General features: G+C 46.0%; 5 protein-coding genes across 9 annotated transcripts in view; 2 read left to right on the top strand and 3 right to left on the bottom strand.

Moving 5' to 3' along the window:
* The window catches only part of ripk1l (receptor (TNFRSF)-interacting serine-threonine kinase 1, like), a 63,199-nt gene extending 43,620 nt beyond the window's left edge, over positions 1 to 19,579 (top strand). For all 3 annotated transcript variants that reach the window (XM_041184159.1, XM_041184157.1, XM_041184158.1), the window contains exons 9-12: positions 3,413 to 4,012; positions 6,182 to 6,280; positions 9,478 to 9,633; positions 14,652 to 19,579. In XM_041184159.1, coding sequence (XP_041040093.1) covers positions 3,413 to 4,012; positions 6,182 to 6,280; positions 9,478 to 9,633; positions 14,652 to 14,929 — 1,133 coding nt within the window. In that variant the 3' untranslated portion in view covers positions 14,930 to 19,579. The remainder of the gene's footprint in view (positions 1 to 3,412; positions 4,013 to 6,181; positions 6,281 to 9,477; positions 9,634 to 14,651) is intronic.
* A 1,874-nt stretch (positions 19,580 to 21,453) lies between these two features.
* On the bottom strand, positions 21,454 to 47,108 carry LOC121276349 (serpin B6-like). Of its 2 annotated transcripts, none has more exons than XM_041184654.1 (7): positions 46,584 to 47,108; positions 31,499 to 31,668; positions 29,222 to 29,359; positions 26,232 to 26,349; positions 23,881 to 24,023; positions 23,633 to 23,788; positions 21,454 to 22,085 (listed from the first exon to the last, which is right to left on the bottom strand). In XM_041184654.1, the coding sequence occupies exons 1-7, from the start codon at positions 46,594 to 46,596 to the stop codon at positions 21,681 to 21,683; spliced, it is 1,143 nt and encodes a 380-aa protein (XP_041040588.1). In that variant the 5' UTR covers positions 46,597 to 47,108; the 3' UTR covers positions 21,454 to 21,680. The 2 variants fall into 2 exon arrangements, with proteins under 2 accessions (XP_041040588.1, XP_041040587.1); XM_041184653.1 differs by lacking the exon at positions 46,584 to 47,108 and adding an exon at positions 39,373 to 39,438.
* Positions 46,671 to 93,241, top strand: bphl (biphenyl hydrolase like). Its single transcript, XM_041184655.1, is given in 8 exon segments — positions 46,671 to 46,780; positions 65,968 to 66,068; positions 72,397 to 72,563; positions 73,894 to 73,987; positions 73,990 to 74,049; positions 85,006 to 85,137; positions 91,486 to 91,609; positions 93,075 to 93,241. Coding segments are annotated over 8 exon segments (885 nt in total). The 3' UTR covers positions 93,172 to 93,241.
* A 7,041-nt stretch (positions 93,242 to 100,282) lies between these two features.
* LOC121275962 (tubulin beta chain-like) lies at positions 100,283 to 112,545 on the bottom strand. 2 transcript variants are annotated; one of them, XM_041183884.1, is made up of 4 exons: positions 112,423 to 112,545; positions 111,608 to 111,716; positions 102,498 to 102,608; positions 100,283 to 101,594 (listed from the first exon to the last, which is right to left on the bottom strand). In XM_041183884.1, exons 1-4 carry the CDS (start codon positions 112,477 to 112,479, stop codon positions 100,525 to 100,527), a joined length of 1,347 nt encoding a protein of 448 aa, XP_041039818.1. In that variant the 5' UTR covers positions 112,480 to 112,545; the 3' UTR covers positions 100,283 to 100,524. The 2 variants fall into 2 exon arrangements, with proteins under 2 accessions (XP_041039818.1, XP_041039819.1); XM_041183885.1 differs by lacking the exon at positions 112,423 to 112,545 and adding an exon at positions 107,393 to 107,549.
* A 16,692-nt stretch (positions 112,546 to 129,237) lies between these two features.
* Positions 129,238 to 131,429, bottom strand: LOC121276298 (small nuclear ribonucleoprotein G-like). Its single transcript, XM_041184559.1, is given in 2 exon segments — positions 129,238 to 129,689; positions 129,692 to 131,429. Coding segments are annotated over 2 exon segments (228 nt in total). The 5' UTR covers positions 129,741 to 131,429; the 3' UTR covers positions 129,238 to 129,510.
* Positions 131,430 to 140,535: the final 9,106 nt, after the last annotated feature.

The raw sequence follows: 140,535 nt of genomic DNA, 5'->3' as shown, positions 1-140,535 counted from the left end.
GCTGGGTCAAATCCTGGAAATCCCTCCCTAACTGCACTGTGGGTGTACCTACACCACATGGTCGACAGTGTTTGATGAAAGCTCATCACCACCTTCACAAGGACAATTAGGGATGGACAGCAAATTGTCAGGGCTTACCAGTGACACTCGCATCCCATGAACAAATTTAAAAAAATGGCGAGTGACCTTGTCAGTTAGTCCCTCTCACAAGGCCACTCATTAAAACAAAAGCAATTCTTAATACAGGGGCTTCAATAATTGTGAGGACTAGATAGCATCCTCTGTAGTCACCATGAAGAGACCCGAAGGGTGCGTTCCTTCCTGGGGCCAGGGTAAGGGTATCTCAATGGGGCTGGAAGGGAATTTGGAAAGGAATAGGGGAAGACCCAGGTCTGTGGTGCATGTGGCGCTGAATGGGATCAGAAAGAAGAGGAAGGAGCTCCTTTTGATGGGAGCCGTGAGTTAAATTACAAAGCCCGGAGGATAACAGTAAATTGGCACAGGGACAAACTGATTAGGAATCACTGGGACACGGTGCTCCTGAGCTGGGCTGGTGGGAAGGTGCTAGCGAGAAAGGATAAACAGGGCTGGAGAAAAGGCTTCAAACCAATAAAATGGGGGTAGGAAGGTCTTGGGCGGAAACCAAAAATACTTAAAGATTTAAAAAAGGATGATTGTGAAGTCCAGGTCATCAATGGCATTAAAGGTAATATAATACTTCAGATTCAAAAATATCAAAAATAATATTGTGGTGGTCATAGCTTAGTTGGTAGCACTCTTGCCTGTGAGTTAGGAAGTTGTGGGTTCAAGTCCTTCCCTGGTGACTTGGAGTGCTAGCGAAGAGATTATCTGGCCATTATCACTTCGCAGTTTTGTGGGATCTTGCTCTGCACAAATTGGCTGCTGTGCTTCCAACATTACAACAGCGACTACAATTGAAAAGTACTCCATTGGCTGTAAATCACTGTGGGACATCCTAGGGTATTGAGAGGTGCAGTATATAAATGCCAATCTTTATTTCTGTCAAAATAAATGTTTGTCACTTCTGTTGTATTATTAGAACAAGGAGTGTGAGAAGTTAAAATGTGTGTCCAAAAGCTATAAAGACAGGATAAGGTATGTTGTCCAGTTAAAAGTCCTGTGCGTTAATGCAGCCAGGCTATGAAATAAAACAACTGAATTAGAAACAAATACAGCTGACATAGTGAGACCTGACTCTGGAAGTAAATATTCCGGGTTGTAAGATCTTTCAAAATGTAAATGGGCCCAGAAAGTTGTAATGAGATGTTGAGTAACTAAAGCCAGTGGGCAAAGCTGATAGATGGAGTTCACCATGGGAAAAGGGTGTTCATCCCACTTTGGACCACAGAAAGATAGAGGAGAGAACTTTCTAAACGTTGAGTAGCTGGGAACTGTGGAATACACTAAGTCCTCTCTTAACATCGACTCACTTAACATCGTTTCACTTTAAGGACATTAATTAAGTAGTATCGATAAAACCATTTAACATTGTCAGTTTAACCATTTAACACTGTCAGTTTCATTTTAATGTCATTTGCCATGGGCTTCCACTTCTGCAGCCTGCTTGCTCATGTGATTATTTTTCTGCAGTTCTTCCACCCTTTCCCTCAGCCTCTCTTCCTCCTGCTCCTGACCTTGCCGACTCCTGGCCTTGCCTCTCCCAGCCTTACCGACTCCCATCCTTGCCTCCCAGCCTCTGTTCTTACCTTAATCCTTGGGGTCTGTCCTTCAGCTGCTCCTGACTTTTGGCTCCCCTGCTGGCTTTGCTTCTGAACTTGCACTGAAGTCCTGGGCTCCATCTAGTGGCTGAAGTTGGTTAGTGCAGGTAGTTCTTGGACTTCAGCTGCTACCTGCACCTACCAACATCTGTCACTAGATGGAGCCTGGTCAGTCTAAAAGTACTGCCTGCTGAGATGAGCACTAATTTTTTTCAAAGAATTTAATTGAATTCTTGTATTTTTTTTTACGTTTAGTGATCTTTTTATTTAGCAAGTTATTTCAGCTAGAAATGCACAGTTCTATTGTGTGGTACTATATTTCAGCTTGTACTTTGGTTTTTCTGGGTGAGAAATGTCTGAAGGACATCACCAGCTTTAACATTGATTCCTGTGGGAATATATGATTCACTTAAAGTTGTTGCAACAACAAAGAAAAACATGATTTCCAGGAACGCAACCACAACTTTAAATGAGGACTTACTGTAGCTGAGAGATTTAGGGGCTTAAGTACAGAAATCACTAAAAGCTAGTGGACAAGTTAACAAAAACAAGATAAGGTTAATAGAATTGTACATCTGATTAGACTCCGTTTACAGTAACTGTGTACAGTTCTGGTTGCTGTACTTCAGGACAGAGATATTGATCTTGGGTGCCGTGTTGCTTTGCCAAAATGATACTGGACTAAGCTCTGAGGGCAGGCTGTGTGGACTAGGCTTGTGTTCCCTGGAACGTAGGTGTTTGACAGAAAGGAAGGAGTCCAGAAAGAGAGGGCATCATTTTAAAATTAAACTAGGCCATTCAGGGTTGATGTCCAGAGAGCACTCCTTCACACAAAAGGATAGTGCGAATCCAGAATTCTCTTTCCCTTCCCCCAAATAGCTGTCAGTCAAAAATGTAAAAACTGCAACGGATAGATTCCTGAGTTAACATTTTGAGTCCATATGACCCTTCAGAGAACTCTGAAGAAGTCAGATTGGACTCGAACGTTAACTCTGTCCATAGAAGCTGCCAGACCTGCTGAGGTTTTTTCCAGCATTTTCTGTTTTTATTTCAGATTTCCATCTTCCGCAGTATTTTGCTTTCATTAATAAGATTTTTTTTTGGGCAAGGGGAATTGGGGGTTAAGGGAGTCTTGTGGTGCAGTGGTAGTATCCCTACCTGTGGGCCAGAAGCTCCAGGTTCAAACCCCACTTCAGGACTTGATAGCCATGGAAGGTACATTCATAACCTGGCCAAACCGGTTGATCATCAACCTGTAATTTCTTCCAATACGCCTGGTAGCAGGCGGTAAGAGCGGTACAGTTTCCTACTCAGCTATACTGCAGGAGACAACAGCAGCCACTGCCGTACTTTGTCGAGCGTAATCATGGACCAAACCAGTGGAAGGCCATGGGTACCTCTTAGGGCCTGGTACCTGAAGGAGGAGGAATTGAGGGTTGTGGAGCCAAGGTGTGCAGATGCAGATGTAGTAATGATGTACGATGTAGTAATGATGTACGATGTAGTAATGATGTACGATGTAGTAACGATGTACGATGTAGTAACGATGTACGATGTAGTAACGATGTACGATGTAGTAACGATGTACGAAGAAGTAACGATGCAGATGTAGTAACGATATAAGATGTAGTAACGATGCAGATGTAGTAACAATGTACTTTTAAACTTTACAGATGATCCAAATTCCTTACATAGCTCACAAGGAATTCCTGCTAACAGCCACACTGTAGAGGCAGCATTCTCCTCTTGTAAGTTAAGTGAACCCGCCGAGTGTGAGCCTGACAGTGGTGTTTGGTACGATGACGATGACACACAGGTAAGAAGAAAACTCGATGAGGAAATGAATTACCACCTGACTGGTAGCCGCTTGGATGCTTCCATTTCGCAGAGTAAGATCGAGCAGATCCGGTTGGAAAGAAGCAAACGAGTTTCCAATGAACCGGTTTTCACCATCCAGCCCCGCTTTTCAGTGCCTTCTCACCATCTCGCAGCTGTGCCCAGTACCAGGTCGTCTGTGGACTTGTACGGCTCCCAAGATTCAAACTTTCATCAGGGGCAGCACAGATTGACAAACGCCTCTGTAAATTATATGGGCCGTTCAAAACCCGTCAAGGAAGAAACTGGTTGGCAAGGTGCAAGTAAAATAATCCCTACTGGAAACCCTGTTGGACAAGCAGGGCTTGTGTACAGAACTCCAGGCCTTATCCCTGTTACAGAGACTGGTAACCCACAAACTGGACAGCCCAGCAGCTGGACTCCATATCAGCAGACAGGTAATACGCTGCTCTGTTAAATTTCTGAGAGTTACCTTTCGAGGTCAGTTTATTCTATTTTTAACCCGCTATCCGGCCTGGTAAACATCTCCTCACTGGTCAGGACACTGTGTCAATCTGTTCTGAAGGCAGCATCCACGACAATGTGACTGACTGATTGCTCATATTTGCGGGTACAGTACAGAAACCTCCCACTGGTCCTGCTACACTTGCAGAAGTCTCTTCTTCACAGCTTTAAAGATGATACTGTAAACAACGGTACGACGCAATGGCATCTCTCCGATTAATTCCAAACCAAGTAGAAGGACGTGCACAGAAATTGTTGACGTTGACGTTTCGAAAAGAGTTGACATTTCGAGTCCTCATGACCCTTCGACAGAACTTGAGTTCTGTCGAAGGGTCATGAGGACTGGAAACGTCAACTCTTTTCTTCTCCGCCGATGCTGCCAGACCTGCTGAGTTTTTCCAGGTAATTCTGCTTTTGTTTTGGATTTCCAGCATCCGCAGTTTTTTTGTTTTTATCTGAAAGGGAATGGTGTTTCAAAAAGGAAGAAAGACTTGCGTTTATAGAGTGTCTTTCACAACCTCAAGGCGCACCAAAATGCTTCATAACCAGTGGAAATACTTTAGAAATGTGGTCACTCTTGTAAATTAAGAAAGGTGGCAGCCATTTTGTCCATCGCTAACTCTCACGCACTCAGCAATCTGATATAGACCAGATAATCTGTAGTGAGGTTTCAGCTCAGACCCTTCACCAGAACCCAACATGGCTTCAATTTTCCTCCTTGTATTAGGGTCCATTTCCTGTAGGGGATAGTTTGACTATTCAAATCCCATTTCAAGGACTTGTGCATTTGCTGTAAGCTGACCCACAAGGGTACTGGCCAGCAAATACTGCCTTCTCTGACCAATCGTCCTACGCACAAGACTTTAAACTCCAGAGGATATTAGAAATACCTTGAAGAATTTGAAGAAAATTAGTTATATTATCCTGGCCAATATTAATCCTGCAACCAATATCAGCAAAAACATTAACTGACCCTTTATATCATTTATGGGAAGTTGCTATGTACAAAGTAACTGTTCCATTTGCCTAGGTAATGCCAGTCACTGAAGTTCCAAAGTCAAAAACTGTTTTCAGGCATTCCTGAGGTACTTGTTATAAAAGGATTATATGAATACATGTTTTTAACACACATATAGAAGCTATAGTTGTACCTACAGTCTCTTTCTTCTCATGTAACTTTGTGACTATTTAACACCTGCCAAAGGTTTGCCCTGGAGAGCCTGTTTCTCTGGTTACTGCTCCTGAGAACTCTCATTCACACCTTTGTCAATCCAGGCTGAACTAATCCAACAGTGTCCCTGCTAGCTCCCTGTGTTGCAACACACATGTTATCCTGCACATCCCGTGCACTTGGGAATCTTGACACCTACAAAATAAACATCTACAAATAAACTTATATGTTGAGCAGAAGCCGGCTTTCTTGAGCTGAGGCTTGCTTTCCATGGCGTAGGTCCAAAACGTGTTGCTTTTTCAAACTAGGCTTACGTTAATTGCTTGATGCTGGTTGTGGATAGATGATTAATCATTGGCAGGATTTGGAGTTATCAACATTTAATACCTGCCCATGGGGCAAGCAGTCCCTGTTGATCCATGTTGTCTGTGGATCAGAACCTGGGTTTAGGCTCCGATGTAGAGATCAGCAGTCATGGTCTTATTGAGTGGTAGAGTAGGCTGAAAGAGCTGTGTGGTCTCCTCCTCGCCCTAGTTCCTTTGTAAGAGTTGGCATAGCTGTGTGGCTGGCTCCTTTCATGAAATGGAAGTTTGCTTGCTCAACGAAGCCCATTGTAGCATTGATTAATTCTGTCTGAACTGAGATTGGCCGCCTTCACACAAACTTGGTGTTAGTCAGTGATAGTCTTGGCCAGGAGGACTCAGTGCCTGGGAATGCCTGTATCAGGTGAACTCTCAAAAAAAAAGTCAGTTTAGACATTTGAGAACTATTAGTGTCAAAGGCTCGGTATCAAACTTTACCTTCCAATTATCAGTAATTAGCTTCCACTTTGGGGAGCATTGTTCCTCAGAATAGAAATAATACTTTTACAAACTGTCACTCTTCCAAATTATTCAGAATCTTCTTTTTCTCTATTTTGCTGCATGTTCAGGAAGTAAAAATGAATCTGGAAATTATATTGGGAATGTTCTTTGGAATCATCCAAGCCAGCTTGTGCCAACGGAAGACAACTTCAGCTATCTTGGCCAAGGTAAGGCTCTGTTTCAGCTGGTAGTCATTAACCATCCAGCTAGAGAGTTAAAGTCACATTGCACTCATTGGAGAAACTATTCTAGATAGGAACTGGACTTGACTGGCACGACAGAATCTGGAAAGTGTTTTGCAGTCTGTAAAATTTGATTCAGAGCAGAGTTTTCAGATGGTGCTTTCCTTGTATACTGATGTACAGAGTATTAAGAGAAGAATTATGTCTGGGATTGTCAAACATGTTCCTAGTCTTGGACTAGGAATTGGCAAACAATATCCCTTGGAGCTTAAGCCAAGAGGGAGTATGGAAAATCGGTCCCTGTTGTCTCTCTGAGCCTGATTGAAGAGAAGCATGTGACTGGGGTTATACTGGAATGCCAATGGATTTTTGTATCATTTTACCAAAATGTTTCCCAGTTAAACGATGCCTCAATTTAAAAATTCTCACCCTTGTTTCCAAATCTCTCGAAGGCCTTATGTCTCTGTCTCTCTTTACCCTTCTTCAGCCCTACAACACTGGGATAATATTTTTTTTCTTTATTCTTCCATGGGGTGTGGGTGTCGCTCCAAGGCCAACATTTGTCACCCATCCCTAACTGCCCTTGAAATGGGAGGCTCGCTTGGCCATCTCAAGAGGACAGTCAAGAGTCGACCACATTGCTGTGGGTCTAGAGTCACGTGTAGGCCTGACCAGGTGAGAGCAGCAGATTCCCTTCCCCAAGAGACATTAGTGAACCAGATGGGCTTTTATGACAATGATAATTTCATGGTCACAATTACTGACACCAGCTTTATATTCCCAGATGTATTAACTGAATTCAGATTCCACCAGCTGCTATGGTGGGATTTGAACCCATGTCTCCAGAGCATTAGCTTGAGTCTCTGGATTGCTAGTCCAACGACTTTACCACTACACCCCCACCTCCCCTAACTACCCCTAAATACCTGCTCCACCAATTCGGTCTCTTTAGTATGCCCAGTTTGAATTTCTCCACCATTGGTGGCTGTCTTTAGCAGCCTGGGCCGCAGGCTCTGAAATTTCCTCCATAAAACTTGCCTCCCTTGACCTCGTTTTCCTGGTTTAGGGCGCTGCTTCAAACCCATCTTTTTGACCAAGCTTTGGTCATCTGCCCTATTATTTCCTTAAGTGGCTTGGGGTCATATTTTGTTTAATGATGTCTCTGTGAAGTGCCTTAGGTGTTGTATTATGTTAAAGAGGCTATATAAATGCGAGTTATTGTTGTAATGATACCAGAGGCCCACGATGCGGTGCCACATTGTCTGGGAAGGTACTTCTTCTTGTGTCTGGCAAGTTCCAGATCTCAGCCTGAGGACTGAGGGGAAAATACTGAATCGGGTTTGGCCCACATTCCCGCAGGGAGGCAGCGATTTAGCAAGTTGACTGCCCAAAGCACCATATAGCTCAAGTCCTGGGAGTGAAGTAGTCAGCTCAAAGCACAAGTTAGTAAAGAAGGAAAAAAACTAGGATGTAAGCACTCAAAACGGGGGGTGATCCCTTTGTGTGGGAGTTCAGACTCTCTTACAAAATTTAACATACTGGGGGAGGAGGGTGGAAAAAAGATTCAGTTTGGTTTTGAGAAAAAAAAGGAACCAAAACTTGTCTTTACAATATTTCAGCAGAGAAGAGAAGAAAATAGGAAGCTGTGCAGTTTCTTTGCTCGTGTAAGCGTCAGCACTGCCTCATAATCCCAGGGTCACAGTTTCTTACCTCACACGGGGTTTAAGGTTCTGTGCTTGTTCACCGGGGAACCCGTTAAATAAATTATTTAAAGTAGCTGGTGAATTATGAGAGCGCACAAATACATTTTATGCAAAGTGTTATTCAGTGTATAAACAGAGAGAAGTGCACCCACTGCAGAAACTGAAGTGCTAGAAATCCAGCACTCAACTCGTGAAGAGAGTTTCATGTGCACATTGTTTTTAAAAGGCGTGCTAAATTTATATACTGCTAAATTTAGGATTTAAAAAGACAATATCTCCTCCTCGTACCATGTCCTATGAGACATTGGTGACCAATGACTACTGCTGCACCACAAGACCTCGCTTAAAAACACTTAACAGTTTAATTTCTTATTTTTTGTAAATGGCTATATTTCTAACCGTTATAGTGATTATTAAATTAAATTAATGGGTTTTCAGTTTTATGCTGCATCTTTCATCAGGGCTGAAGGATTACAATTTTGCATGTTGAACTTCTTTCATTTATCAGAAGTCTTGAGCACCAAGCCACTGGGTATAATTCTGGAAACTCTGCAGTCCTTTTTTTTGTGTTCAATACCTGGTTTCCAATATTCCTGTGTGTGTGTGTCTCTCTTTCTCTATCATCTCCTCCAGCCCTGCAGCCCACGTTCCTGCAATTCTAATCCCTTGTGCATCTCTGCTCCAGCGCTTGTGGCTGTGCCTTCAGCTGCCTAGACCCTAAGTCCTGGCATTCCCTCCTTAAACCTCTCCGCCTCTCGACCTCTCTCTCTCTCTCTCCTCCTTTGAAGACCCACCCTGTCACCTGAACTAATATCTCCCCCTGGCTCGGTTCAAGTTCCTATGAAGCATCTGGGAACATTTTACTATGGTGCAGGTGTGAGATCCATGAATGTTGCTGATGGTGTTTTCTGGAACTAAGTTCTTGATACAGAATTGTGGTTATTGGTAAATAGTTAAAAATTAAAATTCCTACCTGGCTTTCAGTTGCGTTATGCGTAGCTGCATCTGCTGCCGTGACGCTCACTCAAAGGGCAGGATGTTCTGATTGGGTCGGGTCCCCAACATCAGGGTCAAATGACGTTCGTAACCCTGCAGTGTGTGGGGAGCAGTCACCCGACAGTGATTTTCCCTGAATTGTGGCCAGAGGGCAGGGTCATTATGGAAGACAGGCTGGCTTTCGAAGCTGGAGGACCAGTAGGAGGCCCTCCAGCATTGAAGAAGCAACAGGCTGCTTTTTCAAGGGGCAGGTTTGGGGGGTGGGGGAGAGAGAAGAGAGAGAGAGACCCTCCATCTTGAGGTGACCTCTCACTTCTAAATAAAATATAGCCTGAGCAGCTGGGATATACCATTGTGGAAGAAGAACCGGATGGACAGGGTGGGAGGTCAGAATCTGCCTGGAGTGCTAGCCCACCCACCAGTCTGCTTCTGTGTTTATAAGAGGGGTTTTACGTTCTTATCCCTTAATGATTTTTCTTTTAGAGGTAACGTCAAGCATCTGTGTATCTAAGGCCAAAGGAGTTCAGATCGGCAACAATAACACTATGAATGTTGGAAAACAGGTTTTCAACACAGGAAAACACAAAAACTCCAAGGTTTCCAATCAGACGCTGAGTGCTCACCATTTGGCTATTTTTGGTAAGTCAGAATTTTAAGTGTGCACAGAAATCAATGAACTGCTTATAGGGGAAAATTAGCACAAGTGCCACAGCGATGGTCTAGATTTTACTGTATTAGTAGTTCATTCCCCAGTTGTTATGGAACTAATTAGACAGAAACTTTCGGAGTCCACAAGCCTGCATTTTGGGAAGTGCTATGGAGATGGCCCTGTTCCTCCAGAAGATTGGCCACACTGGCATTTCACAGCGAGGTTCAGCATTCACATAAATGGAGAGCGTGAACTTGCTTTACCTGCCCATTGGTGCCCATTAAACATGCCCAGAAAAAGTTAAGCTTTGTCCATTCAAATGTAAGTGAAATTTAAATGCCTTTAATAAGTCTTAGGTACTGCCAAACACCCACTAGGGCCCTGAAAGTTTCCTTTTACAAACTTGGAGAATTATCATTGGAGAATTTTTTTTGAATTAAAATGGAAAGTAAAACTTTTTTATTTCTTTCTGTCTATTTCATCTCTCTCTCTTAATCCCATCTTTCTTTTCCCTCTCTTTGTTTCACTTTCAATGATTTTATATTGAATTAAGTATTCTAACTTACACTCTCTGGTTTAGATTCTGTGGCCTTGAAATCGGCATTGCTGATGCCGGTGTTATAGAAGCCGTGAACTAACAAAATAGTCAGGCTGGGATGTTTCTGGCCACCTTCCGGTGGGGTTCAGGTGGCACTCTCTGACAGACAGGGCGCTAGGGCAGGTGTGCCCTACGTGCATGCAGATGGTGGCACCAAGCAGCCTCAAACACTGACTTGACACACAATCTGTCATTTGGGATGATGCAGGTCCAGTTCACACCCTCGCTCAAACACTCCCATCTGAACAGGGGACACCCCACCCCTCCCCCAACAAACCTTTTGGTTTTTTCAGGGAGTGGTTCGGGATCCTGATGAGGAAGGTGAGAGGAGTTGGCTTCAGCAATGGGGGCTTTAGTTGCTGAACCTCTTGGGTTGCTGCATCTTTTGAAAGGGGACCGTGAGCAAGCGGGGAAGCAGTGTTCAAAGGGAGGAGGAAGGAGGTACCTAGATCCCCTTCGCTCTGGATGAGCTATCATTGCGCAGATAATCAGACTCTGGTTCCTTGGAGATGACAGTCCCACATCACCATTGCTTCACAATTCCCCTCCTTTCAATCCATCTGTTAAATACCATCACAGCCCCTTGACTCAAATCTTGGAATAAAAGCCACCCACACAAGAAAACATCAATAACAACTTTATCCAACAACACTTTCGATAGTCCAAATAGTCCATGCGCAATTTAACTATACACCTTTGTACACTCCTTGTCTTAACGAGTGCCTTTTCCTGGCCTAGTGCTCCTGGGCAGCGCTGCCCCAGTGCAGCACGGCTGGTGGAAGGCTGCTGACTTTCACTGAGGAGAGACTGTGGATGGCCTTTAGGATGATCTCGAGCAACTCCGGGCCTGGCTTTGGGCTGCACCATCTCGGCATGAATGTCAGCAGTCTGGGTTGTCTGACTGAGAGGCATTGGCAATGGTGGAGCGGTAGCGGTGGAGCATGAGTAGTGTCATCCTGAGTTTGTGTCCCACAGAGACACAGACGCTCCCCTGAGGTGTGCCTAGTAATGGCTGGAGGTGAGATTGCTGGTCTGCATTGAGAACCCACATGATCCTTTCAGCACTAAAAGCCACAGCCATGAAGACAGCAACCTGAGCTGGCATGGCAACAAGCATGGATCGCGTGATCTCAGCCTGAGCTGCCACTGAGACAGTCGAGTGGTTTCTGGTGTGCTGCATCATCTGAGAGAGCTGCATCATGGCTGGTCCCAATTTGACAGAGTGGAGATGGAGAAGATAATTTCACCGTGGGGCAGAATAGTTGAGAAGATAATCACTAGTAAATTGAACAACTAGCTTCTCTACTCAGAATGAACTCACTAACACAAGGAGTCGTTGAGATGAATGGCATAGATGCATTTAAGGGTGAGCTAGATACATGATGGAGAATGGAATATTTTGATGGTGGTTTACAGTTCACTCAGGGAGTCTGAGTTGCTGTGGCAACATGCACTCTTACATGTATGATGTAGTTCGGAGCTATGGATGGTGATGGTAAAGGCTCCAATGTTCTTTCCATCACATGGCATGACCAGGAATCTCACCTGCTCTTACCGTCTGCCATTGGCGTGTGTTGGAAGGATTTACAGGTTGATATTCAACCTGTTTGACTGCATTATGAATGCACCTTCCTTGGCCATCAAGTCACAGAGTGGGACTCGAACCCAGAACCAGGGACACTACCCGCTGTGCCACAAGACCTCCAATATGCTGATAGAGTGAGATGAAGATGGGTGGGAGATAGCTCATGTGGAGCATAGACCAGGTGGGCTGAATGGCCTGCTTCTCTGCTGTACATCCTACGTAAAGTGTACAAATAGCTATCTATGCCATTGTCAAAATTGTACAGGAGGACTAATTACTGCCATACAATACTAAAACCATATCTATCCTTTAAGAAATGATGTCTGAATACATGCAGCATTTTTCTTAACATTCTGGAATACAAAACTTTCCCTTCCGAAATTTTCAAACATCCTCTGAGCTACCTTTTCTGAAATGTTCCGAACGGGCCCCTGAGAATTGTACCACTCAAATTTTTGAAAGAACTGTCAGTCAATTATAGATTGAGTTAATTACTGAGCTTCTAGCATTTGTAAATTGATGTTTCGGGATCCTGTAACCAGGTAGACCATGACAACGTTGTATTCGGATAGGCCATGTATTGCCTTTAGCTACTTGTTAAACTCTGTACAATAATGGGCAGTTATTGTAATAACATCAGGCGAATATAGAATGTTTGTCACAACTACTCTGGAATACTGCCTGCTGCATGTCCACCACTGAGGAACAAATTTGGCTCCAAACCCCTATCATATCAGAGCTAGCCTGACCCCAGAAAGACTCTCTAACTCCTTGTTCTCCCATCCCTCCCATTGAGAGTCATTAGTTGGTCAATAGACAAACTAATGTGCACTGTTTCAGCAGAAGCAAGTATCAAGGATTCTTACATGGTTCATGACATGGTGTGCAGTGGAACTCACCGTAAAAAGGGAGCGCGTTGCCACAATCATCCTGATCACTGTATTGCATAGACTGAAGAAACATTGATGCCACCATTTGGAAGGACAGAACTTCAGATCCACTTGCCCCTCAAGCAAGCTAGTCACCCAGACCCTGAATATGAGCACATGTTTACATTTATGGTAGCACAGGGGTTGTGAAACTGGACTAGTAACCCAGAGGCCTAGACTAAAGATCCTGAAACAAGACTTCAAATCCCACCAAGGCAGCTGAGAGTTTAAATTCAGTTCAATAAATAAATCTGGAATTAAAAAGCTGGTAGCAGTAATGGTGACTGTGCAACTACCAGATTGTTGTATTTTTAAAAAACCCATCTGGTTCACTAATACCCCTTAAGGGAAAGAAATCTCCCCTCCTTACCTAGTCTGGCCCAAATGTGACTCCAGACCCGCACCAATGTAGTTGACTCTTAACCACCCTCAAATGGCCTAGCAGTCTGCTCAGTTCTTCAAGAAGGTGGCTCACTGTCACCTTCTCAAGGCTGGGCAATAAATGCCAGCCTTGCCAGTGACGTCCACATCCCAGGAAAGAATAAAGAACACCTGGCCTCCAGGTAATACCTTCCAAACACTATCGTTCCTCATCAGCTGCATGTTGTTCATCAGCCTTCGGTATCGTAGAATCATTTGAGCTGGGCTCAACTCTGATGAAAAATCAGTGTATTAACCCCACTGTATCCCATGTGAAGGTGAATTAAACTGCTCTGAATAAAACGTGTATCAAAACAACCCAGTAATGCTCGTGCAATAATAATCAATAACATATGTACTTCCTGAGTAATATTTTATAGGTCAACTGCATTATTGGTTACAGAGTCATAACAGCACGGAAAAAGACCATCCAGCCCATTGCGTCCTTTCTGGCCCGCTGGGTAGAGCAACCCAGTCAGTCCCATCCCTCCTGCTCTATCCCCGCAGCTCTTTTAAGTTCATTTCCCTCAAGTGCCCATCTAACTTGCTTTTTGAAATCATTGATTGTCTCCACTTCCACCGGCCTCATAGGCAGCCAATTCCAGAGTTAGTTTATTTTCATCCTTTCAGATTTTTTTTGGCCTTTGTAAAAATGATTTCCAGGGATTCCAAAGCCAGCATTCATTGCTTATCCTTAGTTGATCTTGAGAAGGTGGTGGTGAATGACCACCTTGATCCGCAACATGTGGTGAAGATGGTTCCTCCAACGACCATGAAAGAACAGTGATGTGTGTGTGACTTGGAGGGGAACATGGAGGTGATTCCATGCACCTGGTGCACTTGTACTTCTAGGTCATGGTGGAGGTCAGGGGTTTGGGAGGTGCTGTTCCTGTAGTATGTAATATGCAGTTACAGCCACAGTGCACTGGTGATGTCAGGAGATATACCATACCACACTATACTCAGTCTCTGAGCTGCTGTCGTTAACAATAGTGTTTATGTGTCCAGTTAAGTTTTGGGGCCCCCGGGACTTGGATGCTGGGGGAGGTGGGTGTCCACTGATGGTAATGTCATTGACTGTCATACAGAGGTGTTCAGGTTCTCTCCTTGGAGAGTCTCGTTCCCTGCCACTTGTTTTATTGTATTCTTTCATGGGATGTGGTGGGCCAGCGTTTGTTGCCGGTCTCTAATTGCCCTTGAACAGAGTGCTTATATTAGTAAACCAGATGGGTTTTTATGGCAATCAGTGATGGTCACCATTACTGAGACTATCCTTATATTCCAGATTTATTGATTGCATTTTAATTCCACCAGCTGCCCGCATAGCATTAGTCTGGGCCTCTGGATTACTAGTAGACATTACCACTAAACTGTCTCCCTCATGTGGTGTGAATGCTATTTCCTACAATTTTGCTTCTCTTTTATTGATTGCCATTGAAGAATATGGTGCTGATTTAATTTTTACTCCCTCCTCAGATGATAACCCAGTTAAGGAAGCACACCTGGACCTCTTGCGAGGGGAGCTTGGGAAAGATTGGAAACACTGCGCTCGTAAGCTGGGCTTCAGAGAATCCGAGATTGATGAGATCGACCACGACTACGAGAGAGACGGACTGAAAGAAAAAGTTTACAAGATGCTGCACAAATGGCAAATGAAGGAAGGATCAAAAGGTGCCACTCTTAGGAAGCTTGCTCAAGCCCTTCATGGTTGTAACAGATCAGACATGGTTCTCAGTTTGCAGAGCTGCATCTGAGCTTATTTTGTTTCAAGATAAGGCAACCGTTGGAAGTTGAATCTGATTCTGTGGCTTCGGGGTGTCGTAAGATGAGCTTCTGACCACATGTCTCCAATACTATGACCGCGTATTTCCACCTCCGTCGCATTCCATGACTCTGCTCCTCCCTCGTCCACACCTTCGATACCGCCAGACTTGACTATTCCAACACACCTCTGGTCAGCCTTCCGCACTCTACCCTCTGTAAATTAGAAGTTGTCCAAAATTATGCTGTCTTAACTCAGACCAAATCCCGTCTCCCTATCCCCCACCCATTGTTCGCTGACCCACGTTGGTTTCTGGTTAAGCAACGCGTCGTTTTTGAAATTCACATCCCTCCATGACCTCAGAAATTAGTCTCTAAGTTCCTGCAGCTCCTCTTAAGATACCTGGCTGCACCAATTTTGCCCGCTTTGTGCATCCCTGATTTTAACTGCTCCGTCATTGATGGTCTCGACTTCAGCTGCCTGGCTCCCAAGCTCTGTAATTCCCTCCCTAAACCTTTCTGTCTATTCCTCCTTTAAGACTCAAATCCTCCTTTTTGACCCTCTGCCCTAATACTTCTCTGTGGTTTGGTGCCAAATTTCATTTGATAATGCTCCTGTGAAGTGCCATGGTGCATTTTACTACATTAAAGGCACTATATAAATGCATGCTGTTGTTGGAAGGCGGCTGGCAGAGTTCATGGACAAATGGTCGTACGTCGCTTCCAGGCTCAACGTTGCCTTGCTGTTCCAGAGTCTAACCTCCTTAAGGTTTGGAACAATTAATGCTTCTTTGGACAAAATGATGGTACTTTCACAGTGCTTGGATTTAAAATGAAGAAATGGTGAACAGTTTGATTTTTTTTTGCGTATTAGAGGCGGACACTTGAATTTATTTTTTTTGTAGTGGTCTGACCCCATGAAGTCAATGTGGGATGGTGGCACTCCAGCTTACATCAACAGAAAGGGCTCTCTGACGTCACTGCATAGCTGATTAATGATCAGGAAGAGCGATGTTCGATATTACTCGACCTGTTTTTGAGTCCAGGCTTGGCATCCCCTCAGTAACACAAGCCTAAACAGGTAGGCCAGAGGGTAGCTCAAATTTGGGCCTCATCTAAGCATCCTGGCCACCTTGACCTTCTCCAGGATTGAATCTTAGGTTTCCTGCTTCAATGGTAGTACTAGCCCTTGGGTAGAGGGCTCTCTGGAAGAGGGCAATTGCTAGAACTGTGGAGTCAGGAGTTAGCACTTCTGCTCCTCCCGATTCCAAAGAGAGGTCTATTTTTTAAAAATATTTTAAAATGAACTTATTGATAATCAGGGACTGCTGAATATTAGAACAAAAGAAATAGGTGCGAGGAGTAGGCCATACTCTAGCCTGCTCTGCCATTCATTAAGATCATGGACGAACCTCAACTTCAGTTCCACTTTCCTGTCCAGTCCTTTAGAATCTGAAGGAGAGTCATACGGGCTCAAAACGTTAACTCTGTTTCTCTCTCTCTACAGATGCTGCCAGATCTGCTGAGTTTTTCCAGCATTTTCTGTTTTTGTTCCTTTAGAATCCTGTCCTGTTCACCCCGAATGATATTGTAAAGCTGAAGTGGTAATGGTCCTTCAACAGGTATTAAGCCCCTAATGAATATTTCCACCCGGGACACTTGGCAAATAGTCACTGTGAATTTAGTATTGGGGCCAATACGACTTTCTCAGTAACTCACTAATGTTTTTATGACTACTTGTGTCCTTCCCTTTCACACCAGGTGCAATGCAGTCTCCTCATTGGTGTGGCTCCCATTGATGAAAGGAAAAGGGTCCATTAGCAGAGTACTGGTACTAATTGGATTGAAGGTTACCATGGGAAATGGGCAAAGCCAGCATTTGTTGCCCATCCCTAATTGCCATTGAAATGAGTGCTTTGCTCGGGCATTTCAGAGGGCAGTTAAGAGTCAGTCACATTTCTGTGGGTCTGGAGTCACACGTAGGCCAGGCCAGACCAGGTAAAGATGGCAGATTTCCTTCCCTAAGGGGACATGAGTTTTTAACTACAAATCAATGATGGTTTCATGGCACCATTACTGAGATTTTTATTAATTAATTGAATTTAAATTCCACCAGCTGTCATAGTGGGATTTGAGCCCATGTCCCATGGACCTTTAGATTACTAGGGCCAGTGACATTACCACCATTTCCTCTGATGGGGCAGCCAGGTGGCCTGATGTTAACTTGAAAGGTTACCCTTCAGTTTCTTTCTCCTCACCTTTCTGGTGATATGTGCCAGGCAGATCAAATCCATGAGGGAAATTTGATCACCTCACAACTGTTTTGCAATTTGTATTTTATTTTGAGCTGCTTGCCCTGAATTCAGAGGTAGTAAAGCTTACCACGACTTCAGAGGTTTTTAGAAAACTAAATTAAACATTTATTAGCTAAAGAAAAGAGTTTAAGCACGTACAAATTACTACTATAATAACTCCTAAAACCACTAATTAATCTAGCTCACAGTTACACCTCGGTTGAGGCAACAGTAGAAAACAAATAAACTTAAACAGACCCAGGCAAAGCAACACAATACCCTGGACAAGAATTCAAAGTGAATTTTCTCAGCTTTGGTTCCTTGATGCATAGAGACTGGAGACTTTTCACACTTGCATTAGATCTTAGAATGCCTTCTCTTCTCTGACACGTAGCCTCATCTCCTTTATACATGTTTCTCCCTTTTTAATGCAAATCCTATTGTTCTGATATGTCTTTGGACTTTACCTTTCTCATAATATAAATCTTTCATTGTGCTCAAATTTATCAGTAGCCTTTGGGGAAAAATAAACACACTGTTTGGCTTAGCTTCTTCTGGCTAGGTGTAACATCTTACCATCTCTTTGACATTCAAACTACTCTCCGTTTATCTAAAAATGCAAATTTTCCTTGCACCTCACATTCTAAAACTTCAGCCATGTTTACCTATTTAGCATTTCAAACCTAGCTGCTTGTTGCTGACTGAAAGCTTCTAGACCAGCTGTCTCCAGTTCAATTAAACCTCCCCCACACACACATACAAGACAGAGAAACTAGCCCAAACCTTACTATTAACTCACTTTTTTAACAATAAATCACAATAATATGAAAATTATTATATTTTCATAACACTTAAAAAGAAACAATTACTCTAAATGGGTCCACGCCTTTGCTACGATTCCAATGTACCTCTGGCCGGCCTCCCACATTCTACCCTTCGTATATTTGAGGTCATCCGAAGCTCTGCTGCCCTAACTTGTACCCTCCTGTTTACCCCTGTGCTCGCTGAGTTACATCGGCTCCTGTTAAGGAACGTCTTGTTTTCAAATTCTTCCATTACCTCACTCCTGCCTTTCCATTCCAGCACCACAACCCTCCTATCCGTAGTTCTCCAATCCTGGCCTCTTGAGCAACCCTGATTTTTATTCTTACCCAAGGCCCTAGGCTCTGGAATTCCCTCCTTGATCTCTTTCCTCCTTTAAGACACTCCTTGAAATCTACCTCTATGACCAAGTTTTTGGCCAACTGATCCAATATCTCCTTACCCGACTCAGTGACAAATATTGCTGTTTAAAGCTACAGTGAATCACCTGGAGTCTTGTACTCCAACACCCTTGCAACATGAGTTAAGGATGTCTTGCCATAATTATAAAGGGCTATGGTGAGACCAAGTGAGGGGACATGGATGGTAAATGAGATTTTTGACAGAATAAATTTTTCTCTTCGGGAACTGATCTCCCTGAGGCAGCACTTAGTCTCAGGCAGATTGGCACACACTTCCGCATTTGCCATCACCCCACCCACCAACACAGGGAGCGCATAGGATAGGTGCTGAGTGGTTGTCTCCCTTGAATGGACACAGTCTAGGCTAGGGGAAATAATTTCAGGATAAAGGAGTGGTCATTTCTGGGCGAAGATGAGAACTGAGGTGTGAATCTCGGAAAAAAACAGAAAATGCTGGGAAAATCTCAGCAGGTCTGGCAGCATCTGTGGAGAGAGAAACAGAGTTAACGTTTTGAATCCAATACGATTCTTCTTCTTAAAAGAATCTCTAGAGTTCTCTACCCCAGAGAGCTGTGGATGCTCATTCATTGAATATATTGAGGACTGAGATCAGTAGATTTTTGGACTCTAAGGGAATCGAGGGATTGGGTAGGAAAGTGGAATTGAGTTTGAAGATCAGCCTGTGACCCTAGTGCATGCTGGAGCAGGTTCATGGGGCTATATGGCTTACTCCAGCTCCTATTTCTTATGGCAACCACATGAACTTGTATTTTTACACATTGTATATACACCAATCTGGATTCATCGGTCTTTTTAACAATCATTGCATTCCAGAAATATTTTTTCAAAAAGCAATTGCTTGAAGTAATTTCAAGGCATTTTAATGAGATAAGGTATTTTATTACTGGGTTACATTAAACATTGTTACTAATTTACATAGTAGTAATGTATAATATAATTTGTATTTCTAACAATGTGAGGTGTAGGAAGATGGCAATTAAAGAGTGTCTCACTACTGTTGACATTTGTTTGTGTTAAAGCTCCACTCAGTTCTGTGGCGCTGACGATTTTATTGGTCACAATCACTATTGCTGCCCTGTCAAGATAATTAAACCCTTTTATCACAGCCGTTTGTTTTCAGGTTCAATTTAGCTTTTGGTCAAACAAGGGAGTTTACATCAGAGGAGGTGGCTATTCAGCCCCCAGTGGGTGCTTTTGTTTCAAGATCATAATCTCTTTCTCCACAAATTTTTCTCCTTGTTTATTTTGTCTGTTTTTCCTGTTTATATGAACAGATGAATTAGGATCGGGGGTGGGCCATCCAGCCCCTCAAGCCTACTCCACCATTCAATACGATTATGACTGATCTGATTGTGACCTCGACTCCACATTCCGCCTACCCCCACCCCCCCGATAACCTTTCACTCCTTTTTTAGTTCAAGAATCTAGATACCTCAGCCTTAAAAATATACATTGACCCTACCTCCTCCGCTCTTATGGGAAGAGAGTTCCGAAGATTCACAACCCTCAAGAGGAAAAAACGTCTTCTCGTCTCCGTCTTAAGTGGGAGACCCCTTACTTTTAAACTGTGACCCTAGTTCTAATCTCTCCCACATGAGGAAACATTATTCAGCATTGTTCCAATGAAGCCCAACACAAACTGGAGGAACAGCACCTCCTCTTCCGATTAGGTACTTTACAGCCTTCTGGATTTAAGTGAGTTCAACAACTTCAGCCTGGGAATTCTGCCCTTCGTTTTGATTTTTCCCCCACCCCTTCTCCCCTTCCCTTCCTCAAAGGCTAGTCAGTAACTTGTTCTCATGTTTTGCTTCAGAAAGTGCTGACCCTTGTTCTGTTAGTAACACATTCTGCTATCTGACCATTATCACTATTGACACCCACTTTAGTCTTTAACACCATCATTATCACCCCATGACATCTTTGTCATTCAATCTCTCCTAAACTCCAACCTATCCCTGACCTTCTATTTTGCTCCCCCTGCTCCAGCCCTCTCTTCAACAGCATAAAACCCATCACATTTCTACCTCTCCTCAGCTCTGAAGAAGCATTATATGGGACTTGAAACGTTAACTCTGTTCCTCTCTCCACAGATGCTGTCAGACCTGCTGAGCTTCTCCAGCTTTTCCTGTTTTTATTTCAGCATCCGCCTTGTCAAGTCCCCTCAGGATCTTATACGTTTCAATAAGATCACCTCTCATTCTTCTAAAAACTTTAATGGATACAGGCCCAGGCTGTCCAACCTCTCCTTGTAAGATAACCCCGCCCACCTCTTCCACAACCCCCCCACAACATGGATAGCAGATGTTAGTAAGGACTCTGCTTTTTCTATTTACATGTCCTTTAGACCCATAGTTTGTTTCTCTACTTGTGCCATTACCATCTCCTTTGCTTTGCACCCTCATCCTTTTTGACATTTAATCTCTTTTGCCTTCCACCCTATCACAGACTTTCCCTTTTGTTCTTTTTCTCCACGTCCCTTTCCTTGACTCTGTATTTGCTTAAAACCTGTCATGTTTCTCAGCATTCCCAGTTCTGACCGAAGGCTAGCGACCTGAAACATTAAGTGTTTCCCTCTCCTTGAATGCTGCCAGACCCAAGGATTTCCAGAATTTTCTACTTTCACTTCTGCCAGCCCTTTGTTATGGAGCTGGTGCAGACACGATGGGCTGAATGGCCTCCTCCTGTGCCGTTAAAATCCTGTGATTTGGATTCTCTCTGTAGCCTTAAATATGTCAGTTCTCAGCATAAGACAAACTCATATCAACACAGCAATGCTGTGTTTAATTTGCATTGCAATTAATAATCTATTTGACTATCTACACCAATCAATTAACTTGATCGATCAAAAATAAAAATGGAAAAAGGTTTGCGGGCAGGGCATGGAATCAGATCAAGCCCGATTAGTTCTGTCAGAAAGCCAATCATTAACCCTCTGTGCTGTAAAATTCAACAAGATTTGAATTATTAAGTGTGCTGAAATGTATGCTGACCTTCATTGCTGCCAAAAGAAAGTAATAGTTAAGATTATGTGGAATCCAACACTGAAATTAATTAATACTGGTGACTGCTGACACAATTCTAAATGAACTCACTATGAACTGCTTGGAAATGTTGATGACGCAAGATCCTATATTAATGCGGAGACTGGTACATGCATTACTAGACAGGTCGTGGGCGTTTATTGAGGGCACAAGTAAAAGTTCTTTCTAAGGTGAAGAGAAGCGTCCAAAGAATAAGATGCTTTGAGTTTTATTATGTCTGATGAAAAATAGGAAAGGATGATCAGCTATAAATTCTTCTGTGAAGTTGAAACATCGAAATGTCATTGTGGCCTCTGTGCTGGCTGCTGCCTCGCTTCCCTCTTCATGAACCTCCACAAAGGACTTGTGAACCACTTCGGACAAAGACAGGAGGCCTGTCCCAGTCATTCCGGAGAAATCGGCACTCTTCGTATCAAAAACCTCCGACATTCCCATCGCAGAAAGCGTGGGCCTCAGGTCATAGCTTTCTTCCAGCTTGAATTTAGGCAGGTAAACAAATATTTCAGAAGGATCCAGATTTTCCGTGCTGATCCATTTCAATAGCTTGACATACGTCAAGTTCTTCTGCAGCTAAAATGGAGAACAAATCAACAATGGATGCGAGAAATGGCTCTGGTCTTCTCCAGGAATGCCACAGTGGCCTTCCCCTACATTCAAAAACAAAGCTTGCTGTTGCTGATTAATCTTACCTCTCCAACTCTTTTCAGCTCTGAGACCATCGGCCAGAACGTGTCATGACCCTCCAGCTAAATTTTTCAACTTCTTTTTAAAAAGAAAACTCTGTTTCTATCACCATTACACAAGAAACCCTGACCACTAACGTATTAAAGATCACTATGTCCCTACAGAATCAGTCAGGTGACAAATGAATTTATTCCATCCCTTCCTTGTATTTTCAGTAATGATCTGTTATCACAATATCCTTAAAGACACAGAGGGAGATGAAGAAAAGGTTTTATTTTTAATTATGAAGTCCTTCCCCCCCCCACCCCCCCCCCCAATTTGATTAACACATGGGGGAGAATTTGCTCCCCATCAGGCGGGGGCAGGGCACAGCTGATTAACACCCGCGAGCGGCTAGGCGCTGCCAATTAAGGCCCCCCCAGTGTGACGTGCACCCAGAAGCACTCAGCGCTACCTGTGTGGGGGTGGGTTGGGGGGGTGGTGGTGGGGTGCTCGCCTGAGTCGGGGAGTGTGCTCTATAGCACATGCACACGGAAGAAATCTCCCTGAGGTAAAGAGCTGCTGCAGGGAGATTAGCTGAAGTTCTGAAAATTTTAATAAAAAAGAAATTAAGACATGTCCCAGCTCGTGTGATACTTTCATATGAGGGGACATGTCTAGGAATATAATTTAAAATTTTCATGAAACTCTAAATACCTTCATGAAATCCCATCCCTCCCGTGGATGAGGTTCCATGTGAAATGCAAAGGCCGCCTGGTCTCTTTGCCTGCCCACCCCCGCCGAGCTTAAGGTTGGACGGGCAGCTCCATTAAGCGTTTTAATTGATATTTAAATGGCCTCAATAGGCCTCTGACAGTTCGGCGGGCGCACAACTGACTCAGGTGCGCGCCTGCCAAACTGAAAATCTGAATGACGCGCAGTGACATCAGGATGTACGCCCGGCATCACCCTGTGTCATTTTACATGTCGGCAAGTGGGAGCGGGGCCCGTTCGTCAACCCGAAAATTCTGGCCATACGTCTTTTTTCTACAACTTCATGAAAAGCCAGAAGAACATAAGAATGTGTCAAGAAAGACGTTTGTCCTTGCTTTAGCCAGTTTAACTTTGGTGTCACAATTATTAAAGTTGGCAAGGCTCCTTCAACAGCACCTTCCCAAACCCGTGACCTCTACCACATAGAAGGACATGGGCAGTAGACACATGAGAGCACCACCACCTGCAAGTTCCCCTCCAAGACACACACCATCCTCACCGTTCCTTCACTGTCGTTGGGTTAAAAAATCCTGGAACTCCCTAATAGCACTCTGGGTGGACATACGCCACATATACTGCAGTGGTTCACCACCACCACCTTCTCAAGGGCAATCAGAATACACAATAAACATTAGTCCCACCAGCGACACACAACCCAAGAATGATGTTTTTAAAATTACCTTCTCCAATCCGCTGATTTCATCAGGTAACAAGATGAACATGCTCAGCTCACTCTGAACATAAGGGAGCTCCAGGATATTAGTTGCAACCTCCTCAATGTATGTTGTGTTAAATGTTCCTTTCTGACACATCATTTTCACTGGCTTAGATTCATCCTGGGAAAACAGTTTTTAAAGACTTCAATTAGTAATTGCCTATAATAAATTGAAAACTTTGCTTGAATATTTTTCTGTCAAACTAATAGGACCTTTGTGAACCTGAATGGCCTTTCCTCAGTATCATCTTCATCAAATGTTTTCTCCCAGTTCCCTTTGAAGTAGATGGCATTCACAAGAACAAGTTTTGACTCCTGATCAATTGTGCCTTGAGCTAACAAGTTCTGGATCTTACCTAAAATTAAATGGCACATAGAATTTATTATTTTATAAAGAACATTTACAGCATTTAAAAGTGTTTGCAGCACAGAAACAGGCCATTCAGCCAAGCAGGCCCACACTAGTGATTACGCTTTGCACGAGGCTCCTCTCTCCTTTCTTCATTGAACCTCACCTTTCTATTCCTTTTTCTCTCATGCACCTATCTAGTTTATACTATCTTTGCTATTTGCCTCAACTATTTTTTGTGGCAGCGAGTTCCAAGTTTGTCTCGAATTCCCTATTGGATTTATTAGTGACTGTCTTATACATAAGGCTCCCATCTCTGATTTCGTTCATAAGTGGGAACAACATCTCTATGTTTATCCTATGAAACCTTTGTAATCTGAAGACCCTCTATCAGGCCATCCCTTAGTCTTTCTCTTTTACTAGAGAAAACCTTGCCCAATCTTTCCTGACAGACACCACAAGCTCGCAGCTCTGCTATCATTCTCTTAAACCCTTTTGCACCTTTTCCATTGTCACTGGATCCTTTTCATAAGATGGAAACCAGAACTGTTCACAATATTCCACAAGTGTGGTCTAAACAAGTTTAACATAACTTTGCTGCTTTCTCATTCTATCCCTTTAGAAATGAGCCCGAATGCTTTGTTTTGTTTTTTTTTAAATGGCCTCATTAACCTGCATCGCCTACTTTAGTGATCTCTATGCCCTAATCTGTAAGATCCCACTATTCCCCTAGCTCATTTTGACACTTAGGGCAGAATCTCAACTGAACAGGTCTGCACACATCGGGGCAGGTGATGGGGGTGGGGGGGAGAGGAGGGTGGGCTGGTAGCGGGTCGATGGGGGGGAGGGGGAGTGTGGACCGGTAGCAGGTGGGCCAGTAGTGGCGGATGTGTGGGGGCAGGGGGGAGGGGGGGCGGAAGGTGGGCCGGTGGCGGGTGGATGGGGGGGTGGGGGGGTGGGGTGGTGCCGGTAGCGGGTTGGGAATCTGTTTGTAATTGATGCAAGCTTCCCTGTGGCTCTTCAACTCAGCAACAGAATGAACGTCCCACTTTTCCCCGGCTATTCAGAGATGGCGGGCAGGATGACACACTAAAACTGTCAAAATGGACAAGTTTCTAGTTAAAGGGACTCTGGCTGAGGTCAGGATAGCTGATCCCTGAGCTCTCAGCAGCCACAGGAACTGGAAGGAGACCGGGTCATGTTCCAGGAAGCTGAAGATGTCGGCAATGAGCTGCGGTAAAAGCTGGAGCCTCCTGGTGCTCACACATGGCAAGAGAGCTGGTCCTCCCTCTGTCTGTAGACCCCGTGTTGTTGGGGGGGGTCTGGAGAGGGGTCTCTCAGACTTCCAGCTGGATCTCCGAGTCCATCCCCTCTGCCCTGTGGTATCCTCTCTGGAATGGAGCTGAGAGGGCAGCTGGTGACACTGTTGTTTCTCGTCAGAGAAGCAAGTTGGAGCTGTATAAGCTGCACCCATACTGCTGTGAGGGCTGGTGGCAGGAAATACAGCTGAAGCTGAGTGAAGACCAAGACAAGTAACTGACTGTCAAGAAGTTGGAAATCGCCTGTCAAGCAGTAAGAGCATTCTCTCAGAAGGAGTGCTGTCAGCACCAGCCTCTCACCCGGCTCTTCTGCTTCACTGTTTGAAGGCTTCCCAGCATGTCAGTTTCACTGTGCTCTCACCTGGGTGAACTTTGCAAGTTGCAGACAGCTCCGGAAATAGAGGCACTGGCCGTTAAAGGCAGAACGCTGGGTTAAATTCAAAGTTAACCGTTGGCATATTTAAATGACAGCTGTACAAGGGGGTTTCCCAGTTGACTGCAAACCCACCTGGATCAAGCCTGGAAGTGGTGGGATGATGTCCTGATCTGAAGCCACTTTGGGGACTGTAACCCCGGCCCCATGCCCTTACCCCCACCACCGCACCCCGCCCCCCCCCCCCCCCCCCCCACCCCACCACCCCCCTCCCCCCCCCAACCCCCCCACCCCCTGCCCCACCATCTCAACCTGAACTGCCCTCCATTTCCAGTTAAAATTCTGCCTTGAGTTTCCAAAGAGTCCGTGGCTTCCTCATTCTTCCTAACAAAATGTATTTCCCTTTCCTTAAAAGGAATTGATTGATCCATAAATTAATTCAATGAGAAATTCACTTCCGGCCACTGACAGATTGACATGATCATCAGCTTTGACAATTTCATTTTATAAATCTGCATTTTACCCTCGGTCTGTCCCTCCACCCACGAGTTGATCTGGATTCTGGTCTCCTCTGATCCTGCTGCAAAATCAACACCGGTAACTTGAGCCCCGTAGAACTTCCATACGGATTCAAGGTATTCCTGTAAAACCAACATGCGAGGAATACATTGAAACATGGAACAAAAGCTGGTGGGAGAATGTTTCACAAAAAATCAGCAACCCAGAGATACAGACTCAGGAAAAGTAAAACATGAAATATTGCAATCTGGGAACTCAGCTAAATGGATAAGCTTCTTAATTACTCCACATTTTGGTGTTCCATGTGAACTATCAAATATACTTGCACTATATCTAAGTCAGATATGACTATATTTGAGACATAGCATTATTGACTTATTCACTACAGTTCATTGATCCTACATGGTAACTGTAATTTTTATCTTTTATTAGCAGAGACCCACAAAACATTTGCAGTAGCATTATATCTTTATCTTTTTATGGAACGTGAGCATCGCTGGCAGGGCCAGCATTTGTTGCCCACCCCTAATTGCCCTTGAGCTGAGAGGCTCGCTAGGCCATTTCAGAGGGCAGGCAAGAGCCAACCACAATGTTGTGGGTCTGGAGTCACATGTAGGCCAGACCAGGTAAGGATGGCAGATTTCCTTCCCTAAAGGACATTAGTGAACCAGATGGGTTTTTACGACAATTGATAGCTGCCATGGTCACCATTACTGAGACTAGCTTTCAGTTCCAGATTTTATTAATTGAATTTAAATTCCGCTTGCTGCCATGGTGGTGCTTGAACCCATGTCCCCAGAGAACCCACCTCCCCTTATTGCAACAGTTGTGCTTCAAATCCCCATCCCATGCCATGTCATCCTTCCCATGCTATCCCCATCCTGCCCCTTATGCATCCCCAACCCAACACCGTTGCGCATTCCACACCAACCCCCTCTCTTCCCTCCTCCCCATCTCCCATGGCAACCCCTGCTTGTATTGCATACAAAACATTGGAGACAGAATCTGAATTCTATTGCTTTGATCTCCACCCTTGAATAAATTATGCAAACTTAAATTTAAACTTAGCTTAGTGGGAAAAGCTTCTCAAATATGCCACTTTTTGCCAGTTCCAGCACTAGACTAAATGAATTGTGGTGTTTCTCTACCTGCATTGGCTGGATTTAATGGAGGCGGAGCTTGTGGCTAACGAGCCGCCAGCAGCTCTACTGAATAGCAGCGCCTCCGGGGAGGCAGTGGTTGCTGCCAGTACTACACCCACCCGAAGTGAAGGATTGTTGCTGCATCCCAGGCCACAGGTGAATGATGGTGGGTGTTAGGTTGAGGGGGTAGAGAGTTGGCAGCAAGGGGAGGGGGGTAGCTCTCAGTGTGCACCACCCCACCTTTCCCAACGCCAGTCCCTCAATCAGGCACCGAATGTCTTTGAATGAGGGACCGCCCACCCCCAACTCCGTGCATGCCAACCCTGGGAGCCCGCAAGTAACCCCACACAGGCGGGCTTGCGATACTCCCCACGCGGGCGGGCTTGCAATACTCCCCACGTGACGAGGTCCCTACCCGTCACTGGGTTAACTGGTGGTGGGGTGGAAAGGCCATCCACGAGACTTCCCGTCACGGACTTAATCAAGGTGGAGGCAAGAAGCCAGCGGAGTCCCCACCTGCCACTCTCCCGCCTGATTAACTGCATCCCCGCCACCAAACTCACCATGGGGAAGGGCATTAAAGGCCGCCCCCATGCGCGTAGGTGCTGAGACAGCCAAAACCATTCTCTGTTTGGACCTTTACACAATTATCCAGACCGCATCAAACATACATTCAACTGTAAAACATTGATAAGGAGAGTGAGCTGTGGATGATAAATCAGTTTATTGCTGAAAAGCAGTTCATCTTCTTCAGACAATTTTTAAAACGAAATACCGAAAAGGTATAAAAGGCCAGGAATCCTTCAAGATAAGTAAGCCCGAAAAAGGGATGTTAAGACTGATCTTGGAAGCATTCACACATGAGGTCTCACTGGTTTGATTCAGAAGACATATATAAAGATCTGCAATCTGATCGCCTCTTTCATTCCTAATGGAGATCACCAACCCCCTCCCTGAAACGATGTGATCTAACTTGCTCTATTTAAAGACCACAATTTGAAGCATGCTGATATAAATAAAAGGAACGCTGGACAATTCCAGCTTGGGGTGGAAATGTTCAGGCTGGTTGCACATTTCATACCATGTCCCAGACACATGAATATGTGATAAGGGTGAGTGTTTGTGTTCTCAGCACAAGGGAGGCTTCAACTTCTAATCTGGAGTCTGCAAAATGTATAAAGCTGAATTTTGGCTGATCTAAGTGTCCCCACTTAGATACAGTCTGATAACATTGTGCTGCGAAAGCAATTCTCCACTCTCTCTGCTATAACTGAGGGAAAAAAGCAACACAAGAAATAGTCTCCAAAAAAAACCCCCTCTGAATAGGATTTGTGCATTGAGGATTTCAATCACTTAGCAGGCTGGCCATAGATCAAGTATTCAGCAATATGGCTTCAACTGTACAGTCTGCATAACAGATAAAGCTATAAAAGGCAACTTGCATCTATATGGCATGTTTCATGAGCGTGGGATACCTCAAAGCGCTTTGCAGCCAAATAAGTACTTTTTGAAGTGTAGTTGCTGTTGTAGTGCAGGAAACACAGCAGCCAATTTGCACACAGCAAGCTCCCACAAACAGCAATGTGATAACGGTCAGATAATCTGCTTCAGCGATGTTGATCGAGGGATAAATATTGGCCAGGACGCCAGGGATAAGTCCCCGACTCTTCATTAAAATAGCGCCATTGGATCTTTTACATCCACCAGCGTAGGCGGGGTTGTGGGGGACGCCCTGGTTGAACATCTCATCTGAACAGCTCATTTCCCATCCCCTCACCTTCCAAAACCAGACTTAATACAATAGCTGAACACTTATGCCTTTCTTATTTAACGATCCTCTTTTGCATCTTACAGGGTGAAAATTGAAGCTTTTTTCCCTGTAGAGACCATTTGCCACCTTCAGAAGACAGGAAGTGCTGAGGTTATTCATGTCGGACTGCAGCCTCTGGAATTCAGCATGGGTATTTTCTTCTGCAGCAAAACGCAGCACCTGCAATCAAGAACAGGCATAAAATTCATTTCTAAAACGTAGTCATCAGAACCTTTTACATTTAAGCATCTCCCAAATTTTTTAAAATGTGATTTGTTTTTGTCTCTCAGCGAGATGAGAGATATTGATATAAACACTCTGAAGAAGGGTCATACAGCCTCGAAACATTAGCTCGCTTTCTCTCTCCACAGATGCTGTCAGACCTGCTGAGTTTTTCCAGCATCTTCTGTTTTTATTTCAGATTTCCAGCATCTGCAGTATTTTGCTTTTATCTGAGAGGTACTGATGTTGTAGAGTTCAGTATCTTTTTCACTGGGTGCTCAGACTTCACCTTCAAGAACTGAGCGTTAACCAACTTGGGTTTGTAATAGTGCCTAAATCACCCCCAGGAACTTCTTTCAGGAGCTCAGCCAGACAACCATGTGAGGAGATATTCACACAGTCAAAGAGGGAGATTTTCAAAGAGTGCCTCAATTGAGGCAGAGGGGCAGAGAGGTTTAGAGAGTGAATTCCAGAGCTCAGGGTCTATGCAGCCGAAGGCACGGCCGCCAATGGTGGAGTGATTAATGGGCAGCAAGACAGAGAGAAACGTTCCCTTTCCATTGTATGCCAATAAACATTTATCTAAACATGGTCAAAAACATGCTGTCACCAGGATGTTCAGTGATCCTCCAGCAGAAAGCACGATTTAATTGGACCAATGCCGATTATTCCTCCTCATTCTATCCTCTGATAACATGCAGTTTCCGAACTCTCCAATAATTGCTCCATCGAGTATTGGTCAATACTGGGATTCATAATCTGTGAGAATCAACTGATTACACCTGGACAGTACAATTGGCTCAAAGTTTCTTTGACCTCGGAAGAAAAACCCTGCCAAGGTTCCCACTCCTGATTGCTCCCAATAGTGAAGCCTGTTGAACATTTTGCACTTGTGTTTTGTGCCTGGGAAGGAAAGAGTTCTACTCATTGGTAATAGCCTCTTTGGTTAAATACACTGCCAAGTTAACAATGTTACAAAATTACATTGAATTTACAGCACAGAAGCAGGCCAATCAGCCTAACTGGCCACTGGCCAGTGTTTACGCCCCATACCCTACACCATATCCTTCTGTTCCTTTTTCCCTCATCCCCTTTGAATGGGTCTATGCTATCCGTCTCGACCATTCCGCGTTAGCAATTTCCACATTCTCACCACTGGGTAAAGAAATTTCTCACAAATTCCTTATAAAATTTATTCGTGACATTTATTATTCATGGCCACATCTGTGGAGAGAAACAGAGTTAACGTTTCAGGTAGAGACAAAAACCATCTCAACCTGAAATGTTAACTCTTTTTCTCTCGCCACAGATGCTGCTTGACCTGCTGAGGATTTTCAGCATATTTTATTTTTATCTCAGGTTTCCAGCATCTGCAGTGTTTTGCTTTGGGTTATATTTATAGCCCCTGGTTTTGGACTGCCTCACAAGTGGAAACATCCTATGAATAGACTTACCATTCAGACTGTCTCTTACAGCCTTCACACCTTGTATATCACAATACATACACTATCGCCACCCCACACTAAGGAAGATGGTAGTGCAGTGGTAATGTCACTGGACTGATAATCCAGAGACTCAGCTTAATGCACTGGGGGCATTGGTTCAAATCCCACCTTGGCAACTGGTGGAACTTAAATTCAATTAACAAATCTGGAATTCAAAGCTAGCCTCAGTAAAGGTGACAACTATCAATGATGGTGGTAAAAACCCATCTGGTTCACTAATGTCCCCTAGGGAAGGAAATCTGCTGTCGTTGTCTAGTCTGGTCTACATGATGCCCATGTGCTATGAAAGGAAAACAGAACTAATGCCATGAGAGATGGGGAATAAAAACACTGAAGCCATTTTGGAAGCAGAGGGAAATTCCTCTCCACTTATTTAAGGCAATGAAACTAAGCCGTGAATCTGTCAACTCTCAGATGAAAAATAGATACTTGGTTGAGGTGCTGGAGGAGCTGCATGAGGTACAGATGGATAGATAAAGAGAGAAAGATATAATTGAAATAAAACACTTAACTGTTTGAGTAGCTGGGCCATCAAGGCTAACTTTTAATTACATTTGTTCAGAATTATTCAAAGAATATTTATTAGACCCACCTTAGCCATCTGTTTGCTAGTGCTGCCTTTAGCACCAAGATACACCATCGCCAGAGCAGTTGTGATACTTAATGGAGAAAAGAAAATATTCTTTGTTGTATTATCTTCACAGAGCTTCTGGTAGAGGTCAAGGGCAAAGCCAATATTGGCGTCGGTAAGAATACCCATCACTGGAAAGGAAGAGAAGGCAAAAATTATCAATGTAGCATTGCTTAGCACTCCTATACTAACTCCAAAATCATTTTCAAAACCAGGGACTGGATTTTATAGCATTCCATTGGTGTATTTGAAGGCAGTGGAGGCTCATGAAATACAGGGTGTGGCCTTCTCACCACTTTCCTGAGCACCCCTGACTTGTCGCCCAACTTATGCCCCAGAGGGGACAGAAATCCTGACCTTAAACAATTAACACTGCTTCCAAGGTAAAATGTCCACAGGGAAGCTGGCTGTTGGATGGGCAGGTTCCTTGTCAACTTTTCAGTCAATGGTGAGGGATGGGGGAGGGTTTGGATATGGTACCCAGTAAAATCCAGTCCAAGGAACCTGCAACATTTGAAAGCACTTTGGGAGCCGTTTTCAACTTTGTCGCTTGGTTGGTGACCTGGTAGAGTGAGCAGACTGCCTGTTGTTGTAGGACCCGCTTGGTTGGTGACCTGGTAGAGTGAGCGGACTGCCTGTTGTTGTAGGACCCACTTGGTTGGTGACCTGGTAGAGTGAGCGGACTGCCTGTTGTTGTAGGACCCGCTTGATTTTTGTGCCGTTCATCAACGACATCACCCTGGACAAAGCAGCCTGGTTGATTGGCACCCCAGCCACCACCTTAAACGTTTCCTCCCTCCACCATCAGCACACCTGGGCAGCAGTGTGTATCATCTACAACACACCAGAGATCACGCAAACTCATCCTCTAAATCCACGACCTCCACCATCTAGAAGGGCAAAGGGCAGCACTTGTATGAAAACACCACCGCCTGCAAGTTCCTCTCCAGGTTGCACACTGTCTTGGATCTATAATCACCATTCCTTCACTGTCACTGGGTAAAAATCCTGAAACACCCTCCCTAACAGCTATCAGGAATGGGCATTAAATGCTGCACTTGCAAACAGCACCCACCCCCTGTGAATGAATAAAAATAATCAAATAAATGGAATGAAATTCAGATGAATTTGGTAACAGATAAGTGGTTGGCTCTGCCAGTTTGCTACGCAGGCATTTGAGTTGAAAATGACCCTCTATTTCTTTTCAACCTCTTAAAAATTACTTCAATGAGAAATTAAGGACAAATCCAAAAGCAGAGGCTCCATGAAGACAGAAGAGGAAAAGTAAAGTCCGGTACTAGTGACTGGGTGGCACAAAGCTTAGGTTGTAAGAGCCTTAAGATTGTAGGAGGAAGCAAAGACTGAGGGAATGTACGGAGTTCCAGTTTACAGGATTAATTTGCTTAGATTTAGTAGCTCCTGAACCGAGAGACACACAAGGCAGTCTAGACACTCCATTCTCTCCTGTCCACAGCTCATGTTCTCACATTGCTCCAGTGTCTGATGGAGCCAGTTCACCTCGAGTTGTCCTCTTCTCCACTGTCCAGTTAGGGGCTCACTGCATGACCTGATGGGTAGACTGAGATGACCAAAGTCGAATGATGTGACCAGGCCAGCTGAACCCTCCGCAGATGATGTATGAAATTGGAGGCTGTTCGGAGCTTTTTTTTAACTTCAGTGGCAGGTTTAAAATCCCACCAGTGTATGCCCAGAGTCCTTCAAAGACATCTGGTATCAAAGGCTTCCAGTTTCTTTTCTTGACAGGTTTTCAGGTTCCAAGTTTCACAACCATGTAAGAGAGTGGAAGGAACATTTGCACAACAGAACCTAAGCTTCTTTTCACAGAATCTATACAGTGCAGAAGGAGACATTCGGCCCATCAAGTCTGCACTGGCTCTCTGAAAGAGCATTCTACCTAGTCCCACTTCCCTGCCTTATCCCTGTAACCTTGCACATTCTTCCTTTTCAGATAGCAATCCAATTCCCTTTTGAATACCTCTATTGAACCTGCCTCCTCCACCCTTTCAGAAAATTCCTTCCAGACTCCAACCACCCTCTGGGTGAAACATCTTTTCCTCACATCACTGTTATTCTTTTTGCTAATTATTTCAAATCCGTGCGCTCTAGTTTTTGATGCTTTCTTGAGTGGGAACAGTTTCTCACTATTTACCCTGTCCATACCTCTCAGGATCTTGAATACCTCTATCAAATCTCCCCTCAGCCTTCTTTTCTCCAAGGAAAACAGTCCCAACCTCTTCACTCTATCCTCATAGCTACAGTTCTTCATCCCTGGAATCATTCCTATAAATCTCTGTACTCCACTGCCTTCACATCCTTCCCCAAGTAAGGCACCCAAAACAGGGCTTTTTACTATTCTAAATCTTTCTCAGATGGCTGAAAGCTAATGATACTCTCACATTGAGCTCTTTGTCTATGGCTCTCTGGATATTAATGGAACTTCCCAGATAGGTGAAGCCCTCTATGATGTCAACTTTGTTCCAAAGGCATAAAACATCTGTCGTTTGTTGGTGGTTTTCAGTCATCATATTTTTTTGTTTTCTTGGTGTTTATAGTAAGTCTCGGCTCTCCCTCACTGGCTCTCCCTCAGTTTACAGGAGCTGGGAGAAAAATGAGTCCGAGCAACACCATTGGGCAGAAACTGGCCCCTGTCATCTGTCTAATGGCATAAAATGAGGACAAGAACAGCGAATTTTATAGATCAACAGCCTCTATTCAGAGGATGTCTGACTGACATCTGACCCCATTTTGGGTTTGGAGATTTTTCTGGGGTGGTTGGCCATTGCCCAAAACAGGTACAACCAATTTCAAGGCACCTGAAAGACAACTGACCCAATATTCGATTGGTAGCCTTTTCAGTAAAACGGCCATGGACTCCACTTGGGACTCTTAAGCAGTTGCCGGGAGTCACCACCAAAGGGTGTTTCAGAAAGAATCCAAAAAATAGTTATCAAGGAGTGGGAATTCTTCTCCCCAACTCCCTAATTTATCAATCATAGCCCCTACCCCCCACACCTGCCACAGCCCCCTGGGATGTCTTCAGGACATTACCAAGGAGGCAAGAAACCTGAAATTAATTTCTACAACTGCCCGTCGAGTTACAACAGATGATCGGCTACCACTCACCCCATTAACACTAATAAGGCCCAAGGCTATAGCTCAATGGTTCCTTAAAATCTTAATTTCAGCATGGGAAAAGATGTGAAGAGGAGAACGAGTGTGGAGCACATCCCAGTTGCAGCACAGGAGAAGAATTAGCAGATCGTTTAAAAGGGCGAACCACAATCGATAAGAAAAGCCTGACTCAGACACAGCATTTGGAGGTTATTGAACAGCCTTTAAAGGTAAGTGTGTGGGGGCCGATGAGGCCTGAAATTAGCACATAGTGTGCGTGTTTTCTCTGCGTCAGTACACCACATTGTCTACATGAGTCAGCATCACAGAATATCTGCGATGAGATCCATCACCATTCCTGACCACAATCGACAGTTTCCATCAGTGGATTCACTAGCTTGACGTTGGGTGACATTTTTAGGTATTATGTTAGCGGATAATTTAGCTCTGCTGACCCAGCTCTGACCCAATGTTCGTTACCAGGCATTTGTTCTAGGGTGTGCAGATTCGGTTTTTGGGGCTTTGGTGACATTCAGTTTACGCTGCCCCTTGAACAGCCTTTTGGCAAACCAGTGCCTCAAAACCCCTTGCTGTACTATTTCAAGCAAGCATCCAAGATATTATGTAGGGCAGGTTGTCTGGACCATGTTCAGATGTTCACTTGATCCATTGTAGTTAGTCAAACATTCATATATCCTAGTAATGCCATTCGATTTTCCATCCCAGCACGTGCACTCCCTCCACCACTGATGCACAGTAGCAGCCGTGTGTACTATCTGCTGCAGAAACCCACCAAGGCTCCTTAGGCAGCACCTTCCAAACCCATGACCACTGCCAGCTAGAAGGACGAGAAGCAGACACACGGGAACACCACCACCTGGAAGTTGCCCTCCAAACCACACACCGTTCTGACTTGGAAATATATCGCCATTCCTTCACTGGGTCAAAATCCTGGAACTCCCTCCCTAACAGCACTGTGGGTGTACCTACACCACATGGACTGCAGCGGTTCAAGAAGGCAGCTCACCACCACCTTCTCAAGGGCAACTAGGGATGGGCAATAAATGCTGGCCCAGCTAGTGAAGCCCACATCCTGTAAATTAATTTTTAAAAAAGCACATCTCACACAACCAGACATCCTGCTTGGCATCCCTCTGTACATCCTCCCCTTTTTCCAAGTAGCTCAGATGGAGGGTTTCCCAAATAGAAACCCATTGCTGTCAGGAAACACTGCAAACAATGGACATGCAGGTTCATGATGCCAGCAGGAAAGCAATAAAAATGGGCAAATAATTATTGGTATATTGCAGATTCAGTGTTCAGTGGCCTTTCAATGAGTCACTGCTGACTTATAACACTGGATGTCCAACTCATACCAGCATCCTGCAGGAAATGTACATTAAATCTCCCTGTTCCCAAATCAAGTACTCAAGTGCTGTTGTGTTGCTGACTGAATTTAAGGACGGACTGGACTCTGCTCACCATTAGCAAGAATGGGTTAGGTCAATGCTCATTGGGCTTTGCTAACTCCTGGAGCTCCAGCCCATGTGATGTCCAATCACGTGATGCCAGACCGAGTGTACAAATGTTACTCCACTGTCGCCTCACAGTTTTCAATACAGCTCACACAAGTGGACGGTGAATACAATTTGTAAAACTCGGATCGTAGCTTAGCATTTAATTCTGATCTCAAACCACAAGTTACTCATGAGACTTCCTCCCACCAGGGGAATTGGCAGGCACCACGCGATAGCTGATCACATAGCTGCCTTGACATTAATTCCTTGGTGTAAACATTGTTTATATTGCTTGATACCGTCTTCATGCTTGTGTGCACTGTTTTAACATGTGCGATGATAAGTCTGATGAATGAACATACAGACTTTCTTTGACTACTACCCAGGTATATGAACACCTATATTCCTACACCATTTACAGCAGGATTATCAGTCTAGTTGAGTGGTCAACCAATCACTCGAGATGTGAGTGTGATTCTAGGCGAATCCTGACTGCAGCAGAATTCTGCTGGTAAGGCTAAAGGACCATGCAGCTTAGACCAGCCCTCATACAGCAGAACTGAAGTACTTGGTATTAGTTATCATCAAAATAACAGATAAGCGGAAAGGTTGACTTCACAGTTTGTAAGAGGGGAAAATATCTCAAGAAGTTTGACCGCACCTTGCTTTCAAAGGTTTCCTCTTCTACAGCAACCTATCAAAGTCATTTACTGTGACCATAAAATGATTGGGGGGGGGGGGGGGGAACCCAAAGAAAACCTTTAAATGCTCATCTACAATGTTGAAATGCTTTCTTCAAATTCTTGAAGCCACATTTCTGACATTATAAATATATTCAGTGTATTTTCTCGCTAGGAGAGATTTCAAATGACTACGTATTCTCTGTCAACAGAGTAGCTGCAGAATTAAGGAAAAGCAACTCAGAACTTGAAAACACTCAGCAGGTCAGGTAGGGGAATGTGGAATGAGAAACAGAGTTAATGGCAATCACCCGAGCCACCTTTTGCTTTATCTGGAGGTCGAAAATGGATTGTGTCCGCAGGGACGCGATGTACAAGCCTCTAGACAGAGGGGGAAAAAACATGCCCAACCTCGCCCTCATACTGATGGCCACCTTTGGGTGTGGCTGCATCAAGCTGTGCGTAGACACTCAGTACACAAACACCAAGTGTCACTACATGCTGAGGTTCTACCTGTCCCCGGTGTTGTGAAGGATGGGTCTGGCCACGCTGCCGCGGAACGCTCCAAGTAGTTGGACCTCGTGGAAAAATTTATGCAGAGGAACACCTTTGACCACAAGTCCATCAGGCAGTGGTCGGCACGCACGTAACGTCCTAGAGGCCCTGAGGGAAAAGGAGATGGTGGTTCCTGTGGGATGGTTCCTTGAGCAGACTGTCAAAGTCATTTGGCAGAATGCCTCATCGCCAGAACTTTCCAACAGGCACCAAGACGTAGCTTGGCTGGTGGTGAGAAAGCCCTCCCTGTAAGATCCTTCCTACATGTCAAGAGTCTCACCCCCTCTGCAAGTTGCCCTCAAGGTGGCTGTGGTGGGGACGAGACTGTTGTTCACCTCCTTGTGGACTGTGCCTTTGCAAAGAAGGTCGGGAGAGAGATGCAGGGGTTTCTGTCGAGGTTCATCCTGAGCAGTTCTGTGACACAGGACTCTGTGCTCTATGGGCTGTTCCCAGGGACACACACTGAGACAAACATCAACTGCAGCTGGAGAATCATCAACTCGGTGAAAGACGCTCTTTGGTCTGCCCGAAACTTGTTGGTTTTCCAGTGCAAAGAGTTGTCCCCGACCGAGTGTTGCAGACTGGCACATTCCAAGGTCCAGGACTACGTGCTGAGGGATGCATTAAAGCTTGGGACAGCTGCTGCAAAGGCTCAATGGGGAAAGGTCGCTGTCTAAGACCTTTCTGCCATAGGGCACCGAGGGGCTGGGAATTGTTGAGAGCCCCTCAGGCTGTACAGCTCACAGTGAATGTCTGCAGTGAATACTAAGTGTATTATAAATGTATTGAAGCACCTCGGAGTGCAACATGATAGATGTTGATAACTCCAATACCACTGTCTGATTGTCTGCATTGACCATATTGAAATGACTGTAATATTCATTGATTATATTGATGCACCTTGTGATCTGTGTGTAAAAGTTGAATCTGATTGCACTTTTTATGATGTTTTACAATGATTGCAATGTTTTGTAATGTTCTTCCAGATATTTTGTGAATAAAGTATATTTTTCAAAAAAAAACCAGATGGCCTCCATGTTAACTCCCTGACAATGGGTGCAAGAAGATTAGTGTGGGAAGGGTTAAAAGTGAAACACAACACCAACCTGTAAGGCATACACCCACCACTTTTTTTATATGGATATCCAGGATTCCAAGTCTCCAACCACAGAGAGGCAGGATACTTCAACAGATGATGGGAGCTGTGCTTTTCATTCTTTCCTGAGATTTAAGTGTGACTGCGAGGGCCAGTGCATTTATTGCCCATCCCTAATTGCCCTTGAGAAGGTGGTGGTGAGCTGCCACCTTGAACCGCTGCAGTCCCTGTGGTGTAGGTACAACCACAGTGCTGTTAGGGATGGAGTAAGGATGGCATGTGGATTGGAGGGGAACTTGCAGGTGCTGGTGTTCCCATGCATCTGCAAGGCCCTTCTAGGTGTTAGAGGTCACGGATTTGGAAGGTGCTGCCCGAGGAGGCTTTGCGAGTTGCTCTTAGCTAAATAAATCCTCTGCTACAGTCTCAGTACATGAGAACGTGCAGTTTGAAACAAGCATATTGTCTGGTAGCCACAGGAAAGGGGAAGAGTAAACAGTGGTTCCGGCAGCCTGCATGCCTGCACACTTGAATCCACACTGGGGGTTGTGTGGAGGAGCCTGTAGCTTGCTAATCATTTTGAAGGGAAGTACATTTGGAGCAAATAGTTGCCTTACTGCGGAACAACTGGAACTCAGCTTCCTTCCCTTCCGTTCAAGCGAAGTAAGGAATGCTTACAAGTCTACCAGTAAGTCTTTAAAGTCACTGTGAATTGCCACTGTCAATTAAGCTGTGCCATGGAAATGTTTGAATTATAGCTGAGGTAACCCTGGAGTTTCACTGCACAGCCAAAACTGTTACAAAATAGAACATTAACGACACAGTTTATCAACTTGAGAACAATGTCCCCACACATACCGTAATCAGTCAGCACTCCAGAATCCACTGTCCAGCTCCTCATGCAGCGACTGAATGAGCTTATCATAAACTATAATCAAATCGAAAGTCATACTGAGAAACCGGAAGTCACCACACCTCCAACCCCCCTCCCACCACCAACCCCCTCACTGACGAATTTAGATATAGTGTTTTAGGACTCCTTGCTGTTTTAGGACTATCATTTTCTTCCTGATAATATTTTCGTCAAGCAAGGGTAGTGAAAGATATGGAATCAAGGTAGATAAGTGAAGTTGCTACAGATCAGCTATGACACAACTGAGTGGTGGAACAGGTTTTTCGAGGGGATGAATAGCCTCCTGCTGTTCCTACATTCCTACAAGCAGGCTGAGTTTTCCACCAAAAACCCAGCAATGATTTATTCATTTGGTCGAGCAGTCCTGGGCTTTCCCCAAAAATATTAAAGCTGGGACTGATAACATCATTAGATTCTCATCTCCTGTTCAAGTGGACCCACCAACTGCAGGAATTCATGAAGGCAGATGGTTGCAACTTGTACAGTTACATTATCCTGTTGTACAAGGCTGTTCATATAAAATCTTATGTGCTGTGCTAGACTTGCTGCAGATTTATCTTTATCCTGGTTTTAATTACTTTTATTTTACTGCTTGTCGTGAAGTATCCAATATGGTTCAAGGTTTTGAATCCAAAGTCCCACTCCAGGGTACAAAAAAATCAAAGCTGCCGCTACTGCAGTACTGAGGGAGTGCTGCACTGTTGGAGATGCTTTTCTTCTGGGATTATTTCATTCCTTAGAGGACGGTCTAAACTGCTTCTCGCAATGAGGACTCTGGATGCCTGATGCTTGTTACCTTTTATTTATTGGCTATTGGCTCTTTGCATGATGTTGTCGGAATTAATTTGCATATTTAAAGAAGCTGCCTTCCTGCGGCTGTCCTACTCACCCACTCAAAAGACCAGGTTATTATGGGGACACAGTGAGAAGGCAGCAGAAATGAAGGAGGTAAGTTGCTGTCCTCATTTTAAATGCCCCCCAACCCCACTTCCACCAGGCTAAGGGGAGGTGCTAATTAGAATCAGGACGGTAAGAGTGAGTGCTTTTGAAAAAGTAGTTCAAAATTCCAGAAAGAACGACAAGTTGCATAACATTAATTAGGTTGCCACAATGAGGAGAAATTCAAGGAAAGTAAATGGGTATCATATAAAAGTTATTTATGAAGAGTCAGCTCGGTGATTATAATCTGTTTTATCCATTTAAAGATTTCAATGCCAGGATGTCTATTATAAGTACAGATTCTAAGACTTGTTCATCTTATGTAAATTAGATTTATTCCTTCCCCTGGCTGGAGAGTCTAGAACATGAGGCCATAGTCTCATAGAAACCTATAAAACTCTAACAGGACTCAACAGTGTAGATGCAGGAAGGATGTTCCCAATGGTGGGGGAGTTCAGAACCAGGGGTCACAGTCTGAGGATACAGGGTAGACCATTTAGGACTGAGATGAGGAGACATGTCTTCACCCAGAGAGCGGTGAGCCAGTGGAATTCGCCACCATAGAAAGTAGTTGAGGCCAAAATATTGTATGTTTTCAAGAAGGAGTTAGATATAGCTCTTGGGGTGAAAGGGATCAAAGGGTATGGGGAGAAAGCAGGAACAGGCTATTGAGTTGGATGATCAGCCATGATCATAATGAATGGTGAAGCAGGCTCGAAGGGCCAAATGGCCTACTCCTGCTCCTAGTTTCTATGTCTCGGAATAAGAGATTGATCATTTAAGACTAACTGAGGCTAGGAGAAATTTATTTACTCAAAGGATTGTGAATCTTTGAGATTTGCTCCCTCAGAGGGTTGTGGATCCTCCATCGTTATATTCAAGGCTAAGGTTGACAGATCTTTGGACAGCGGGAGAAATTGAAGGATTGTGAGAGAAGAGCAGGAGAGTGGATTTGGAGTGAGTTGGGAATTCAGCGGAGAATAATTCACCCCTGACTCCCCAAAGCCTGTCCAGCATCTACAAGGCACAGGTCAGGAGTGTGATGCCAGACTTTCTGTTTGCTTGGATGAGTGCAGCTCCCACAACATTCAAGAAACTTGATGACAACTCGATGGTCACACCATTACTGCATCATCGAAACTTGAAACAACTTACGACAAAGCAGCCCTGCTGGGTCAACAGGCTGTCCACCACGTTCAACATTTTAACACTATGCACAGTGGCAGCAGTGTGTGCCATCTACAGGATGCACTGCAGCAACTCACCAAGGCTTCTTCAACACCAGCCCACAAACCTGTGACCTCTACCAGTTGGAAGGGCAGCAGACGCATGGGAAGACCACCACCTGCAAGTTCCCCTCAAATTACACACTATCGTGACTTGGAAATATATCACTGTTCCTTCAATGTTGCTGGGTCAAAGTCCTGGAACTCTCTCCCCAACAGCAGTGTGTGGGTGTACCTACACCACATGGACTGCAGCAGTTCAAGAAAGCAGCTCACCACCACCTTCTCAAGAGCAATTAGGGATGGACAATAAATGCTGGCCCACATCCCATGAAAGAATAAGTTTTTAAAAAATTCACCTCAGGAATCAACCTAGTTCAGCTTCTCTGAACTGCTGCCAATGTAAGCATATCCCTCCTAAAATAAGGAGGCCAAAACTGTACAAGGTGCTCTAGGATCACTAGAGTGTGATTACTGCATCACACTATTATACAAATAATTCAACAATCCTATTTTTTAACAGGGGCCATAAGACCATAAGACATAGGAGCAGAAATTAGGCTATTCGGCCCATCGAGTCTGCTCCACCATTCAATCATGGCTGATAAGTTTCTCAACCCCATTCTCCCACCTTCTCCCCGTAACCTTTGATCCCCTTACAATCGAGAACCTATCTATCTCGGTCTTAAATACACACAATGACCTGGCCTCCACAGCCTTCTGTGGCAATGAATTCCAAAGATTCACCACTCTCTGGCTAAAGAAGTTTCTCCTCATCTCTGTTCTAAAAGGTCTTCCCTTTACTCTGAGCCTGTGCCCTCGGGTCCTAGTCTCTCCTACCAATGGAAACATCTTCCCCATGTCCACTCTATCCTGGCCTTTCAGTATTCTGTAAGTTTCAATCAGATCCCCCCTCATCCTTCTAAACTCCATCGAGTATAGACCCAGAGTCTTCAAACATTCCTCATATGTTAAGCCTTTCATTCCTGGGATCGTTCTCGTGAACCTCCTCTGGACCCTCTCCAGGGCCAGCAAATCCCTCCTGAGATATGGGGTCCAAAACTGCTCACAATATTCTAAATGTGGTCTGACCAGAGTCTTATAAAGCCTCAGCAGTACATCCCTGCTTTTATATTCTAGTCCTCTCAAAAATAAATGCCAACATTGCATTTGCCTTCCTAACTACTGACTCAACCTGAAAGTTATCCTTCAGAGAATCCTGGACTAGGCCAGTATAGCCCTCCAGGTACTCGAGTAAAGGTCTCCCTTTAAAGAGGTGATAGCACTAAAACTCAGGAAGAGTCTGGTTCATTCAGACTAATTCTTGGAACAAATTAACTGAAAGTGATTCAAGTATTTCTATATCACCTGCCTTGTTCTATTATTGCAGTACAACTACAACACTGGCATCTACCTGGCTATGTAGAAAATTGCCCAGGTATGTCCTGTACACAAAGAGCAGGACAAATCCAACCCAGTCAATTACTACTCCATCAGTCTACTCGCCATTATCAGTAAAGTAATGGAAGAGGTCATCAACAGTGCTATCAAGCGGCACTTGCTTAGCAATAACCTGCTCACTGATGCCCAGTTTGGGTTCCGCCAGGGCCACTCAGCTCCTGACCTCATTACAGCCTTGGTTCAAACATGGACAAAAGAGCTGAACACCTGAGGTGAGGTGAGAGTGACTGTCCTTGACATCAAGGCAGCATTTGACCGAATGTGGTATCAAGGAGCCCTAGCAAAACTGGAGTCAATGGGAATCGGGGGAAAACTCTCCACCGGTTTGAGTCATAGCTAGCACAAAGGAAGATGGTTATGGTTGTTGGAGGTCAGTCATCTCATTTCCAGGACATCACTGCAGGAGTTCCTCAGGGTAGTGTCCTAGGCCCAACCATCTTCAGCTGCTTCATCAATAACCTTCCTTCCATCATAAGGTCAGAAGTGGGGATGTTCACTGATGATTGCGCAACGTTCAGCATTATTCACAATTCCTCAGATACTGAAGCAGTCTATGTCCAAATGAAGCAAGACCTGGATAATATGCAGGCTTGGGCTGACAAGTGGCAAGTAACATTCGCCCCACACAAGTGTCAGGCAATGACCATCTCCAACAAGAGAGAAACTAACCATTGCCCCTTGATGTTCCATGGCATTACCATCACTGAATCCCCCACTATCAACATCCTGGGGGTTACAATTGACCAGAAACTGAACTGGACTAGCCATATAAATACTGTAGCTACAAGAGCAGGTCAGAGGCTAGGAATCCTGTGGTGAGCAACTCACCTCCTGAATCCGCAAAGCCACCATCTACAAGGCACAAGTCAGGAATGTGATGGAATACCCCCCACTTGCCTGGATGAGTGCAGTTTCCACAACACCATCCAGGACAAAGCAGCCCACTTGATTGGCACCACATCCACAAACATTCACTCCCTCCACCACTGACGCACAGTAGCAGCAGTATGTACCATCTACGAGATGCACTGCAGGAATTCACCAAGTCTCCTCAGACAGCAACTTCCAAACCCACAACTACTACTATCTAGAAGGACAAGGACAGCAGATAGATGGGAACACCACTTCCTGGAAGTTCCCCAAAGCCACTCACTATCCTGACTTGGAAATATATCGCCGTTCCTTCACTGTCGCTGGGTTAAAATCCTGGAACTCCCTCCCTAACAGCACTGTGGGTGTGCCTACACCACATGGACTGCAGCGGTTCAAGAAGGCAGCTCACCACCACCTTCTCAGGGGCAACTAGGGATGGGCAAGAAATGCTGGGCAACTAGGGATGGGCAAGAAATGCTGGCCCAGCCAGCGAAGCCCACATCCTGTGAATGAATAAATAAAAAAATAAAATTGCATAGAATTCTGCTCCAGGTATTGATCACAGAAAAAATCTGGACACCATTACTGGGTGACTTGTTAACTTTCAGTGATGCCAACCTATTTGGAACCTCCTCCCTATTTATTTTTTAATCCTATCCAATACCTTTACTCCAATATTAACATTATCCTCTTCTTTTGTGAAGACAGATGCAATGCACTTATTCGGTACCTCAGTCATGCCATATGTCTCCCAGGTAATCAGCCGCCCATTCATTTTCCTTTCCAGCTTTTTTGTAGTAACATCAAATGGGCCCTGAGGGTTGCCAACCTTCCAGGGATTGACCTGGAGTCTTTCGGAATTAAAGATTAATCATCTAGACACCGCTGTGAGCATCCGAGGAGAAAAACCATACAGATACTTTAAAACTTTTAATAAAACATATTCAAAATTAGCTCAAAACAAAAACAGAATTACCTGGAAAAACTCAGCAGGTCTGGCAGCATCGGCGGAGAAGAAAAGAGTTGACGTTTCGAGTCCTCATGACCCTTCGACAGTTCTGTCGAAGGGTCATGAGGACTCGAAACGTCAACTCTTTTCTTCTCCGCCGATGCTGCCAGACCTGCTGAGTTTTTCCAGGTAATTCTGTTTTTGTTTTGGATTTTCAGCATCCGCAGTTTTTTTGTTTTTATTTCAAAATTAGCTGATGGTTACAAGAACCTAGGGAGAGGGATCTAAGATTTTGGGCAAGAGATAATGAGATGACACTGGGGAAAACTCAGCAGCTCTGACAGCATCTGCGGAGAGAGAAACAGAGTTAACGTTTCGAGTCTGGATGACCCTTCTTCAGAGTCTTCAGACCTTTCTTCTGAAGGAGGGTCATTCGGACTCGAAACGTTAACTCTGTTTCTCTCTCCGCAGATGCTGTCAGAGCTGCTGAGTTTTTCCAGCATGTTCTGTTTCTGTAACAGTTAGCCATATTGGACTCAAAGAATTAACTCTGTTTCTCTCTCCACAGATGCTGTCAGACCTGCTGAGTTTTTCCAACACCTGCTATTTTTATCTGACCTCCCCCCACCATCTGTGCTATGGTGAGTCAAAGACTTTTTCCCCTTGTTGTTAGATCACAACGGCAACAGTTGATGGTGATACTGCTATTTCCATTTACATCTGCTCTGGACACATCTTCTGTTTCTTTACTCGTCTCAAAGCCACAACCTTTAGCCTTTCATCAGCATCCCTTTTGTTATTTAATCTCTCCTGTCTTCCAGCCTATCACAGACCTTCCCTTTCACTCTTTCCTCCCCTCTCTGCCTCATCCTCTAACCACTCCATGTTCCAATAAAGAAACTCTGTTTCTCTCCCCACGTGCTTGCCAGACCTGCTGACTTTTTCCAGCATTTTCTGTTTTAATTTCAGCTTTCCAGCGTCCGCAATATTTTTGCTCTTGTACGGCGAAATAGGCTGTTGGAACTGGGCTGGGTGGCATGGAGATAGAAATAGGCCCTTTGTGGTACCATCTATTCTTTCCAGGATATTACAATAAAATACACAGGTCAATCCTGCTCATGCTATTTGTGTTCTGGAACCTTCCCCCGTCCAGAGCGCCGTTAACAGAGTAAGCTAGTGGCATTAGTGCTCTGTGAATCACAGCAGTGAATGAGGCTTACCATTTGAGGTTGGATGTGCTCACAAGACCACTTGCTACACCCACCCACCTGCGCCCTGTCCCACCCAACCCTAAGCAGGCAAACAACCTCTCCCAGCCCATTTCCAACCACCTCTAATACTAAAAACAAAAATTGTTGGAAGGGAATGATAAACAAGAGATAACTTAGGTCTTAATTTTAGTCCATATTGGATTAAAAATGTTAGCTCTTTCTCTCTCTCTGCAGGTGCTGCTGAGTTTTTCCAGCACTTTCTGTTTTGATTTCAGATCTCCAGCATCTGCAGTATTTCGCTTTTATAATTTTGGGGGGGGGGGGGGGGTGGTGGAGAGAGAGAGGGGAAAAAGGCTGGGGTACGGGGTACTACTTGGATTGTTCTCTGAAGGAGCCAGCACCGGCGTGACGGGCCGAATGGCTTCCATTTCCAAAAATAATTTAAAGTAAATAAATAAATGCTCTTATTTATGATTTTCCTCCTGGCTGCAGCTTACGGGAGTCTCTCATTTCTTTCCCCCAATTCTTGGGGTGATCCAGGGCAATCCGGGTGGCGGGGGTTGGCCAGTCTCTGCGCTGGGGAGATGTCGCTGTCGCTGTCGCTGCTGCCGCCGGTCCCGCCGCTAATCGCTCGCCAGTTCCTCTCCGGGCGGCTCCGCTCGGCTCTGCTCAGCCCGGGGACTCCCCGTTACTGGTAAATATGAATCGGCAGCGAAAACCACAGGTTTCGTTTCCCCGAAACCGCCCCCCACACCCCAATCTCGGGGGAGGGTGTGGATACCGAAAGCGAGTCGCTCGCTGGAGGAAAGGTGTTAGCTCAGGTGTGGTCACTTTCTGTTTGTTGTTGCTTCATTGCAGCAGCAAGGACTTTGCTCATTGTCTCTCTCCCTGGGTTTCGGCCAAAGGACCGTCTCTTTCGCTTTCACTGCAGAAGGCGCTCCCGTTGCCACTAAATACCCGCGTCTATGCTTAAAAAAGCCTTGCCTTGGGCGAACGACCAGAGCAAGTCTGCATGAACGGATCCAGACTTCAGCCAGGAAGTGAACCAGCAGCGCCCTGCTGCACTGTCGGGACCGCCACCCCCAACTTCTGGAGTGTTTGACCAAACTGTGCAAAGTTGTTTTTTTTTTTAATTTTAAATAGCTCATGCGTTTTAAAAGAATCCTAACCTGGAGGTTCAGCCCTCTACTACAACAACTACTTTTATTTCTGTAGCACCTTTCAAGCTAACAACCCCCCCCCCCCCCCATATCCCACAAGGCTTCACAGGAGCGTTACAAAACAAAGCAGGACACTTAGGTCAGACAGCCCAGAAGCTTGGCCGGGCAGTTAGGCTTCATGGAGTGACACAAAGGGAGGAAAAGCAAGGGAGGAGAGTGACGGAGGGGTGCGGGGAGGGAATTCTGGAGCAACTGGAAGCATGGCGACCGATGTTGGAGCAGTTAAATTCGTGATTGCACATGGATATCTCGTGGAGGATAAGGGGTTGGTGGGGCTGGAGGCGCTGACAGAGATAGGGAGGGGTGAGGCCTTGAAGGGATTTGTAAACAAAGATGAGAATTTTAAATTCAAGACTTTGGGAGCCAATGTGAGTCAGCGAGTACAGGGGGTGAGAGGGGAACAGGACTCAGTGCCATTTCAACACACCACCCTGCTCTCTTGCCCACATGTCCATCCTTGGCTTGCTGCATTGTTCCAGTGAAGCCCAACGCAAACTGGAGGAACAACACCTCATCTTCCGACTAGGCACTTTATAGCCTTCCGGACTGAATACTGAATTCAACAACTTTAGGTCATGAGCTCCCTCCTCCGTCCCTTTTTTATCCCTATTTTTTCTAATTATATATATATATATATTTATATATTTTTCTTTTCCCACCTATTTCTATTAATATTTTTACACTTTATTTCCGTAATGTTTTATCTCTACCTTTTAGCCTATTTCGATCCCCTCCCCCCACCCCACCCCCACTAGGGCTATCTGTACCTTGCTCATCCTGCTTTCCACCCTTAATGTCATCATTGGCACACCTTTTAGCTAATATCACCACTGTCAACATCCCATTGATCTTCTGTTTATGACATCTTTGGCAATCTCTGCTTTGCCTCCACCTATCACTGGCCCTCTATCCAGCTGCACCTGTCCCACCACCGCACCCCCCCCCCCTTAAACAGCTTATATTCCACCACATTTCTATTTCTCTTTAGTTCTGATGCAGAGTCATACGGACTCGAAACGTTAACTCTGCCTTCCTGTCCACAGATGCTGTCAGACCTGCTGATTTTTCCCAGCTGTTTTTGTTTCAGATTTCCAGCATCCGCAGTATTTTGCTTTTATCTCAGTGCGAGTTAGGACACGAGCATCAGAGTCTTAGGTGACCTCAGGTTTCCAGAGGGTAGAATGTGGGAGAGCAGCCAGGAGTGCTTTGGAATAGTCAAGCCCAAAGGTAGCAAGGGCATAGATAAGGGTTTCAACAGCAGACAAGCTGAGAGAGGGACAACGCCAGGCCATATTAGTCTAGTGATAGGAGGAATGAGTTCAGAAGCAGTAACCATCCAAAGACAATAAATGATTATTGAAAGTTTTTGACCCAACGCCAAATGCTCTTTAATTGCCACCCACCTGTTCACATCTTGTAGTCATCTGGGAGTTGAACAGAGATCAAAATCTGGGCAAAGCAGTTGGAGAGGCCCTCCCAGAATATCCTGAATCTGCACCAGCAGAATTTGCCAAGCCCAGGAGAAGACTCACAAGGTGTTCTTACCCATCCAGATGTCCAAAGATAAACATGGCTGACGTGATGTATAACCAGAAATGGAGGGGATGTCAGGAACAGCAAAAGGTTTTGGGGAGAGTGGTCACCTGTCCATGTTTACTGATGAAAATCAGCACTACAAGTGGGACTCTTCCCTCCTTTTTCTGCTGAGAATTGACTCCTACCACAGACTCCCACAGAATTGGGAGATCCACCCCTCACAGTGTGCATATACAAGGTGGCCCCATCTGCCTTCTCAAGTGAATTTTTTTTCCTTTATTCTTTCATGGGATGAGGGTGTCACTGGCAAGGCCAGTATTTGTTGCCCACCCCTAATTGCCCTTGAACTGAGTGTCTTGCTAGGCTATTTCAGAGGGCAGTTAAGAGTCAACCACATTGCTGTGGGTCTGGAGTCACATGTGGACCAGACTGGGTAAGGACAGCAGATTTCCTTCCCTAAAGGACATTAATGAAGGAAAGTGAATGTGGAAGATCCCATGGCACCCATTCGAGCGAGACCAAGAGAGTTCTTCCCCCGGTGTCCTGGCCAATAATTACCCCTCTAGCAATGTCACAAAAAAATCTGGCCACTATCTCATTGCTGTTGGCGGTATCTTGCTGTGCACAGATTGGTTGTTGCGCTTCCTACATTCCAACAGTGACTTACACTTCAAAAAGTATTTTACCAGCTGTAAGGCTCTTTGGGACATCCTGAGGCTGTGAATGATGCTAAATAAATGCAAATTTGTTCTTTTCTAATGGAGCAGAAATGACAGGAGGCCCGAGCCCCAAAGTAGTGACAGGGCTCGAAACAAAGCTTTGGTGGGGGCAAGGGAGCAGCCTGAGAGCTCAGGATGGGACAGGAAAATCCCAGAGGCGTGCTGGGTGGGCAAGGAAAGCTTTTGCAGGGAGGGAAAGCCTGAGATCCACGATGGACCAAGGGGGAGAAGAAACCCTGGGTGGCTCAGGAGGGCAGTGTTCCTGCAGAGTGTGGTAGGGCAGGAGGCGGAGTGAGGAGTGTGGGTGAGTGAATGAGGAGAGCGCAACTGGGGGAAGCAAAGGGCAAAGAGAGTGGAGAGAAGCTGACGGGGAGAGGGGAGTAATCGGACAACAGTGAAGGAGCAGAGCAAGAATCCAATACCAGCTCAGGGAATGAGCAGGCCAGTGAGAGTGGATTAACAGTTCAGAATTAGGAACAGGAGAGAAGTACTAACTTGAAATGGTGGGGGTGAGGGGGAAGAATGTCACAGGACCATAGGGGTGTTGGAAAGGAAGCATCTCCTTGAATTTTGTGGGGGAGTTGGGAGACAGAAAGTGAATGTAAAACATGGAAGTGTGACTTTAAGGGAAGAGGTAGACTTGGTTCCTTTTTGAAAACCCAGACGGCTTCTCTTTTTTATTCTTTTATGGGATGTGAACATTTCTGGCAGAGCCAGCATTTGTTGCTTATTCCTAATTGCCTTTGAGAAGGTGTGGTGAGCCGCCTTCTTGAACTGCTGCAGTTATTATTAGGTGTAGATACCCCTGTGCGCTGTTAGGAAGGGAGGTCCAGGATTTTGACCCAGCGATAGTGAAGGAAAGCTGAGGATGGTAGTGTGGGGCTTGGGGGGGAACTTCCAGGTGGTGACATTTCTTATTCTGCATTTTTTTAGATTAATGTAAAAATTTGGTAATTTTCAGGGCAGCATGCCCCCAGAATTTCTCAGAATTGCACCACCCTTTGGCATGGTGGCAGTGTTGTGAAAGTTTGTGTATAATCTTAAATTTTTTGATGACTGTCATTGAGATTGTTCAAATCCTTTATTTGACACTAAGTAATTTGCTTAAAAATGAAAATAAACTGAAAAACTTTCCTGCAACAGCTCATTCACCTGCTACTGGAATAAAAATGTTAATAAATATCAAAAAACGCTGAGAAATGGACGAATGTAAAATAACACTTAACACACAAGTGCATAGTGATAGATTTTCGTAAGACGAGGGGAGACAATATGAACAATTTTAAAGAGGGTGCAGGAACATGAGACCTGGGGGTGCATTTACGCAAATCATGGTAAGTGGCAGAACAAGTTGAGAAAACTGTTTTAAAAAAAAAGTATATGGGATCCTTACCTTTATTAATAAAGGAATAGAATATAAAAGCAAGGAGATAATGCTAAACCTTTCTAAAGCACTTTTATTTTTGCCTGTTTGTGAGATGTGAGCATCACCGCCAAGGAGAGCATTTATTGCCCATCCCTAATTGCCCTTAAGGTTGTGGTGAGCTACCTTCTCTGGGGCAATTAGGGATGGGCAATAAATGCTCTCCTTGGCAATGATGTGCCCACAACCTGTGAACAAATTTTACAAAGCTAGTTAGATCTCAGAGGGAGGGCGTAGACCCTACCTCTGGGCCCGAATCTCCGGGTTCAAGTCCCGCTTCAGGACTTGATGGACACAGGAGGTGCCTTCATAATGTGGCCAAACAGGTTAACAGGTTGATTATCAGCCTGTAAATCCTTTCGATACACCAGGTAGCAGGCGGTAAGAGTGGGAGAGTTTCCTGGCCAGCCATACTGCAGAAGGCAATGGCAAACCACTGCAGTACTTTGCCAAGCATAATGGTGGACCAATCCAATGGAAGTCCATGGCCACCAACAGCTTCTTAGGGAATGGTACCTGAAAGAGGAATTAGACCTCAGCTGGCATACTGGTAGGATTTTCGCCCCAATTAGAGGCCAGAACAGAGATGGGTGAGTGCCACCGGCCGGGTGTGCCGTTTTACTGGCAGAACAGCTATCTGCCCGCAAGCAGCGGGGAGCTTATAAGGCAAATTTAAAAAGCCAATTTAAGGCCATGGACCAGAGGCTGACTGGAATTTTCCCCTTGACCTGTGGGCCCATCATGGCGTGGGAACAGGGCAGCTGGCCGAAGGTGGTCTCTCAGCGGCAGAGGGGAGGGGAGGGCAGGGCCTGCACTTCAAGCAAACTTTAAGGCCTGTTCCCACCTCCTCCAACCTACCTGAGCACAGGTGCAGCCACAGGCCACCCTTGTGGAAGGACCCCCCCCCCACCGCCATCCTGCGCGATGGTGGCCCCGGCACCCGTGGCCACCTTTTCACTGGAAAATCTTTATAAGTCCCGAGAGGGTGCCTCAAGATGGAGGCGGCCTCTCTCTTGTCCTTTACCTACAATGGCAGGCTGCAGCTCCTTTGGCACTGGAGGGCCTCTTATAGGCCTTTCAGATTTGAGAGCCCACCCACTGTCCTTAGCTGGATGGCCACTAATTGGCCAATTCAGACACATTTGAGATAGGGTGACTGCTCCCAACACAGTGCGGGGTCAGGATCCCGTTTGACCCCACCATTGGGTCCTGGCCTGAAACACACACTCTTCCCCACCGTGTTCAGTTTTGGGAATGCCCGAGCAGGGTAGGGAGCAGAAGTAATTTACTAGGTACCAGGAATGAGGGACTTCAGTTACAGGGAGCGACTGGAGAAGCTGGTTTGTTCTCCTGAAAGCAGAGAAGATTAAAAGGAGATTTGATAGACATGTCCAAAATCATGAATGGTTTTGATAGAGTAAGGAAGGAGGAAGAAAGGGACAGAGATTTAAGGAATGGTGGCCACTGCTGGCACTGCAGCTGGTCCCAAAGCAGAAACGCTGACAGAAGCCAGACTTTCAGGTAAGTTCTGGACCTCACCCAGGTCCCAGCGAGGGAATGGTTGCTGGGATTCCCAGGGTTGTCGGGTGGGTTGGGGGTGGGGGGGAGGTGTTGGTGAGAGGGGAAACGCAGGGGTTCCCTGCACTGGCACAGGGTGGCCTAAACAAAGGCAACCACATCACCCACCCCCCCCCCCCCCCCCCCCCCCCCCCAACCTGGCCTGGCCAGGCCACTAGGCCGCTGGTTTTACTGGGCAGCCCAGACACGTGACATGGGTCTTCCTGACCTCAGGTAAAATAACAGTGAGGCAGGCAAACATCATCGCTGGCATGGTGCTCAACCTTACACACCTTCCCCCTGTGGGAGGCTGTCAAATTCAGCCCCAGTGAGTCAGTTTTTACATTGTTTTATAATGATTATACCATGTAGTGCAGAATGTATTGCTGTGCCTTTGAGATGGAGCGGTATTTATATGTGACCTGTCATGTTAGAAACGCAGGAGAATGAAGTATAACCTTACTTCAGTTAGAGATCATGTGCCATTGGTGAGGGAGGTTTGCAGAATTGAAGATTTAGGTCAGTAGCGATCTAAAAATTTGAAAGGTGATGTACGCTCACTTGAAACAGGATGTTTGTGGCAGATTTCCTGTGGTATTCCCCGTGATAAGTCATTGGGATTCTTTCTGTGTTTTTATTGAGCTGTCACATGGTGTGAAACAGGATCAGCAGGATTTATAGAGAATAACAAAATCAAATGTAACTTTTATCATCTGATGTTCTGGAGTTTTTGCTTGTGCTTTGGTAATCAGTCATTACTCATTGGTATTTTTCTAACTACCTTGTGATTTGTCTATTTTCTCCTCTTCAGTTCTGATTGACTAAATCAACAAAGTATGATGCCAGGAATGTAATGTTAGAGGAGGACAAACAAAAAGAACATTCCAGATGCATTACTTTTAATAATTTATTATTCTATCTCGGGTGGTTTTGCACACTTCCTCTAAAACCAACCCCCTGCCCCCCACCCCCTAACCCCACCCCAGCCTGGATCTCTCACCACCCTCTCGTTTCTCTCCAATCCCTCCTCAGCCCTTTCTGAGCTCATCTTGTCAATGAGACTCACCTCCTGCTCCCTCAACCCTAATCCCACTAAACTGCCCATTCTGCAACTTCTCTTCCTGGGCAGAGTTTTGCGCTATGGGGACTAGGTGCGGTGGGAGATGTGAAAAGCTATGTGTTTCCTCCCGGCCAGTGTGGTGGGGTTTCTGTGGCATCCCGTGTGGAGCGGGTTTGGATCTCTCCACCCCCCCGCCACCCCCTCAATGGATCACCTTTCCAGGCGCCATTTTAATCCACACCCATGATTCACGCCATTCACCGTCTGCAGCCTGGGACTGGTCATCGACAGGTAAGAAGTCTACTGCCCCCCAGGTTCAGCGACAATGCACCGGGTTGGGGGGGGTGTCTCCTGAATGCCAGGGACACACACCGGGAGATCCTTTACCTCCGTGATGCAGGATGAGGTCCACCAACCTCACCATGTCAGCTCAATTGTTACCAGTTGGGATTTAATCTCCTCAATGTAGAGAAGACTGCACTGTGGCAGTGAATAGACAATACTGAATAGCAAGAAGTACAAGTAAATCACTGTGCCCCTTGGAAAGTGCGGTCAGTGCCAATGCTCCTCTGAGGAGGGCCGCCATCCAGTGCAGGAAGAGGATTAATAATCTCATCTACTCTGTCAGGATAAATCAACTTTCTCCTCACTCTTAACTCACACTCTCACAAGCCCATTAGCCATTCGCAGAGTTACAGTCCACAGGGATCTCACACACCACCAGCACAGGAGACATCACCACTGACTCTCTCACACACACTCTGACATCTTCATCTCTTTTCACATCCTGTGCAGTTCATGTTCACAACCCTTACACAGGTCCACTCAACAGCCAAAGAAGGCAGGCAACCTTATCACCTGCCTAGGCATCCGTCCTGTTCACAGCCTATCCATTTATCTTTATGCAGGAAATGCTCGCCTCCGGGGGAGGGGTGGGGGGCATGCCTAAGCTCAGGCCCCTCACCTTCTATGAAGAATGGGCAGCAGAGCTGGCCAGCGAGGACTGGGACTGAGCCTGCACTGAGGGACAGTGAGGATCTATCACCAGCTCATTGGTCAACCGACAAAACGGAGTGTTTTTCAATGTTGATGATTATGCAGCCAATCACTCATTATCACCTCTTCTTTGTACAGGCACCAGCAGGAATAGGAAGAGACCCACTGGCAGCCAGCCCATCAGCCCCAGCCCTCACACCACCTCTGATGAGAACCCTGACAACACACCAGATGTAGTCACAGCGTTCACCCGCACTCTCCGCCAGTGCAGAGACACACAGCTCACTGGAACATGGTTGTAGAGCATGCTCGGGTCACAATATGGTGAGCACAGAACAGATTCGAGTCCGCAGCAGGCGGAGGCATGGACATCCAAAGTCACTACTACTTGGACGACTGCTGGTGGCCAGGCTCCTGTAAAGTCTGAGTCAGATGATGAGCCTCTGGACTTGGCTCTCACACAGATATTGGAGCTGCAAAGACAAACACAGGAACATCAGGCAGGGTTGCCAGTGCTGTCTCCAGATTGCAATGGACGATGGAGGAGCCGACCACGTTTAACCTGATGTCACTGTGTCAACAAGCCAGTGCACCGAGGTCAACACTGGTAGGATGGCAACAGCCATGGAGACCTTGGTTCAGAACATTGTGCCTGATATGCACCAAGACCTGCATTCCACCACTCTGGGCATTGGAGAGATCCATCAGTGGCTAGGCAAGAGGGGGATGGGGCGTTGATCTCACTCCAGGTGCCCCTTCTCTTCAAGGAGTCAGGGAGAGGCCCTTGGGCACCCATAGGGAGGAGGACCATCAGCTGTACACCCCAGGACCAGCCACTCGGGTGACTCTGAATATCTAGCCGCTCTCAATCCCCTCTGCCTGTGACCCCATCAACTGCCACAAGGGGTGCACCTGCCTCACAGCAGGAGACTTAAAGCAGGCCAGGGACCTCCAGGCTCCGGGCCTCCAGAGGACACCTGCCAGGTTCATCACAGACAACAGAACATAACAGTCAGCAGGCTGCCTCCACCTTTGCTGCAGATGTCAGGGATGTACCAAGATGTAGTGGTAGGGTAAAGAGAAATTAACAAATACTGAGAGCACAAAGGTAGCACGGGTATCCACAATCTGTAAGGAATTTGCACAAGTGTAAATAGATTTTCACTCATTCTGCTTCTCACCGTTGTGTATGCCTCTTCTATCTGATGAAACACACGGTGGTCAGTGAAGTGTCACAGATACCACCCCCCCTCCTGCCAGATGCCCCAATTCAGATGATAAGGATGCCTTACTCCACGCGGTGGTGTTTAGAACCATCCCATTACAGTGCCTGACTGTTCCCTGTGCAGCATCAACATGAGTGAAGCCTCTGCCTCTAAGAACTTGGTGGTTGGGCAAGGCATCACTGAGACCTGCTTCAGAGGTTCATATACCATTTCCAAATGAGTTTAGAACCTGGAGCTGCTTTAGTCTCCTGGTGCTTCTGCTTTGAAGTGTGCTCAATGTGGATCTTAGAGGATTGAATGATGACGCGCATAGAGTTGGTACATCTTTCATTGGCCTCCATGTGCTTTCCATAACACTTGAGCGAGCTTCACATATGAACCCAAACTTGAACCTCTTATGTGTCCCTGTCTCCCTGCAGTGTTATCTCATGACCGCGTGTACACCTGAAAATCACCCCAACACTAGTCCCCTACCTTCCCACCGCCATGATTTAGAGCTATGTGCCTCACTGACACAGGTTGAGCCTGGCGATTCCTGCTAGATGGTTAAAACTGTACGACATAGGAGTTGTGTTCAGAGCCTCCAGATGCCTGACTTGGACATCGGAGGATGCATCGCTGAGCCAGAAGATCTGTCAAATTATCCCTCTGCCAGCTTTGAGATGGTCAGTCGACATGGTAATGTGCAACTTACCATCGCATCGATGTGCTTGGGTTCCGTATGCATTTGTCAGACAGTTGGAATGAAAATGTGGAGGTCTCAAATGCGATCAGAGCGAGGCTCTGAGACATCTAATGTGCACTTGCTATTATCATCGATTGGGGTCTGTAAGGCCTAGATAGAGTGTCATTTTCTTTTGGGCTCAACAATGCAACAGCTAAGACAGCATGGAAATTGGGAGACTCCAAACAGAGGCATGGTCAAGAGTGATTGACAGGTATCTGACTATGCTGCTCCTGAGGCTTTTGTGGTCCACTGAAAGGTGAGCTGAAGTGCAGGCTCACATCCATTATTCAGGGTTACAGGTGACTGCATCCTGAAGATGTATCTATCGCTCAGCACTGAGTATGACAATGAGGCCTGACCCCTTGTCTTGCCTGAACAACTGCCTGTGCGGAGATACCACAGTGAGGATTCAGAATCAACCTTACACATGAAGGCGAGAACCACCGAGTGATGATTGTCCTACTTGAGGCGCTTTGCCAGACTCAAGGTATACTGCCATGAGTGCACTGAGGACTGCAGTGCTGCTCCTGCTCCTGCTCCTTGAAGGATGCTTGAAGAGGCTGTCCATCTCAAATCTATGCACAAAACACCGCGTTGCAGTTATAATCCCATAACAGAAAGGCTACAAGCTCCTGAGGCAGCCGTACCTTCCAAGGATAAGAATATCGTGACGCAAGATTGTCACTCCTCACTCAGATGGATATGCAGCTTTGACCTGGCTAGGACCACGACAAGGTGGACCCAGTATGAACAGCCCTGGTGAAAGAGGCTTACATGAGCTATTATCATCTTCATTCTGGACCCTGGTGGTTATAGGCTTGTCACGTGCACGCTTGCCTGAGCTATGGCACTTACCCTGGAGCTTCAATTTTCTCGCCCTCATCAAACTCCACACTCTTGACATCCTCATCTTCGGAGGAGACGTGCAGCTCCTCCATCTCTCATCTCACAAGACATCCCCACTTTGGAACATTAGAGTGCAGCAAGCCACGATGGGGAGAGTGCTGGATTGCGCTGCCTGACCTTTCCAGACTCGAAAACGCATCTTCAGGATGTCCGTGGTCTGCTCAATGACCGTGTCGCAGAATAAGCAGCATTGTGCTTCTCCTCTGAGGCACTCCGGCTGCCAAACGGGCGACATCAGCCTCGTCTTTTGCAGGTAGCCTGTGTCACCAAGGAGCCAACCCTGGATGTGCTGAGGGCCCTTGAAGATTTGTGGCATCCGTGATTAATTCAAGATGTACAAGTTGTGGCATCTTCCAGGGTATCTCGCACATACCTGCATAATCTGCTACTGGTGGTTGCCGACCAGTTGTATGTTGAGAGAGTGGAACCCTTTCCTATTGATGAATTGTAGTGGCTGCTGCCAGGGAAAGCCAGATGAGTGCAGTCGATGGCACCCTGCACCTGTGGGAATCCAGAGATCACTGCAACCCTTGCAGCTTGGATAGCTTCATCCAGCGAGAACTGGATGTAATTGTTCACCTTGCTAAATAGGGCCCATAACCGCTCGGATGCTTTTGTGAGCAGATGCTTGAGAAATCCCATTGAGGTCCCCAGTGCAACTTTGGAACGAGCGCTCACAAAGAAGTTCGGAGTGCTGGTCACTTTGAGAGCCACTGGCAATGGATGGCATTCCCCCCAGTCCCTAAGGCATCAACACCTCCTGGAGAATGTGGCAGGTGTGGGCTACCACATCCCTAGTCATGTGAAGGTGTCTACAGCACTGTCTCTCACTCACCTGGAAGTATGAACAGCACCTTCTGTACACCGTTGGTCTTTCCAGATGCTTCTACTCAATGGCTTTGTCATTCTCAGCTTCTGGGTCTTGAGGATGCTCTGCTGGCCCTTGTCATCAGGGTGAGACTCTCCCCTTTGCCTAGCCTGGTGGTGAAGAGCCCTTCTGTTCTGTTGCCTGATTGCCAGGATTAAGAGGCAACGTTACCTGCTGCATCCATGAAGCACTTGTGCTTGTGTCTGTGGAAACATTGAATAGGAACATTAGCCTGCAACGATCAGCTTCCAGGAGCTAACTAGGGAGTCATTGTGGAGCCTATGGTTCACATTCATCCCAGCCGTTACATCCTCACTGAGTCCCTTGGAGCGCTATTGCAATCTTCTGGATCACCAGTAGGGGACCTAACCCCTCCAAACCCCCCCCCCCCCCCCCCCCAACCACCCAAACAAACGACACAGGAAGGACTGGGCTTTGACACCGGAGATTAGATTGAGTTTTGGCAGGTAAGAGAAGCCTCAGTCAGGGCACTGTCTGACTGTTTTTGTTTGAATTACACAGCAGCCCCAACTTGCACTCATGTAATGAAAGTATTGGGAGTAGATGGGGGGAGGGCTGGAGGTGGGGAAGGGGGTGTTCAAATCCTGAACCTGCCAGCTGCAAGGTTTAGAAGTCTTTTGGCCATTGGGGATGGTCCATAGCCCCTTTTCAGTTGGTTCATTCTGACACTCAGGATTTCCCATGAGAAGGACAAAGGGGTTTTGGAAGCCAATCATAAAATGGTCCCAGTTGGGTTTATACACTCACAAGGATGCACAAAATGAGCTAGGTGCCACATTCCCTAAATTGGCATTAGACTGCTCCATGTCTCAGCTGTACCTTCCTCTCCATTTACAAAACATGTAGTCCTGACCCCTCCCCGTCTTGAGGCCCAATATACTGCGACTTACTGAGAACCCCCCACCCCACCCATGAAATCATCAAGTGTTTCCACCCCCCCCAAAACATCACCTGTTCCCCATCTCCAGACTGCAGATGCCTCCCCTGAGTGTGACTGTGCTATCTGCAGCTCAGTATCAAGGCATCAACCCTGCCCGCCCCCCAGATCGATGTGTGAGCGAGACTGGCCACAGCCAGTGCACCATGCTGGGCGTGACTGACACAGGACTGACAGGTCCTCCTGCTCCCTGGACTGGGACCAGGACAGGCACGCCAAGCACAGCCCTCTAAATTGTGGCACAGATCCACAGGACTGACAATGCTTTATGGCCCCGACGATCTATTGCCCAGGACTGTCTATGCTTTCTGGCCCTGTCTAATTCTGTCTCCCCCTTCATGTTTCTCTGTGCCCTCTTCCCCAGTCTTCCCCCTGAGTTATGTGTCTGCTCTCATCCCTAGTCATCCACCCTCCAGTCCCTGCCCTTGTCTCCATCTTGTTTCACCCGCCCCATTCAAGCTTTTGCCCTCTAGCCTCTTCCACCTACCCCCCACCCCCAGCCTTCCCAGTGGTCTCACAGGGTAAGCCTTGGCTCTGACCGCACCCCCCAATGAGTTCCACTGGTCTGGCCTGCGCAGCCTTGGCATGGAGAGGGAGCAGCGGTGAGTGCTGCGCACTGAAAGGTAGGTGAAGGTACCTCGAGGTCACGAGTGAAGTGGTGCTCGCCAGGTGTACGTTACCATGAATCATGCCGGTGTAATTAGCTGCGGGTGTGGCCTTTTGATCTGGAGTAGGGATGCAATTCTGGTGAGCTGGCTTTTTAATGAGCATTCACGATATTCAAATGCATTCAAACACAGTTCCTAACATGGCACAGCAAGCTCCCAACCCGACATTAAAGTCAATCGCTGAAAACTGCCAGCCTTTGTTAATGCTGGTGGGAAACTGGCTTTTGGCTGATCTCCACATTTTCCCATCTCGCCCACCATAATCCCTGCTGCTGACGGGAGCTGGAAACCCCATCTCACGTTGGCTGAAAGTGTTAACCATTCTCTCTCCTCCGAATCTGTCCCTCTCTCCTTAAAATCTGCTGTCATCACCCCTCTCCTCAAAAAACAAATGCATGACCCCAATGTCCTTGGAAATTACTGTCCCATCTCCAACCTCTCCTTCTTCTCCATAGACCTTGAATAGACCCGTTTTTCCCACGACTCCATGTTTGAATTCCTTCAGTCAGGTTTCCATCCCTGCCACAGGACTGAAAATGGTTCTTATCGAAATCACAAATGACACCCTATGTGGCTGTGACAAAAGTAAACTTTCCCAACCTGTCTGCAGCCTTTGACATGGTTGACCATACAATCTGCCTCCAATGCCTCTCCACTGTCATCCTGCTGGGTGGGACTGATCTCACCTGATTCCATTTTTATCTATCTAGTCAGAGTGTCACTTGCAATGTCTTCTCTTCCTGTTCTTGTGCCATTATGCCTGGTTCCGTCCACAATCAATCCTTGCCACCACCCCCACCATCTCCCCTACCCAACTATTTCTCTTCTCATGCTGCCTCTTGGCGACATCATCCGAGAACACATCAGTTTTCATCCGTTTGCTGACAACACTCAGTTCTAATTCTCCACCACCTGTCTCAGCTCTTCCACTGTTGCTAAATTACCAGACAGCTTCTCCAACATCCAGTGCTAGATTTCCTTCAATTAAATATTGGGAAGACTGAATCCATTGTCTTCATTCCCCGCTACAAACTCCACTCCCTAGTTACCAACTCCATCCTTCCCCCATGCCAAGCATCTGAGACTAAACCAATTTTAGTGTCATATTTGAGCCCGAGATGAGCTTCTGACCTCATATTTGGGTCATCACTAAGACTCTGCCTATTTCCACCTCCAAAACATCACCAGACGGACCCCTGTCTCAGCTCATTTGCTGCTGGAACCTTCATTCAGTCCTTTCTTAGCTCTAGACTTGATTATTCCAATGCCCTCCTGGCTGTTCACCCACATTCTCTTAAACTTTAGATCATCCAAAACTCTGCTGACCACATCTTAACTGGCAACAACTCCTGTTCTGCTATCACCTCTCTACTTGCTGACCTACATTGACTCCTGGTTAAGCAGCGACATCATTTTAAAAATTCTTACCCTTGTTTTCAAATCCCTCCAAGGCTTTGCACCTCCCAATCTCTGTAATCTCCTCCAGCCCCACAATCCTCCCTGATACCTGTGCTCCTCTAATTCTGGACCCTTGAGCACCCCCAGTTTTAATCGCTGCATGATTAGCGGCTGTGCCTTCAGCTGCCTAGACCCTAACCTACAGAATTCCCTCCCTACACCTCTCTACCCCTCCGTTCTCCTTTAAGACGCTCCTTAAAACCCACCTCTTTGAACAAACTTTAGGCCATCTGGCACAATGTCACCTCACAGGGCTCGGGGACAAATTTTGCTTCTTGACTCCCCTGTGAAGCACCTTGGGATGTTTTATTAGATTATAGGTTCTATATAAATACAAGTTGTTGCTGTTGAGAATCAACAGACATGTAAACCACAGATTTAGCAGAATTAGAGGGCACACACAAGCTTTATTAAGAGATATAAACTAATATAAAATATATACACATATATTTCCTATTTAAAAGACATGTTCTGTCACTATTTAATATAGATTTATATTAGGTTACCTATTAACGCAGCTTGCGTCTTATTTGGCTGTTCACCAGTCTGTGACGCACAATCATGTTTGCAGTTCCCCACTCCTATCATGGGGGAGACAGTGGTCTAGTGGCAGTATAGTAACAGTGCAGTGGGAATAGTAGTAATCTAGAGCCCCAGGCTAATGTTCTGAGGACATGCATTCAAATCTCACCAGGGCAGCTGGTGGAATTTAAAATTCAATGAATAATTCTGGAATTATAAAGCCAGTTTCAATAATGGGGGCCATGAAACTATCGCCGATTGCTCTAAAAACCAAATGGTTCACTAATGTCCCATTAGGGAAGGAAATCTGCTGTCCTTACCTGGCCTGGCCATGCAACCCACAGCAATGTGGTTGACTCTGAACTACCCTCTGAAATGGTCAAGCAAGTCACTCGGTTCAAGGGCATTTTGGGATGGGCAACTAATGCTGGCCTTGCAAGCGACACCCACATCCCATGAAAGAATAAATACGAGAAAGAAAGAACCTCATAGGTACCATAGGAACAGTCCGCTTTCCTCTATCCATTGTATATCCATAGGAACAGTCCGCTTTCCTCTATCCATTGTATATCCATAGGAACAGTCCGCTTTCCTCTATCCATTGTATATCCATAGGAACAGTCCGCTTTCCTCTATCCATTGTATATCCATAGGAACAGTCCGCTTTCCTCTATCCATTGTATATCCATAGGAACAGTCCGCTTTCCTCTATCCATTGTATATCCATAGGAACAGTCTGCTTTCCTCTATCCATTGTATATCCATAGGAACAGTCCGCTTTCCTCTATCCATTGTATATCCATAGGAACAGTCCGCTTTCCTCTATCCATTGTATATCCATAGGAACAGTCTGCTTTCCTCTATCCATTGTATATCCATAGGAACAGTCTGCTTTCCTCTATCCATTGTATATCCATAGGAACAGTCCGCTTTCCTCTATCCATTGTATATCCATAGGAACAGTCCGCTTTCCTCTATCCATTGTATATCCATAGGAACAGTCTGCTTTCCTCTATCCATTGTATATCCATAGGAACAGTCCGCTTTCCTCTATCCATTGTATATCCATAGGAACAGTCCGCTTTCCTCTATCCATTGTATATCCATAGGAACAGTCCGCTTTCCTCTATCCATTGTATATCCATAGGAACAGTCCGCTTTCCTCTATCCATTGTATATCCATAGGAACAGTCCGCTTTCCTCTATCCATTGTATATCCATAGGAACAGTCCGCTTTCCTCTATCCATTGTATATCCATAGGAACAGTCTGCTTTCCTCTATCCATTGTATATCCATAGGAACAGTCCGCTTTCCTCTATCCATTGTATATCCATAGGAACAGTCCGCTTTCCTCTATCCATTGTATATCCATAGGAACAGTCTGCTTTCCTCTATCCATTGTATATCCATAGGAACAGTCTGCTTTCCTCTATCCATTGTATATCCATAGGAACAGTCCGCTTTCCTCTATCCATTGTATATCCATAGGAACAGTCCGCTTTCCTCTATCCATTGTATATCCATAGGAACAGTCTGCTTTCCTCTATCCATTGTATATCCATAGGAACAGTCCGCTTTCCTCTATCCATTGTATCACTGGTGCAGGCTGAGGGGATTTGCTTCATTTATGGTTAGATAGCAAATCTTATGAGACTTTGGGAACTCAAGTTGCTTCGAGCTTCAAATGTTCCCTACTGTCCTGGCTCAGCGATTGGGTGAATTTGGGTGAAATTCCAACACTTCACATGATCATCAATAGTGGGAAAGTGTAGTTGTTGTGTAAGATGATTACGTAGACAGTTTTCATTTTAAATTTGGATACTTATAATTTTTAACAGATAAATTGACAATTGTTAAAAAAATGGCAATACATGGTATGATGGATTGTACGGAGGTATAAGAAGGGGAGAATTTACTGGGTGGCAGGATAGGAGGTAGGAGGCAGTGGCTTGGTCGGTCAATTTAGCTGCAGGAGGAGGCCCTGGCTGCTTGGGGGCAGCCTCCAAGTGGCTTCCTGGGGGTTGGAGGGTGTTGTTTGTTTGGGGGGGGGGTGGTGGTGGAGGGGTCCATCACATATGGAGGCTCGATAGCCCAAAGAAATTACCCCTACCATGGCACCAGTGGCCTCCCCCACAGCCCGACACAACCACTGGAGGGGTTTCCCTTTCCCTCCAATCTGTCTACCTGGTCTCCCTCTCATTCTCCTGAAGCCTCAGCAGCAGCCACTTCTACTGGTGGTGCTGCCAAGGCTGCCAAGCTGCTGGCCCTGGGATAGGTCTGGCAGCATGGAAAGCCAGCTCGCTGAACTTAATTGGATGTGTTGGGGGGGTGCCCGTGCTGGTAGCGGCCAATTAAGAGACCACTTCCAGGAAGATTGCCACCACGGTCCCAATGCCAACTCCTGTGGGCTTGAGACTTGCAATTGGTCCCAATATTGAGGCTTACCCCTGCCATAAAATCCCAGCCAAGATTTTTATGGAATACATATGTAAACATATATGCAGATATTTATATACGAATGAAAGAAACAACTTGTACTTTCTATAGAACTACTCATGGCTTCAGGACATTCCAAAGCACTTTTCAGTGAATGAAGTACGTTTCAAAGTGAAGTCATTGTTCTAATGCAGTATGTGCACAGCAAGAAGGTAAAATGATCAAATAATCTGTTCTTCAGCGATGTTGGTTGAGAGATTTATGGATTGAAATTAGGAAACACTCCTACACACAAAGAGCGGTAGAAGTTTGGAACTATCTTGCACAATGTTGGATCAATTGTTAATTTTAAATTTGAGTTTGGGAGAATTTGTTAGCGAAAGAGATATGAGGCAAATGTGGGTAAGTGGTGTTAGGTCACAGGTCAGCCATGATCTCATTGAATGGTGGAATAGGCTTGAGGAGCTGAATGGCCTTCCCTTGTTCCTAGGTTGGCACTAGGGAGACCTTCCCTAAGCTTCCTTGGAATACCTCCTGACTCCCCAAAGCCTGTCCACCATCTACAAGGCACACATCAGAGTGTGATGAAATACTCTCCACTTACCTGGATGAGTGCCCCAAGAACATTTAAGAAGCTTGGCACTATCCAGGACAAAGCAGCCTGCTTGACTGGCACCACATCCATCACCTCAAACATTCACTGCCTCCACTACTGACACATAGTGGCAGCAGTGTGTACCATCTATAAGATGCACTGCAGGAACTCACCAAGGCTCCTTAGACAGCACCTTCTAAACCCACGACCTCTAACACCTAGAAGGAAAAGGACAGCAGATGCATGGGGACACTACCACCTCTTAGTTCCTCTCCAAGCCACAGACTGAAGTGATCTAGAAATATATCGCTGTTCCTTCACTGTCATGGAGTCAAAATCCTGGAACTCCCTCACTAACAGCACTGTGGGTATATCTACACCACATGGAATGCAGCGGTTCAAGAAGGCAGCTCACCACCACCTTCTCAAGGGCAACTAGGGATGGGCAATAAATGCTGACCCAGCCAGCGAAGCCCACATCCCATGGAAGAATAAATTTTAAAAATAGTGCCACAGCATCTTTTACATCCACCTAAACAGGCAAACAAGGCCTCAATTTAAATATATAAATATATATATAAATATATATGGGATGCTTTATTATATTTTTATGAAATTGAACATGCTGATCTTTAAATAAGAACAGAAAATGCTGGAAAAACTTAGCAAGTCTGACAGCGTCTGTGGAGAGAGAAACAAAGTTAATGTTTTAGTCCGTATGGATTTTATACAGTTTAAGAGGGGGTGGAGCAGGTGGGGAATAGGTGGAAGCTCAGGAGAGGTTGACAAAGATGTCACCCACCTTAAACATTATAAAATCCATCGTATTTCTACTTCTCTTCAGCTCTGAAGAAGAGTCATCCAGACTCAAAACGTTAACCCTGTTTCTCTCTCCACAGACGCTGCCAGACCGGATGAGTCTTCCCAGCAGCATCTTTTATTTCGGATTTCCAGCATCCGCAGTATTTTGCTTTTATGCTGATTTTTGATTTCTTTTTGTTCTAGCACAATAACATCTGCAAAAAAGGAAGTTAATGGGGTCCACCTCCATTATCAACAAACAGGAAAGGGAGATCAAGCCCTCCTGCTGCTCCCTGGGGCATTGGGTAAGTTCACAGGTTGTTCATCTTTTGATTTGATTTTTATGCTCTGTAGGATCGGAATTTAACAAAAGTCTTGCCTTAACTGGTCGGGTTAGTGATAACATTGCAAATTTTATAGTTCTTCCATTTACAACATACTGTTTAAAAAGTCCATAATTACGTTTCAACATCAAAAATTACTTGCATTTATATAGCACTTTTAACATATTGGAGCAGCACAAAGCACTTCACAGGAGCTCTATGGAACAAAAATTACCCTGAACTGCATAACGAGACATTAGGGCAGACAAGCAAAAGTTTGGTCAGCAAGGTTTACTTTAAGGATTGTCTTAAAGGGTGAAAACCAGGTAGAGAGATGGAGAAGTGTAGGGAAGGAATTCCAGAGCTTAGTGAATTGGCAGCGAAGGCATGGCCAGCGATGGTGGAGCGATTATAATTGGAGATGACCAGGAGGCCAGAGTTGAAGGAGTGTGAAAAGCTTGGAGGGTTCTGAGGCTGGCAGAGATTACAGATATAGAGTGGGGTGAGGCCACAGAGAGACTTGAAAACAGGGATGAGAATTTTAAGATCAAGGCCATTACTTACCAAGACCCTGTGCAGGTCAGTGACAACAGGAGTGATGGGTGAAGACGATTTTGTGCGATCCAGGGCACAGGCAGCAGAGCTTTGGATGACATCAAGTTTAAGGAGGGTAGGACATGGGAAGCTGGCAAGGGGCATTGGAATAGTCAGAGCTAGAATGAGGGTTGAATGAATGAAGGTTCCAGCAGCAAATGTGCTGAGGCAGGATGAAGTTGAGCGACATTACGGAGGTGGAAATAGGTGGTCTTAGTGATGGAGCGTATGTATGGTCAGAAGTTCATCTTGGGGTCAAATGTGACACCAAGTTTGCAAACAGACTGGTGCAGTCTCCAGCAGTTACCAAGAAGAGTCAGTGGCTAGAGAGTCGATGAGGACTGAAGGTAATGGCTTCAGCACCTGGTAATATGGATAATCCCCAGACCCCATTGACATTGGTATTTTATTTAATACCAAAAACACCTAAAAAAAAGAGTAAATAAAAACAGAAAATGCTGGAAAAACTCAGCGGCTTTGTGGAGAGAGAAACAGAGTTAACATTTCAAGTCCGTATGACTCATTATTTCCTAACAATCTGTGCAATTTTACTATTAATAATACTGGATTATGTTTTGGGGCTTGCTTATAGAAAGCTATAGTACAGAGTCTGCTTTAGCAGCAGTATTAATGGTTGTAAATCATTGCCTAGGAACAGGTCACAGCTGCAGTACAAAGTGACTAGAAAAATTTAAAATATTTGCTCATATTTTTACTTTTCTACCATGGGAAGCCCCTAAAAAGAAAACTCAAAAGTGACCAGGATAAACACCAAAAACTGAAAAGTGTAGCAATGATTCAACTTTGTTTTTTAAACTTCTGACTAGAGTATTGTGGCTACTCAGGCAGCGATTTTAAATGTGCCTGAGCTGAATCGTCTGCTTGCTGACTGTGAAACCTGGCAGCTATAAACCATCTCAACCACTATGGGCGGAATCATCCCAGATTTGCACAAAGTGATTTAGCGGGTGGGTAAAATGATGTTCTAGGCGAGGGCCGCAATGGCGGCTTTTCACACTGTATCGTCCCAAACCCATTGTGTTAACTATGCATTCCTGGGAAACATGCCATTTCCATGGTGGGCTTTCACTCTTTCACCACACCATTACCTCGCCGCTTCATCACGTCTGGCGCTGTATTTAAAGTGCCGCACGGATACCTCTCAGCGCTTCCAGTCTGTGACTGCTGCACAGAGGACATGGCCCCGAAAGGCAAGAAGACTTTAGCTCACCAGGTTCAATGACGCGTCCCTCGAGCACCTTTTGGACGCAGTGGAGGCCCACCATGATGTCCTCTCCCCCCACTCTGGCCGCTGGATGGACAGCAACATCACTGATACAGCTCGGGAGATGGTGGCAGTGGTGGTCAGCGCCAACACCCTGCAAAAGAGGACAGTCACCCAGTACCGCAAGAGGATGAATGATCTCCTTTGTTCCACCAGGGTAAATCACTCTTCTCATCACTCAATTCACACCCTCACAAACCCATCACACATCCACAGGACCCTCACTCTCTGCCAGTTCAAGGGACATCACCATTCACTCTCTCACACACGTTCATTGTCCTCATCCAGTCCATGGGACCACTCACCACCCACACATGCCAGATGTACTTATCAACTGGCCTGGCAGGCATCCTGCTTACACTCTCCCCATCTGTATTTATGTAGGACAAGCTGGCACACAAGAGGGAGAGGTCACCGACTGGTGGAGAAATGCCTGAAACCAAGGGCCTCACGGACTTTGAAAACAGAACCATCCAGCTGGCTGGCGAGGATCTGGATCATTCCTGTGTTGATGGTGAGCTCGGCGATGCTCTACCAAGTGAGGATCCAGCAGTGCAACATCCATCAGACAACCATGCTGTGTGAGTGATGTGTCCTGTTTCACAGGCCACTGCCATGCATTAATTATCTCTCCTTGTTTTCGCAGACACATCCAGGGAATTGCCAAGAGAGTCCATGACCCAGGGTCTCCAATGAAGCTGCGAGGAAAGTTCAGAAGAGGAACCTGCTGAAACTCTCCCTGACGACCCGTCATAACGCTAACCCACACCCTCCACCAGCGCAGACACACACCTCAGCGGGACCTAGCTTTAGGACCATATAGCTTTTCAGGACAGTATTGCAATGTCGGATCCATAGCAGGCAGCAGCAGGGACTTCCCAGGTCCCCGGCACTCAGAGGAGCTGCTGGAGGCCAGAACGTTGCTGAGTCCGAGTCAGATGACGAGCCTCTGGACTTGGTCATGTCACAGTTGCTGGAGTTGCAAAGACAAATTCAGGAACATCAGGAAGGGATGTCCGCTGCACTCCTCAGAGTGCAAGGCACAATGGAGGCTGAGGTGATAGCGCTGGCATTGCAATGCACTGAGGTCAACACTGGTAGGATGGCGGCCGCTATGGAGACCTTGGTCCAGGACGTCGCTCCTGCACTGCTGTGTGGGCTGAACTCCATCGCCGATGCCATAGTTGTCTCTAACAGTGTGTACACGAGAAGGGTGTGGGGCAGCTCGATCTCACTCCAGCTACTCCTTCTCCTCAAGGAGCCAGCTAGAGGCCCTCGGACACCCATAGGGAGGAGGATCAGCAGGTATTCACCTGGGGCCATCCATCCAGGTGACCCTGGGTGTACCCAGCACATCTGATTCCCCTCTTCCTGTGACCTCAGCAGCTTCAGCTCCACAGGCCGAGGGTGTCACTGCCACACAGCAGGACCCCTCCAGGTCTCAGCTCTCCAGAGGACGCCCGCCAAGGGCATCACAGACAGGGTGTCACAGTCAGCAGGCTGCCTCCTCCTCTGCTGTGGATGTCCTGGGAGCACCAAGACGTAGCGGCAGAGTTAGGAAAGTTAAGATATAGTTGCACAGCCTGGGCACGGGTGTTAATCACGTGTACATAACATTCACTATTGTTAATAAACTCCCAAGAATATCTCCCTGCCTGTGGCTCCTTGTTCTGATGAGCAGTGTTTGTGTCACTCAGATGTGAAACCTTTCTGCACAAGATAAAAGCAGGTGTCTCAGTCCAGGGCCTCTTCCCTGTGTCTGTGCAGCCTTCAGACCACAGTGATGTTCCAGCCTCACACTCCCTGGACACATTACTGATGCCTGCACCTCGGCGGTGCTGGTCATTGCTGCCAGAATGTAGTGGGCAGGCGCCACAGAGTTCCCTCGTTCTCTCTGTGTGTTCTCAGCACCTTTAAGGTGGGGCTGGCCCCCATCACACCAGCCTGTGTGACCAGTGACTCTCTGCTCCTGAAGGGTTCAGGTGCTAAAGGCAAACAAAGGATCAGATGTTTTTAAAGTTACTTGGCTGGGTCTCTATGATATGACCCTGATCATGGAGAGCAAGTGAGCTGCCCTTGGCCAGACAGGAGTCAGACATTCTCAGAGGCTGTGTGAAGCTGATGGTCACACACCAGCTGCACATTCAGTTGATGTAGTTGACCGTTTGTTGTGACAGGCATCTGAGCATCATATGAGTGCACCCTGCACCTGTGGGAAACCTGAGAACTGGGCAAATCCAATCACTAATGCATTCTGGATCTCTTGGTCCTGGGTGAAATGCACCAAGTTGTGTGCCCTGGTGAAGATGGCATCCGTGACCTCATGGATGCATTTGTGGGTGGAGGGTTGTGATACCCCATAGAGGTCACCTGTGGAGCCCTGAAAGGAGCCACATGCCGCTGTCACTTTCAGGGCCACTGGCAGTGGATGCCCTCCATGTCTCCGTGGAGCCAAACCCTGCAGCAGGCAGATGTGACTGACCAGTTCCCTAGACATGCGCAGTCTTCTGAGACACTGGTTGTCGGTCACCTTCAGCAATGAATGGCGGTGTCTATAGACCCAGGGTCTACCTAGGTGCCAACCAACAATGGCTCACGTGTGGGAGTCCCAGCTGCCCCTCCTTCCTGAGGGTGCTGCTCCTCCCTCTGCACAGCCAGGCGCCTCCATCGTTCTCTTCACTGTTGTCTCCGCTCTCTGTACGTCATGATGTTGTCTTCCTGCAGGATGAAAGGGAGAGACGCATGGGCTAACTTGCATGTTCTAAGAACCTCTTTTGGTTAAGTCTGAAGGCCCCTTAGTGCATCCTCGCATCCTGGAGAATGCTGGTCACCACTTGGATGGCCAGAGTTTAGTGCACTGCATGGCTGCCTGAAACATCAACCACCTCCACCCCACTCCACCTGACCAATTGGCAGCAGCTTTGCCTATTGGACTGCAGGCTGTGTTCTTAGCTCAGACACAGGTATTCTCCTAACCCACACTGCAAGGCTGCGCTGTTAGCTTGAACCATGGGGGAGACTGGTCTAAACTGGGATGATGACATTGCCAAGGGGCTGTGAGCACCTCCAGCAGTGACTGCTCCATTGCCAGCTTTTGCAAGGAGATTGTACAATGTGCCCAGTCGTCCAACTGTTCTGCAGTCCGCTAAAATACCCATTAGTTTGCAGTCTGTGCCTGAGGGGTGAAAAGCTCTGGAGCACTTGGTGGCACTATCATGCCTCTGTGTTGCCTGAGTGGGCAGATAAACTAGAGACCCGAATCCACCCTTATCACTGTGGCTGCATCTGAACTGTCTCAGCTGCAGAGGAATGGTAACTTTACACAATGTTTCCCTACTGCCTGGCTGCTTCCCTCCTCCCTACCCCAATGTGCTTGTGCACTACCTTCAACCACAGGGCAGCCCTTGCTGTACACAATACTCCAGTTGAGGTCTAACAAGTGTCTTATATAAATTCAGCATAACCTCCTTGCTCTTGTACTCTACGCCCCTATTAATGACGCCCAGGATACTGTATGCTCTCTCCGCCTGTCCTGCCACTTTTAACGATCTATGCACATTATACACCCAGGTCTTTCTGCTCCTGCACCCCCTTCAAAATTTCACCCCTTATTTTATACTGTTTGTCCATGTCCTTCCTACCAAAATGCATCACCTCACACTTCTCCACATTGAACTTCATCTGCCACCTATCTGTCCACTCCACCAACTTGTCTATGTCCTCTTGAAATTCCACACCGTCCTCCTCACAGTTCACAACACTCCCAAGCTTTGTATCATCCACAAACTTTGAAATTGTCCCCTGCACACCAAGATTTAGATCATTATATATCAGGAAAAGCAAGGGTCCCAATACCGACCCCTGGGGAACTCCACTACAAACCTTCTTCCAGCCCGAAAACTATCCATTGATCATTACTCTTTGCTTCCTATTTTTCAGCCAATGATTCTGTGTGCTATTCTTCATGTGTTTAAGCAGCTACATCTCACTTTGTGCTGCTGGGTAGAAGACTGATTAGGCATTTGCCTCCCCACCAGCTGGCCAGGATCTAGTGAACCCTGCTGAACGTGCACTTCAAAAGCTGTTGGGTAGAACAGATGATGAGCAATTCACCGGGAAATTGGCCAAACAGACTGTAAAACCAAGAAGCCTGGGCTGATACCTGACAAACGGGCCATGGGGCAGAAATTACTGCCTGTGGGATGATGCCCAACGAGAAATTAACGAGAAAACTGACGGATAGGGAGGGGATAAAAATCTATTTTAGCCATTTAGCTAAAGAGCACAGTGTGTACACATCGCTTGGTACATGTTTTATAATGCGTTGCTCCTCTAAGTATTATAGAACAATAAGTGCAGCCCTAATGAAAGCTGTCACTCTCTGTGGATTTGGAAGAATGGGCAGATTTATATATCTGTTTTCTCTTTCAGGAAGCAGTCAGACTGATTTTGGACCTCAGCTTAAGTCTTTGAACAAGGAACGTTTCACGGTTGTTTCCTGGGACCCTCGAGGCTATGGACACTCCATCCCTCCGCAGCGAGAGTTTCCTTTGGATTTCTATCACACGGATGCAAAAGATGCTGTGGATTTAATGCAGGTTTGTGCGTTGTAGAAATGTCCTAAACTCCCCACCTCTGTGCTTCCTGTGGTCAGACTTGGGCTTGGCACAGGTCTCAGAAGAGCAAACTTTGGATTTTGATGGAATTAGTAAAGTTCTGTGCAGTGAGACAGAGCCCAGTGTCTGTGCACAGTTGTTGCTGGTAATGTAATTGAGAGCATTTTGGATTCATGCGACTCCAAATGGCATTGTCTGAAGCATCTGTTTAGTTGTTTTGACTCTATTTATACCTCGCCAGAAAACCAGATAACAATCCAAAATTAAAGGAGCGGAAGAAAATTCAGTCAGATAAAGTGAAAAAAGAAACAGAAAATAAAAGTTAATAGAACTTTGGTATATTATTTCTATAATAAAATGAAAACTGTTATGTACACTCAGCAGAGTTTTCCGTTTTGTATCAGAATTTAAAACTATTCAGCAGCCAGCGAGTGGTTAGAGTCTGAAATGCACAGTCTAAGAGTGTGGCAAGGCAGATTCAACTGAGGCCTTCAAAAGAGAATTGGATAATTGTTTGAGAGGAAAAACGGTTTACAGGGATGCAGGGAAAAGGCATGGAAGTGGGACCAAGTGAGAGAGAGAGCTGGCATGGCCACAATGAGCTGAATGGCCTCATTCAGTCCTGTAACTGTTCCATAATTCTGTGGTTCGATGAAATCTTTATTAACAGAGGAATGGAGTTCAAACGCAGGGATATTTTGCTGAACCTTTATAAAACTCTGGTTAGACCACAACTAGAGTATCACATTCAGTTCTGGTCACCACACTGTAGGGCGTGAGGGTCCTTGAGATGGTGCAGAGGAGATTTACCAGGAATGGTTGCAGGGATGAGGGGTTTTGGCTACAATGTTAGGTTGGGAAAGATGGGCTTGGTCTCCTTGGAGCAAAGGAGATGATGGCGAGATTTGATAGGAGGTGTACAAGGTTATGACAGGTTTGGATAAGATAGACAAAGAAAAGCTGTTCCCGTTAGCTAATTGCACAAGGACTAGGGGGACACAGATTTAAGGCTTTGGGCAAGAGATACAGGGCGAATGTGAGGAAGAACGTTTTAATGCAGTGAAAGGCACTGACCTGGAATGCACTGCCTTACAGGCTGGTGGATGTGGAGACTGTCGGTGATTTCAAAAGGAAATTGGGTGGGCGCTTGAGGTAAATAAACTAGCAGGGCTACAGGATTAGAGCAGGAAGATGGGACTGACTGGATTGCTGTACAGAGAGCTGGCATAAACTCAGTGGGCTGAATGGTTTCATTCTCTGCCATAATGACTCCGTGTCCCTTATCATATGGCATTCTTGTCGTTCCCTCCAGGCACTGCACTTCCGGAAATTTTCCCTTCTGGGTTGGAGTGATGGTGGAATAACAGCTCTAATTGCAGCCTCGAAACACCCCAGCCTGGTTCCCAGCCTGTGTGGGGCGCAACTGCCTTTGTTACTCAGGCAGACTTAAAACTTTACAACGGGGAGTGTGTTTATTTGGTGGCTTTGTAGGAAATGCTCACTGACAGTAATCCCACACCCTCCCCCAAACACAAAGCACACCCCACCCCCACCCCCCCCCACCATCCCCATCACCCCCCAACCCCCCACGTCGCCTCTGCACCACCACTTACCTGAAGGCCCGAGATTCATTTTCTGAGACGGGTGAGCCTCTGGTGGAGCTAGGACAAGCATTGACATCTCGTCCAACCTATGGAACTGAAGCCTGAGGCCCACTTTCGAATTGGCCTCCGGCTCCTGGTTGGGGCCTGCACACGCTGGGCCCAAAATCATGTTTACACCATGAACTTTAAACCTCCCTCACAGCAGACATAGCTATAAATTTAGACAGGAAGTTCTAGGCCTTTATGTTGGAAAAATCCTTCTTAGCTTGAACCCTGTTACAGTAACTGAAATTCCCTGCAGGCGATGACACAAAATCAGTGACTGGCAGTTGAAAAGTGAATTGTTTTACTTTTGAAAGAACAGAGCTTATATCTTACTCTTTCATTTTTCCTCGTGATTTTTTAATCCCATTTGGACCCCCAAGATCAAGGCTTCCCAGACTGGGGATCGTGACCCCCCCCAGTGGGGTTGCCAGATGAAATTCCAGGGTTGTGCGCTCTGAAGTAGCCATGGCTGTTGTGGAGTTCTGACTGAATGTTAACAGCTGTGAGGCCCTTTTAAAACCTCTTCTTTTTGTAAACAATTCTTGGCCTAAATGGCCAATGCTTGAGGTGTGATTCGTGGTCAAAGAAAAGTCAGAGAAAAGGTACGTTTCTAAAAATCCCTGAAGATTTAACACTCCAACCCCCTGCCCACTCTCACAGGCCCCACCCCAATCCCCCCCCCACTCTCACAGGCCCCACCCCAATCCCCCCCCACTCTCACAGACCCCACCCCAATCCCCCCCCACTCTCACAGACCCCACCCCAATCCCCCCCCACTCTCACAGACCCCCCCCCCCCCCCCCCACTCTCACAGACCCCACCCCCCCCCCCCCACTCTCACAGGCCCCACCCCCCCCCCCCCCCCACTCTCACAGGCCCCACCCCAATCCCCACCCCCACTCTCACAGACCCCACCCCCACTCCCCCCCCCCACTCTCACAGGCCCCACCCCCCCCACTCTCACAGGCCCCACTCCCCCCCCCCCACTCTCACAGGCCCCACCCCCCCCCCCCCCACTCTCACAGACCCCACTCCCCCCCCCCACTCTCACAGACCCCACCCCCACTCTCACAGACCCCACCCCCCCCCCTCCCCCACTCTCACAGACCCCACCCCCCCCACTCTCACAGGCCCCACCCCAATCCCCACCCCCACTCTCACAGGCCCCACCCCCCCCCCCCCACTCTCACAGGCCCCACTCCCCCCCCCCTCCCCACTCCCCCCCCCACTCTCACAGGCCCCACCCCAATCCCCACCCCCACTCTCACAGGCACCCCCCCCCACTCTCACAGGCCCCACTCCCCCCCCCTCCCCCACTCCCCCCCCACTCTCACAGGCCCCACTCCCCCCCCCCCCCCACTCCCCCCCCGCCCACTCTCACAGGCCCCCCCCCCCACTCTCACAGGCCCACCCCAATCCCCACCCCCACTCTCACAGGCCCCACCCCCCCCCCCCCACTCTCACAGGCCCCACCCCCCCCCCCCCCCACTCTCACAGACCCCACCCCCCCCACTCTCACAGGCCCCACCCCAATCCCACCCCCACTCTCACAGGCCCCACCCCCCCCCCCCACTCTCACAGGCCCCACCCCCCCCCCCCCCCACTCTCACAGACCCCACCCCCCCCACTCTCACAGGCCCCACCCCAATCCCACCCCCACTCTCACAGGCCCCACCCCCCCCCCCCCCCACTCTCACAGGCCCCACCCCCCCCCCCCTCCCCCACTCTCACAGGCCCCACTCCCCCCCCCTCCCCCACTACCCCCCCCACTCTCACAGACCCCACTCCCCCCCTCCCCCACTCTCACAGACCCCACTCCCCCCCCCCACTCTCACCGACCCCACCCCAATCCCCCCCACTCCCCCTCCCTCCCCCACTCTCACAGACCCCACTCCCCCCCCCCCACTCCCCACTCCCCCCCCCCACTCTCACAGGCCCCACTCCCCCCCCCCTCCCCCACTACCCCCCCCACTCTCACAGACCCCACTCCCCCCTCCCCCACTCTCACAGACCCCACTCCCCCCCCCACTCTCACCGACCCCACCCCAATCCCCCCCACTCCCCCTCCCTCCCCCACTCTCACAGACCCCACTCCCCCCCCCCCCACTCCCCACTCCCCCCCCCACTCTCACAGACCCCACTCCCCCCCCCCCACTCCCCACTCCCCCCCCCACTCTCACAGACCCCACTCCCCCCCCCCCCCCACTCCCCACTCCCCCCCCCACTCTCACAGACCCCACTCCCCCCTCCCCCACTCTCACAGACCCCACTCCCCCCCCCACTCTCACCGACCCCACCCCAATCCCCCCCACTCCCCCTCCCTCCCCCACTCTCACAGACCCCACTCCCCCCCCCCCCACTCCCCACTCCCCCCCCCACTCTCACAGACCCCACTCCCCCCCCCCCACTCCCCACTCCCCCCCCCACTCTCACAGACCCCACTCCCCCCTCCCCCACTCTCACAGACCCCACTCCCCCCCCCACTCTCACCGACCCCCCCCCAATCCCCCCCCCCCACTCTCACAGACCCCACTCCCCCCCCCACTCTCACCGACCCCACCCCAATCCCCCCCCCCACTCTCACAGACCCCACCCCAATCCCCCCCACTCCCCCTCCCTCCCCCACTCTCACAGACCCCACTCCCCCCTCCCCCACTCTCACAGACCCCACTCCCCCCCCCACTCTCACCGACCCCACCCCAATCCCCCCCCCCACTCTCACAGGCCCCACTCCCCCCCCCCCCACTCTCACAGACCCCACTCCCCCCCCCCCCACTCTCACAGACCCCACTCCCCCCCCCCCCCCCACTCTCACAGACCCCACTCCCCCCCCCCCCCCACTCTCACAGGCCCACTCCCCCCCCCCCACTCCCCCCCCCCACTCTCACAGACCCCACTCCCCCCCCCCCCACTCTCACAGACCCCACTCCCCCCCCCCCCCACTCCCCCCCCCCCCACTCTCACAGACCCCACTCCCCCCCCCCCCCCACTCTCACAGACCCCACTCCCCCCCCCCCCACTCTCACAGACCCCACTCCCCCCCCCCCCCCCCACTCTCACAGACCCCACTCCCCCCCCCCCACTCTCACAGACCCCACTCCCCCCCCCCCCACTCTCACAGGCCCCACTCCCCCCCCCCCCCACTCCCCCCCCCCCCACTCTCACAGACCCCACTCCCCCCCCCCCACTCTCACAGACCCCACTCCCCCCCCCCCCCCACTCTCACAGACCCCACTCCCCCCCCCCACTCTCACCGACCCCACCCCAATCCCCCCCCCCCCCACTCTCACAGGCCCCACCCCCCCCCACTCTCACAGGCCCCACTCCCCCCCCCCCCCCCACTCCCCCCCCCTCCCCCACTCCCCCCCCCCCACTCTCACAGGCCCCACTCCCCCCCCCCACTCTCACAGACCCCACCCCCACTCTCACAGACCCCACCCCCCCCCTCCCCCACTCTCACAGACCCCACTCCCCCCCCTCCCCCACTCCCCCCCCCCCACTCTCACAGGCCCCACTCCCCCCCCCCACTCTCACAGACCCCACCCCCACTCTCACAGACCCCACCCCCCCCCCCTCCCCCACTCTCACAGGCCCCACTCCCCCCCCTCCCCCACTCCCCCCCCCACTCTCACAGACCCCACCCCCCCCCCCCCCCCACTCTCACAGACCCCACTCCCCCCCCCCCCCACTCTCACAGGCCCCACTCCCCCCCCCCCCACTCTCACAGACCCCACTCCCCCCCCCCCCACTCTCACAGGCCCCACTCCCCCCCCCCCCACTCCCCCCCCCCCACTCTCACAGACCCCACTCCCCCCCCCCCACTCTCACAGACCCCACTCCCCCCCCCCCCACTCTCACAGACCCCACTCCCCCCCCCACTCTCACAGGCCCCACTCCCCCCCCCCCCCCACTCCCCCCCCCCCACTCTCACAGACCCCACTCCCCCCCCCCCACTCTCACAGACCCCACTCCCCCCCCCCACTCTCACCGACCCCACCCCACTCCCCCCCCCCCCCCACTCCCCCCCCTCCCCCACTCCCCCCCCCCCCACTCTCACAGGCCCCACTCCCCCCCCCCCACTCTCACAGACCCCACCCCCACTCTCACAGACCCCACCCCCCCCCTCCCCCACTCTCACAGACCCCACTCCCCCCCCCTCCCCCACTCCCCCCCCCCACTCTCACAGGCCCCCCCCCCCCCCCACTCTCACAGGCCCCCCCCCCCCCACTCTCACAGGCCCCACTCCCCCCCCCTCCCCCACTCCCCCCCCCCCACTCTCACAGGCCCCACTCCCCCCCCTCCCCCACTCCCCCCCCCCCCCACTCTCACAGGCCCCCCCCCCCCCCCACTCTCACAGGCCCCACTCCCCCCCCTCCCCCACTCCCCCCCCCACTCTCACAGACCCCACCCCCCCCCCCTCCCCCACTCTCACAGACCCCACCCCCCCCCCTCCCCCACTCTCACAGGCCCCACTCCCCCCCCCCCCCACTCCCCCCCCCCCCACTCTCACAGACCCCACTCCCCCCCCCCACTCTCACCGACCCCACCCCAATCCCCCCCCCCACTCTCACAGGCCCCCCCCCCCCCACTCTCACAGGCCCCACTCCCCCCCCCCCCCACTCCCCCCCCTCCCCCACTCCCCCCCCCCCACTCTCACAGGCCCCACTCCCCCCCCCCCCACTCCCCCTCCCCCCCCCACTCTCACAGGCCCCCCCCCCCCCACTCTCACAGACCCCACTCCCCCCCCTCCCCCACTCCCCCCCCCCCCACTCTCACAGGCCCCACTCCCCCCCCCCACTCTCACAGGCCCCACTCCCCCCCACTCTCACAGGCCCCCCCCCCCCCCACTCTCACAGGCCCCACTCCCCCCCCTCCCCCACTCCCCCCCCCCCCCACTCTCACAGGCCCCCCCCCCCCCCCACTCTCACAGGCCCCCCCCCCCCCCCACTCTCACAGGCCCCACTCCCCCCCCTCCCCCACTCCCCCCCCCCCACTCTCACAGGCCCCACTCCCCCCCCCCCACTCTCACAGTCCCCACTCCCCCCCCCCCCCACTCCCCCCCCCCCACTCTCACAGGCCCCACTCCCCCCCCCCCCACTCCCCCCCCCCCACTCTCACAGGCCCCCCCCCCCCCCCACTCTCACAGACCCCACCCCCCCCACTCTCACAGGCCCCACTCCCCCCCCCCCCCCCACTCCCCCCCCCCCCCACTCTCACAGACCCCACCCCCCCCCACTCTCACAGGCCCCACTCCCCCCCCCCCCCCCCACTCCCCCTCCCTCCCCCACTCTCACAGACCCCACTCCCCCCCCCCCCACAGTCTCACAGACCCCACTCCCCCCCCCCCACTCTCACAGACCCCACTCCCCCCCCCACTCTCACAGACCCCTCTCCCCAGCTCTGACAGGCCCCTCTGCTCCCCAGCTCTCTCAAGTTTCCACTGCCCCGAACCCCACCCCTATCCACTCTCTTCTCCCACTCGCACAGCTCCCACTGAGGGGGCGGGGGGGGTGTCACTGCAATTTTCAATCCTTAAAATGGGGTCACAGTGGGGAAGAGTTGGGGAAGCGCTGCCCTGGAATATGCAGCTGCTGCGCTCTAGCAGACAATGGTTAACCTACGGCTCCTCCACCATATACTGGGCTTGAGAGCTGAAAGGAAATATTTGATAACAGTCCATTGGAGAGGAGCAGCTGGATTTCCTTCCAGCCGTCCAAAATCAGGTGAAGCCGTGGAGAACCAGTGAAAATTAGGTTGCCAGGGGGACAGGACTTCTCATTAGACCCCTATGCCTAAGAATGCTGCTTCAGGTACAGGAATACCAGCTGCCTTCACCCTTGTCTGCTGTGCCACCCTTCAGTGATGTTAGGGATACCAGTCTGATCCTGGTTAAATCCCGCAAAGGGGTGGAGCAACGGCTGCGAATGGCCCGGAACAGGATCTGGTCGTGTTCACCTCCCCCTCTGTACTACAGTCTTTTCCAATAGGATTTGAATGCTTGCCAAACCGGCGGCGATCAGGTCACCCATGTTCATCACACGATACGAAAAATATGCAAAGGATGGCGTGAATCTTGTAGCAGTCTCCTGGAGATGAACTGGGTTTGAGGGACAAGGCTAAAGGGGAGTAATAGTGGGCCATGGACGTACCTACACCATGAGGACTGCAGCAGTTCAAGAAGGCAGCTCACCACCACCTTGTTGAGGGCAATTAGGGATGGGCAATAAACGCTGGCCCAGCCAGTGACACCCACATCCCATGAACGAATATTTTAAAAAACTTCACTGTGACAGCAGTTCTGTCAAATAATATTTTTAGTAACAGAAACAGCATCTGGTTGTGGTGCAGCAACTTAAATATTTCAGAGATAAAAACAAAAAAAGCTGCGGATGCTGGAAATCCAAAACAAAAACAGAATTACCTGGATTCTCCGCTGATGCTGCCAGACCTGCTGAGTTTTTCCAGGTAATTCTGTTTTTGTTTTAAATATTTCAGCATCTTTCACTTCCTTCAGTGGGCAGGCAACTCTTTACCATATACCTGAATGGAGCGAGGGTTCTGTCTTTTAATGTTAAGGGTTGTTTTCCCTGCAAGGTTTTCTATTTACTTTTAACATGGCCACGAATTGCATTAGACAAAGTCTGAAACAGTGTCCCCTTGTCAAATAGGCTGCCACAGGCTCTGAATGTCCTCATGGCCCGATGAAGAGCAGAAATTCGCCACAAGACTGTGGCCGATTTACCACATGGTGAGCGTATTGTACAGCACTGCTCTACCACTGCCACGTCTGCTCGAAAAGTAATCACCCCTCATTCAGCATCCCTCGTTCACTTTATTAGTGATATCTTTGGAAGGCTGCTGCCCCTTTAGCAGTGGCTCCTCTTGCTCCTCGTTAACAAGGTAATGGGCACCTCACTGCAGCCCTGCCACATTTTTCTGCCTGTTAGCGGCAGGCTCCCATCCCGCTACATCTTCATTGAGATCTGAAACCACCACCCCAGCCCCTCTCTCCACCGAGTTTGGGATGGTGAGAAAAGGATCTTGCCCCCAACCCTGCTCCAGCATCACAATGGAAGTAAAGATTTGCATTTACCCAGCACATTTGACGACCACAGGACATCCCAAAGTGCTTTACAGCCAATGGAGTGATTTTCGAAGTGTAGTCACTGTTGCAATGCAGGAAATGCAGCAACCAGTTTGTGCACAGCAAGCTCCAACAAGCTGCAATATGATAATGAGCAGGTAAGCTTTTTTTGTGATGTTGATTGAGGATAAAAATTGGCCAGGACCTTGGGGAAAACTCCTCTGCTCTTCTTTGAAGCAGTACCATGGGATCTTTTACATCCAATTGAGAGAGATGACAGGACCTTGGTTTAACATCTCATCAAACGATCCAACAGTGCAGCACTCCCACAGTACCACACCGGAATGTCAGCCTCGATTTATTTTTGTGCTCGAGTTCTGAAGTGGGCCCTTGTGACTCAGAGGCGAGTGTGCTGTTCACTGAGCTATGGCTGGAACAACTCAATAAGGGAAAGCCAACCTGATGGGTCTATTATTTTTCCTCTTTGGTCATCATCTACCCCAATGCAGATGAGATAGGAACTGACCTCAACTGAGCGATCAAACCCGAATCTTTCTTTTCCATAGCACCGTTCTAACTAGTGTACTCACTTAGAGTTAGCCTGACCACTCTGTTTCCAAAAACTTTATAGCATTTCACTGTAAAACTAGGTAAATTCAAAAATGTTGTAAAAGCGTTATTATACACAGCTGCATTTAATCTTAACGCCCTCAATCACAATCTAATGCTTTTGATCTGCTAATATAAGACATTTATAAAATACCACAGACTCACCTTACTTGCTGTGAAAACTTTGTCCTTTTAGACCAGGAATACTGAATAACAAATTTGTTCTCGAAGCAAAAAAGTTAAAAGCAAAAAACTGCGGATGCTGGAAATCCAAAACAAAAGCAAAAATACCTGGAAAAACTCAGCAGTTCTGGCAGCATCTGCAGAGAGGAACACAGTTAACGTTTCGAGTCCGAATGACCCTTCAACAGAACTAAGTAAAAATAGAAGAGAGGTGAAATATAAGCTGGTTTTGAGGGGGCGGGGGGGTGGTTTGGGACAAGTAGAGCTGGATGGAGGGCCAGTGATAGTTGGAGATAACCAAAAGATGTCACAGACAAAAGGACAAAGAGGTGTTGAAGGTGGTGATATTATCTAAGGAATGTGCTAATTAAGGGTAGAAAGCAGGACAAGCAAGGTACAGATAGCCCTAGTGGGGGTGGGGTGGGGTGAAGGAATCAAAAAAGGCTAAAAGGTAGAGATAAAACAAAGGATGGAAATACATTTAAAAATAATGGAAATAGGTGGGAAAAGAAAAATCTATATAAATTATTGGAAAAAAGGGGGGGAGGGATCGGAAAGGGGGTGGGGATGGAGGAGAGAGTTCATGATCTAAAGTTGTTGAACTCAATATTCAGTCCGGAAGGCTGTAAAGTGCCTAGTCGGAAGATGAGGTGCTGTTCCTCCAGTTTGTGTTGGGCTTCACTGGAACAATGCAGCAGGCCAAGGACAGACATGTGGGCAAGAGAGCAGGGTGGAGTGTTAAAATGGCAAGAGACAGGGAGGTCTGGGTAATGCTTGCGGACAGACCAAAGGTGTTCTGCAAAGCGGTCACCCAGTCTGCGTTTGGTCTCTCCAATGTAGAGGAAACCACATTGGGAGCAATGAATGCAGTAGACTAAGTTGAGGGAAGTGCAAGTGAAATGCTGCTTCACTTGAAAGGAGTGTTTGGGCCCTTGGACAGTGAGGAGAGAGGAAGTGAAGGGGCAGGTGTTGCACCTTCTGCGGTTGCATGGGAAGGTGCCATGGGAGGGGGTTGAGATGTAAGGGGTGATGGAGGAGTGGACCAGGGTGTCCCAGAGGGAACAATCCCTGTGAAATGCCGCTGGGGGGGGTGAAGGGAAGATGTGTTTGGTGGTGGCATCATGCTGGAGTTGGCGGAAATGGCGGAGGATGATCCTTTGAATGCGGAGGCTGGTGGGGTGATAAGTGAGGACAAGGGGGACCCTATCATGTTTCTGGGAGGGAGGAGAAGGTGTGAGGGCGGATGCGTGGGAGATGGGCCGGACACGGTTGAGGGTTCTGTCAACCACCATGGGTGGAAAACCTCGGTTCAGGAAGAAGGAGGACATGTCAGAGGAACTGTTTTTGAAAGTGGCATCATCAGAACAGATGCGACGGAGGCGAAGGAACTGAGAGAATGGGATGGAGTCCTTACAGGAAGCGGAGTGTGAGGAGCTGTAGTCGAGGTAGCTGTGGGAGTCGGTAGGCTTGTAATGAATATTGGTGGACAGTCTATCAACAGAAATTGAGACTGAGAGGTCAAGGAAGGGAAGAGAAGTGTCAGAAAGGGACCATGTGAAAATGATGGAGGGGTGGAAATTGGAAGCAAAATTAATAAATTTTTCCAGGTCCAGACAAGAGCATGAAGCAGCACCAAAGTAATCATCGATGTACCGGAGAAAGAGTTGTGGGAGGGGGCCAGAGTAGGACTGGAACAAGGAATGTTCCACATTACCCCATAAAGAGACAGGCATAGCTGGGGCCCATGTGGGTACCCATGGCCACACCTTTTATATTACCCAAACCTCCCTGTCGCTTGCCATTTCAACATTCCACCCTGCTCTCATGCCCAAATGTCCGTCCTTGGCTTGCTGCATTGTTCCAGTGTAGCTCAACACAAACTGGAGGAACAGCACCTCATCTTCCGACTAGGCACTTTACAGCCTTCCGGACTGAATATTGAGTTCAACAATTTTAGATCATGAACTCTCTCCTCCATCCCCACCCCCTTTCCGATCCCCCCCTTTTTTCCAATAATTTATATAGATTTTTCTTTTCCCACCTATTTCCATTATTTTTAAATGTATTTCCATCCATTGTTTTATCTCTACCTTTAAGCCTTTTTCGATTCCTTCAACACACCCCACCCCCACTAGGGCTATCTGTACCTTGCTTGTCCTGATTTCTACCCTTAATTAGCACATTCCTTAGATAATATCACCACCTTCAACACCTCTTTGTCCTTTTGTCTGTGAAATCTTTTGGCTATCTCCACCTATCACTGGCCCTCTATCCAGTTCTACTTGTCCCACCCCCCCTCAAACCAGCTTATATTTCACCTCTCTTCTATTTTTACTTAGTTCTGTTGAAGGGTCATTCGGACTCGAAACGTTAATTTTGTTCCTCTCCGCAGATGTTGCCAGGCCTGCTGAGTTTTTCCAGGTATTTTTGTTTTTGTTTTGTTTTCTAAGCAGTTTGGACATGAAATTCCACAGTGGTTATCTCACTCTCCACTCATAATGATGCCAAGTGGCAGAAGCTGGTCCTTTATGCTAATTGGATACTAAACCAGATGATGAATTTATGAAACTAGATGCAAATCTTTTTCTTGATAATTGGTTTCTTTACAGAATGCAGCATCTCAAACTTCTGCCTCCTACCTACCAAATGTAGAGTCCCAGCAGGCTCTCTTTATAAGTACTCTAAGTACTTAATTAACCAGTGCCCTTCACCTGCATATCTTAGTATAATTAGCTACCATTAACACTTTATATCATTTCTCTGGTGATTCCACTGCTTTCCCAACGAGGTTACAATGGGAAACTGGGAAAACTGCCTAGAATCTCCCTGTTAATTTGTGATAGCACTATTTGCCGTTGTATCCAGCATACTGATCCTCACCAGCTCTGCTTAATTCTAGCTGTTCGAGATGTCTCACGGTGGAGTGAAAACATGAGAAAGCCCATGTTGGAGATGTATGGGGCTGAATATCTTGCTAAAACCTGGGCTGCCTGCATAGATGGCATCAGTGAATTTCTAAAAGAAGCAGATGGTAAGATCAGCCAGGGAAATGAAGGTGATGTAAGATTTGAAAGATCAGGAAATGCTGATTTTTAAATTGTAAAAGCTCGCGGTTTCCTGTGAAGCTGTTGCAGTAAAAATACGGTTTGAGCCCTAATACACAAGCAAAATAATGCACTTTCTGGAAATCAGAAATAAATTCAGGCGATGCTGGAAGTATTCAGCAAGTCAGGCAGCATCTGTGGAGAAAATCAGAGTTAATGTTTCGGGTCAATATTCTTTTGTCACAACTGATGAACTGGTATTCTGACAGTATCAAAGAGCACACAAAAACCCAATGGACCAAATAACAACCTCCTTGCTATACATTTCTGCAGACTCGTGAGGCTTCAGGTTGATTCCTACTCTGCAATGAGTTTAGCTATAAAGTTGGTGCAGATGTAAAATTGGGAAAGTCATTTCCTGTTTTCACACAGTATCGTTGTGAATTTTTACTCTAAGTATTGTAGTGATTTTCATTTTGGTTAACTTGTAAGATTACTTGCAGCTAAACACATTCACTGTGATGTACAACTTATGCAGGACAGCTTAGAACCATAGAATAGAACTATAGGAAAGTTATGATACAGAAAGAGGCCATCCAGCCCATCATGTCTGCACCGGCCAAAAAACAGAAAAAAAAAGAGACTAGTCACTCATTTTATTACCATTTTCCAGCACCTGGTCCCATAGCCTTGCAGGTTGCAACTCTTCAGGTACCTTTCAAATAAGTTGAGCATTTCGGCCTCAACCACCGATTTAGACAGTGAATTCCAGATGCCAACCACCCTCTGGGTGAAAAAGTTTTTCTTCATGTCCCCTCTAAACCTTCTACCAGTCACCTTAAAACTATGCCCCCTAGTAATTGATCCCTCAACTAGGGGAAACAGGTCTTTCCTCTAGGCCCCTCATAATTTTTGTACATCCTGTACAGCTTCTATAGAATGACATAAAGGTAATGGTTACTATTGTGTTCAATGTTCAGTGTTGATTGTACCAGTTGATTGTTTTCTGTGCTGTGTGCTATTAATCAAGCCTATGAGTGTGGTTCCAGAGAAAGAGAAACTAGAAAAGAAGCTCCTAACTGCACACATTTTCAAAAAAATCTTTTGTAATAAAGTCGTGTTCACACACAGACCCTGGTCTGTGTCATCTTTGCATATCCCCATCTCCAAAGATGGAAAATTGTTTAAATTTACTGGCTCCAGTACCTTTCCTTTCTTCAATTGGAGATCCACCCCTGTCATAGGATCAATGGATTTGGGGGTTCAAGACCTACTTACTCACAACAGGTATGGAAGATACGGAGATAGCAGCAACTCCCAAGAGGGCAATACTCATCTGTTGCCCCAGGGTAGAAGGCCAGCAAGTATTCAACCTGTTCACACAAGACGTGTCTATGTTTGATACCATGATAAGCACTCTCAAAAAACTCTTTGAGCCAAAGAAAAGTGTGATTAGTAATACACCTTCCACCAGAGATGCCAGGGAAATGATGAGCCCATATGGCAGCATTGAGATACCTGGCTTCATGTTAATTTGGCACCCTAACCAACAAACTAATTCATGGCAAACTTATTGAAAACAATACTTTAATTCCATGAATTAGGGAATGACTACTCTGGTTTAATTTTGGAAAATGCTACAGCCTTGGCAGTCTAAATCGAATTTGCCAGGTTAGATTTGAAGAGGTTATGCAGAAATGTGCCCTCAGACTCAGGGTTGCCCAACCAGCTCTAGTTCAAGGCTTATGGACAAAAGAGAACTCGGCAGTCTCACCAACAGGTGCACCGTCATGGTCAGATATCCTCAAAACTCTGCCGGAATCGTGGAGGTGCCCATAAATTCATAACACCGTGACTGAGATTTTCCAGCCCCACTGCAGTGGGACCCACCGCACCCAATTTGGCGGGCCTAGCCAAAAAGTCCATTGACTTTTGGCGGGACCGGACAATCCTGGCGGTGGGCAGGGCCAGAAAATGACACCCCATGTCCAGCTCTGAGGGGAGAAAGTATAAGACGTGTTAAAAAATGAATCACTTCGCAAAGGTGCGCAGGTTGTTGAAGAAGAACACTTCATCAGTTCGATACATGGAGGGGATTTATTCCTAAGAGTGAAATACAACCATAAAGCAGTTGGCCGTTGTCTGCAAATGTGCATTTATCCTTGCTGAATGTCAAATTGTGTTTTGTGAGTTGAATGAGCACCACTGATAACTGCTGGTCGTGTCCTGCTTTGGCCCTACCTTGGGAAATGACATAAAGCAGGTTGAACAGCCCCTCAACATCTGACAAGACTGAAGAAACAAACTCTGTGTGCTTCTAGTTGTTTCAGTTCCTGTGGGACTTTGGCATGATCGCAAATGGCACCTGTCTCAAATTTTGCAAACTGGCGGAATTGGCCTGTCACCGTGAGCAATGTGACGGTGCCCTGTAATCTCCCCAAATCAGGAAGGATACTATTGTACATAGTCAGTGTCATCGATCACGTTAATGTGTGCTCCAGTGGGGTCTTCAAGTTTGAAGCCAAGCTTATCGAACAGGTTTGCCCACATAAGCAGAATGTGAACTTGCTTTTGTAGAGCATTGGAACTGTGATTGTTCCCAAAATCAGAATACTCGAGAATTTGCAGAGTGTCTGTTGCCGGAGAGAAAGTTGTGTAAAATAACAATGGCAGAATTTGTCACTCAATATAGATATTTTTGTGCCAACAGTGATGAGAAATGACACTGAGAGGTGATTCTTACTGAGCATTCTTTAAAATGACCTGGTGCTTTTACTGTGTGTTGCTATACAGTGTGATGCTCAACCTGCTTTATGTCATTTCCCATGGTAGCATTACGCCATTGTCAGAAACTACTGGAGAGTGTGAAACATTAACCAGCATTTACATTTGTGAACCACATGTATCTCTTTGAGGTTTACTCTCCGCACTGATCACCAAGCGCTGATTACATTGTTATTTCAGTCAGGACCTGGTCATTGACCTCCTACACATCTACAGATGGTCTGATCATCTTCATCAGCACAGGTCGAGTATCTTGCAGACCGGGTAGCTGACATGTTTAGCTGTACTACTATCACAGACAGTGGTAGCAATGGTGAAGTGACATTGCAGACTCTGTGATCATGATGGTTTTTCACAAAACTGAACCTTGTTACACATGAGGAACTGAAGGCAAAATTGGCTTGAGACAGGGTACTGCAAGAAATGAATCAGTACCTAAAAACAAAGTGGCCTCGCGAAACAGAGTGAGCTTGCATTATTTGATAACTGTTTCGCATGCAGAACTTGAGCGTTTATCCTGAGAGTACTATGACAATGTGTATTGCATTTTACCCATGAAGTCTTATTAAGATGAAGCAGTGATCCTGTGAAGCAGTTTGGTAGCCAGCAATAGAATGCTGCAGAGAAGAGTGCATCAAAAGCTGTGTAGCTTGCCCGCTCAGTGAACCCATGCCCAGCACCTCGACAACCGACACGATGGCCAACAAAACCATGACAACAGCTCCAAGTGGATATTTTTGAAATCAGTGCTTTTTTGCTTCTTGTTCATTATCTACATAGCAAATGGCTAGAAATCACTACAACAAATTCCATAACTATCACTCTGGTCATTGACATTCTAGACAAGTTTTTTATGAAGCGGGTGTTTGCTGGAGACTATCACTACAGACAGTGAGCCACCGTTTATTTCTAGTCAGTTCACAGAGCTCCTAGCAAGCTATGGAATTTGCAACCATCTGACATCGTGATGCAACCCACAATCGAATGGCAGTGCCGACCGATTCAACAGGGTGATCAAGATCAATCTAAGAGCTAACATGTTGGAGGGGAAAGCATTTGAACAATCCTTTAAAATCATACTTGCACATATCGATCCATCTCACACTCTCTGACCAGAAAGACACCAGCCAAATTAATGACTCGGCTCTCACATGCTGTGGACCATTCTTGAGCTGTCGCTACCATCCAACAAAAATGTCAGAGCGAAAGCAGAAGAGATCGCAAAGCAACAAGGCAAAGCGAAAGTATACTTTGACAAGCAAACGGGTGCAAGGGAATCCTGATTTGAAGTTGGAAGTTAGCTTTGCATCATATGGCCAAATCGGGATCCAAGTAGGTCAAACAGTTGCTCAGTACCAACGCTTATTGATTGGATGACAACATAAAGTGGAATGCAAGATGCTTGCTAGCAAGCAGACCAGAATATTTTGAGGACAGTGATTATGAGAATTTCCGCAATGCTGCTCCTTCGCCTTATCGAGATTACACAGAATCACAAGCTCAACTTTGTAGATCTCACTGCCGTCGTCTGCTTCTTTCACACCTCAAAAGCTATTTCTGTACCTCGAGCAAAAGGATACTGTGAAGTTTAAGAAATGACTTGGTGTACATATGTTTGTTGTTTAGGATGGTTCAATTTAAAATTAACTCTTTTAGTCTACAAGGGGGGAATACGTGTTCAATTTTTTGATGTTTGATTGTGTGTGTCTGTCAACTCTTCCCTGTGCTGTGTGTTATTAGTCAAGCCTCAGGGTCTGGTTACAGAGAAACTGGAGGGAAGCCTGTGGCTGCAGAGATTTTTTTTAAAAAGCTTTTGTAAGAAAATCCTGGTGTGTGTCATCTCCTCAAATCTCTGAGGTACAAAATACAATAGTAACTTTTTGGATGTTAATTTGCACTAAGCAGTCTTGTGCAACATTAACCTTGATTGACACCGAACATAGACATTACTTGATTTCAATGATATTCAGCAGAAATACTGGTGGGATTCGGGCCATTTCTGAGATCCACCACATTAGCCTTGGGATAAGATCTCCACCTTATGCCAGGGTCCCTTTAGCTAGAATTCTGTTCTAGGGTTGAGACCAAAAGAGTAACCCTCTCTTGCTGGCATGGGTCCCATAATGTGGGCACTCTTCCTTTCCTTCCACTGTGAATCTCCCCTTCCCCCACCCCCTGCCTCCCCTTTGCCCCACCAGCCCTCACTTATATTCTGAATGCCATTAACTCCTTGCTAGGGTACAGTTCCACGGCATTATTTGTCAAAGTGTGAGTCTTAAGAGAGTAACCAGGGGCAGAGGAGTAAATCATATGATCCAACACTGTTTCCAACTGGCTTCCTGTTTCCAGCAAGGGTTAGGTCCTCCGTAACCAGGTTGTTATGGTTAACTGTGATGCCCAAAGAATTGCTCATGTCACTCATCACAGGTCAAGTATTGAACAGGAGACATTTCCTTGTCTATATGGCTCAGCTGTTCTCTGAATAAGTTCAGGGAAACTTGAGGAAATTCCTGTGTATTAAAACCAGCCTCACATGTCCAACTTTAGCCAATTCAATTTTATGTACAGTTCTATATATTGCTCCCCAATAAATTAATCCTTAAACTGGAGCCAATTCATGTACAGAGAGAGAAATAAAGAGAGGGAAATAAAGCTTGGAGTAAGAGAGAGAGAGAGAAAAAAAAAGATTTTTTAAAAATAAAAAAAATTGAAATTTGACATTTTTTAAACCTCTGAGAACAATTTACTACCTGACAGAATGAGACTGTGCAGTTTAAATTGTTCAATTTCTGGGCAGCAGAAGTTGATTGGCAATGCATTAATAATTACGATGTTATTAAAATTTACACTCATAATTACCAGACTTAACTTGCTGTCGCAAGTTTAATGGCCAGTTAATGTGCAAATTCAGCAAGTCCTTAAAAGTAACGGAGAGGTTGAGGATCAGGTGCTGTTTGTGTGAAGCAAATGGAAGAATGACACAATTTGTCCAGTAAATTCTGGAGATTCACAACTCGCGGTGTATGACTCCATCTGTGGAACTTGCTGACAGATTTGCACCTTAATAATGACTCATGTCATTAACTGGCCTGTTACTTTTTGAACAAGATTCCACTCAATAAATCTTTCTCTTTCAGATCCTGAGTGGTATGATGTGCCGTTCCACCGTTTTCAGTTTTTATACACAAAGAGACTGTGCTGATAATTTATCAGGAATTGTTGGAAATCCAAGGGATTTGAATAGGCACTTGAGGGAAATGAGCTTGCAGGGCTACGTGGGTAGAGCAGGAGGAATGGGTCTGACTGGATTGCTCTGCAGAGAACTTGCATGGGCTCAATGGTCTGAATGGCCTCCTTCTGTGCTGTAATGACACTATGATTAAAAGCCAGGTCTATGTGGGCAAGACATTTATAAAATAAAAAAGCTTAATATTTTAACTGGCTTTGAATATGAGAGAGCTCGTAAGCATAAAGAGCATGAGTGCTTTTTTAAAAATTCTGACTTGCCATCTGATGTATACTCACTTTGTTCATGTGTGTTTCTGTTGTAGGAAATATTTGTAAAGATCTTCTTCCACAAATCAAATGTCCTACACTCATAGTTCATGGAGAGAAAGACCCTCTGGTGCCAAGATATCATGCAGACTACCTGCACAAGCATATCAAGGGCTCCAGGTGAGGCTGTGTTCAGTGTATTGTTGGTTTAATTGGATGGGAGGTTCTGGGAGGACTGGGATTCTGCAAGGGAGCTCGCTCAGAGCCCTTCAATTTTCTCTTGGAATTCAGTCTGCTGGTAGGAGCACCTGGGTACTGATGATGGAGCGGGATGTGAACTCTGACCCATTGTTGAATGGCAGACTTTGAACTGCCATGGCAACAGTAATCCTTGCTAAATAGGTTCAGGAAAAGCTAAGGCTCCTGTGCAGTTAATCACCACTGGGGCCTCAGTACAAATTCCTTATGCACCTGTGGAAAGACACAAACAATGCTGCACATTACCGAGGAGTGCCACCCTCGACATGCTAAATGGCTAAACTCAGCAAATGAGGAGGCCATCGTTTGGCTTTAAGGATATGCATTCATTCAAGAAAGAGTAAATTGGATGGGGACGTTCTTCATAGGCGATTCTCAGAGTGGTGAAGTAACAGGAAGGAAAAGATATTCTGTTTGAACTCTGTGCAAAGCAAACATAGGATGTAGTCCAGACTTTATCTTTTTTGCATTCAGAACCAGATGCAGGTAAATCTGCTTAGTCTGTAACAAGAATGTATGTTAAAACTGAATGGGAGTCATTTTACTTTCAACAGAATTGAAAATCTGATGGGTTCTATAATAGGCTGGCAATCTGCAGGTGAAAATTACTCCTACAGTTTGGAGACAGACAAGGATTTTGACAGCCATTCCCCTCTCTTTCTAATTTATGTCACACCGAGTGCTAAGTGCCAAATGGAGATTGCAACAGGGGTCAGTATTGCCATTAAACACAAGCAGCAAGGTGAAACAGTTTCTCCTTATTTACTCTATCCACTGGTTTTGATAGAGTAAATGAGGGGAAACTGTTTCCACCAGCAGGAGCATTGGTAACCAGCAGATACAGATTGAGGATATTTGGTAACAGAACACAGGGGAGATTAGAATTTTTTTCTGTGCAGCGAGTTGCTAGGATCTGGAGTGTGCTGACTGCCTGAGAGGGTGGTGGAAGCAGAGTCAGTAGGAGCTTTCAAAAGGGAACTGGATAAATATTTGAAAAGGAAAAATTTGCAGGGTCAGGAAAGGTGGACCTAACTTTATAGCTGTTTGAAAGAGATGACACAGGCACAATGGACCGAATGGTCTCTTTCTGTGCTATATGAGATTTTGTGTGAAACAGTGCAATGCCACCACTGTGCAAGTCACACTGAGATGATATTTCCTATCTCTTGTACCTGTAGATAAAGACTTCTACAGCCAGTAGAGGTTATAAGGGCTATTGTACCAATTTGTTCTCCTTCTGTAGAGCCACACCTACCAGGAGCACTTGTCAGGAATTGGGGTGCATAAATTTGTATAATTCCCACTATAGTCTGAACTTTGCTGTACCTCCTGTCACACTTACCATCTCTTAACTGTGATTCTGTTTTTTTAACTTTTCTGTCTACAGACTGCACCTGATGGCAGAAGGCAAACACAACTTACATCTGCAGTTTGCTAAAGAATTTAACAGAATTGTGGAAGAATTTTTAATGTCACAAGACTGAGCAGTTGTGTGTGAACGTTGACATCTTAATCTGAAGACAGTCACATCTCTGTAACTGGAACATTGTCATTAAAGGGACATTTTGTGCTCAGATGCTGTGGGCTACATGACATACAGAATGCTCTTGAACTAAACACAAGTGTCGTCTGTGCAACTGTACAGGTCAAGCATTTAAACAGATACACATTAAACATTAATTCTTCCATTGAGTTTTCTAAGCCCATCAAATATTAGTTCCACCAGTAGAAATGATGAAAATTAAATCCATCACTAATGACAATTGTCCTACTACTTTATACAACATATAAACTATATCATAAGTATATTATATTTATATACTATTCCTGGTTGATACCACCTTGATTTTAAAGTTCTCATCTTTGCTTCCAAATTCCTCTATGGCTTCGCCCCTCCCTATCCCTGGAACCTCCTCTTGCTCTACAGCCCCTCTGAGATCTCGGTGCTCCTCAATTTTCATTGCTCCATTGTTAGCCGCCGTGTCTTCAGCTGCTTAGGCCCTAAGCTCTGGAATCCCCTCCTAAAATGTTTCCACCACTGTACCCCTCTCTCCATCCTTCAGATGCCCCTTAAAACCCATCTCTTTAACCGAGCTTTCGATCTCACATCCTCGTATCCTGCCACATCGCTCGTCGGCAGATATTGTTTGATAGGCTGGTTCCAGTGAAGTGCCTTGGGATGTGGAAGGTGCGATATATAAATGCAAGTTGTTGTTGTCACATGGGTTTTGACTTTCTGTGGGAAGGATGTTTCCTCCCGTGGGTGAGTCCAGAACCAGGGGGCACTGTTTTAAAATTAGGGGTCGCCCTTTTAGGACAGAGGTGAGGAGAATTTTTTTCCCTCAGAGGGTTGTGCAACTTTGGAACTCTCTGCCTCAGAAGGCGGTGGAGCTGGGGGCACTGAATATTTTTAAGGCAGAGGTAGATAGATTCTTGAAACAAAAACAGAAAATGCTGGAAAAATTCAGCAGGCCTAGCAAAGGTGGTAGATGAGAATGTGGAATTCGAAACACAAACAGATCAGCCATGATCTTATTGAACGGCAGAATAGGCTCCAGGGGCCGAAAGGCTGGCATTTGCTTCTATTTCGTATGTTCGTAGGTTAGGCCTGAAATATCTGGCTTCAATAAAACCACAGCGAAACAGTCAAGTTTAAGAGCTTAAAAGTTTAAGATAGATCAGCTAAGTTAGTCCAGATTTCAATTTCTCCCCGTGTTAACTATGAACTAACCAATAAAATTTCCATTTACTTTTAGTCAACATTCCTGTGATTTACAGTGTGTGAGAGCTTGTTTCCTCTGAAGTACACTGTTTGCAGCTGAGAATGCAGCCGAGTTACCTGCTCCTTGGCCCTTGTCATTGTCTGTTAAATTGAAGATTAAATGTGGGTTTGTCATTCAGGGACGTATCCACCATCCATTCAGAAATGCAGGTGTCAAGAATGTACCAAATTGAATGCTGAGACATACAATTCAGATACTCTCGGCTGACTGAACATGTACAAATAGCCACTTGTAAAGATATTCAAAGAATTGTGTGTAGTGCCCACTTGTTTACTTCCAGTGTCATTGGTTTTTTTTTTGATTCACATTTTGTGTTCGGCTCAAAAGTAAAATGGCAACAAATCAGAACCAAAGTGGTGACGAATGACAGCAACAACACTTTATATTTATAGCGTCTTTAACATAATGAAATATCCCAAGATGCTTCACAGCAATGATAAAACAAAACATGACCTTAAGCCGCATGAGGAGATATTAGGTCAGATGACCAAAACTTGGTCAAAGAGGTAGGTTTTAAGAAGTGTCTTAAAGGAGGAAAGTGAGGTAGGAAGGCAGAGAGGTGTAGGGAGGGTATTCCAGATTTGGGGCCAAGACAACTGAAGGCATGGCCACCAATGGTGGAGTGATTGAAATGGGAATGCCCAAGAGGATTAGAATTAAAGGACAGCAAATATCTCCGAGGGTTGTGGGGCTGGAGGAGGTTACAAAGATGGGGAGGGGCAGAACCATGGACTGAGTTGAAAACAAGGTTGAGCAAATTAAAATCAAGACATTGCTTGACCAGCAGCCCATGTAGGTCAGCAAGCACGGGGTGATAGGGAAATGGAGCTAACTATAAGTTAAGATGCTAGCAGCAGGGTTTTGGATGACCTCAAGTTTACAGAAGGTAGAGTGTGGGAGAGCAGCCAGGAGTGAGTTTGGAATAGTTGAGTCTAGAGGTAACAAAGGCATGGATGAGGGTTTCAGCAGCAGACGGGCTGAGAAGGGCAAGGTCAGGAGATGGTACAGAAGTGGAAATAGGTGGGCTTAGTGGTGGCGTGTCTGTGAGGTCAGAAACTCATCTCAGCATCAAATGGTACAGCAAAGTTGCGAACAAACTGTCTTAATCTCAGACCGTTGCAAGGGAGAGGGATGGAGTTGGTAGCTGGGGAGCAGAGTTTGGGGACTGAAAACAATGGCTTCAATATTTAATTGGAGGAAATTTCTGCTCATCCAATACTGGATATTGGATAAGCAGCCTGATTAGTGGGATGTGGGCATCGCTGTCTTAAACCAGCATTTTTGCCCATCCCTAATTGCCCTTGTTCGAAGGGCATTTTTAAGAGTCAACCACATTGCTGTGGGTCTGGAGTCATATGTAGGCCAGACCAGGTAAGGACAGCAAATTCCCTTCCCTAAAGGACATTAGTGAATCAGATGGGTTTTTACAGCAATCGACAATGATTTCATGGTCATCGTTAGGCTTTTAATTCCAGATATTTTATTGAATTCACATTCCATCATCTGCCGAGGCAGAATTCAAACCCGGGTCCCCAGAGCGTTACCCTGGGTGTCTAGATAGCTAGCCCAGCGACCCCCCCAGTGGAGGGGTTGAGAGCGGTGTAGTGAGGTAGGTTGAGAAAGATGGTGGTGAGGTAGAGCCGGGTGTCATCTTTGATTCTCTTGGTCAAAAATCTATCTAACTCAGCCTTAAAAATGTTCAATGAGCCTGTCTCTACCACTCTCTGAGGAAGAAAGTTCCTCAGACTCTTCAGCCCTCAAGAGGAAAAAAATCCCCCTTTTGTCTGTTTTAAACTTTAAACGTCGTCAAAGAGCAGCACGTGGATGAGAAATAGGAGGGAGCCGAGGATAGATCCTTGGGGAATACCAGAGGTAACAGTGCACGGGCAGGAAGTGAAGCCATTGCGAGTGATCCTCTGCCTACGATTAGATGGAACAAACCAATCAAAAGCAAGATAAGTGAGTAGTAAACAGCCAATGAGAAATCATTAAGAATTTGCATTTATACGGCACTTTATTATCTCTTCAGAGTGTCACAAAATGCTTCACAACCAATGGATTATTTTTAAAGTGTGGTCACTGTAATGTAGGTGAGCCTTATAATCAATTTGTGCCAATATCCTGCAGATATAATTTAACTAGATGAACTGATATCAGGCTCTTCTTATGCTCTTTTAGGTTTTTTATTAACCTGTTGTGTTCAATAGGTTTTTCCAATGGTTATAAGTCTGACCCATGGTCTGATAGAATGTTATCCCTCTGCTCCCATAGACAAGGAGATCACACAGTAGGTGCACAACATACTCTATTAAGGAACCATGCAATCCTAATGATTCTCGGTTTAACTCATGGGTATCCCTGCTTTTCCATAGCTATTGTTCACAATATGTTATCAATGATTTGGATGTGGGGACCAAATGTAATATTTCTAAGTTTGCAGATGAAACAAAGCTAGGTGGGAATGTGTGTTGTGGGGAAGATGCAACACGGCTACAGGAGGATTTAGTGAGTGGGCAAGAAAATGGCAGATGGAATATAATGTGGAAAAATGTGATGTTATCCACTTTGGGAGAAGGAACAGATGTGCAGAGTATTTCTTAAATGGTAAGAGATTAGAAAGTGTAGATGTATAAAAGGACCTGGGTGTCACTGAAAGCTAACATGCAGGTACAGCAAGCAATTAGGAAGGCTAATGGTATATTAGCCTTTATCGCAAGAGGATTTGAGTACAGGAGTAGTGAAGTCTTACTTTAATTGTATAAAATCTTGGTTAGACTGCACCTAGAGTACAGTGTGCAGTATTGGTCCCCTTACCTCAGAATGGATATTATTGCCATAGAGGGAGTGGAACAAAGGTTCACCAGACTTGTTCTGGGGATAGCGGGACTGTCTTATGAAGAGAGATTGGGGAAACTGGGCCTGTATTCTCTAGAATTTCAAAGAATGAGAAGGTGATCTCATTGAAACCTACAAAAAACTTAAAGGAATAGACAGGGTAGATGCAGGTAAGATGTTTCCCCTGGTTGGGGAGTCTAGAACCAGGGGACACAATTTTAAATTAAGGGGGAAGCCACTTAGGACCAAGATGAGGAGAAATTTCTTTACTCAGAGGGTTGTGAATCTTTGGAATTCTCTACCCAAGAGGCTGTGGAAGCTCAGTCATTGAGTGTGTTTAAGGTAGAGATTGATGGATTTCTGATTAACAATAATGTAAAGGGTTATGGGGATAGTGTAGGTAAAAGGCATTGAAATGTTCGATCAGCCATGATCGTATTGAATGACCGCAGACTCGATGGGCTGAATGGCCTTCTCCTGTTCCTGTGCTCCTATGGGCCCACTCTGGTTTGTAGGGAATGTGGGATTTGCTTATTGTTGCCGCTTGTCCTCTAGAATGGGTCCCTCCTCTGTCTTGGTCCCGCCTCCCTCCCTCATCCGCTGCCAGTGATTGGGTGGCAATATCAACTCATGGCCATTTAAGTGGTTTGCATCTGGAAATTACCTCAGGCACGTGTTTTTAGGTGTGGGGTCAGCACCTGAAAGTCATCATGACCCTGGGGTCCTAACTGGGGAATTTAAATCCCACCCAAAGTGTGAAGCTGAGAAAAAACAATGAGAATTAGAGAGAGACTGGAGGCAGACATAGAAAATATAAATCACAGAATCATAGAATGGTCACAGCACAGAAGGAGGCCATTCAGGCCAGTGTGTCTGTGCTGGCTCTCTGAAGGAGCAATTCACTTAGTGCCACTCCCCGTAGCCCTGCACATTCTTCCTTTTCCAATAATCCAACTTCCTCTTGGATGCCTCGATTGAACCTGCCTGCACCACAGTCTCAGGCAGTTCATTCCAGATCATAATCACTTGCTACGTGGAAAGGTTTCCCTCCTGTTGCCATTGCTTCTTTTGTCAATCACCTTAAACCTGGTTCTCAATCCTTCCACCAATGGGAATAGCTAATATGCTTATATATATATATTATATTAAAGTGAAGATTAGATGAAGAACGATCACTCAATTTTGTCAAGGAATTATCATAGTTTTCCTAATATAACTGTGGGATAAGCAGGTTTACACTTGGGTGTGTGTATGGTTCTGCGTGTGTGGCTAAGTTAATTGAAGTAGAGTTGATTAGACTGCAAGGTTTAAATTATCAAAGAAGGTAGGTGTAAAATTAGGCATTTGAAATGCAGAGACAGTGACAGAGACAGTGTGAATGAAACTTGCATTTTTAGATAAGTGGGAAAGGTGTTTGATTTTCAAAGGAACATGGAAAATGTTTACAATTGGCAAGATAAATAAGGCAAGGTTATTACATTGATTTTTCCCAGTAGTGCCGGCCATAATAATACCATGAAAGATTTTTATATTCTGGGAAAAGCAATTTCTAAAGACAAGTTGAAACAATGGGATTTACAGATCAAAAAAGGAGAAATATATTTTAAAAAGGATGGGAAGCTGTGTGAGGTGTGGTTGTGAGAGATTTGGAAAGGTGACTGTCTGGAACGGACTTGGGGAAAAGACCTCTAGCCGCACTGAAGAAGTTTTGCAGTTCCAGTAACCAAAGTTGTGCTAAAAGCCTTTGGAAGTCCATTGTCCAGTGGGTGCTTGTGGTAATATTGCTGGATTACTTTATAAATTTGGAATCTATTTGGACTGTTGCCTTAAAGAGGGTGTGTAGTTGGCAGTCTGGCTAAGTAGAAATTTTGGGAACTGTTTTAACTTCATAACTGTAACCTTGTGTATGTGTTTAAGTTTTTTCTTCTTTTGTTACTAAATGTTTTAATTTAATCTTTAAAATCTCTAAAGATGGTAGTAGACTCATTACTTCTGACTTCAGTGCATAAACCTTCTTGTAATAAATACAAGTTGCAAAATCGTTGTGATAGCTTGGCCAAGTTTCCCTTGTGGATTTGGTCAGCCTGACAAATACCACCTGCCATATCATAATTTGACGTTTTTATACCAAATCTGATTTTCTGATTTGTGTTGCCATGCCTTTGGACCAGCCATATAAATACTGTTTAAAGAGCAGGTCAGAGTAACTCACCTCCTGACTCCTCAAAGCTTGTCCACCATCTACAAGGCACAAGTCAGGAGTGTGGTGGAATACTTTCCACTTACCTGGATGAGTGCAGCTCCAACAACACTCAAGAAGCTTCACACCATCCAGGACAAAGCAGCCCACTTGATCAACATCCAGATGCAAAATATCCACTCCCAACACACAGTAGCATCAGTGTGTGTACCATCTTTAAGATGCACTGCAGCAACTCGCCAAGGCTCCTTCGACAGCATCTTCCAAACCCACGACCTCTTACCGCTTAGAAGGACAAGGGCAGCAGACACATGGTAACACCACCAGTTGCAAGTTTCCCTCCAAGCCACGCACCATCCTGACTTGAAACTATAATCGCCATTCTTTCACTGTCGCTGGATCAAAATCCTGGAACTCCCTCCCTAACAGCACTGTGGGTGTATCTACACCACATGGCCTGCAGCAGTTCAAGAAGGCAGCTCACCACTACCTTCTCAGGGGTGATTATAGGGATGGGCAATAAATGCTGGCCCAGCCAGCGGTGCTTAAATCCCATCAAAGAATAAAAAACATGTGATGGGGTCACAGCAAAGGGCACAGAACTCAAGCTGTTTTACAGTAAAGGGACCGAGTACATTTTGATGCAATCTATCACTGGAATGCTTACTGTGTGAAGGTTATAATTAGAAATCGGAGGTGGGAACAAACCTCAACAAAAAGCATCAGTTTGAAATTTCATTCACTTCAGATCATGAAGAATAATAAACATTAACTTTATTCGACACGGGTATTTTAAAATCATTTCAGCAATCAGTACAATGAAAACCATTTGCATCACTCGAATGGGTCACTATTTACATCATGGTTTCCACAGCATCACTTGTCACTAAAATTCTATGTTGTACATAAACAAGATTTACAAGTTAAAACCACAATTTTTTTTTTTGCAAAGAGATCATGGGAGAGTAAAACTACAACACTGCCAGCTTGCAGAGGAGGACCAGGGATCTGCAGGGACTTTAAGCTTCAACATCACCTTCCTCTTCCTCCTCTTCTTCGAAATCGCCCTGTTCATCAGCAGTGGCCTCCTGATATTGTTGGTACTCTGACACCAGATCGTTCATGTTGCTTTCTGCCTCAGTAAACTCCATTTCATCCATCCCTTCACCCGTGTACCAGTGCAAGAAAGCCTTGCGGCGGAACATGGCAGTGAACTGCTCCGAGATCCGTTTGAACAGCTCCTGGATGGCGGTGCTGTTTCCAATGAAGGTTGCTGACATCTTGAGGCCCCGTGGCGCTATATCGCACACTGCCGTCTTGACGTTGTTGGGGATCCACTCGACGAAATAGCTGCTGTTCTTGTTCTGGATGTTGAGCATCTGCTCGTCCACCTCCTTCATAGACATCTTGCCACGGAAGATGGCGGCCACCGTGAGGTAGCGGCCGTGGCGCGGGTCGCAGGCCGCCATCATGTTCTTGGCGTCAAACATCTGCTGGGTCAGCTCCGGGACGCTCAGAGCGCGGTATTGCTGGCACCCGCGGCTGGTCAGTGGGGCAAAGCCCGGCATGAAGAAGTGCAACCGGGGGAAAGGCACCATGTTCACTGCCAACTTCCGGAGGTCGACATTCAGCTGACCAGGGAACCGGAGGCAAGTGGTGACGCCGCTCATGGTGGCTGACACCAAGTGGTTGAGATCGCCATAGGTCGGGGTCGTCAGCTTCAACGTGCGGAAGCAGATGTCGTACAAGGCTTCATTGTCAATGGAGTAGGTCTCATCCGTGTTCTCAACGAGCTGGTGCACGGAGAGGGTGGCATTGTATGGCTCCACCACGGTGTCAGACACTTTGGGAGAGGGCACGACGCTGAAGGTATTCATTATGCGGTCAGGGTATTCCTCTCTGATCTTGCTGATGAGGAGGGTGCCCATGCCAGAGCCAGTACCTCCACCCAGCGAGTGGGTGAGCTGGAAACCCTGAAGACAGTCACAACTTTCAGCTTCTTTCCTGATTACATCCAGCACTGAATCAACGAGCTCAGCTCCTTCCGTGTAGTGACCTTTGGCCCAGTTGTTACCTGCACCGCTCTGGCCTATAAAATAAAACAAAATAGGAATCATTTAAAATGCATTTGCTATTTCACAGAAGGAGGCCATATCGTGCATGTGCACCCTCAACAACATCATCTTTATACATCGTCTTTAACATATTAAAACATCCCAAGGTACTTCACTGAAACATTCAAACACAAAGTATGACATCGAACTATAAAAGGAGACATTAGAACAGAAGATCAAAAGCTTGGTCAAAGAGGTAGGTTTTCAGGAGTGTTTTTAACGAGAAAAGTGAAGTTAAGAGGCAGAGAGGTGGACGGAGGGTATTCCAGAGCTTGAGTTCCAGGCAGCAGAAGGCACAGCCACTAATGGTGGAGGAATTAGATTCCAGGGTACACAAGGGGTCAGAATTAGAGAGGTGCAGATATCTCAGGGGGTTATGGGATTGGAGCAGAATACAGAGAAAGGCCATGGAGAGCTTTGAAAACAAGGATGAGAATTTTAAAGTTAGGATGTTGTAACATAGGTCAATGAGCACAGGGGCAATAGTGGAATTTAAAAAAAATGTTTATGGCATTTATTGCCCTTGTTTAGAGAGCATTTAAAAGTCAACCCCATTGCTGTGAGTCTGGAGTGACATGTAGGCCAGACCAGGTAAGGATGGCAGATTTCCTTCCCTAAAGGACATGAGTGAACCAGTTGGGTTATTTACGACAATCGACAATGGTTTCATGGTCATCATTAGACTTTTAATTCCAGATTTTTACTGGATTCAAATTTCACCATCTGCTGTGGTTTTCACCTCAAGCAATGTTAAAAGTTTCATTTTGGCCAGTTTTATTCTAGATTAGCACCAATAAAGAACTGCTGTTAAGAGTATTTTATTTAGGATGTAGAGATTCTTAAGAAGTTTTTAGCGACAAGCGTAAAAGAGTTCATACCGAATACAAAATTGTCAGGTCTAAAGATTTGTCCAAAGGGTCCAGATCTGACGGAGTCCATTGTGCCCGGCTCCAAGTCAACCAGAATGGCACGGGGTACATACTTGCTACCTGTGGGAGGAACAAAGTGACAGAGTTATGGCAAACCATGGGCCAAGTTATGAAGCCACCACCATCTGTGACTAAGGATGTCAGTGTACTCTATTCAATTTTCCAAAGAATAATGGGTGGCCAACAGGACAAAATAAATTCTCATTATTTAATGGAGATCAGCAATTGTTGAGTCTCATTTACACCTTTGGATCTTTGTATTAAAGTATTTGTGTTTTACTTAACAATTTGCAGTAGAGTCCTCAAGTGTGGTATTCCTGAGCTAGAGCTGGTCTAATAAGTCCAATGGCCCTACTTCCCTGTAGCAGGAACAAGTAGATCAACAATAACTGCCAGGAATAAGACCATAAGACATAGGAGCAGAAATTAGGCCATTCGGCCCATCAAGTCTGCTCCGCCATTCAATCTTGGCTGATAAGTTTCTCAACCCCATTCTCTCGCCTTCTCCCCGTAACCTTTGATCCCCTTACCAATCAAGAACCTATCTATCTCAGTCTTAAATACACTCAATGACCTGGCCTCTACAGCCTTCTGTGGCAATGAATTCCATAGATTCACCACTCTCTAGCTAAAGAAGTTTCTCCTCATCTCTGTTCTAAAAGGTCTACCCTTTACTCTGAGGCTGTTCCCTCGGGTCCTAGTCTCTCCTACTAATGGAAACATCTTCCCCACGTCCACTCTGTCCAGGCCTTTCAGTATTCTGTAAGTTTCAATCAGATCCCCCCTCATCCTTCTAAACTCCATCGAGTATAGACCCAGAATCCTCAAACGTTCCTCATATGTTAAGCCTTTCATTCCTGGGATCATTCGCATGAACCTCCTCTGGACCCTCTCCAGGGCCAGCACATCCTTCCTAAGATATGGGGCCCAAAATTGCTCACAATATTCTAAATGTGGTCTGACCAGAGCCTTATAAAGCCTCAGCAGCACATCCCTGCTTTTATATTCTAGTCCTCTCAAAATAAATGCCAACATTGCATTTGCCTTCCTAACTACTGACTCAACCTGCAAGTTAACCTTAAGAGAATCCTGGACTAGGACTCCCAAGTCCATTTGCACTCCAGATTTCTGAATTCTCTCCCCATTTAGAAAATAGTCCATGCTTCTATTCTTCCTACCAAAGTGCATGACCTCACACTTCCCCATGTTATATTCCATCTGCCACTTCTTTGCCCATTCTCCCAACCTGTCTAAATCCTTCTGCAGCCTCCCCGCCTCCTCAATACTACCTGTCCCTCCACGTATCCTTGTATCATCTGCAAACTTAGCCAGGATGCCCTCAGTTCCTTCATCTAGATCATTGATGTATAAAGTGAAAAGTTGTGGTCCCAACAATAAGTCAGAACTTTAAAAAGTTGCTAAAAATGAGAAGAATTTGCTTAGCTTTCACACAGATAGTATTGGTTAAAATTTTAATTAGGAAAAGGTTTCAGCATCGAACCGATGAATGCAGAGAGCCTTTCAAAGTCCATAATGCAGAATGACCACGTGGCTCAGGAAATATGAACAAATTCACAAGAACAAAACCACTACAGAATCTAATAGATTGTTCTGTATGATTGACGGGCATGTTACAACCATATTTTAAATGGATGGGAAATCTCTATTTTCAGAAAGTAAAGACACTTCAGATGAAAACCAATTTAAACCGCTTTCCTGTTTTTCCTTCAGAGCCGGAGATTTTAATGGTGAGGGAATAAAGCTTCTAGTGTCAATGTTGGAGACATTCTGGCAGGCTCACTCAGTGGCAACTTATTATTAGAATGCTCACCTTTAGCTCATAGATATTGGAGGTTTAGAGGTTTAATCCACACTGCAAGGGTCAATTCTATTTACAGGATCACAGGATTGTTACAGCACAGGAGACCATTCGGCCCATCGTATCTGCACTGGATCTCCAAATGAGCAATTCACCCAGTGCCGTTCTCATGCCTTCTTCCCGTTACCCTACACATTCTTCCTTCTCAGGTAACAGTCAAACTTTTGGTCAACTGTCCTATTACCTCCTTGTGGCTAGTGTCACAATTTTGTTTGATAATGTCACTGTGAAGCGGCTTGGGATGCTTGACTACATTAAGGGTGCTATATAAATGCAAATTGTTGTTGTGTGCACAGGTTTATCGTGTGTCCTTTGGTCTAACACTGTTTCCCTCCCACTCCTTTTGTTGTCTGCCAGAGTGGCCCCGGGGGTACTCCTACCAATTCTGGTGGGACAAGGGGAGCAAAATTCAACTCCAATGGGGGTCACAAAATAAAGAGCCGTGAATCAGCCATCCGTTACACAGCTCCTGTCTGATTTCTCTCTCTATCAAAGTCAGTGCAACAGGCAGTCAGAATGGTACGTGATAGATGGGTGATTTTGTTTTCACTATCGACTCAGTACCCCTGCCAAAGTTCGTACTTCCCCCTCAACTTTTTTTAAAAGTTCATTTACGGGATGTGGGCATCACTGGCTGGGCCCAGCATTTATTGCCCATCCCTAATTGCCCTTGAGAAGGTGGTGGTGAGCTGCCTTCTTGAACCACTGCAGTCCCTGAGGTGTAGGTACACCCACAGTGCTGTTAGGATTTTGACCCAGCAACAGTGAAGGATCGGCAATATATTTCCAAGTCAGGGTGGTGAGTGACTTGGAGGGGAACTTCCAGGTGATGCTGTTCCCAGCTATCTGCTAGATGTAGTAGTCATCTAGGGTTTGGAAGGTCCTGTCCCAGGAGGCTTGGTGAGTTCCTGCAGTACATCTTGTAGCTGGTACACACTGCTGCCACTGTGCATTGGTGCTGGAGAGGGTGAATGTCTGTGGATGTGGTGCCAAGCAAGTGGACTGCTTTATCCTGGATGGTGTCAAGCTTCTCAGCTGTTTGTTGGAGCTGCACTCACCCAAGTAAGTGGGGAGTATTCCATCACACTCTTGACTTGTGCCTTGTAGATGGATAGTCTTTGGGGAGTCAGGAGGTGAGTTAGATACCGCAGGATTCCTCGCATCTGTTCCGCTCTTGTAGCCACAGCATTTATAAGGCTAGTCCAGCTCAGTTTCTGGTCAATGCTAACCCCCAGGATGTTGATAATGGGGGATTCAATGATGCTAATGCCATTGAACGTCAAGGGACGATGGTTAGATTCTCTCTTGTTGAAGATGGTTATTGCCTGGCACAAATGTTACTTGTCAGCCCAAGCGTGGATGTTGTCCAGGTCTTGCTGCATTAGGACACAGACTGCTTTAGTACCTGAGGGATTGCAAATGGTGCTAAATATTGTGCAATCATCAGCGAACATCTCCACTTCTGACCTTATGATGGGAGGAAGGTCATTGATGAAGCAGCTTAAGATGGTTGGGCCGAGGACACTACCCTGAGAAACCCATGCAGTGATGTCCAACTGAGATGATTGACCTCCAACAACCACAACCATCTTCCTTTGTGCTAGGTATGCCTCCAACCAGTGGAGAGTTTTCCCCCTGGTTCCTATTGACTCCAGCTTTGCTCCTTGGCTCCTTGATGCCACACGAGGTCAAATGTTGCCTTGATGTCGAGGGCAGTCACTTTCATGTCACCTCTGGAGTTCAGCTTTTTTGTCCATGTTTGAACAAAGGCTGTAATGTTACTAACTGGGGAAAAGTTAGGGCATTATTCTTAAGATATATATGTAGGGGGAAGGGAAAAAAGGAAGTCTATGCCTGTGTTCTCTTGGTTTTGTGAATAAACCAATGTTGAGGAAAGATTGGCTCCAGATTCCTCCTTTGCTGAGTGAATAGGCAGCAAATTGTACTTGGTCAAACAAACCATCTCACAACGCAGCCACATTGCTGTCCTTTTCCATGGCTTGTGACTGAACTCCTTTCAGCTGCTATTAATAACCTCCTGCTCATTAATATTCACGATCACCGTTACAGTCTGATTAAACAAAGTGTCCGTGTCTCTGGATGCAAATGTGCAGCCTTCTAAATTAAATAAGGCTCATCCTTAAAGGTTGTCACTCTCTTAAGCTTATAGAAACCAAGGTATATTTTGTAAGAAATCATCAAAAATTAAGATCAGTTTTCTTTTTTATTTAATAGGGACCAGAGTTATTGATGATGCTGCTGATAGTGAAACCCTGTCTTATTGACCTATTGTTCAGTATAGCCCACTTTGTGCATGTGTTTTGACCTGATATAAATTTGCAGGTTATGTAACGGTTTTTTAAAAATACCATAAATTGTGGTGTATAAGTCGACCCAGTGTATAAGACAACTCTAATTTTCAGTCCCAAATATCATGTTTTTGCATATACTCGGCATATAAATTAATCCCACCCTCCCACTATGACACGCTACACTCGCTTTAATACACAGCCTTAAATTTTTCACCCCAAAAACGCATGTTTTACTTACCGGTACTTCATAAATGGGCACAAGGGGGCAAGCACGAAGAGTTTAAGACACGCCTACTCTTTGCGTTGGATGTGAACACCCACACCCACACCCATGCTGGCTGTTCACTTTTATACTCAGCATATAAGTCAGCCCCGCTCTCTGAGGTTTCAACGGTTGAATTATACACTGACATCCACAGTATTTAGATGGCAAGAGAATTACTCAGCTCAGGCAGATGTGACACCAGATGATATGTTACCATCAGTGTGTTACCAAGACAATACCACACGAGTTCTAGATTGATGGAGAATACTTACTCAATGAACAGATTCCCCCAATGTCTCATTGACTTAACTATAATCTTGAACATGTATTAAATATAATAGCAATATTATAGCACAGTGATATAATATTAATAATATCTGGAGAATACCGGAATTATCATCTCATTTACTGGGTACTGGCAGCCCCAGTCATTTTACTTCAGCGTTTTCTCCCCTGCAAACCATCAGCATTACTTCACTGGTTGTACAACCATTCGGGTGTCCTGAGGTCATGAACGCACTGTGTAAATGCACGTCTTTTTTTCTCTTTTGCAAAAAAAAAGAATGCAGAGGTCCTCTGCATAAAAATATTGTTAGCGTTCTACAAAAACGGTGCAGTGGTTATTTAATATACAGTTAATTATTTTCATTGTTGAGAAAAATCATTTCTGGCAGTTAACAAATAGGCAAGTTTCCAAAAGGCATTCGTAAGGGTTAATCTGCACTCTTCTGGGTCATGTGTGCGCTAATGATAAAACACCTGCTTTGAGTTTTTTTTTAAATTGCAGTTCGCTGTTGCTGCAACTTGTTTCTGAGAGTACATTATCAAATCAAGTTATTGAACTTGCATGGCCCTCCCCTCAACCACTGAGTCATACAGGCCGGGTAGGTCACAGTGACAGGGATGCCACCATTGTCTGCAGTGCCCAGGGGAATGGGATGTTCATCCAGGAGGTCAGGAAACTGGCCAATACCCACCTCCATGGCTCACACATTAATAATGATTCACCCTGGAGGCTGCCACCCAAAGTCGGCAATGAGTCAACCAGAGAGATTGGCAAGGATTCAGAGAAAGACTAAAGTCAAATGCAGTCTAGACCCCACTACATTACACAATGGAAATGTATTCAAACAGTCGCTTTGTAGTTCAGAATTTGAATATTGCTGAAAAGGGAGACATGTTGCCAAAGCTTTTTTGACTTGCACTCATCAGGACAAACGCAAGAATGCCAAATTTCAAACGATCACAACAGTTTATATTCCTGGAGAAAAGGGTGCTGACTGTCAGCAAGTCAACTGATTGGCCAAGGTGTTGCCATGGAGAATGCAATGGGGAACTATAGGCTTCCTATGTACCTGGGTAATTAAAAAAAAGGCACAAGGCTTGAACATGTTCTTTTTGTTTGCAGAGCATGGGTCATTGTGTCTGAATGCTGCTTCCAACAAGTGCAAATGAGCCACATTACAAGTGTGACTGTTTTAAATTGTTCATTCGTGTAGCCATTTGTTCAGTAAGTGCAGCCCAATTACGGAATCACCTCTAACAGTAGACGCTTTGCTTTGGATTTTGCAAGTGTGGGCTGGTTCAGTACAGTCTGTAATCTGTCTTTTTCGAACAATTGAAAGTCTAATGTCAACTGTTAGATGGGATTCCGCGATTGGGCAACATTTGCTAAACAATCCTGAGTTTGTTAATAGCTACACTAACAACCAATTTAAGATAATCAGTCAAGCTTGTAAAATGGCTCATTTATGCTTGCTCAAAATGACATACATACATGCATAGTCAGAGATTCATTCTCTGCAAACAAAAGGAACATGTTCAAGCCTTGTGCCTTTTTTGAATTACCCAGGAGCTTGGGGAGTCTATACTTGCCCATTGGCATGCCTTGGCCAATCAGAGTCGACTTGCCAACCAATCAGCACTCTTTTCTCTTGAAGTATAAATTGTTGTGATCATCTGAAATTTAGAATTCCTGCATTTGTCTTGATGACAGCAAGATGAAAAGCTTCAGCAACATGTCTCTCTGTTCAGCATTAAGAAAGTATATTCTGATTGTAGACCCAACGTTAAAGACTGAATTGCACCAGGATCCCTGTGGCATTCTATTTATGTATGAATTAACCAATCTGATTTGTTACACATGAACATATTGATGAGGGAACCTATGTTATTATTGAAGTGCAACACCATGGACAAATATATTTGCACACAATGATAGGGTAGATATGGTCGGTAGTTGAAGTTTTGATCCTATGACAAGAAATTTAAAATCTGTACTTTTTGATTACTCTTATTTTAAAGAGTTTATTTTGTACTTTTTTTTAGTACAGTGGGTTTGCAAACATTTTCTGTCTGGAAGGTGTACTAGCTTCAAACAATACAGTCAGATTTCCCAGAAAATGGTGCCATCCTGGTTAAAAACCTTTATCAGTATACAGCTATAGATCTTGCCAATAGGCCAAATAACAGATGGGCAGAAATCTGATGATCCCATTGGGATCCCTGCAGATCTCCCTAAGATTCATAGATTTAAATTTGAAAATCTGTGCTCTAATCCATCACTGCTCCCATTCTCGTGGCTCTGAAGGCTTATATGTATACAACAACTGTGGCTTTATGAGGCAAAGTATTCATGATTTTGGTCCTTGGTTACAAGTAAATGATTTTAAACCGCATTGGAACAATTACAATGCAGTACTTTGTTTAACCTATGCCTTCACCAGTGGGTGTTTTTTTAAATGCCTTGGGAGAGACACACCCACACTCGTCTGAATAAGAAAGGGAATGGGTTGAATTGATAGGTTTGTGGGCACATGTCCCAGATGGACTGTAATGAATAATGAATCAAGGCTGCAGAGGACTGGATAGTCGGAGAGAAGCATATCTATCCCCTTCTCCCCACGCCCACCCCCATCTCCACCCTCCCCCCCCTCCCCCCAACACACACACACACACACAGTGTACATCACACACACACACACACACACACACACACAGTGTACATCCCACCCACCACCCACACACACAGTGTACATCACACACACACACACACACAGTGTACATCCCACCCACCCCCCCCAACACACACACACACACACACACAGTGTACATCACACACACACACACACACAGTGTACATCCCACCCACCCCCCCAACACACACACACACACAGTGTACATCACACACACACACACACACACAGTGTACATCCCACCCACCCCCCCAACACACACACACACAGTGTACATCACACACACACACACACACACAGTGTACATCACACACACACACACACACACAGTGTACATCCCACCCACCCCCCCCAACACACACACACACACAGTGTACATCACACACACACACACACACACACACACAGTGTACATCCCACCCACCCCCCCCAACACACACACACAGTGTACATCACACACACACACACACACACACACACACACAGTGTACATCCCACCCACCACCCACACACACAGTGTACATCACACACACACACACAGTGTACATCCCACCCACCCCCCCAACACACACACACACACACACACACACAGTGTACATCACACACACACACACAGTGTACATCCCACCCACCCCCCCAACACACACACACACAGTGTACATCACACACACACACACACACACAGTGTACATCACACACACACACACACACAGTGTACATCCCACCCACCCCCCCCAACACACACACACACACACAGTGTACATCACACACACACACACACACACACACAGTGTACATCCCACCCACCCCCCCCAACACACACACACACACACACACAGTGTACATCCCACCCACCCCCCCAACACACACACACACACACACACAGTGTACATCACACACACACACACACACAGTGTACATCCCACCCACCCCCCCCAACACACACACACACAGTGTACATCACACACACACACACACACACAGTGTACATCACACACACACACACACACACAGTGTACATCCCACCCACCCCCCCCAACACACACACACACACAGTGTACATCACACACACACACACACACACACACAGTGTACATCCCACCCACCCCCCCCCCAACACACACACACACACACACAGTGTACATCACACACACACACACACACACACAGTGTACATCCCACCCACCCCCCCAACACATACACACACACAGTGTACATCACACACACACACACACACAGTGTACATCACACACACACACACACACACAGTGTACATCCCACCCACCCCCCCCAACACACACACACACACACACACACAGTGTACATCCCACCCACCCCCCCCAACACACACACACACACACACAGTGTACATCACACACACACACACACACACACAGTGTACATCCCACCCACCCCCCCAACACACACACACACAGTGTACATCACACACACACACACAGTGTACATCACACACACACACACAGTGTACATCACACACACACACACACAGTGTACATCCCACCCACCCACCCACACACACACACACACACACACACAAATCGATTAAGAAGGAAAGGGGAAGGAGATGAGAGGATTTGTGGGGCTGCGTTTTGCTGTGATCTCGGTACCTGCCGCTTCATTGTAGTAGACATTTATTCTCTCCAGCTGCAAGTCGTCATTTCCCTGGTAGGTGCCGGTGGGATCGATGCCATGCTCGTCGCTGATCACTTCCCAAAACTTGGAAGTACACACACGAAAAAAAAGAGGAATGGTTAGTGCTGGGGGAATACGCTAGAGATTTGCCTTACAGCCAGCATCTTTCAACACAGAGAAACCCATTTATCAAAACTGCTTTACTGCTTCAGCATCGAGCTATTCATAATTCAGCATTTCTCCACCGTCCCCCACCCCCCCACACCCGCCTCAGGGAAGAAAACAGCATCTTTCAAATTCAAATCACAAACAGGGTCAAAATGGGTTCGAATGTCTGCACCGTATAGGGGCTGCTCCACAATATTACTCTTTATTCTGTCTGTATTTGTTTAAAAATGAACATACAATCATTTTGAATAATGCAATTCCAGGAAGAGGTTTGAATGATAAAATTCGCAGTAGCTGACAGCTCCTCTTGGAGGGGGGGAAGAGGAGGAGGGGGTGGAATCCTCGACATTTGCTCCTTAATGAACCCAATTCACTCCGCTTGCATCTGATAAAACACGAACGGATCTTCTGTGTTAACAATTTGGAATGAACGATATTTAAAATCGCCCAACATGGTTGAAACACGTTATTTTCACAAAAGGCACAATTTTACAATCCCGGCTCATCTTCCCCCAAATTCTCCGCTGATAAATTTGCGCTGCACAAGTATCTCACGGATAAGCTGGATAGAAATATATCCTGATGGGGAGAGATTGCTCCTTCTTTAGAGTGAAGCCTCTACCTTAGCACCGATCTGATTTCCACACTGCCCGGCTTGGATATGCACAATCTCACGCATTTTGACACTTCCTCCCTGTTCAGCACCTTCCAGCGGTCCCTCTATCCGTCTCTCCTCGGCCCAGTAACAAAGACGCTGCATCTCTCCCCCCCCCTCCCCAAACCCCAGGAACCCTAGATTGGAGGAGCGAGGACAGAGGCGGAGCCTCAGCCCACCATGTGATCAGGAACTGCCAAAACACCAGCCTATCACACGGCACCTACTTCTTGGCTATCCAATAAAAGGAGGCGCCCGACTGCCACTCGGTTCCAATCCAGGAGTTGTTATCCTGGAATGATGCAGCACGGAAGGAGGCCATTCGGCCCGTTGTGCCTGTGTCAGCTCTTTAAAACAACTATCCATTGACTCCCATACCCAGGCTTTTACCCCTGAGCCCTGTTTGCACAGAATTGTTTTTTTTTATCGTCATTCATGGGATGTGGGTGTCGCTGGATGGGCCCAGCATTTGTTACCCATCCCTAGTTGCCCTTGAGAAGGTGGTGGTGAGCTGCCTTCTTGAGCCGCTGCAGTTCATATGGTGTAGGTCCATCCAAGTGCTGTTAGGATGGGAGTTCCAGGATTTTGACTCAGCGACAATGAAGGGACGGTGATATATTTCCAAGTCAGGATGGTGAGTGACTTGGAGGGGAACCTCCAGGTGGTGGTGTTCCCATCTATCTGCTGCCCTTGTCCTTCTAGATAGTAGTGGTCGTGGGTTTGGAAGGTTACTGCATAGAAGGAGGCAATTCAGCCCGTCATGTCAGTGCAGACTCTTTGAATGAGCAATTCACCTGGTGCTAATTTACCAACTTATCTATGCCCTTTTGAAGTTTTACACTATCTTCCTCAAAGTTCACAATGCTTCCGAATTTCATGTCAATTTTGAAATTCCTCCCTTTGAATGAAATACCCTTTTTACTATTTCCTACTATTCTACCACCCTTTCAGGCAGTGCATTCCAGACCAGGACAACCTACTGCCTGACAAGAATTCCTACCACCTCCCCACTGGTTCTCCTGCCAATTACCTTAATTTCTGTGTCCTGTAGATTTGGCCACTCCTGCCTATGGAAAGAGTTTCGCCCTATCTATTCTATTAAAAACGCTCGTAATTTGGAATATCTGCATGTAATTTCCCCTAAACCTTCACTGCTCTAAGGAAAGCAATCTCTGTCTGCAAATAGCTAAGGTCCCTCATTCCTGATGTGCTGATGATCTGTTGTAATGTGTCAGAGAATTGAGTGAACAAAAACAGAAAATGCTGGAAAAACTCAGCAGGTCTGACAGCACCTGTGTTTGATCTTTCGAGTCTGTATGAGTCATACAGAGTGGAGCACTATTTATATGTGAGTGTCCCAGGGAGAGGGACAGGAAGAGGTCCCAAACCAGGGAGAGGTCCCAAAAGGAAGCTCCGGGCAAGGGATAAAAGACAGGGGACAGAAATAAGTCCCATTGAGAAGGAGCAGAGAAATAGGGTCTAAATTAAAGGGAGACTCCAAGCAGCAAACTTTAAGTAAAGTGGGCTTGAGAGAAGCCCTGAAGATCAGAGAAGGCAGCTGAAGGTTGGTGGCTTGGTGCTGCGGGCCCTTGGAGCAGGAGTGTTCCCCTTTGGAGCAGGAGTGTTCCCCTTTGGAGCAGTGGTGTTCTGCCAAAGATCTGAAATTGTGCTTGGAAGGTGAAGCTTGAGTGTACTCAGATATCCAGGGGAAAGGAATCTTGGAATCTTGGAAGGTGAGACTGAATCCTTGCGAGGTGAGTCGTTGTTGAAGCCATCCAAGTGGGAGCGACTTTTGGAGAGAATTCCAAGGCAAGATTTTCAAATGTGGAGATTGGAAACGCTAGTGAGAAGGACGAAGTTTCAGTGAGATTGGTTGGCTCACAATGTGACTAAAGTCTGGGTGGGCTGTTGAGAACTCCATGGTATCTGTTTTGGTCACATCTGTCAGTTATTCTGCACTGTGGTATGTTCGACCACAGTTCACCTGTTAATTAACATGTACCTCATACTTACCCTGAATGTTAGCATGTAGAATGGGTTTTGTAAATTGTTTTATCTTTCTGAACTTGTATAGTAAAGTCTATTTTTGCTTGTTCAAAACCCATGGAGTCTTGTGGCTTTATTCACTTAGGAAGCATCTTGAATTCAAACTTTATCTACTATAAACAAAACATTATTGGCTGCTAACTGGATCTCTGCCCACGACTCGGAGTCTGGCCAAGGATCATAATATTCTCCAAGTCACTCACCATCCTGACTTGGAAATATATCGCTGTTCCTTCACTGTCGCTGGGTCCAAATCCTGGAACTCCCTTCCTAACAGCACTGTGGATGTACCTACACCACATGGACTGCAGTGATTCAAGAAGGCAGCTCACCACCACCTTCTCAAGGGCAATTAGGGATGGGCAATAAATGCTGGACTAGCCAGTGATGCCCACATCTCATGAATGATTAAAAAAAAACACAAACACACAGTGGTTTTTACCCATTATGTGTTTGCCATTTGTCACATTTTATGCCTCTCCTTCCTCCTTTAAGGTGATCCTTAAAATCTATCTTTGACTACGTTTTTGGTCATTTGGCCATCATTTCTTTATGTGGCTGAATGTTATATTTTGTTCTATAATGTTCCTGTGAAGCACCTTAGGACATTTCATTAAGTTAAATGTATAAATATAAATTGTTGTTAGATGCAGACCAGAGAATCACATTTATGTTTTATCCAACAATTGGATGCGCGTGTTGTGCTAAATTTCTTCAATAGTTATCTAAAGGTTTTCAAACAATTGGAAACAAATTTCTAGAAGCAGTGAAATAAGTGGATTTTAACAGGACTGTAATTTGTTGACCAGTTTGTTACTATTCCATTTAATTAAATTCTCCAAGTAGACATTCAGTATTGCAAAGCAGCAGACAGGATTATATATACATTCCTAAATTCAGTGGTGTGTATCTTGTGAAATGGGCTGGCTTGATTGCCACCTCTGGCTTAAGAAAGTGACAATCTGTTTTTCTGTGCAAATATTGATAATTAAATTGTAATTAGCAACAGTAAATTTTGATTTCTAGATAACAGTGCTGTTGCAAATCTCTTGTTGTGGCTGGAGTGTGATTGGCCAGAGGCTCTATCATTGCACAGCGGGTTCCTGTCAACAATCGTGGAACAGTCTTTTTGGGTGCTTTTCTGTCAGATTCGTGCATTTTTGCATCATATAATTGTTACAAAAGCTATGAATTGGAAGGAATATTGCATTTATTCGCATGGACGATTAAATGCAGATTTAGTGTATGCTGGAGGTGACGAATAAAACACATGGACTGCTGGTACATTTGCCAGAAAACACATTACAAGCATGAACTGGGCGGAGAAAGACATTGTAACAAACCCCACAGGCTGAGTGTGTCCTTTGTCTACAAAGCACATGAAAGCTCTCATTTTGACCCATTCAGCTCTTTTGAACACCTGCTCATTATGCTCATCAAAAAGTCAATGATTTAAAATCTGTTCCATTTTGATGTTATTGAGCAGGATTGGAATCTGATGGCTGATTGGTGAATTAGGCTCAGTGCTAGCTGTGGGGTTTTTGCAAAAAACCAAGGTTCATCATCATTCGATATATATTGTATATGTCTATAGTATACACAGATTATATGTATGTACGTGTGTGTGTATGTTAGTCATTAAATGGAAGCTCAGTATCACTGCTTTCAAAAATAGGGTAACGGTAAATCTGTAGGTTTCTTCATAAGACTGGTCAAGGTTCCAAATGGGAAGTCACAACTTTCAAGTTTTCAGGCCCAGCACGTTTAGCAGAAGAGGACTTAAAACGGAAAAGGCTGGAAATACTCTGCGTTTTTTTTAATCATTCACAGGATGTGGCATTTATTGCCCATCCCTAGTTGCCTTTGAGAAGGTGGTGGTGAGTTGTCTTCTTGACCTGTTGCAGTCCATGTGGTGTAGGTACACGCCTTGGTGAATTTCTACAGTGCATATTGTGGATGGTACACACTGCTGCTACTGTGCGTTGTTGGGGGAGGGAGTGAATATTTGTGGATGTGGTACCAATCAAGCAGGCTGCTTTGTCCTGGACGGTGTCCAGCTTCTTGAGTGTTGTGGGAGCTGCACTCATCCAGGCAAGTGGAGAGTATTCCATCACACTCCTGACTTGTGCCCTGTAGATGGTGGATAGGCTTTGGGGAATCAGGAGGTAAGTAACTTGTCGCAGGATTCCGAGCCTCTGACCTGCTCTTGTAGCTACAGTATTTATATGGCTAGTCCAGTTTCTGGTCAATGGTGGTCGGCAGGATGTCGATAGTGGGGGATTCAGTGATGGTAGTGTCATTGAACATCAAGGGGTGATGGTTAGATTCTCTCTTGTTGGAGATGGTCATTGCCTGGCACTTGTGTGGCGCAAATATTACTTGCCACTTGTCAGCCCAAACCTGGATATTGTCCAGGTCTTGCTTCATTTGGACATGAGCTGCTTCAGTATCTGAGGAGTCACGAATGGTGCTGAACATTGTGCAATCATCAGCGAACATCCCCACTTCTGACCTTATGATGGAAGGAAGGTCATTGATGAAGCAGCTGAAGATGGTTGGGCCGAGGACACTACCCTGAGGAACTCCTGCAGTGATGTCCTGGAGCTGAGATGATTGACCTCCAACAATCACAACTATATTCCTTTGTGCTAGCTATGACTCCAACCAATGGATTGTTTTCCCCTGATTCCCATTGACTCCATTTCTCTAGGGTTCCTTGATACTGCACTCTGTCAAATGCAGCCTTGATGTTAAGGGCAGTCACTCTCACTTCACCTCAGGAGTCAGCTCTTCTGTCCATGTTTGGAGGTGAGTGGCCCTGTCAGAACCCAAACTGTGCGTTAGTGGGTTGGTTATTACTAAGCAAGTGCCGCTTGATAGCACTGTTGATGACCCCTTCCATTACTTTACTGATGATGGATAGTAGACTGATGGGGCAGTAATTGAACTGTTTTGTCCTGCTTTTTGTGTACAGGACATACCTGGGCAATTTTCCACATAGCCGGGTAGATGCCAGTGTTGTAGCTGTACTGGAACAGCTTGGCTAGGGGCGCGGCAAGTTCTGGAGCACAAGTCTTCAGTACTATTGCTGGAATAATGTCAGGGCCCATAGCCTTTGCAGTATCCAGTGCCTTCAGCCGTTTCTTGATATCATGTGGATTGACTTGAATTGGCTGAAGACTGACATCTGTGGCGCTCAGGAGGAGGCTGAGATGGATCATCCACTCGGCACTTCTGGCTGAAGATTGTAGAAAATGCTTCAGCTTTATCTTTTGCACTGATGTGCAGGGCTCCCCCATCATTGAGGATGGGGATGTTTGTGGAGCCTCCTCCTCAAGTGAGTTGTTTAATTGTCCACCACCATTCACAACTGAAGGTGGCAGGACTCCAGAGCTCAGATCTGATCCATTGGTTGTGCAATCGCTTAGCTCTGTCTGTCACTTGCTGTTTATGCTGTTTAGCACACAGGCAGTCCTATGTTATAGCTTCACCAGGTTGGCACTTCATTTTTAGGTATGCTGCTCCTGGCATGCCCTCCTGCACTCTTCATTGAACCAGGTTCGATCCCCTGGGTTGGTGGTAATGGTAGAGGGGGGGATATGCCAGACCGTGAGGTTACAGATTGTATTTAAGTACAATTCTGCTGCTGCTGGTGGCCCACAGCACCTCATGGATGCCCAGTCTTGAGTTGCTAGATTTGTTCGAAATCTATTCCACTTAACACGGTGGTAGTGCACACAACACGATGAAGGATATCCTCAATGTGAAGATGGGACTTCGTCTCCACAGCGACTGTGTGGTGGTCACTCCTGCCGATACTGTTATGGACAGATGCATCTGCGGCAGGCAGGTTGGTGAGATGAGGTCAAGTATGTTTTCCCTCTTGTTGGTTCCCTCACCACCTGTCACAGACCCAGATGCCCAGCATCTGCAGCATTTTGCTTCTGTATTAGAAATGGAGTTAATGAGACTCAAGTGGAGGGAAGGTTGAGGAAAGGACTAGGAGGGAGGAGGGGTTGGGAAGGGGTGGATAAGCTAAGGGAAGAGGAGAGGAAAAGGGAAAGGAGGATGATAGAAGGAGTAAGATCGCCAACAGTCCCACTCCCATAGCCACAGTAATAATATTCGGAGGATACTCTTCTGATATGCCCCTCCATTGCTAAAATGTAAAGTAATGAGAAGGGCTGTGCTTCACACTGACTCTCCCTTCACTCAGTAAAGTAAGAGAACTACCACCCAACAAAGTTAAATCAAATTAAATCCAGCTAAATGATGATGCTGAGCTGTGACTCAGGACTGAGCGAGCAGAAGTATCCCAGACCTCCAAAACTGGTTTGCAAGTTACAAAAAAAACTTAGACAAGAATTAGGCTGCTCTTTGAAAAGAAACACATTTGGTTGGACTTATTCCTAAAACAAAAGTCATAAACCTCGTCAACAAGTTATCATAGAATGAGACAACATCAAACTTAATGCTCTCATTCACAATTAAGTGACAACCTGCCAAATTAATGGAAAATTCCCATTAAACGGGTTACAGAACAGCTGTCACCAGACAGAAAAACAATCATTATTGAAAAGCTCAGAGACTGTTGACATAGGACTTTTGAATGGAATGATGACAAGTCATAATAGACATGAACATTAATGTACTCAGGAGTATTGCAATAATACCTTTTGCTTTTGAAGAGATGTTTCAAAACTCCTTTTGCTATTTATGGTCTCATTCTGCAGATATAATGTATTGACCTGAGAGTTTCATAAATGATTGAACAAAGCAAGGCTGAAAAAATATTGCACTGAGTTCTGACCAAGAGTTAAAGGCTGTCTTCTCTTTTCAAAGAGTAATAGTGAAGGATCTGCTGCGCTTTCTTTTTGGTGATATTTTCCGATTTGATGCCAGGCAGTGTTGACTATGATTCTGGTTACAAGATTCTGGTCATGAGAAATTACATGTTTTCCAGCATTATCAAAGGAAATGGTTATTGATACCAGTATATACATACCATAGAAGGACACATTACCCCTGCCCCATCGCCATTCACAGTTCTCACAAGTGAATCCTCTGCACCTCCATCACTGAAGATGGCAGGGCATGTGGAGAGAGCAGTTACTAAAGCATACAGTATCTTAGGCTTTATTAATTGGGGCACTGAGTACAAAAGTAAGGAGGTCATGTTGAATTTGTATAAAACACTAGTTCGGCCTCATCCAGAGCACTGTGCCCAGTTCTGGGCATCATACTCGAGGAAGGATGTGAAGGCATTGGAGAGAGTATGGAGGAGATTCTCAAGAGTGATTCCCAGGATGAAGAACTGTAGCTTCCTGAGGGGTATGGTCAGGGTAAATAGTGAGAAACTGGTCCCACTCATGGAAACAACAAAAACTGGAGGGCACATATTCAAAATAATTGGCAAAAGAAGGTGATGTGAGGAAAATCTTTTTCACCCAGTGAGTGGTTGGAGACTGGAAGGAACTTTCTGAGAGGGTGGAAGAAGCAGGTTTGATCGAGGTTTTCAAAAGGGAATTGGATTGCTATCTGAAAAGAAATAACGTGCAAGGTTACAGGGGTAAGGCAGGGATGTGGGACTTGGTAGAATGCTGTTTCAGAGAGCCAGTGCCGACTCAATGGGCTGAATGGCCTCCTTCTGCACTGTAAAGATTCTGTGATTCTTCCATCATTGAGTTTTTTTAGGGATGACAATTTGTCCAATTATTTTTGCTCAATTCTCGGGATACTCCAGAACTTCTGTCCTGTGCTTCTCTGCCATGTTCAGATCAAAAACTGAAGAGGGTGAAGGATTGAAGAGCACATTTTTAACATGTTTATAAAACAACCATCTGACTGGATGTTGTTGACTCCTGGTAAGTTTGGATATTCTGTCAGAGAATGTACAAAGCCTTCACTTTCAAATGTATGGGCAACTTAAAATGAATATTTGAATCATTAAGAAGGAATAGATTTTTGGGACCATATATTTAAAATGCTTGTGAGAAATGTTATGGATTTGCTTTATTTAAGAGAAAGGATGATCATTTTCTGTCCCTTAAACACCCACTAAATGACGTTCAGTAAAAGCGATTGCAGAGGACTGGCAGTGAAGTGATATTCTGGGCATGAGTCACTATATTCAGGAGAAGAGTATAAGGGCTGAATTTTCCCTGCAGCCTTCGAGGCTGATAGGCTAAAATGTGGGTCAGAAACCCACACTGTGTGGAAAACAGTCACCCCTTCTGATTTTCCCTGGAGCAACCAATTAATAGCCAGAGGATGGACTTGCTGTCCAATTAAGGATGGTGGGTGGGCTCTCAAAGCTGAAGGGTCAATCAGAGGCCTTTCAGCTTGGAAGGATCAGAAGGCTGCAATGGTTGGGTAAGTAAGAGAGAGGGTGCTTCAGAATGGAGGGCCCTCTCTCCAACCTTTTCAAATTTAAATTAAAAATGTTTTTTAAAGCCAAGCCCACTGAGGGGGTGAGGTGGGAACCATTGGAAGGCAAAGGACCTTAGGCATCTCTCTCCATTAGATAGAGACAATTGGTTATCAAGTTTGAGGGGCACCACTCCACACCGAGTTTAGGATAAGGTGAGGAGGAACACATTCATGAACTATAACTGCTAGCAAGGGGATTGAACAGTATTGTTGGTGTCATTCTGCACTACACTCTAGCCATTTAGCCAACTGAACTAACCACACCCCCAGCCTAAACTGCAACAAAAAATAAAAAATTAAGGAAACTCAACCAATCAAAATAAATGTACCAACAGACACCTCCAGGGACACTCGAGCACAGGTACAAACATGAAAGAAAGGCAGACAGTCAGGCTGAATGACTCCCTCGATTGCCCACGGTCTGGACGATCTTGGCCAGGCCCAGCAGCAGCACTAAGAGGAGTTCCACCATCTGAACCGGCTGGCCATAGGTCAGGAGTGTGGGACTGAGGTGCAGCCAAAACCTGAGCAGCAGCCTCTTCAAGTGATGAAATGGGGGTTGCAACCTTACACATAAGACCATAAGAAATAGGAACAGGAGTAGACCATTTGGCCCCTCGAGACTGCTCCACCATTCAATATGATCATGGCTGATCTTCTTGTGTTTCGATTTCCACATTCCCATCTAACCCTGATAAGCTTTGATTCCCTTGCCTAACAAGAGTCTAAATACCTCTGCTTTAAAAATATTCAATGACCCCACCTCCACCGCCTTCTGAGGCAGAAAGTTCCAAAGTCACACAACCCTTTGAGGGAAAAAAATTCTCCTCATCTCTGTCCTAAAAGGGTGACCCCTAATTTTAAACACTGCCTCCTAGTTCTGGACTCACCCGCAAGAGGAAACGTCCTTTTCATGTCCACCTTGTCAATACCATTCAGGATCTTTTATACTTCAATCAAATCACCTCTCACTCTTCTAAACTCCAGTGGAAACAAGCCCAGTCTCCTTCCCTCGTAAATCTTATGAAACATGAAACATGAGCTCCTCCAGGCCACAGAAGTTGTGGGTGGCCCTGGAGTACCTGAACTGACTTCAGTATTCATTGCATGGAACTGTTCTGTACAGTCAAATTATTTTGCTAATATGCTCAAATCCACAGTTTGCGCAGGCGTCACCATTAGGGAAATATGTTCAAAAGGCACAGGTTTTGTCAATGGGAATATAAGCCCAGGTTTCCAGAAAAACCCATTTCAATAAATCTGAATATAAAATCTCCTACAAATGAGAGAAATCAAGCAGTGCAAATCAATCTTAATCAATTATTAACTTCCACATTGCCTGCGGGGCCTTAAGATTATAGAATGTAACTAATTTCAAATGAAAATTTGTTCAAGTAATTGATGTAATGGTTTCAATTGACAACAATGCCGCTGACAAGTCTTATGTACCAAGGGCAGGTCAATGGACTGAACGTAAAGTAATTTGAAGTAATTGTATCATTAGCATGAGAAACAGGTCCGAGTGAAGCTGTGAAAAGCTGAATGCTGCAGATGCTGGGAATCGGAACGCAATGCCCATGCAGGCATGAGGATTACCATTTAAAAAAAAATATTTCTTTTAACACGGACCCTGATGAACCATAAGATGGCTGCCAAAGCATCACCTGACTTTTGCAACTGCAGGACTATTCAAACTTCTGGAAATGTCCAAACTGGATTATAATCGTCATGTCTAAACAGCAGCCTTCTGTGGAATTCAACGCCTTTCATTGTCAAGGCTTACTCCAAACCCAGGGACAATAAGCCCCCAGACCCCTAAATAACACTCCTTTGTTACCTGGACAGACCCAGGGTCAATCGAAACTGGTTACTCACAATGAAGTGCTAAGTGCTCTGTCTTCTATGGAATATGTGTACCATCTACAAGATGCACTGCAGGAATTCACCAAGGCTCCTTAGACAGCACCTTCTAAACCCACGACCACTACCATCTAGATGGACAAGGGCACCAGACACATGGGAACACCACCAACTGGAAGTTCCCCTCCAAGTCAGTCGCCATCCTGACTTGGAAATATATCGCCGTTCCTTCACTGTCGCTGGGTCAAAATCCTGGAACTCCCTTCCTAACAGCACTGTGGGTGTACCTATACCACATGGACTGCAGCAGTTCAAGAAGGCAGCTCACAACCACCTTCTCAAGGGCAATTAGGGATGGGCAATAAATGCTGGCCCATCCCATGAATGAATTAAAACAATATCAGTGGCTTTTCCTCATGTGATTGAAACTACTTCATTACTGGGAAAGATTACCTACTGCCTTCCATCATGTATCAATGGCCAGGTGTCATGTGATCAAAACTCTGATTTTGAAGAGCTTTAACTACAGAGCTCTGTCTGCTTGGAAGCAGTCTGCAAGAAATAACATCAGCAAGAACAACTGAAGAAACCAGGCTGTAACATGTTGCCTGTGCAGGACTAACAGGCTTAAAGTCTTTATAAAATCTCCTGGAACCTGTTTTTCTAAAAAGACTGAGTTCGCCTGAAAAGGTTATTGGGTCTCGGGTTACAAAGGCCTGCTAATTCTATCTACAATACCTGCTGAATTATTTTTTATTTTTAAAGCAACTCAACAAATCTTGATTTCAGCCATCTGAATTCATCAGAACCTCAGCCCCTGAGTGGGAAAGTTTCCTCTTTCACAGGGAATCTCCTGTGAACTGCTAATTGTCTTATTTGGTTTTGATACTTGGCAGAAGTGCAATCCCTTTCTTTAACTGTTACATTTCCTGTACGTTTGTTGTGTGTTTGATGTAGCAATAGATCCTTCTGGAGTGAGTGTGTGGGAATAAACCATTCTCCTTGGTTAAATTCATGAAAGTTTGCTGCTGGTGACTTTTAAATTTACTGCTCACACACATCAGCCTTATTAAAGATTACCGACAGATGGGAAGGGGTTTCAATCCCCTGTCCATAACACTGAAATGCTCAGCAGGTTATGTAGCATCTGTGGAAAGAAACAGAGTTAACGTTTCAGGTCTGTGACCTTAATGAAAGCTTATAAGAATGAGAGGCAATCTCTTTGGAACATACAAGATTCTGAAGGGGAGTGACAGGGTAGGCACTGAGAGGTTATTTCCTCTGGTTGGGAAATCTAGAACATGAGGGCATAGTCTCTGGAAAAAGAGTTTATCATTTGGGACTGAGATGAGGAGAAATTTGTTCATTCAAAGGGTTGTGAATCTTTGGAATTCTCTACCTCAGAGGCTTCTGGATGCTCTATCGTTGAGTATATTTAAGGCTGAGATAGACAGATTTTTGGTCTTTCAGGGAATCCAGGGATATGAGGATTGGGCGGAAAAGTGGAGTTGAGGCGGAAGATCAGTCATGGTCGCATTGACTAGTAGAGCAGGCTTGAGGGGCAGAATGGTCCACTCTTGCTCCTATTTCTCAGGTCTGGATTTTCATGGATGGCCTGGAAGAGGAAGAGATGAAGGTGGTAAGGTGTTGGAGACACTATGGACAGATGCTGAGCTGAGCTACTAATACTGCTCTGGAGAGTGTACAAGGAACAAATGTCATTTGAGACACTGTTGGAAGAGGCTATCTGTGCATAGACTGTACTTCACCAAGGAAGCAACTGATCACCTCTGTGAAATATTCCTGCAGTCCCTTGGCAGTGGGAATGAAGGTTCCTTAATTTTCAATGGCTCAGGATCCTTAAAAGTCAGGCCTTGGAGATTTTCGTAGCACCAGGCAATGAGTTGTGAGTGTTGTAATATGCCTCTAAGGGATATCAGTGTGGGAATTTTTTAAAAATATGTTTTGAAGAATATTCTGTAAATTGAGGTGCTATTCTGTAAAGAAAGCTGATGCCTGTGTCTGTGTATGTGTAATTTAATTAAGCGGGGTAAGAGTTTGATAGGAATCAGGGTGTCTGGGGGTTTGGAAACATGAAAAGATTAAAGGTGTTAACTTTGAGGTACAAGTAAATAGGTTAGATCGAACATTTGCATTATTTAGATAAGTTGAGAGGCTGTTTGAATTTCAAAGGGGAACCAGAGGTGAAAAAGGAAAGTGTTTATATCCATAGGTAAAGAGTAGTGGGATATTATATTTTTATTGACCCAAAAGCACAGACAAGATGGAAACATGAAAAATCTTATATTTGGAAGGGTTTGAGTTTTAAAGGGGTGTGAGAACAATAGGACTGAGATGAAAGAGGAAAAGGTATATTAGAGTTGATGTGGATAGCTGGTTTTGAGCTGTTTAGCTATCGAGCTGGATAGCTGGTTTTGAGCTGTTTAGCTATCGAGCTGGATAGCTGGTTTTGAGCTGTTTAGCTATCGAGCTAGGTAGCTGTCAAGCCGTTAATCTGGAGAGGGCTGGAGGTAGCTGGAGCTGTTTAAGCTGTTGAGAAGTCTTGGGCTGCAGCAAGCAGTTTTATTCTGGAGTGAATTCCTTAGCAACGTGGAAGAGGGTACAGGTCATTTGGTATACCTTTATTGAAGCTACAGCAGTCTGCCTTGTGTGATATTACTGGATTCCATATTTAAATATCTATATGGGAGTGAGTGTTGCCTGGAAAGTGATTATTGGTGGGTTTGACCTAGTAGAGAGTTTTGGGGGAATGTTTTGTAAAACTAACCTTAATTGTGTAACTGTAATCTAGTGTGCTTAAGTTTTTTTTGTTAATAAAACTTCCATTTTTGATTTTTAAAAACCCTAAAGTGTTACTGGACCTCTTACTGCTGAGATTGTCTTCTTCTCATTACTAGAATACAAAAAAAAGATTATGGCCGGTAAGCCAAGTTTACCTCTAGGATTTGGTTTGCGCAGCAATTAGCACCGGCTGTAGTCAGAACATCAGCAGTAGAAGGGAAATGTGTCATGTGATCCAGTCTTAGTTTCACTTTTGCTTTGAGCAGAGTACACACACAGCAGCTCTGACGCCTTCAAGCTTTATACCCATGTGTAACTGGTCTCACATGCCTGGTCTTAATAAATGAACCCACAACACGTTTATCAAATCCCTTATGAGCGATTGGTGCCTTGTGTCTTGTACAGTAAGTAAGCCCAAGATATTATACCCCTATTGCACAGTGACATGTATCCTGATGCCCTCTTCTGCACCAGGCCATCAACTTCCACAAGCTTGCTGGCTTCCCCAGGGTGCACAAGGCTTTTGATGGAATCCACATGTTGTTAGAGCTCCACCTGAAAAACCTGTCACCCTTATCAACAGCAAAAGTTATCATCTATTCAATGTGCTCATTGTCTGTGAGGATCAGCTGAGGATCTTTTATGTTAACACGAAGCATTGGGAAGTGTTCAAGATGCCTATGTCATTTGACACTCCAACACTCTTGACCTATTCACAGGGAGGAATGAGGAAATGGATGAATCTAGGGGTGAACTATAACGACTGCCTGAAGCCATGAGTGATGACACCATTTCACATTACCAGCAGAACCAGAACGTTACAACTATGCACATGGGGTGACCTGGCAGGTGATGGAGAGAATCATTGGGATGTTTAATGACTGCTTATCCAACAGCCAGTACAGGACGAGCAGAAATTTCTTCCAATTAAACATCAGGAAGACTGAAGCCATTGTTTTCAGTCCCAACTCCAAACTGTGTTCCTTAGCTACTGACTCCATCCTTCTCCCCAGCAACAGTGAGATTAAGCCAGCCTGTTTGTAATCTTTGTGTCACACTTGATTCCAAAGTGAGCTTCCAATCTCACCTATTTCCACCTCCATAATATTGCTCGACTTGCCATAGAGGGAGTGCAGTGAAAGTTCACCAGACTGATTCCTGGGATGGCAGGATTGTCATTAAGGGAGAGATTGGGTTGACTAGGCCAGTATTCATAAGAGTTTGGAAGAATGAGAGGGGATCTCAATGAAATGTATAAAATTCTGATAGGGCTGGACAGACTGGATGCAGGGATGAAGTTTCTCTTGGCTGGGGGGGGGGGGGGGGGGGGGGTTGGATTGGTCTAGAACAAAGGGTCACAGTCTCAAGATTTGGGGTAAGCCATTTAGAACTATGAGGGGAAATTTCTTCACTCAGAGGGTGGTGAATCTGTGGAACTCTCTACCAGAGAAGGTTGCCGAGGCCAGGTCACTGAATATATTTAAGAAGGAAACATATAGATTTCTAGACACTAAAGGAGTCAAGGGGTATGGGGAGAAAGTGGGAGTTTGGTATTGAGATAAAGGATCAGCCACGATCATATTGAATGGCGAAGCAGACTCAAAGGTCTATGGTCTACTCCTGCTCCTGTTTTCTATGTTTCTATGACTTTACCCCTTTCTCAGTTTATCTGCTGTTGAAACCCTCATTCATGCCTTTGTTACCTCTAGACTTAACTATTCCAATGCAATCCTGGCTGGTCTCCCACAGTCAACCCTCTATAAACTTGAGGTCATCTAAAACTTAGCTGTCTGTACCTCGCAGTTCCCCTAACACTCCTGCGCTTGTTGACTTACATTGGCATCTGGTCAAGGAAGCCTTGACTTTAAAATTCTCATCTTTGTTTACAAACCCCTCCATGGCCTCACCTTTCCTATTTCCTCCAGCCCCAAAACCCTCCGAGATGTTGGCGATTCTCTAATTCTGGCCTTTTGAGCATCTCCTAATTTAATCACTTCAGCATTCGAGGCTGTGTCTTCAGTTGCCTAAGCTACAGACACTGGAATTCCTTCCCTACACCTGTCCACCTCTCTACCTCACTTTCCTTCTATAAGATATTCCTTGAAACTTTGGCCAAGCTTTTGTCCACCTGACCTAATAACTCCTGATGTGGCTGTTTATAATGCTCCTGTGAAGCACCTTGGGAAGTTTCATTATGCTAAAGGTTCTGTATAAATGTAAGTTGTTATTGTTGTTTAAAGCACAGTTTTGGTGCCTGGCCAGGTTTCTGGGTGTCCTCCAGTCAGCCCCTTGTTAAATGGTGAAGATTGTGATGGTCTGTTGCTCACTACATAATTCCAACCTGCAAGAATGTCTCACCCTGGACTTGTATTTAGTCAGTTAATTAAATAATAGTGTATTGCATTGCAAATAGTGCAGGAATTTTCCTGTAACAACCACCTTAGGTTGAAATGGCAAATAATTATTCTGCAATGAATGGGTCTACATCACCACTTGTGAATGAAACACTGCAGTGAAAACACTGGCAAACTGACAGCATTCAAGCATCCCACAAAGACCTAGCGAGCTCCATGGTGTCGATTTCATCTTTCCCGACATTAATCTAATTCTGACGCCAGCTATAGGGGATCTCTGGTATCCAGCAACAGTGATGTCATCAGACAGGATAAGGAGCCAATCACATTGAAGTATTCTCACAGACAGCACAGCAGGAAGTAAAATGCACTGATTATCCTTCTCTTTTTAATCATTTTATCCAGAATGAAAGATAGATTGGAGCATACACATGGAATTAAGGTAGAAGATGAAATATCTTTATCATACAATTCTTATATTAAAAACATTATATTTGACCCTGAGATGAGTTTGTGACCACATATCTGGGCCACCACCAAGACCACTTATTTATAGTGCTGTAATATCGCCTCGGTTCATCTGCTACTATTACTCACATCTGTGCCTCTGTTACCTCGAGATCTGATTATTCCAATGCATTCCAGTCTGCCACATTATTGAGGTGATCTAAAACTTGGCTGCCCATGTCTTAGCTTGCACCAGGTTTCATTCAACTATAACCTCTGTGTTCACTGACTTAAACGTTGGTTCCTGGTCTGGCAATGCCTTGGTTTTACAGTTCTCATCCTCGTTTTCAAATCCCCTGCATGTCCACCCCCCCTCCCTATCTCTTATACCTCCTCCAGCCAAACAGACCTCTGAGATACCTGTGCTCCTTCAATTCTGGCCTCTTGAGAATTCCCAATTTTAATCGTTCCACCATTGGTGGCTGTACCTTGAGCTGGAATTATGTCCCTAAACCTCTTTGCCTCCCTACCTCTCTTTAAGGTGCTTTTAAAACTTCCCCCCCTTTGACTAAGCTTTTGGCCACTTCCTCATGTATATCTTTATAGGATTTTAGTGTCACTTTTTTTGAAAGCGCTCCTGTGAAGTGGGTTGGGATGTTTTACCACATTATAGGTGCTTTCTCAGTTTTTGCTGCTATAGTGGAGAAGTTTGTCATTCTACGAGTATAAAAATTAGTTTTTTGGAGCCAGAGAGGTTGTTCAGCAGAAATAATGGCTCATTGGCAATTGAAAAGCCAGTTACATCTCATTCAGCAATGCATAACTTTATCAGAGGTTTATCCCGCGGGGTTACCTTGTGAAAATGGAAGTTCACGTCAATTCAGTGATTTCTGTCTCTTCTATTTTTTTCGTGCAAAAATATATTTAATGTCCTTTAGGTCCCACAAGTGCAAATAATAAAGTATTCACAAAAATGGCAGGTGGCACCTCAAACGATTCAACCAATTGCCATATTCTACCAGAAAAACTAAGGACAAAAAAAAATTCTAGGGCTCAAAATGACGTGTGTGCTGTCTCCGCAATGTTCTTTTCCATGTTTTCAGGAATAGAGCAGTCTTCACTGTACTCGCTCTAAGGCTTCCAGCATGATAATGCTGTTCCCTCCGATAACCACAATGCCAATGTTATGTTGCTGGTCTCCAGGTGCCATCTCGACTGATTCACCCATGACAAGATTCATGAAGGGGGTGAAGCCATGCAGAATTCCTTGCACAGGTCTCCCACCATTCAGTTTGACAGTTTCTTGTCCTTAAACTACTTGAGCTCGGGTGGATGGACTTTGTTCATGTTTCTCAGTGGGGTTGCTTTTTATTTCTCTCTGGAACTTTCTCTCTCTGAGCTCCCGCCGCTGAACTAATGGAAGGTGTTTATCAATTAAAAGAGGGAATGTGTGCCTCTTTCTTAAAGGAGTATGATTAATAACCTGCAACAGAAAAAAAACATTTAAAGGAAACTTAACCAATCAAATTTAAATGGCATCCCTGTGGGTGAAGATACACTCCAATCCCTCCCTGTGGATGAAGATACACTCCAATCCCTCCCTGGTTGCAGAGGCCTCTAGCTTACCAGCAGGTACCACATGCTACTCACCAGATATAGCAGTGGAAGAGAGACAGGCAGTCAGGCTGAATGACCCCCTTGGCCTCCTATTGCCTTGACCTGCTGATGATCACCTAAGCCAAGCCCAGGAGCAGACCCACGAGGAGCTGTCCCGATCAGCCTGCTCCCCTCTGCACTGAATGGCCAAAAATCAGGAGGATGGGACTGAACTGCAGCCTGAAATTGAGAAGCAGATAATGGAATAGGGGCTGCAATCTCTCACACCCTAAAGATGAAACACAGACTCCTCCAGGCTGCAGAAATTAAAGGGAGTTTGTGAACTGGCTTAAAAACTTGTTACATGGTGCAGACCGGTGCAGCGCGCTACACACCAAATCCATTCAGTCATTTCTGAATATATTTCCATCTGGGAGGACTTCAGCAGCATACCCTAGCTGTGGAGGAGTGGGGAATCGCTGACAGCAACTTCAGGTTTTCCACATCTAACTGTGCAGCTGCGGCATTACAAGTTGCAAACAGTTTTACAGAATAATGATGGCAAATGCTGACAGTTTCAACATCGTTACAATTGCAAAATCCGGGCCAATTGCAGTGAGGTAGTCAATTCAAAAATAGTGCATTGCATTACAAATCAAACAAAAAAAAATCCTTAACACTTCAAATGGAAATTGTCCAATGTTTTTAACAACATAACTTATGTGCAACCATTTTAAATTCCAAGGAACACATAACTGGCTCGGATGGAACATTATTAGTGGGACAGTTTGTGTTAAAGGAGTATGTAAGATTAGATTCCTTTGGTTCAAGTCCCACCCCAGGGCTTGAGCACAAGGCTGACACTCTAATGAATGCTGAGGGAGTGCTGCACTGCTGAAGGTGCCATCATTCAGATGAAACGTTAAACTGAGGCCTCATCTACTCTCTCAGGCGGACATAAAAGATCCCGTGGCACTATTTTAAAGAAGAACAGTGCGTTTATTCTCCAGTGCCCTGGCTAATCTGTGTCCTTCAACCAACATCACAAAAGTTAGATTTACCACTCATGATGTGTGTGTGGGAACTTGCTGTGTGGAAATTGGCTGTCCCCGATCCTGCACTACAACAGTGACTACACTTCAGGAGTATTTCCACTGGCTATAAAGCGCTTTGAGACATCCGATGGTGGTGAAAAGTGCTTACATCAATGCAGCTAAAGCCTTTCATTTTTATGATTCGTTGGAACCAAACACTATTAGTGCGGCAATGTGTGTTGAAGAGCAGTGTAAGGGTTAATTATTTTTTGTGTGGTGCACAGAAATCCGAAATGCATTGAGTGGGTCATTTTATGCCATTTTTTTTTGGATTTACTTCCAAACCCAGTGAAAGGAGCAGAGGCAGAAACACAGACACAGACACACCCAGACAGACAGAAACACAGACACAGAATCACAGACAGAAACACAGACACCCAGACACAGAATCACAGACAGAAACACAGAATCACAGACAGAAACACAGAATCACAGACACACCCAGACAGAAACACAGACACAGAATCACAGACAGACACACAGACACAGACAGAAACACAGACACAGAATCACAGACAGACACACAGACACAGACAGAAACACAGAATCACAGACAGACACACAGACACAGACAGACACACAGACACAGACAGACACACAGACACAGACAGACACACAGACACACAGACACAGACAGACACACAGACACAGACAGACACACAGACACAGACAGACACACAGACACAGACAGACACACAGAAACACAGACAGACACACAGAAACACAGACAGACACACAGAAACACAGACACAGACACACCCAGACAGACAGACACACAGAATCACAGACAGACACACAGACACAGACAGACACACAGACACAGACAGACACACAGACACAGACAGACACACAGACACAGACAGACACACAGACACAGAATCACAGACAGACACACAGACACACAGACACAGACAGACACACAGACACAGACAGACACACAGAAACACAGACAGACACACAGAAACACAGACACAGACACACCCAGACAGACAGAAACACAGACACAGAATCACAGACAGAAACACAGACACAGAATCACAGACAGACACACAGACACAGACAGACACACAGACACAGACAGACACACAGACACAGACAGACACACAGACACAGACAGACACACAGACACAGACACACCCAGACAGACACACAGACACAGAATCACAGACAGAAACACAGACACAGACAGAAACACAGACACAGACAGAAACACAGACACAGACAGAAACACAGACACAGACAGAAACACAGACACAGACAGAAACACAGACACAGACAGAAACACAGACACAGACAGAAACACAGACAGAAACACAGACAGAATCACAGACAGAATCACAGACAGAATCACAGACAGAATCACAGACAGAATCACAGACAGAATCACAGACAGAATCACAGACAGAATCACAGACAGAAACACAGACAGAAACACAGACAGAAACACAGACAGAAACACAGACAGAAACACAGACAGAAACACAGACAGAAACACAGAATCACAGACAGAAACACAGAATCACAGACAGAAACACAGAATCACAGACAGAAACACAGAATCACAGACAGAAACACAGAATCACAGACAGAAACACAGAATCACAGACAGAAACACAGAATCACAGACAGACACACAGAATCACAGACAGACACACAGACACAGACAGATACACAGACACAGAATCACAGACAGACACACAGACACAGACAGACACACAGAAACACAGACAGACACACAGAAACACAGACAGACACACAGAAACACAGACACAGACACACCCAGACAGACAGAAACACAGACACAGAATCACAGACAGAAACACAGACACAGAATCACAGACACAGACACACCCAGACAGACAGAAACACAGACACAGAATCACAGACAGAAACACAGACACAGAATCACAGACAGACACACAGACACAGACAGACACACAGACACAGACAGACACACAGACACAGACAGACACACAGACACAGACAGACCCAGACAGACACACAGACACAGACAGAAACACAGACACAGACAGAAACACAGACACAGACAGAAACACAGACACAGACAGAAACACAGACACAGACAGAAACACAGACACAGACAGAAACACAGACACAGACAGAAACACAGACACAGACAGAATCACAGACAGAAACACAGACAGAAACACAGACAGAATCACAGACAGAATCACAGACAGAATCACAGACAGAAACACAGACAGAAACACAGACAGAAACACAGACAGAAACACAGACAGAAACACAGAATCACAGACAGAAACACAGAATCACAGACAGAAACACAGAATCACAGACAGAAACACAGAATCACAGACAGAAACACAGACACACCCAGACAGACAGAAACACAGACACAGAATCACAGACAGAAACACAGAATCACAGACAGAAACACAGAATCACAGACAGAAACACAGAATCACAGACAGAAACACAGAATCACAGACAGACACACAGACACAGACAGACACACAGACACAGAATCACAGACAGACACACAGACACAGAATCACAGACAGACACACAGACACAGAATCACAGACAGACACACAGACACAGAATCACAGACAGACACACAGACACAGACAGACACACAGACACAGACAGACACACAGACACAGACAGACACACAGAAACACAGACACAGACACACCCAGACAGACAGACACACAGAAACACAGACACAGACACACCCAGACAGACAGAAACACAGACACAGAATCACAGACAGAAACACAGACACAGAATCACAGACAGACACACAGACACAGACAGACACACAGACACAGACAGACACACAGACACAGACAGACACACAGACACAGACACACCCAGACAGACACACAGACACAGAATCACAGACAGAAACACAGACACAGACAGAAACACAGACACAGACAGAAACACAGACACAGACAGAAACACACAGACAGAAACACAGACACAGACAGAAACACAGACAGAAACACAGACAGAAACACAGACAGAAACACAGACAGAAACACAGACAGAAACACAGACAGAAACACAGACAGAAACACAGACAGAATCACAGACAGAAACACAGACAGAAACACAGAATCACAGACAGAAACACAGAATCACAGACAGAAACACAGAATCACAGACAGAAACACAGAATCACAGACAGAAACACAGACACAGACACACCCAGACAGACAGAAACACAGACACAGAATCACAGACAGAAACACAGAATCACAGACAGAAACACAGAATCACAGACAGAAACACAGACAGAAACACAGACAGAAACACAGACAGAAACACAGACAGAAACACAGACAGAAACACAGACAGAAACACAGACAGAAACACAGACAGAAACACAGACAGAAACACAGACAGAAACACAGACAGAAACACAGACAGAAACACAGACAGAAACACAGACAGAAACACAGACAGAAACACAGAAACAGACAGAAACAGACACAGAATCACAGACAGAAACACAGACACAGACAGAAACACAGACACAGACAGAAACACAGACACAGACAGAAACACAGACACAGACAGAAACACACAGACAGAAACACACAGACAGAAACACACAGACAGAAACACACAGACAGAAACACACAGACAGAAACACACAGACAGAAACACAGACACAGACAGAAACACAGACACAGACAGAAACACAGACACAGACAGAAACACAGACACAGAATCACAGACAGAAACACAGAATCACAGACAGAAACACAGAATCACAGACAGAAACACAGAATCACAGACAGAAACACAGAATCACAGACAGAAACACAGAATCACAGACAGAAACACAGAATCACAGACAGAAACACAGAATCACAGACAGAAACACAGAATCACAGACAGAAACACAGAATCACAGACAGAAACACAGACACAGACAGAAACACAGACACAGACAGAAACACAGACACAGACAGAAACACAGACACAGACACACCCAGACAGACAGAAACACAGACACACCCAGACAGACAGAAACACAGACACAGAATCACAGACAGAAACACAGACACAGAATCACAGACAGAAACACAGACACCCAGACACAGAATCACAGACAGAAACACAGACACCCAGACACAGAATCACAGACAGAAACACAGACACAGACACACCCAGACAGACAGAAACACAGACACAGAATCACAGACAGAAACACAGACACAGACACACCCAGACAGACAGAAACACAGACACAGACAGAAACACAGACACAGACAGAAACACAGACACAGACAGAAACACAGACACAGACACACCCAGACAGACAGAAACACAGACACAGAATCACAGACAGAAACACAGACACAGACAGAAACACAGACACAGACAGAAACACAGACACAGACAGAAACACAGACACAGACAGAAACACAGACACAGACACACCCAGACAGACAGAAACACAGACACAGACACACCCAGACAGACAGAAACACAGACACAGACACACCCAGACAGACAGAAACACAGACACAGAATCACAGACAGAAACACAGACACAGACAGAAACACAGACACAGACAGAAACACAGACACAGACAGAAACACAGACACAGACAGAAACACAGACACAGACAGAAACACAGACACAGACAGAAACACAGACACAGACAGAAACACAGACACAGACAGAAACACAGACACACCCAGACAGACAGAAACACAGACACAGACACACAGACACAGACAGAAACACAGACACAGACACACCCAGACAGACAGAAACAAAGACACAGAATCACAGACAGAAACACAGAATCACAGACACAGACAGAAACACAGACACAGACAGAAACACAGACACAGACAGAAACACAGACACAGACAGAAACACAGACACAGACAGAAACACAGACACAGACAGAAACACAGACACAGACAGAAACACAGACACAGACAGAAACACAGACACAGACAGAAACACAGACACAGACAGAAACACAGACACAGACAGAAACACAGACACAGACAGAAACACAGACACAGACACACCCAGACAGACAGAAACACAGACACAGAATCACAGACAGAAACACAGAATCACAGACAGAAACACAGAATCACAGACAGAAACACAGACACAGACAGAAACACAGACAGAAACACAGACACACCCAGACAGACAGAAACACAGACACAGACACAGACAGAAACACAGAATCACAGACAGAAACACAGACACAGACACAGACAGAAACACAGACACAGACAGAAACACAGACACAGACACACCCAGACAGACAGAAACACAGACACAGACAGAAACACAGACACAGACAGAAACACAGACACAGACAGAAACACAGACACAGACAGAAACACAGACACAGACAAACCCAGACAGACAGAAACACAGACACACCCAGACAGACAGAAACACAGACACACCCAGACAGACAGAAACACAGACACCCAGACACAGAATCACAGACAGAAACACAGACACCCAGACACAGAATCACAGACAGAAACACAGACACCCAGACACAGAATCACAGACAGAAACACAGACACAGACACACCCAGACAGACAGAAACACAGACACAGAATCACAGACAGAAACACAGACACAGACAGAAACACAGACACAGACACACCCAGACAGACAGAAACACAGACACAGAATCACAGACAGAAACACAGACACAGAATCACAGACAGAAACACAGACACAGACAGAAACACAGACACAGACACACCCAGACAGACAGAAACACAGACACAGACACACCCAGACAGACAGAAACACAGACACAGACAGAAACACAGACACAGACAGAAACACAGACACAGACAGAAACACAGACACAGAATCACAGACAGAAACACAGACACCCAGACACAGACAGACACACAGACACAGACAGAAACACAGACACAGACAGAAACACAGACACAGACAGAAACACAGACACAGACAGAAACACAGACACAGACAGAAACACAGACACAGACAGAAACACAGACACAGACAGAAACACAGACACAGACAGAAACACAGACACAGACAGAAACACAGACACAGACACACCCAGACAGACAGAAACACAGACACAGAAACACAGACAGACACACAGACACAGGCAGACACACAGACACAGACACACCCAGACAGACAGAAACACAGAAACACAGACAGAAACACAGACACAGACACACCCAGACACAGAATCACAGACAGAAACACAGACACCCAGACACAGAATCACAGACAGAAACACAGACACAGACACACCCAGACAGACAGAAACACAGAAACACAGAATCACAGACAGAAACACAGACACAGACACACCCAGACAGACAGAAACACAGAAACACAGAATCACAGACAGAAACACAGACACAGACACACCCAGACAGACAGAAACACAGAAACACAGAATCACAGACAGAAACACAGACACAGACAGAAACACAGACACAGACAGAAACACAGACACAGACAGAAACACAGACAGAAACACAGACAGAAACACAGACAGAAACACAGACAGAAACACAGACAGAAACACAGACAGAAACACAGACAGAAACACAGACAGAAACACAGACACACCCAGACACAGACAGAAACAGACAGAAACAGACAGAAACAGACAGAAACACAGACACAGACAGAAACACAGACACAGACAGAAACACAGACACAGACAGAAACACAGACACAGACAGAAACACAGACACAGACACAGAATCACAGACAGAAACACAGAATCACAGACAGAAACACAGAATCACAGACAGAAACACAGAATCACAGACAGAAACACAGAATCACAGACAGAAACACAGAATCACAGACAGAAACACAGAATCACAGACAGAAACACAGACACAGACAGAAACACAGACACAGACAGAAACACAGACACAGACAGAAACACAGACACAGACACACCCAGACAGACAGAAACACAGACACACCCAGACAGACAGAAACACAGACACAGAATCACAGACAGAAACACAGACACAGAATCACAGACAGAAACACAGACACCCAGACACAGAATCACAGACAGAAACACAGACACCCAGACACAGAATCACAGACAGAAACACAGACACAGACACACCCAGACAGACAGAAACACAGACACAGAATCACAGACAGAAACACAGACACAGACACACCCAGACAGACAGAAACACAGACACAGACAGAAACACAGACACAGACACACCCAGACAGACAGAAACACAGACACAGAATCACAGACAGAAACACAGACACAGACAGAAACACAGACACAGACAGAAACACAGACACAGACAGAAACACAGACACAGACAGAAACACAGACACAGACAGAAACACAGACACAGACAGAAACACAGACACAGACAGAAACACAGACACAGACACACCCAGACAGACAGAAACACAGACACAGACACACCCAGACAGACAGAAACACAGACACAGACACACCCAGACAGACAGAAACACAGACACAGACACACCCAGACAGACAGAAACACAGACACAGAATCACAGACAGAAACACAGACACAGACAGAAACACAGACACAGACAGAAACACAGACACAGACAGAAACACAGACACAGACAGAAACACAGACACACCCAGACAGACAGAAACACAGACACAGACAGAAACACAGACACACCCAGACAGACAGAAACACAGACACAGACACACAGACACAGACAGAAACACAGACACAGACACACAGACACAGACAGAAACACAGACACAGACACACCCAGACAGACAGAAACACAGACACAGAATCACAGACAGAAACACAGAATCACAGACAGAAACACAGAATCACAGACAGAAACACAGAATCACAGACACAGACAGAAACACAGACACAGACAGAAACACAGACACAGACAGAAACACAGACACAGACAGAAACACAGACACAGACAGAAACACAGACACAGACAGAAACACAGACACAGACACACCCAGACAGACAGAAACACAGACACAGAATCACAGACAGAAACACAGAATCACAGACAGAAACACAGAATCACAGACAGAAACACAGAATCACAGACAGAAACACAGAATCACAGACAGAAACACAGACACAGACAGAAACACAGACAGAAACACAGACACACCCAGACAGACAGAAACACAGACACAGACAGAAACACAGACACAGACAGAAACACAGACACAGACAGAAACACAGACACAGACAGAAACACAGACACAGACACACCCAGACAGACAGAAACACAGACACACCCAGACAGACAGAAACACAGACACACCCAGACAGACAGAAACACAGACACCCAGACACAGAATCACAGACAGAAACACAGACACCCAGACACAGAATCACAGACAGAAACACAGACACCCAGACACAGAATCACAGACAGAAACACAGACACAGACACACCCAGACAGACAGAAACACAGACACAGAATCACAGACAGAAACACAGAATCACAGACAGAAACACAGACACAGACAGAAACACAGACACAGACAGAAACACAGACACAGACACACCCAGACAGACAGAAACACAGACACAGAATCACAGACAGAAACACAGACACAGAATCACAGACAGAAACACAGACACATACAGAAACACAGACACAGACACACCCAGACAGACAGAAACACAGACACAGACACACCCAGACAGACAGAAACACAGACACAGAATCACAGACAGAAACACAGACACAGACAGAAACACAGATACAGACAGAAACACAGACACAGACAGAAACACAGACACAGACAGAAACACAGACACAGACAGAAACACAGACACAGACACACCCAGACAGAAACACAGACACAGAATCACAGACAGAAACACAGACACCCAGACACAGACAGACACACAGACACAGACAGAAACACAGACACAGACAGAAACACAGACACAGACAGAAACACAGACACAGACAGAAACACAGACACAGACAGAAACACAGACACAGACACACCCAGACACAGAATCACAGACAGAAACACAGACACCCAGACACAGAATCACAGACAGAAACACAGACACAGACACACCCAGACAGACAGAAACACAGAAACACAGAATCACAGACAGAAACACAGACACATACACACCCAGACAGACAGAAACACAGAATCACAGACAGAAACACAGACACAGACACACCCAGACACAGAATCACAGACAGAAACACAGACACCCAGACACAGAATCACAGACAGAAACACAGACACAGGCAGAAACACAGACACAGACAGAAACACAGACACAGACAGAAACACAGACACAGACACACCCAGAACGCGTGAGCCGGTTGATTGAAGCGTGACATCCGCTGCTTGCGGAAAGGTTTCTATCTCATTGTGTTTGTTTGTTTGGTCCCGGACAATCCGGCCGCAATGACCCCGTTTTAAA

The sequence above is a fragment of the Carcharodon carcharias genome, chromosome 3 (genome assembly GCF_017639515.1).
Source record: "Carcharodon carcharias isolate sCarCar2 chromosome 3, sCarCar2.pri, whole genome shotgun sequence".
In the NCBI taxonomy this organism is placed as follows: Eukaryota; Metazoa; Chordata; class Chondrichthyes; order Lamniformes; family Lamnidae; genus Carcharodon; species Carcharodon carcharias.
The sequence above is the reverse complement of the archived record's forward strand: the minus strand, read 5'-3'. Positions and strand labels throughout refer to the sequence as shown.

Bases quoted from the DNA above. Each gene is read 5' to 3' on its own strand.
- LOC121275962 (XM_041183884.1), bottom strand. From the start codon at position 112,479: ATGCGTGAGATTGTGCATATCCAAGCCGGGCAGTGTGGAAATCAGATC. The intron at 102,609-111,607 runs GTACCGAGATCA...TTCCTCCCACAG, and splicing joins CTACTACAATGAAGCGGCAG to GTAGCAAGTATGTACCCCGT. The intron at 101,595-102,497 runs GTATGAACTCTT...TTTATTTTATAG, and splicing joins ACCTGACAATTTTGTATTCG to GCCAGAGCGGTGCAGGTAAC.
- LOC121276349 (XM_041184653.1), bottom strand. From the start codon at position 39,415: ATGAGGAGCTGGACAGTGGATTCTGGAGTGCTGACTGATTACG. The intron at 26,350-29,221 runs GTAAGATGCAAA...TTGGTTTTACAG, and splicing joins AAAGCTTCAATTTTCACCCT to GAATACCTTGAATCCGTATG. The intron at 23,789-23,880 runs GTCCTATTAGTT...CTGTTTTCCCAG, and splicing joins GGCCATTCAGGTTCACAAAG to GATGAATCTAAGCCAGTGAA.